Source organism: Sander lucioperca, chromosome 7 (genome assembly GCF_008315115.2).
Source record: "Sander lucioperca isolate FBNREF2018 chromosome 7, SLUC_FBN_1.2, whole genome shotgun sequence".
NCBI classification, from domain to species: Eukaryota; Metazoa; Chordata; class Actinopteri; order Perciformes; family Percidae; genus Sander; species Sander lucioperca.
In genome coordinates, this window is record NC_050179.1 from 24,978,637 (window position 1) to 25,098,316 (window position 119,680).

At 40.9% G+C, this 119,680-nt stretch overlaps 2 protein-coding genes and 2 long non-coding RNA genes across 7 annotated transcripts; 2 read left to right on the top strand and 2 right to left on the bottom strand.

Annotated features, from left to right (window-relative positions):
- Nucleotides 1–8,524: 8,524 nt before the first annotated feature.
- Nucleotides 8,525–42,649, bottom strand: siah1 (siah E3 ubiquitin protein ligase 1). Of its 3 annotated transcripts, XM_031294819.2 has the most exons (6): nt 42,478–42,633; nt 41,472–41,556; nt 17,845–17,901; nt 12,825–13,006; nt 10,992–11,288; nt 8,525–9,177 (listed from the first exon to the last, which is right to left on the bottom strand). In XM_031294819.2, the coding sequence occupies exons 3-6, from the start codon at nt 17,852–17,854 to the stop codon at nt 8,806–8,808; spliced, it is 861 nt and encodes a 286-aa protein (XP_031150679.1). In that variant the 5' UTR covers nt 17,855–17,901; nt 41,472–41,556; nt 42,478–42,633; the 3' UTR covers nt 8,525–8,805. The 3 variants fall into 3 exon arrangements, with proteins under 3 accessions (XP_031150679.1, XP_031150678.1, XP_031150677.1); XM_031294818.2 differs by lacking the exon at nt 41,472–41,556 and having other exon boundaries at nt 42,478–42,649; XM_031294817.2 differs by lacking the exons at nt 41,472–41,556; nt 42,478–42,633 and adding an exon at nt 24,829–25,132.
- A 3,911-nt stretch (nt 42,650–46,560) lies between these two features.
- On the bottom strand, nt 46,561–88,470 carry n4bp1 (nedd4 binding protein 1). 2 transcript variants are annotated; one of them, XR_004104151.2, is made up of 13 exons: nt 87,931–88,470; nt 81,207–81,434; nt 80,435–80,608; nt 78,814–79,322; nt 76,092–76,452; nt 74,357–74,680; nt 72,440–72,675; nt 65,178–65,308; nt 64,776–64,872; nt 62,478–62,585; nt 60,515–60,616; nt 58,282–59,181; nt 46,561–46,571 (listed from the first exon to the last, which is right to left on the bottom strand). XR_004104151.2 is itself a non-coding variant. In XM_031294815.2 (12 exons), the coding sequence occupies exons 1-12, from the start codon at nt 88,240–88,242 to the stop codon at nt 58,806–58,808; spliced, it is 2,958 nt and encodes a 985-aa protein (XP_031150675.1). In that variant the 5' UTR covers nt 88,243–88,470; the 3' UTR covers nt 57,841–58,805. The 2 variants fall into 2 exon arrangements, 1 of the variants encoding a protein (XP_031150675.1); XM_031294815.2 differs by lacking the exon at nt 46,561–46,571 and having other exon boundaries at nt 57,841–59,181.
- Nucleotides 88,471–94,185: 5,715 nt separating this feature from the next.
- LOC116046463 lies at nt 94,186–113,239 on the top strand. The gene is made up of 3 exons (XR_004104147.1): nt 94,186–94,196; nt 109,646–109,653; nt 113,129–113,239. It is a non-coding gene; the product is annotated as an uncharacterized LOC116046463 (long non-coding RNA).
- Nucleotides 95,012–100,861, top strand: LOC118495450. Its single transcript, XR_004897877.1, has 3 exons — nt 95,012–95,096; nt 96,554–96,559; nt 100,850–100,861. It is a non-coding gene; the product is annotated as an uncharacterized LOC118495450 (long non-coding RNA).
- Nucleotides 113,240–119,680: the final 6,441 nt, after the last annotated feature.

Below are 119,680 nucleotides of genomic sequence, written 5' to 3' on the forward strand. Positions count from 1 at the left end.
ATTATCACATTTTTATCAAACAAATAAATCTCTCTGTTTACTAATGTCCCTGCCACTCTCTTTCTTTAATCCATGAGCTACAAATGTTTGTTTGTTTTATGCACAAGTGATTTATGTAAACGTAGCTTTAAGTGTCTTGGTTACAGTGGGACAGCGGACAATAAAGTGTGTGTGTGTTCAGATAGCCCAGGGACTGGAGAATATGTACAGGAAGAAGTGATCATAATGGCAATGTACCAAACTGTAAATGATCAACGATCATTTTTTTGCTTCTCGATTAGTGGAACGTGTTGGTGGAAACTCTAATTCTAACTTAAGATGACACATTTTACCGAATATGTATTTAAAGGTAGCTCTAAGTGATGTCACGCGTTTTTTAGGCTACATTTTTTTTTCACATACAGCAAACATCTCTGAACACACTGTAAAAAAAACCATAGACTGTATACAGATCCCGTTGCTCTGGACGGAGACTCCTGAATGATATTAGAAGAACTTTTCCGGTGAGCGCGGAGCGTTACTGTGCAGCCTCCAACTGAGAGAGACGACGTAAATGTCACGTGAGCAACCTGTCTGAAAGTTGGAAGTCTTCTGGTAGCTGTGCCAAGAGAAGTCTCAATCATTCCGAATATTATATTATAAATATATTTTTGTTATTTATACGGTAATTCCTCTACTATGCGACAGTAAGTCCCGTGGTTATGACACAATCGTCAGCCTATTTTTATAAAAACGTCTGCTACGGAGCCATAACGTGAGATACAAGGTAATGGAGCCTTTTATACATTGTTGTGTTTCTTTAGAAATAAACAATGGACAAATAAAGTCTTTAAACGCTTCAGATTAGGGCTGCAACTAACGATTACTTTCATAGTTGATTAATCTGTCGATTATTTTCTCGATTAATCGATTAGTTGTTTGATCTATAAAAATGTCAAAACGGTGACGAATGTGGATCAGCGTTTCCCAAAGCCTAAGAGGACGTCCTCAAATGTCTTGTTTTGTCCAAAACTCAAAGATATTCAGTTTACTGTCACAAAGGAGAGAAGAAACTAGAAGATATTCACATTTAACAAGCTGGAATCAGAGAAATCTTATTTTCTTTAATAAAAAAATGACTCAAACGATTAATCGATTATCAAAATAGTTGGCGATTAATTTAATAGTTGACAACTAATCGATTCATTGATTCATCGTTGCACCTCTACTTCAGATGTAAAGTTATTTGCTGTCAAAGTGATGTCAAAATGAATGGCAGTCAATGGGATGCTAACAGGGGGTGAGTGCTTGTTAGCATCAAAATGGCGCCATAGGAGGTACACGTTGTGAGGAGAAGCTTACCCCCTTGAAAAAAACACGGTCTCTGTAGACAGCCCAGGCTCCACAAATGGCAACAAAAACAAACTGCGCCAACCTGCACCACGAAACATAACATACAGTGTTCCAGCCAATAACCAACAAAAAGGATTTGGGTGTGGGGGGTTGGGGGGTTAGGGCGTGGAAAGGAGGGGGAGGGGACGGGATGAGGAGGAGGGAGGGGCGAGCTAGCTAGCTAGCTCACAAGAAGTGACATCACCCAACATCGCTTAGAGCAGTTGTTCCCAACCTGGGGTCCGGGGACCCCTCAGGGGGACGGCAAAGATCACAAGGGGGTGCGCAAGTATTTATCTGGTTTGATGTTGATTTGCACGTTAAACAAATTATGATAATACACTAGAATATATAATGTATACAAAAGTCTATATAAAAACTATATATTTTTGTTCTCGCTTAAAATTGTAGGCAGGCTACTTAGTGGGCCAAACCTCCGGGACCTCTTAACCTGGGACCCTGCTGTCATCAGGTCAGCTGCTAGCTGCTATCATCCACGGCATCACTATTTTATGAATGAAACATGGTGAAGAAATGTAAAAGTGCTGATAACTGCTCTGTATCAAAAAAGAAAGTAAGGCTCTATCTCGAGAGTTACCTCAACTTCAGTTTTGGAGGGGGGGGCTCAGCTTTTCTTAGACATAAGTAGGGGGGGCGCCAAGGAAAAAAGGTTGGGAACCACTGGCTTAGAGCACCTTAAATGTGTAAATACTCACCATTAATGATGCAAAACAAAGGAGCGACTGTATAGGCTTGTAAAAAAAAAGAAAAAGAAAATAAGCAAGAAAAAACATTAAGGACCTGTTAAGTTCCTGTGGTCTCAGCTGGTTGCCTGGCGACTGGTCACAGCCAAGAAATAGTCCAGCACAGAACACAAGGTAAAACAGCGAATTGTCATTTTTACACTTTTGCTTTTGTACATATTAAACAAACGAGATATTACACGTTAATTTGTGAGCTTTAGGTGTGCTAGTGAGTGTCACCTTCAGATAGAGCCATGCAAGCTGTTTCACCAGTCCCAGTCTTTAGGCAAAGTTATCCCTTGTGTTGTCCTCGGGTCGAATTTGACCCGTTTTCTAAAGTTTTTTATATCAGAAATATGGGTTTCTTTCAACAAAATTGCCCAAAATGAACATTGATGCATGGAGAGCAGGTAAAGTATATAATTACTTTAATTGAATTTTATTCAATTTTAAAGCATTTGAAAAAAATGTTTAAATAGTTTTCACAACAGGATATCCTGACTAAACTTTGACATAAAGCAGTCTGTGATATCCACTCAACATCCTCTGATATTAACTATTTTTTTTTAACTAAAAAAATAGGTATAATGTCATAAAAATGTATAGGTTTATTGACCATCAATCAAAAAAAGCTTTAAAAAAAGTGACAAAAACATTGGGAAAAAGAGCCCAAAAAAAAAGTTCTTTTCAATTTTGACGCAAGTTAATGGTCGACGGGAAGACAACACAAGGGTTAAACTGACCGGCTGATGGTTACAGCTACATATTTAGCCTACATACATTAGGAGAGGTATGATCTTCTCATCTAACTTTTGGCAGGAAAGCAAATAATCATATTACCATGTCTTTTTGATGGAAAAAATCTATCTCTTTTTTTTTTTTTTTTAAATAGTAAATCTCCATCCCCCTTTTCTGACCTCCCATCACTCACAAATCATTTTTCTACAGTCCCTAACCTCCAGACAGTGGGACCGACATTATTGCGTGAACGTTGACAGACAGAAGGCTAGTCAAAGGCACAGGCATCAGCATCTCTGTGCAGGCGTGCACACATTTTCAGCAAAATGCTTGTTCTCCTACGCGCAAAACTATTCCTGTGTTCCACACTTCCTGTCTGATCTACCTATCTGACCTCACAGGCTGGCCTACATTCAAAGACCTACTTAATGATAAACTTGGGAGGCCGGCCGATGCATTGAGGACAGTATCACTGGCTCAAGCTACAGAGTTTTGGCTCACACCTTTAAAGTGCTCATATTATGCTTTATGACTTTTCCCTTTTCCTTTATTGTGTTATATATCTTTTTGTGCACGTTATAGGTTTCCAAAGTGAAAAAGCCCAAAGTCCACCCCAAAGGGACTTACCATCTCCAACAGAAAACACTGTTCACAAACTGCTCCAAACAGCTCTATTGTAGTCCAGCCTTTACTTCAGAGACAAACGTGGTCACTTTGTAACATGTTATAATGCTCGCCTAGCTGCTAGCATGGCACGCCCTCATACTCTGCTTCTGACTGGCTAGTAGTCCTTACCTAGCTACTGCGCATGTGCAACTCCCAGCAAAGATGGAACAGAAGTGAGAGGTCTCACTCTGTAGCTAAAACAGAGAGCTCAACACACAGGGTGAGAAGAGGAGCTGCAGCAATGTGCAGTAAAATATGGTATTTTTTGAAAATTAAACCATGTAAACCTAGTCTGGTACAACCTCTCAATACAATTATGAACCTGAAAATGAGCATAATATGAAGACTTTAAGTAACTGTAATGGCAATAAGCTCCCTGCACACTATGCTTGTTTATGCAGCAGCCTCAAATCAAGTATCACTTCAACATCAAACAGCATTAATTATGTTTGTGTTGAGGTGTTTATTTGACCTGGGTAAGAAGCTGAAACAAGCCATATGGTTCATAATAAATGGCCTTGAAGTATTATTGAATATATTGAATTAGCAGTATCAACATATTTAGCCGAAGCTTGGCTGAGACTGTGTTTTCCCCTGATGCGGTAATAAAGACTCACCGATTCACAGCTGGAGGCTCGCCAGCACAACAACATGCAGCCTGACTGCACATAGCAGAGGCACTGTGGGAAAGTAACCACCTAAAGGCATCATTTAGCTTCCTTCTGAGATCAGCACCAGTGAATTCCTGGTCTCACATATTCTACAGAAAACACCAAAATATTCATTTGATGACACATGAGGCTTTGTTCCTTGCAGCTCTTGTGCTGTTCTGTAGCCAACGCAACTTTGAGCTTTCTGTGAACCAAGGCTAGAGCCAGGTAAGAAAGAAAAGGTTGTCCAATGTCTATACACTGAAATTTGCAAGCTCTAAGGGGTGATAGAATGCAAAACCGAGTTTAACTGGACTACCAAATGCTGCCACGGGCTGCCGGCCGCAGAGCCCCGGCAGCCCCGGCATTTGGTAGTAGAGTAACCCAGAAACGCCCCTTTGCCCTGGGTATGGAGTGCCGCGGGCTGCCCCTGTCTCGTCAGACTGTGTGGAGCTCCTGAAGTCCGACACCGTCTTACCAAATTAAAAATTAGCCATCAATTTTCGTAAAATGGCCCGTATTTGAGATAGTTGATTTCTCGCATAAAAAAGTCTCAGAAGTGAATTTAGTAATGAAATAGCAGACGAACAATGTATAACTTTGCAGTGTCTGAAATATAAGTCCACTGTGTGTGTATATGCTTCACACAACCAATCAGCGCACAGCTCATCTAAATATTCATGAGCATACCATATTTGGAAGAAAAACTCTCGTTCCAAATAGGACCATTCCACAGGGTAGCATTAGGGCCCATAGAACAGCACCCGGGCCACTTTCAGCCCACCCAATGTTACATACCCTATTAGGAGACCTTAAGGAACAGTGTGAAACACCCTATATAATCATTCTATCACCCCTTTAAAGATTTTATTTCGACCTACAAGGTCTTTTGCTGGCAAAACGGGCTTTGTTTACTGCTTCTTATCCTGCCCCTGTACTGGTTGTGTGCACACTATCCACCTTCCACTAGTAAAATATTGTACTCTTGTACTCCTACCAACAGAGATTCTAGCTATTTCTTCAGGTACTTTAATTCTACATCCATTGCAGTTTTGATCATTTGAAATAAGGGCATTTCATTGCGCTTCAAACGTCCTTCCCGACATGAAAACAGCTTGACAAAACAATCTTAACTCGAGGTCCATGGCATGCAGGATGCATTATGGGGCTTTTGATCACATTACATGGTCATCAGCAGCAGTTTGTAGGAGTTCGCCCAGCTGTCATGAAAATTAACTTTAAAAACATCTACAATTCCAGGACAACTGGACAAGCACGATTTGCTGAGAACGCTCACGTGATATGATCGAAAGCCAGAAACACTAAATAGACCTTGAGGCAAGATTGTTTTTTCATTGACATTTCGTATCTTGAATGAGCAGACTTGACAACCACAGCGCTTGAGGGACTGTAAGGAAACTCTCTCATATAAATATTAAAAAAAGTGCTCTGTAGAGATTTCTTGTAAACAAAGTTCTCAACCAAATGGATTGTGTATCATGACGTCCAACAGATGTGTCCTTCCTCAAAAAAGCATTTGCAAAGCTGATTTTTTTTATTTTTTAAACATTGCCTTGTGTGCATCTAAAGGATGAGAACTTTCTTGCAGTCTTCTTCGCTCTATGGTGTTTTAAGCCCCCCCCCCCCCCAAACGTCGACTTCAAGGCACCTAACCATTGCCTGCCTTCCAGGCAGCGCTGCCTGGAAGACGACGTTGGGGGCTTATGCTGCGTTCATGCCACCTGGGAATAACAGGGACCGCCCCCGTGATTACGTTGTTTTTCCGACTGCCAGCGTTCACATGGTCGGGATGCGTGTTCTTCTTGTTGTGTTATATTGGCGTTTGGCATAACAACTTGTTGCATGACTGCCACCAATGGATGGCTGTAGCCTAGAGCATCAGGTGTGTAAAAACATGGAGACCACAATAACAAAAGATTTGCTGCCGTTTTCGTATACAAGCATAGAAACAGCACATGGACAGGTGTTTGTCTGTGTTATCTGCAGGACAACGAACGGGAAAGGACACAGATAAGGGGTTGTTTTTTTTTTATACATGGGCCTATTTATGAAGAATTTGAAACAGGTTATGTTTCTTGGCAGAGGCATTTGTCCACAATAAAGTTTGTCATTGAAATATGTTCAGTGGACCAAAGTCTCCTACATCAAATGTCAGCTGTCAACAACGCGTCACCACCTGATTCCCACAGGAAGGGACGTGAATGATGACGTTTTCACTCGGAAAAAAAATGTTTTTCCGATGTCTATGAACGCAGCATTAAAACACAGTCTTCTTCACTGCCTTTGCAAGTGCATTGGTACGTTTTGCACATTACTGCCACCAATTGTCAATTAGTGGGATATTTTGAAACCAGCAGCAGAATAAGAATGGTGCCCATTATGTGCAGGTGCAATCTCATGCGGGGTACAAACAAAACAGGGACCCACTCAAAACACATTGCTCCATAACACCACTAGTGGCCAAAAACTCCAGAGGATACATTTAGGTATACAGACAAATACATTGGCACTCATTAGTACTGGATTAAAAAGACGCAGCTTTAGCAGGGTCCGAGGCCTACAATAAAAGAAGAAAAGGCACCAGGTATGAAAAAGATAGATTTATTTAATGACAAATTAAAACAGAAAAAGTCAAGGAGTTGAGGGAGAGCAGCAACATTACTGGGACTCCACATGAAGAGAAAGGGAGAGATGATTGGCTTGACCTCCCTCCCTCCTCATAGACAAAAAAAAAAAAAAAAAAAGAAAGGACTTGTCCACACAAACAAGAGGACGGAGAGACAAATAGATGAGGGAAAACAATCAAACTTCGGGGGAAAACACAAACCTTCAGAAGAACAACACAACTTGCTTTTTAACTACAAACACTGAAGTTTAGCCACAAGTTTTACAACTGCCTTTTAATTTTTTTGTTTTTAAAAGTCATTACAAAAAATGATAATTATGATAATCTCCATTTAATAATAACAATAGCAACATTGTAACGGTAGAAACTGTCCCTCATTCCTGGTTGGGTGATCAGTCAGTCAATCAGTGGTTGAGGCCGACACTGGCAGACAGAGAAGAAAGGAAAGGAGAGCGGAGAGAGAAGGGAGAAAGTGTGCAGGCTTTTTGCCACATGTCCATCTCGCCTGCACACACACACACACACACACACACATATCAGGAGTTCTTTCCTCATACAAAAAAAAAAAAAAAAAAAGACACCTAAAATAATTAAAAAAGAGACTTTAAAAAGAAACAGACTTTTAAAAAAAAAAATAAACCACAAAAGAAAACTGACTCAACTGAAATGCAGTGTTTTTTTTCCTCGTTCTGAAAACCCACCAAAAAAAAAAAAAAGAACCCTCTAATCCTCGGTCCAAAATACTCCGACACGCACTCGACTCGCCCACTATTACACCTGCACACGCGGCCTGTAATGCAAGGAACAGGTGTGAGAACTCCACTGTTGTGCCCCCTCCCATGAAAATAAAAAAAATAAAAAATAAAAAAAAAATCCCAGGGCTGATGTAGCTGAGGGCCTTCCTAAATTCATACAGTATGAGAGCAGAGTCTGTTCGATATAACTATGAACGACGACAGTCTACTTTCAGAGCGTCCGATGCACAATCTTTAGCCTTGGGTGGACCGATGTGGGCCCGGAAGCAAACCAGATGAGCCTGTACGGATGTTCTGTAGACAGGACGCCGCCCGGGTGTCTATGGTTATGGCTGCTACTGCCATCCGTGCGTGTGGGTGACGATTCCAGTCCCAGCCATCGATCGCTACGTCAGTCACGGGTGAAGATAAAGACCCAAATCGGCGATAAGGAACTTTGTGGGCTCTGGGTTCCAGTCTGAGCTAGCCAATACACCATGACGCTCAACTGTGGTGAGTCCCAGCCACGGCCAACCGTTCAATCCAGGAGGTTTGGGGGGGGGGGGAGCTAGCTAGCTGGCTAGACCTGACCGGAAGTCCGTGTTGAAATTTAGCGCGAGTCTTGCTCAGGGTGTAGCTGTCAGTGCGTAGGGCCTGCTCCGTGGCGACCGGCCTCCAGCGGCTCTGAGTGACGGGCGGAAGGCTGTAGTGTCTGAAATGTCTGACGATGATCGAGGGAATGAGAAGAAAGACACTAAAAAAAAATAAATAAGAGGAGTGGTGGGAAATCACAAGAGTTTGACAAGAGTTTGACTGAACAACTTTGCTGTGTTTTATGACCAAGAGAGGGCGAGACAGCATCATATATATATATATATATATATATATATATATATATATATATATATATATATATATATATATATATATATATATATATATATATATATATATATATATATATATATATGTGTGTGTGTGTGTGTGTGTGTATGTATATGTAGAAGTCTATAGCCATCACTACACAGTTATGTTCTTGGGTTTATTCATTCCTCCACTCATCCATCCACTCATCCATCCATCCATCACACCCCCTGGGGCTCCACGGCTGCCTGATCAGACAGTCCAGTTCCACGTCTCAAGGGGTGAGGCGGGGGGGGGGGAGGCGTTGTGAGGTCACAACGGATTTGACCCACTTAAAAAAATGCCCCCCCCTGACCACCTGTAACTTTTTGACCCTCTTTTCTTCAAAGTTCCTAGCACATGGAGATGGTGACGTTGATGCCCAGGTTGCCGTTCTCGGCGAACAGCTGTGCGATGGACGTGTCGAACACGAGGCAGTCGCTGTTCATGATGGCCGTGGCGATGCCCTCGTGGATGGAGCGCGGCGTGGCCTCCCAGGTCAGGCGGCGCCGGTGCCCATTGAGCTCCAGCCGGTAGGCGAAGTTCTCCGCCTGCTTGCGCGTGCCGATGAGCTGCACGATGGCAAAGAACTGCTGGTGGCCGTCGTACTTCTCCTGCTTCTCCAGCACCAGCATGAAGTGGAAGCCGAAACACGACTGCATCATCACCCAGTCCACGGCGCCCGGCAGGTTGATGTCCGTGGCCAGGAACACAATGTCCTCCCCCTGGACAGAGACACACGCAGGTCAGACAGGTTCTGTGTGTGTGTGTGTGTATATGTGTATATATATATATATATATATATATATATATATATATATATATATATATATATATCATCATAACATCAATAATATGGAAAATAAAAGATACTAAAAAAAGAAAATAAAAGATACTAAAAAAAATCCACATGAATGTACTAAGGGATATCAGAGAGAGAGAGAGAGAGAGAGAGAGAGAGAGAGAGAGAGAGAGAGAGAGAGAGAGAGAGAGAGAGAGAGAGAGAGAGAGAGAGAGAGAGAGAGAGAGAGAGAAAGAAAAGGAGCATCTTGTTCAATTGTATTTGTCTGTTCAAAAATATAAAACAATAAAAAGTTGATCTACACAAAAAAAGGAGCCCAAAACAGTCGGCGACATTAAAGAACGGCTTGTGTATTGCTAAGGCCACAGGGTCAAAATTAAATGATTTATTAAAAATGGAATAACAATAAATTATAACAACTTATTTCACCAGTAAATTCCTGTTAAATGACAAAAACAACCACTGGATGGGAAAAGGTTATTTTACAACAACTTTGAATGCAGCACGAGGCTGGCAAGGCGAATTTCAAGTGAACGCAACATCTGCTTTTCGGCAGCTACAGACTGTTGGAATCCTCTCCATTGAAATACAGACAGAGACACACTTTTACACCATTTAGCTGTCAGCATTTTAACCGTGTTTACTCCAGCTGCTAGCTAACGGTAGGCTAACGTTAGCTGCTGTCAGGTGTATAGCATTAAAAAAAAAAAAAAAAAAAAAAAATTCCATCTGGCCAAGAATCCATTCAAGCCCATTTCCAATTTTTCCAAATCGAGGCACCAATCACAACCGTTGAGGCGGGCTTTACACGATGACGATAGCGCAGCGACGGCAAGCAGCTTTTTGTTTACATTCAACATGACGGCCACCGAAGCACGTGCTACGTCACCCGGATCGTTGGTCTGATTGGTTGAAGGACTATCCAATTGCGCCCAGAGGCATTTAAGTGGCGTCCTTTGGAAATGAGCTGTGAATGAACCTTCCCCAGACCCACTCTCAGTTACAACTGAGAAGGGTCTGGTGTCAACCAGGCTACTAACAGGGTACCACAAAAAATAGAACGCATGTCCCAGTATGGCAGCTAGGAGACCGGTCCAGGAGGAAATGCTAAATTCACTCAGACGTTTCCTCAAAGGATTCATTCCTTAAATCATCTAAGACGCAAAACGTGAATAAAATGGAGATTCTTCCTGTGTAGGGATGTAACGATTACCGGTGTAATGGTAAACCACAATAAAAATGTTGACGATAACAATTACCGTTTTCATTTAAAATATTATTACCACGGTGTGGAAACCGTGCGTTTAAGCCTTCCCAGCTTCATCCGAGTCTCCTGAAGTTGCCGCGCAGACGCACTGCGTAGCCTGCAACGTGCGTTTCTTGAAGTTGGAAACATGGCGGAAGGAGGAGATAACACCTTTGATGTTAAAAGTTGCACTTTTGATAAGGTTTTGCCTATATTTTTGTAATATAATAAACACTGTTGCACTTTTTGAAACTATTTCAGCTTGTGTAGGCCTATCAGTGCTTTCTGAACATATTGAACACACAATACTACAATAATACCGAAAACCGTGATCATTTTGGTCACTATAAAAGTGAGGTTACATTTTCATACTGTTACATCCCTATTCCTGTGTCCCAACAAACTCCTGTTTGCTGTGACAAATGTCACTGCCCCCCCCCCCATTACGCGTAGTTTATAAAAGAAGCCAAGGAGACGGGTCAGTGTCTGACCTGCAGTGTGGTGATGGACTTATGCTGGTGCATCAGATGAGGCATGACGGCGTCCAGGGAGCCCTGCCACTTGCAGGAGGCGCCAGGGCAGGGGCAGGAGTACGGCCGAAACTCGCACAGCTCTTCGTGCTCCGTCTTGTCGGTGTGAGGCAGCGTGACTTCGCAGCCCGATGAGGCGTACTTGCAGGGGAAGAGGACAGAGTTGGCCACCTTCTCCATGGCCAGGTTCCTGATGGAGCCCAGGGGGCCTCGGCAGGTGGGGCAGCAGGTGAGCTTGGGCCGGCAGTTGGAGCATACCTGGGAAGGGACACATGACAACAAGTTAGTGTTTATCCTCCGCGAGATCTTAGAGGACGTTCTGAAACGTCCTCATGGGCCCAAGCACCCACGGTTTGTTTTCATAGTCGCTCTCATTGTATTCTGGTTGGCCATTTATACATTTCTCAATATACTATAATACTTTTCTTTTTAGTGCCAGCAGTTTGAAGTAAAACTTACATTTGAGCCTGTAACTTGGAACATTTTCCTTGACTCTCGGTCAATCAGTGCATTCATTTGGCAGCCATCATGAGCTGTTACAACCGGCAGCCTATGCCAAAGGAAGCATCTTTAGGGATGACTATTACTGCTTCGCCCACTCATGATCAAAACTGTTCAGCAGACATTGACATATCTGTATTCAAAATCAGACTACATTTTTGGGACTCTACCCTTTGAACCCTTGCACATATTAAAAAAATAGATTTTTAGGTGAGACAGTCATAGTGGTTAAAAAAAATAGTTTCAAGTAAAATGGTTACTATTTATTAGTTGAGAGCACCGTGACAAGGCTATATTAAAATATAAATGGATGTGTTATAATAGGAGTAAATACAAATGAATATTATTTTAAAGTCAAGCAATCGGCTTAATTTGACCAATTACAACACTGATTTCTGAAGGTCCTACTGAATGAATATTGACCATGATTAGATTCATAACATTGGAATTCAGTATCTTGTCATTTACTTACTCCAACGGGACAGAATTTACCTTCAACTCAAATACTTATAACTGCTGTCATGATGATGTACGACTGAACCGCAGACCTTATTAAAATGCTAATTTGCACACTTTATATTTGTGCATAGCACAAACACACTGGTAGCTATAGCACTGAAAACAGTGTCATGCAGGTTCTCACTGAGCTTGAATGCAGTCCAATAGACAATTATTTTTGGTCTTCAAAAACCATGGTAACATGGGAAACTGTGCTATACACGACTATTAAGGGTATTGTGACTATTAAAGCAACACTAATAAAGCCTAACTTGGGAATGTTGATTACTTTACACCAAGGCGTCCAAACTTGTGGCCCACGGGCCAAGTTTGGCCCGTGCTCCCTTTGTTTTGGCCCGCCATGGCATTTGACCTGCTCATGCTTATTCTCCTCTTAATTTGAAAGTGCTGTAAAAACCTTAGTGTAAATGAGTACAAAATGTACATTTTCTGCAGGTGAACAGTACTTAATCTGAAATTTACGGCAATGTAAAGCTCAGTGCTGGTTAATTAAATTACATAGGCAAGTTTTATTCATGAAGATTTACAAGATGTATAGTATTCTCCAACAACGACATTTATTTTTGGCCCGCGGCCTTCCATCCAGATACATTTTGGCCCTTCATATGAAAGAATTTGGGCACCTCTGCTTTACACATTCAACTTTATGCAGTATGTGTACAGCACATTTACCTTAAAATGTAATGCAAGTGAGACACTCGACTCGATAGGACTGTAAAATGTACTGCGTACAACAACCGGCTCTGCTTACTTTCCAGGCTGGTCAGTACATACCAGGTGTCCAGACTGGCACTGCAGGATGGGGGGTAGGACATAGTCGAAACAGACAGGGCACTCAAACAGGCTGGCCAGGTCGCTGTTGGAGGCAGTGGTGCCTGACAGGGTGGGCACGCGCTGGGAGGGGGGGCACTTGGAGGTTCCTGTGGGCAGCGCGGTGGCAGTCTGGCGACTCATTTCTGATAAAGGGAGAGGGCCATGATAAAAGTGTTCTGACATGATAAAGAGACTGACAACATGGGGCTGGCATGTGTGATATGACATCAAATCTTATTTGTAATTCCATGCAAAAAAAACAAAACAAACATAAAATAATAATTTCTTTATACCTTGTTTTTACCTTGGTGAATAAATACTGTATTGTAGAAATGTTTACTAGCTCATTCTAGTTGTAACCATTTCTGGTGTCAATTTGGTTTTTGTTTTGTCATCAGGTGAACAAGCTTTCATCATCATCATCATCGTCATCATCATCGCCATCATCATCATCATCATCATCAGGTGAGATTGCCATTTCAATGTGGCCCTCAAACAAATCGTGTGCTGCATGAAATATAACTTTCCTCCTCCTTGTTTGTCTTCACCAGTTGCACTATTCAGTTTACATGATGACATGCAGGTACTTGCTAAGCTAATCTAACCTCGTCAGTGGCACTCGCTTCGCTTTGTAGCTCTGTGCAATAGAAGCAGAGCCACATTCCACTGTGTGTGGGCCATATACTGCATGTTTAGCCATCAACAATAACACACACATTTCTGAATAAAGTATCCAATCTCTGTGATCAAATGTGCATTGTGACAGTTTTACTACGCATGTCATGGATTCCATAAGTGTATAAATGTAAACTCAAATATCACGGCTTTACTGCCTTACAGAAGCATCCAGTGTGGTTACCCACTTGTCTCAAACTCTGTAGACTAGTCATCCTACCACACCTCCCTATTTGTCAATTCATTGGTCATTCAAACCAATTTGACTGTTCTTTTGGGAGTTTAGACACTGGTAACTGCAGACATTTGGATTTCATTTGGAGCATCTGGACTCTTAAGGGGGTATATACCATCTTTCTATGCTACTATACTGTATGAGGAATGAGCACAGAACATGTCAGTATCCTCTCTGGCTGTCTCTTTATGGTCTGAACCTACCATGTGCAACATGACTATTATTGTCCCAGCAACAAGTCAGAGCTCTGCAGACTTTCTAAGTCATTCATTCATATATATATATATATAAAATATAAAATATATATATATATATATATATATATATATATATATATATATATATATATATAAAAGAACCACCAGACACTAAAGTGAATTCAGATGTGGTGTGTGGAGCTGCTGTTTCCTATCGTGCTGAGCAGTTGCCTTGGTAACAGGTTTGTGGTTAAGTATGGGATGGCCTGTGAAGCAGAGAAAAGGAGAGGGTAGAGAGGAGGACAGTAAAAATGATGGGCACTATGTGTTCGGGGGGGAAGAAGGAGAGTTACTGGAGACAAAGGAAAGCAGGGAGGGAGGAAGAGATGATAAACAAGGGAGGGGGCGGGGATGAGACAGCAAAGTTTAGAATCATGCAGGGCAAGTACATCAGAGGTGGACAGAAAGACCTAAAAAAAAAAAACGTAATAATAGGAACATTGAAAAATAAATGAGGATGGGTTAAGAGGACACCAGAGGAGGATTGAAAAATGTGCAAATAAGCAAAGAGTGGACACAGCAGTGTGGGTGTGGAGATAAAAAAGGGAGGGAAGGACAGGAGGATAAAGGGGACATTTCACAAGTTAGGTCTTTTCTGAGCAGTACTACTCCCCTACTCCGCTACCTGGCATAGTTCATCCTTTTTATAGCCCTACCCACAGACAGATGCAGCACACTGAGACCCAGAACAGAGAGGAGAAAATGTGGAGAGAAGAGAGGATAGTATGTGTGGGAGGTGAAGACAAAAAGAAGAGAATCAGGTGGTGAGACAGCGCAGCAATGTGTACACAGACAGTACAACAGCTGGGAAATTAACACCCACCAGCAAAATCCTGCCAAAGCTTTAGTAATGCTCAATTTGCCTAACCTAGTGGCTAATTTAACAGTGTGTAGGTGTTGAATAAAATAATTCTGCTGGAGTCTGGGGACATCATAGGTGGTCTTTGCATACGTTTCAGGATCTTTGTGGTTAATGCAGCATTCAAGTCCTACTTTTTTTTTCTTTTGACCGCTTTTTGATGATGCGATGTTGACTACTTCTATGATTAGCACTTAACCATTAAAAAGAAATCTTACTTGTAATAGTTCTAGTGCTCCTACCAAGGAGGCATTTTTAAAATTGTGATTTTCTGTTGAGATCTTTGACCACTCCCAGAACGTTTTTGGTTGGTGAATACCAAATGTGATGCTTTCATCTACATCATCACTACTTGCATAAGCTTCCCTTTTACATCTAGCTTGGTAGCTGGCAGCACTGCCAGCAGGCAGACCACTTATGTAAGTGCATCTGTTAGGGTAAAGCCTCTCTGCACGCACACATGCACACACATGCCAACTGCAGTGGTAAAAACGGGACCTAATGAGAGACAGTATTAGCTAGCTGTAACTGTGTCTGCAGGCTTGTAAACACATCTGCTGTGGTGGAGATAATGCCTTAGCAGCTATTTATAGAACATCTTAGCTAGCTAGCATGCTAGCAGCAGCCCTGCAGTAGCAGTAGGACCAAATTATCAAGCTAGCATGCACGATTGAAATACCTAACAGAGTAGCTTCGTACAGGCAGTCACTAACTAGACAAATGCAGTTTGAAGACAATGCAATTCACCCTTTAAATGCTTCACATAGGGGTGATTTTATACTATCTCTTTTTATACTGTCTCTTTAAGTACAATACCGTTTAGTAACATGGGCTAACAAGGCGCAGCACCGTACATTTTACAATTAGAGCAGGTCATTTCACAGTTTTTGAACTGGTCTGAAACTTGTCTTTCGACTGCCGCTTCTTAATAACGTTACCTGTCTGATAAATGTTTTAGACACACTGCTGTTTACACTCGTCTTTCAAGTTCCAGCGATTTCTCTGAATGGGTTCCACAAGTGGATGTATACGTTTTAGCCAGGAGGTCCATTCATGTTTTCATGCAGTGCTTCCGGGAAGTCTTCCCACATTCCGCACTGGTGCATTTGTTGGCTGAATCTTATGAGACAATGCGGTTATTTGTGCTGGAATTTTCCGCATTATAAGTGCTGGATTTGCGGGGATCGATTTTTAAAAAATATGTGAAGAAATTATGTGCAATCCAGCACTGAAATTCAGGCCCCGAGTAATCCTGAATATTTCTAAATGTATGGTATTTATATAAAAATAACAACTGACCCATGGCATGCACTTAAATGTGTTATGTATGTCCATGTGTGTATATGTTAGGAAAATAATGTTAATGAATACTTGCTATATTTGAAAAAGAAAATAAATATAAATTATATATATATATATATATATATATATATATATATATATATATATATATATATATATATATATATATATATATATATAGAGTATATTTATTTATTTATATTAAGTCCTTTTGCTAAAACAGGACTAGTCATTTTTGTAAGAGTGGAGGCTTACTGCCAGCGGTGTGTGTCTGCGTGAAACACTGCAGTGCCATCTTTATGAAATGTGCGACCGCTCAAAATGACAAGTGTGAGTGGAGCTCAGAGAGAAATGTGGCAATCTGCCAAGCTGGACTGGCTGGATCCAAAATACTTGCATACTTAATTGTAACAAAAAGATACATTCCCTCTTTAAATTGGTGAAAGGAGCCTAGAAACGATAAATGGTTTACAGTTAATGCAACTTGAAAAAAACTGCTGCTCAGTCAGCAGAATTACTGTATGGCTAAACACAATTCACTGAAATAGAACACCACTGGACCTCAACCAGGAGGCCAGGAAAGGGGGGGGTAAGTGTTGTAGTCTCTCAGAGTTGAGAAACGTTTGAGCTGCCACACCCAGTCCTTGTAGGAGTGAATTCATGTATTGTTTAAAATGTATTGTAATTCAACTATGAGGGTTTCATCTGTTTAGAGGTTATATTATGATATCAACTTAAAATTTGAATTCTGACGAGATCGTCAGTCACTGATTATCACTGGTGCACAGCAATGTTTGAAAAAGCCAGCTCAGTTGCGATTGATGTGATTAACGCATTGCTTCCGATTGGCTGAGCTATGGACACACTTTTGGGATTTGGGCACGCCACAAACAGCAGAACTGGTGATAGTATAATGGCTGTAAGAACAATATAAACAAGTTCCATTCACTTTAAGGAAATGTTAAATAGTTTTGTTAGCGGTTTAAACATTACTACTAACCCTAATCCTAAATCTTGCCTGGCTAACATTACCTACAATAGCTAGTTGGCAGCACGTAAAGCTAAATCAAGTAGCAACAAGCCCAGCTAAAGAGAGCCAGTGGGGGGGATAAACATAGTATCACTTTTTCAGTTGGCACACTGGGAGCTAAGAAGTGACCATAACAATAAAATGGATAGAAAGATCATTGAACTGTTGTAACACTGAAATGGTGATTGTTGTAAGTTGTCATGGTAACAACACGCATCAGTGTGGCCGTAAACACACAGCTCGGGAGACATCCTCCGGAGCAGTGGGGAGTAAAGAGGAGGACAGTTCGACCCAGCGGCAGCGGGTCAGTGGACTGCAATATAACGATAAAAGGGAAAGGACTGAGCATAAACTATTCTGTGAGTGTTAATACAGCATCTAACAAAAAAGCAAATTGGAGAAGCTGGGAGCAGACAGAAACATGTTGCACACCTCTCTCTGTGTTGGAGAAAGCGTAAATGGTGCTACATGTTGCCCAAATGGAGCAAACTTGTGTCACAAATTTGTCAACAGAAAAGGCGGATGGAACCATTTTCATTAAATACAGTATATAATATAACCATAGATGGACAGGGAGACAGATGAAGAGGGTGGAAAAGACACCAACAGAAACAAATACCAACCTTCGTCCATAAGATTTCCAAATAAGGCTTTCGTCTTCTCTTGAAATGTTGGGACCTCTGAAAAAGAGGAAAAAGAAAACAGAAGGTAAACAACATGACTTTGGGGACAGAGCTAGAAAGTACTGTGTGAGAATCATACCAACTAGTCACACCACAACAGCACACCTGCAATAACCATGCGACAGCGAGTAAAATACTCTGGTCAGTGAATGAAGATGTTAATTTACCACTGAGTAATGGCCTGGTTCTGTCGTTTCTGACAGTGGGTATTACACATGCCCCAAGTCAGTTCACATATGAAGCAGATCTGATTTACACAATGACACAGTCTAATGTTTATGGTAACCATCTCTGCTGTGCCAACAGGCTGTAAGAGACCAGTAAAAGGCACTGCCCATCTTGTGCACTTCCATAGACTTTGCAAAGCTCATTCAAGGCATTTAAGGCACTTACTGCGCTGCTAATGCAATGTACATTAGACTAGACTTTTGAAAGCATTCCTAATGTGCCGTCTGTTGGCTCCACACTCGTTTCCCAGTCTGATAATTCATATTTCACATAGCAGATAAAGCTCCACCCGTGAGTTCAACTTTGTGGCTCCTATGCGGCTGATGCATCACTTTCCAGAAGTGATCGAACAGCTGGCTGAACGCTGTTTCCTACGCCGGTATTAATGCGATTTTAACTAACTTACTATCAGAACTAAGATGTTATAAAAAAGAATCTCTAGAATCTTGGCCCTACTACGCATTTTCAGATGTTTCTGGTGGAGCAGCAAGCCTGCCTGCTGAGCCCCGTAAATAAGCAGAGTAACGAGTGACTTTTTTTTCCGTCTCGTTCCCATGGATCTGATACCTGATGGGCTATGCTTCTTTCGGACTTCTGTAAATTGAATAATTAGCCGCTGTAATATCGGCAATTTCAAGTAACCACGATGGGACGTTATAAAAATAGAAGCGATAGCCCAACCCTAGTTGATATGCTCGCTTTTGACCACATAGCTGCCATCAGCCCAAGAAGACATCATCCAGTCCTTAGTGTATTGTATATCTGTCATTTAAATATAAACTTTACAAAGCAGTGTTAATTAGCTATGTTTTAGCAAAATATCCATCACTACTTTTGCAGCCACTGAAACCATAGCATAGCAACATAGTAACGTAGTATACCAGTCATTATTTTACGTGAAAAATATGCCTACACTGCTTCAAAAACCGTGACAGAGCCCTGAAATACCTGTAATGGGATAAGAGATCACTTCTGAAGTGGTAAACACAATCATGATACTTCTAAATTCACAATCTGGCCCTGGTTTCAATTGCACACGAGTCCACAGTATAAGATCACAGTTACAAGGTTTCGACATTTTGGACACAATTAAAAACATGTCGGTGTGTACACCATAAACAGAAAGAGATCACCAGCTTCCACTCTCCACTTGCAACACCGTTTCTTAAAACACCACAGCAGGCATACCTAGCAGACAGAACATTTATATTCTAAACAGTGTGTACCTGCATGTCTTCTTTAGTCAATATGTTGTTGGAAAAACAGAAAAGATAACAGGGCATTCCTTTAAGAAGCACTGTGACATTCCCTCAGTTATTAAGAGTCACACAAATAGACAAATCATGTGACCGAGGCAGTGATGCAAATAAGGTGGAGCCAATGTAAACAATACACAATTTATAAACTATACTTGTTTTACATAATGACAGGGCATCCTCATAGAAAGACGTAGAGAGTTTCCAATTTAGGAACATTAAAAAAAGGCATCTTTGCCATGTAGATGGATTAATCCAACTTCAGCAGATTATAGGGGTGGTACGGTTCATGAAAAAACATCCAAACCGCTCGGTTCGCATGTCTCGGTTCGGAGCGTGTCTGTGTCGCACGGTTTGTCAGTACACTGTTAACGTGCACTAACCACTTACTGCCGTAGTGCCCACTTTCGACACCTATGTTAAAACACTTACTGGAAACGACGAGGGGGATGAGCGTGACGAACGCAACACATGGCAGCTGATTGGACGAACGCGTCATGTGGTTCTTGCTTTTCCTGAATTTCAAAACAGACTCGAACGGCGTCTCGTTCTGAATACGATCTCGTATTTTATGAAAATAGTTCACCGAAACGTGTTTCTGACAACATTTTAAGCGAGAAATAGGCCATACAGTTGCTGAATCTGTCGTTTTTTTGATCGACAAAGGTCAGTTTAAAAGATTTTCGTCAGATTTTGAGAGGCGCCGAGCCGCCCGCTCCTCGGGAGCGTGGAGTGCTGCTGCTGCAGGTCACGTCACATGCAGAAATGGTAAGTGGGAGAGATGAGGAAGGCTGCCCGGAGTTGGAGGATGCGCTAGCGTCGTATAAGTCTGGTGTGTGGGAACATTTTGGATTTCATGTTACCTGTGATGACAGCGGAAATAAAACAATACATAGAACTGCCACTGTATGCATGTATTGTGCAACATGCATTCAATATGCAAATTTTAGCTATATATATCATATGCCGAAGTATATTTCTGTTAAAGATTAAAAGAAAAAATAACAAGAACCGTACAGAACCGAAAACCGTGACCCTAAAACCGTGATACGAACCGAACCGTGGATTTTGTGAACCGTACCACCCCTAGCAGATTTATGCACCACAAACGGCAAACAAATGCTTGCCAACCCATGCCAAACGTGTTGCACTGGGAAGGCAGTAAGTCCAGCTCTATTGTTTCATTGCTTATCAACACTGTCTAGGCTAAAAAAAAAAAAAAAAAGAAATGTCAATCTTCCAGTGGTTCAAGTTGCATTATAACGTAGTGTGTGTTTTTAAGGAGAAACATCTTTGCTTTATCTATGTTGAATCCAATATAAACACAATGGCTTGAAGCAGCTTTAGTACAATATTTTTACACATCGCAAAAACTGTGTACCATGTGAGCACGAAGTCAATAATATCTAGTTTGAGCTAAAAGCTATATCTGTTACAGTCAAGCAAATGCCAAGTGAGTTGAGACAATGCTAATTAAGCCCATCAGCTCCACAACTCTCTCTGTATTTCTCAGTATGGCTATGTTCAGAAAAATAGTGTAGTCCGGCGACATCTGCGCACAGAAACTCTTTACGTCACTGTTGAGAACGAACAACAGCAGCGTTCAGCTTTGCAAAGCTTGCAAGAGACGTTTTTTTAAAACTTTAAAACAGCAGTGTCCGTCGTCGAATCACAAACAAATTTAATTATCGCTCATTTATTGTTAGAGGTAAAATGTGCAATTAATCATGATTTGATTTTAGGTCATATCGTGCAGCCCTACTGTTTATCTCGTCAAAACAAATAGTGCATGTGTTTTGAGCGTCGTGAGCTGGCTCACTCATCACTCAATACTTCCCACACTGGGTGTTAGATACTTAGTAGATACTCCTAAGCCTACCTTTTCAGTGGAAGTTTAAAATCACCTTTGATAGGATTGTTGTTTCGGTGGTCAAATAAGCACCATTCAAATAAAAAGTTACTGAACTAAAATAAAAACAGCAGATTGTGGTTTCTGTATTTATTACTAAAGCATTCATCAGCAATACAGTCAAAATGGGGATTTAAGGTGTGTACAGTAAGTGGCTACAGTGCTCCTAGTAATAAAAAAAAAAAAAGTTAGACTGGAGCCCTGTACAGTGCACAGCTGTTTGGGTGTCTATATTTTGTTTTGTGCATTTGAAGAGTTTCTCCATTCTCAGAGGAGACGGATGACATAGCGCTGCATTCTTTCAGGGTTTACAGTGCATAAATTAGCCTAGCGGCTAGCGGGCTTTTCCCATTGACACATATAATGGACCAACAGATCCCGTTGCTCTGGACGGAGACCAGTGAAGGATATTAGAAGCACTTTTCCGGTGAGCGTTGAGCGTTACTGCGCAGCCTCCAACTGAGAAAGACGACGTAAATGTGACGTGAGCAACGTGTCTGAAAGTTGGAAGTCTTCTGGTAGCTGTGCCAAGAGAAAACTCAATCATTCCGAATCTTGCAGAGACGGAGAGCGTAGGTATATGTAAGGAGATAACATAGGCACAGGCTAATTATTGCTAACTAAAATGCTAGTTAACATTAGTAATTAAACTTAACAGCTAATGTGAGTCGAAACTGCCTGCCAGCTTCTCCTGTACTGTAATTTCTCTACTGTGCGACAGAAAGTCCCGTGGTTTTGACACAATCGTTAGCCTATTTTTACAAATACGCCTGCTACGGAGCCATAACATGAGATACAAGGTAATGGAGCCTTTTATACATTGTCGTGTTTCTTTAGAAATAAACAATGGACAAATGCACAGAATCTGTTGCGATTGTCAAAAGCGGAAATATCAAACGCCACTATATGAAACTAGACACACACTTTGAGGCAACTTACCCACAGTAGTCTGAGGTGAGGATGTGGAAAATCAATGAGCTCAAAGCCTATATTTGAGCGATCTACACAAGTCCTGCCTCACTCTCTCACAGTGCAACACGGGGCATGTGTGTTCGCTGAGAATGCAGCGGAATTTAGGACAACATAAAAATCTCTTTACCTATGGAGAAATGGTAAAGGAGTGCATGTATTATTATTCGTGACAATGCCAAGCTTTTGGTTTATGTGAGATTTTATAATGCAGAGAGGAAATAGTTTTGTGAGGACACCCTAGGTGTCACGGCTCTTACATCACATACCAAAAGGGAAGACATCAGGCCATAAAAGAAATGTTGACGCACAGCCTGAAAAATGTCCATGTGTCTGATCTTATGGATCTGATTTGTGATTTTTTTTTTAACCTAAGAAGTTTGTGCTCTATCTTTAAGCAAATATTACACTCAGGTCAGCCTAAAAGAGCACTTTTAGTTTTCCTTTGAGGAGATTTTATTTTTTTTGGACTGAAAGAAATATTTACAAAAGCAAATTTAGATATGGTTTATGGCACTTTGTTTTTCATTTCATCAGCCTGTTTGAGTTTATTAATGATTTTAGCATTTTACCAAAAAGCTTCAACAAAAGCAGCCTGAAAGACAGAATAGAGCAGTGTCCTAGCCTTTTGTTAATGTCCTCCCCAAAACATAAACAAAACATAAAACTAAGAACATTGTGGGCTGCATTGAATAAACTGATTCCTTTAGTATTTGTAGGTATGGAATTGTTTGGACCTCAGCAGGGGCGGAGGGTTGACTTACTGGACCTCTTGCAATTTAAGTTGAATACCCCTGTTCTACAGTATTGAAAAAAAAAAAAAAAAAAACTCATGCGAATCCCAAAATTGAAAACCTAATACCAACACAATGAACAAATACCCAAATACTGAATATTCGGGTCCAGCCATAGTAATCGGTAACACCGATGTTGTCACAAGTAAGGCTGCAACTAACGATTATTTTCAGTGACTACGTTTACACACACATAATATTTCGTTTACATGTGTTACAAGTTTTCCAGCAGTGGCGGACTTGTTGGACCATGCAAACACAGCCTCCCTCTTTCATTCCTTCAACCAGCTTCTTGAAAAGGTCGACGTAGCGATGTGTGCGCATGTCCAAAAACCTGTTGATATCCAAGTCTTTGATAATGTTTAAAAGTAGCTGTGTTTCTCCTTCTTATCGGTTCTGCAGCCCTGCATTATGTTGGCTGGTTGGTTTGTGTACAGCAACCATAGCAACGCACAGAGCTGACCATGAGCCGTAAACAGGCAAGAGGCCGTAAACTGGGCGGAAACTGCGGTAAAAACCCACATTGATATTCCGAATAGGCTGTATACATGTCCCAAGAATGCCTCTAAAAACCGGAATAACACCGGAATATCCCACGTCTTAATCAGAAAATGCTATATTCGGAAAAAGGCCTTATTCGGAATACCAAACCTGTATCAAATTCGGAATATTGTCATAGTCGGAATAATACTGGAATATTGGTGTACATGTAAACTTACTCAGTGTTGATTAATCTGTTGTTTATTAGTCAATTAGTTGTTTGGTCTATAAAATGTCAGAAAATTGTGAAAAATGTAGTCATTGTTTCCCAAAATCCAAGATGATGTCCTCAAATGCCATGTTTTGTCTACAACTCAAAGATATACAGGAGTGAAGAAACTAGAAAATATTCACATTTAAGAAGCTGGAATCAAATAATTTTTCTCCTTCTTAAAAAAATGACAAACCGATTTATCAATTATCAAAATAGTTGGCGAGTAATTCAATAGTTGACAACTAACATCTCTAGTCACAAGTCTATTAACCGGTGGGAAAATGTCCTCACCATGGCATCCCAAGCCTGCAGCAAGCGTCAAATTGCCTTAGACAAAAGTAAAACAAATATGGCACACTACAAAAAGACACATACATACAGACGCCTTCAGCACTACACACAGATGAAGAATTGATACAAAAAAGGCAAATATTTCCTGAGACAGCTAATTCTACACTGAAGCCAAGGATAGTGAGAAATACAACCAAAAAGAAAAACACAAAGGGAGAGAAAGGAAGGAAGGGTAGCGTACAACTGAGGGAAAAGATAAGCTACAGTAAAGAGGATATGGAAGAAGACAGGAGACAGATGAACGGAGCACAAGCAGAGGGGGAGAAAGAAAACAAGCTGGGCTTCAACACAAAAAAAGGCCATTCTTTGTGCTCAACTCATAGCCCACTCTTCACACACACACACACACACACACACTTCTGTACTCACAAGACACAAGCTATTCAACAGACATGCTGTCACAACACAAAGAACGTACACACTTTTGTTAGCCAAGCTCCCTGAACATAAAGTACCAATTTATCAACCTAACACAGACAGACCTACGGCCGGACTGTGCACAGGAATTTATGACATTTTACAACACCTTGGCTGCAGCTACGAGGACAGTTGCGCATAACATATTGAGCTAATGAGGAGAACAAAAAAGGGTTTAATGTGTAAATGTTTCCAGAAGTAAGTGCGCTTTCATGTGCATTATATTTTTTAAAAACTCATATTCACCTTTAGTCCTGTGCATGCTCCTTGTGGCTACACATGAGAAGAGTCGGTACAAGGAATTCCAGGGCGGAGCTTGCAGTGCTACGCTAGCTGGCTTTGGTTTCACTTGGACCAGAGACATAGGAGTAGAGCAGTCACGCAGCCCGTCAACACCATATTTCTCTGGCCTTTTCCATGGAAACCACACTGTTGCCGCTGGCCAAAAAACTCACCACAAAACCGAGGATCACATCTGTGTCCAGACAAGAACAAATAGTAGCTCAATACCCAGGGAGGGGATTGGACCGGAGGACACCAGAGTGTCTATGTCCATGGAATCCAAAAAACAGTAAATCACTTTTTTTTAAATCCAAAGTCACTGGAACACCAAGCAAAACTGGCATTCACCAGACCTGCCTATCCAGCCAAACTGAATGCCAAAAATAAAAAAAGAACACCACAGAGAAACTCACTGGTTTGCTTTCTGTTAAACCGAAAGCCTTGCACATTTAGTCAACAGTCTGTTAGCAGTTTGTCAGTGTGGTCAACCTGCCACTCCCTGGCTCCTCCCAATCAGCCACTAGGAACTAAAGGCAGCATGAGGGTTGAGCCAAGTCACTGCAGATTGTATTCAACACTGAATAATTATCCCATTTAAAAAGTTCCACCTTTGTATTTCCTGGTGCCAGATCTTTAAAAAGGACCATTTGGCACGGCACCACTACAGCTTTAAAAAAGGTATATCCTCTTCCAAAACCATTTTCTAAACTTGCAGGTTTGCAGCACAAAAGCACAATTCCCACAGCAAAAGAAGGGCTGAATTGTATAAAAAAATATATATAATCTTGTATGGTTTAAAAGAGTTGCTGGAAGAATAATCCTTTGCTGATTGGAAAACAAAGCCCTGCTCTCTCTTGCTTTCCCGGTGGAAGAGGAGAGGGTTGTAGCTCGAGAAAGGAAAAGGAGGGAAAGTCCCGAACAAAGTAACTCTCCCTCTGACTTTTTCTCCTCTGCGTTTTTTTTTTTTTTTTTTAGTTAAGCCATGTTCTTTCTGTCCCATGGAGTGTGGTAGGTGTCACTGCTTGCTGGGTGTGTTTCTGTGCAAGACGGAGAGAAGCTAAGCCGGCATCCAATGTCAGTCCAAACAGAGCATGCTCACTCACACCCTTCCCCTCTTGGCGGCTCCCTAACCAAACACATAACCCCTTCTTCACCACGACACATCATTTGTCTTTCACACAGGCTATGACTCCATTCTTACAAATTGTGTTTGCCCTGCTACACGTCATCCTTCAAGCCAGTATCACTCCATTTTCCTCTCTCTGCCCCACACTTTCTTGCACGCTTCCCCTGCCACGAGCCTGCATATTTTGCCTTCTCTTTTCCTCGATGGCCATTCTCGCTCTTGTTTTTTCTCTCTCTGCCCCCTCCCTCCGCCCGGCTCTGTGGTTGTGCAAGTCTCAGATTTCAGCCTCGTCTGGCTTGGAGGCTGCACCACCAGCTGCCCTCATTGACACCATACCTCACTGCCTTTTCTTTTCATTCTATCCTTCTATTGACTTCCCCTCTCAGTTTGCCACAGTGTAATAGGAGTATGTATCGCATTCAATAACTTCACACCACTGAATTTGAAAAATGTGTTAAAACTCTGGGAATGTGGTGTGTTACAACCGAGATCAGACATTGGCAAAATTACAGATTTGACCAAAAGCCACAATTTGCAGATCAGAACAATACAGGGTTTCCCACAGCACTTTGCAGCTAAGGCGGCCGCCTAAGCAACACACGCCTGCCGCCTTAACTACGTCGTCCAAAACAAAGTATTTTTTTTTTTTTTTTAATGTGTTACTCTCGTTTTCTCCCTTTCATTCCAAACTGTGACCAATGTCAGTCTCCCTTCTCTGCAGAACGCAACGAATAAAAAAATCAGTTTTTACAATCGTTAAATATGTGATATGCCTCCGAATCGTGTGATGCGTCCAAACAGCAGCATCTGGTGGTTGAATGTCATCGCGCCATCATCGTTTGCCAAACATTCGACAACATTCTAATCTGGGGAAAAAGAAAACATTTTGGGGGGGAAGACGTTCCACCAAAAATGTTTTCTTTTTTTTTTTTAACTGTGAGAGGATTTCTCTGCGATGAATAGGGTAAGTCCATCATCATTTCTCAATCTTAGGGCGTTTTCACACATACCTCATTTGGTCCGGACTTTCGGACTTTTCAGTTTGATCCGAACCAAAATTACAGGTGTGAAACCTCCCCCGGATCACGGTCCGGATCAAAAGACCAAATTTTGGTCCGACCAAAAGAGGTGGTCTCGGTCCGGACCAAACTGAACCATGGTCCGGTTCGTTTACAGTGTGAAAGCATTTTTTGGATGGTTCGGACTTTCGGACCAAATAGAAGAAGCTCTGGCAGGCTCTCCTTGTGTTACAAGACCGGGGAAACTCCTTTAAGGAATAGCTCGGTGCTTAGTGCTTAGGCTACATGAGAGAGTGAGAGTGACGGTGAATGCGCTCAGAGCAGACAGCTGTCGGCTATCAGAGCTGAGAATGCATCAGCATTTTATTTGTTAAGTGGTAGTAAATGTACAGTGTAGGTTTCCGTTTGTCTCTGAATAAATTCTCCAGAAAGTTCCAGTGTCTTGCTTCTCAACATCACAACAAAACAAAAAGAGCCGCGGCCGTATGGGAGAGCAGCAGTCAGCTGAAAAAACTCCGACACAGAGAGAGGATACGAGAGGACGGGGAAGCCTGTCTACAAACCAATCAATTTTAAGTATCTGGAGACGCAGCTCACGTATGTGATGACGGCAGGACGTAGTTTTGTCCCGTATAGATCTTTAGTGCGCTTGCATAACTGCAGTGTGAAACCAAAACTTACCGGATCAAATGTAGACAATGTAACAAAAACATGAACCTTGGTCCGGACTTTCATGTGTGAAAACGCCCTTAGAGTCCATCAAAATTGTAAATATTACACAAAAGTATAAAATGATCTAAACTTCATTCACTCTCCGTGTGTAGATCTTATAGAACTTATGGAACAGGCTGCAGGGCAACAGTCTGACAGCCTGCATGAAAATAAGCATAAATGGTCCACTTGTAAGAGTGCAATTACCAAAGGGCCCTTGAATTGTTCTTTTTAAAACCAAGGAGGATAGCCTGTAGCGATTCTAGATGTCAGCTCTACCAAAAGCAGTGACTGTGATCACCTTTTGACAATGTTGTTTTGCACTTCAGTGTTGTATAGTTTGTATAGGGTTTGTTAAAATTGCAAAAATGAATTCACCGTTCTTGTTTCAGTTGTTATGTTTAGCACTTTTTAGCACAAATATTTTTAAATATTTGTATAGTGTTGTATAGTTTGTATGGTGTTTGTTAAAATTGCACATTGCAACTGTTATTTTGAAAAGCTTGTCATTTATTAATTATATATGATTTAAATTTAATATTTAAAAATTAAAATTTGGAGATGGCAGCGGCGGGTGGTTGACTGTCCGAAAGAAGTACAGCCCATTAGGGGCCCTATCTTGCACCCGGCCCGATGTAAGTGTCCTGCGCCCATGGGCGTGCTGGTCTTAAAGGGAGGTGTGTTCAGGTGCATTCTTGGCGTATTGCTATCTTGAGGCAGCGGAAAGTGATGGCACCATTGACCAAAAAATAAAAAATTAAAATAAAGTCAGTAACACAGCATTTCATTGTTATTTTAACAGCGCATTAGTAAAATGCGCCCAGGCTAGTGCACAGCGTGCACACACTATGCTTGTCTCTCACACACACACACACACACACGATTAAAAATAAAAACATTACAATGTGAATATAGTATTAGGATATGATCCGCTCGTGCGCCTTCACTTCACGCACGAGCAAATTGGTTTCTTCTCCTGAAAATTTCTCCTTCTTGCTTAGCAAATCCGCCATCAAAATAGCAATGTGCCAAGGTCCAAACGCGCCTGGCTTTTAAAGGGAATGGGAGATGACACTCTGATTGGTGTACTGCATGTTACGCCCAAAACACACCTATGATTAATTAAAGACACTACACTGTGTTCCAAATTATTATGCAAATGATATTTTACACTGATTTACCTAAATAGTCGATGCAAATGACAGTATAATTTTCAAGTCACCAACCGTTTGGGTATAAGTTGAATTTCATTGAACAAACCACCACACCAATGAAAACTTATCTTTTTCAAAAATAAAACACTCAAAATGCACTGTTCCAAATTATGCACAACAGAGTTTCAAGACATTTTACTTTATGTACACACCGCCGCTGACTTGGGCTTCTAAAGATAGCGGAAGTCATTCATTTTCAATGGAAGCCGGCTTCTCTCAGCTGCAAATCTGTCGGCGTCGTGTTTTGGGCGTTTTGAGTGACCAGAGCGTCAATCAGAAAGTTGAAAGTAGGTCAACTTTATGGTAATGAGCTATGACGCGGTTCAGCGGCAAACGCCAGCAACCAATCGGAATACAGACGTCCTTCGCGCTGGCTGATTCCGGAGAAACATACGATGTAAACTTTCATTCCTACCAAAACATTAGTTCCGAGAAAAAGCTCATAATCGCCGTTTCTGGGTTCCCTATCATTTCTGATAAGACGTTTGCGTATAGGGACCAGTTAACGTTACCTGCCGGTCACATCGTCTCTAAACAGTCCGCTCACGGTGAAGTCCTGCACGGATCAACAGCTGGCGGCTGCTCGCTCTGCCTGCATGCTGCTGCGGTTCAGCGGCTAACGAGCGAGCTAACTGCTAACAGACACCGCTGCACCCAACAAACGATACAAATTCTGTCATTATATATGTAATTTATAAAAGGTTTCTAGTGTCAATGTATTGGCCGTGCAGTGGCTGCTTGAGCTTTTTCCATGATTGAACATAGAATGCTGCTACGTCAGAGCGGCCAAAGCGTCAAAAAGCTTCCCCGTACTTTGATAAGAGTCCTTGACCGGGTGGCCAGAGCTTCTTTGCAGCTCAAGTCGGCGGCGGTGTGTACGTACAGTTATAGGTCGTAAAGAAGTGAAAATGGTCATTTGCTGAATTTGCAGCATTAGGAGGTCATATGTACTGAAATCAAAAGCTATTTAAATCAAACACATCTTAACAGGGCAAGTGACATGTTAACATAGGACCCCTTCTTTGATATCACCTTCACAATTCTTGCATTCATTGAACTTGTGAGTTTGTGGAGAGTTTCTTCTTGAATTTCTTTGCAGGATAGATAGGATAGTGAGAATAGCCTCCCAGAGCTGCTGTTTTGATGCGAACTGCCTCCCACCCTCATAGATCTTTTACTTGAGGATGCTCCAAAGGTTCTTTGATGCTTTGATGTGTAGCCCAGAACGTAAGTTCAAAACTATTCTGTAGCTTGTTAAACTGTCATGGGTTTTGCTGCCTCATTATCTGTGTAAACATTAAAGCTACGTTTATTCATATTTCAATAAGTGTTCTGCTACGATGTGGATAAGTTTTGCCCGTGTTACGACATGACATTTATTTGGCGAGAGCGAGAGCAAGATAGATTATCGCCTTGATAATATTGCTGTTGCTGTTTCTTATTGCATAGCTGATAGATGTCCAGATTGTTTAATATTACTTGTGCAGCCACGTGTTGATATTCAGGTTGTGTTAGGGCAATTTGCTAGCAAGGTGCAATTGCCAGTACAAACAATTCATGGTCCACAACACTGTCATTATAGGTGCCCATTTTGAAACCACCACAAAGTTGCCCTACCTCCCTTAAAAACTGCAAAGTAGTAAATCAAAGTCCTTCACTACCCTCCTAGAAAAAAAACAACTGTGTAGCATTAAGTTGGGCTCTAATGTCAATCTCTGCTAATACATCATTATGGGGCTGCAACATGATTTTCATTGATTACATGGCCTGCAAAATTTTTGATAAAAGGAGGGTCCAGATTTTTTTTCTAAGGACAGCCTCCTAGACTTTTGTTTATTTAAGGTGTCCCCACAAAGATAGCAAGTGTGGGATGAGTAGAGCCAAAGTCAGTCTACGTTTAATAGTATATCTGGTAAGGGTGTCACGATTTCGATTTTAAATTGAAATCGATCGAAATTAAGTCACAATCTTGAATATCGGGGGAAAAAAAAAAAAATGGAATCGTCGATACTGCCACGCCCCCATGTCACGTCCGGTCGGCTTGTCAAGCGGAAAAAAAAAAAAAAAACGTGTTGAAGTGCTGCGAGTCAGCCAACCTCCTCTAAGTTAGCTACAGCCAGTCAAAACATAGCATGGCAACTGTAGATGCTGGAGACCCATCGACAGAACTTTACCTCTAACCCTCTTTCACTGAAGTCGCCGGTGTGGAAGTATTTTGGATTTCCAGTGAGTTATGTTGACAACGTTCACGTTCTGCATGCACGTTTTGTAGCCTAAACAGAGCAGCTTTTATTGGTTATATTAGAGAGAGCAACAAGTTAGCGGACTGCCCGAGTCGCCCTCTTTGCCATCGGTCTGCTCAGCTGCTGTGCTGGCTCGACGGTGTTTTAAGCCCCCAACTAAGCCTTCAAGGCAGCGCTACCGTCGTCGTCTTCAACCATAACCATTGCCTAATCCTAGTGCCTTCCAGGCAGCGGTGCCTGGAAGACGACGTTGGGGGCTTCAAACACCAAACTCCGTGTGCTGAGCGTCTGCCCTCAGGATTGTCGGTAAACTTTTTTTCCCCCCCTTTTTACTTTATTGACAAATTGTCAAGTTTCCAAATGACTGAAGATATGTTATTGTTACATTATGTTGTTAATAAAATGTTTAAAATTTGACAATGTAGTGTGGTACATTGCGAACAAAGGTCAGATATTATATTACATAAGTCTAGTCTAAAAATGGCATAGCAACCTGTGCTTTAAAAGAAAAAGTAAAAATCGAGAATTGACACTGTCACTGTTTCAGTTGCTCATCCTCATAGCAGAGAGAGAGCGCGGATGACTCACTTTGATGTTCACTTGAGTTCAGTAGAGTAGACTGCTCTGCAGAGTCGTGTAATTTCGATTAATGACATTCCAAAAACATTCTGAAGCGGCCCGCCGCCGCTATATGTATGTAGCGTAAACACCGTAACTGATAGTATCAAATCGGTCAAAATTAGCGGTGTGACGAGACACCCAGCTCACAAGAAGAGACACGAGATTGGGTTTATGAGGTCGAGACAAGATTTTAACACTATTTTAAAGAAAACTTCAATGAAGAAATAAGACTGAAATATTAGTCCTTTATTCAATCGAAAGTCACAAAATCAAAAACTTCTCTCCTGTATAACTAACGGTTTCCATTACTTATTCCGTATACGGTGGAGAGAGAGTCTCTTCACTCAGAGAACCAAGGTTACAGCATAACCGAGCATTTTCTGGCAGTAGTTGAGACCAAATGTTTTGTACTTTAAATTTGTCATTGTACAGTAGACTCAGAGAAATAAAGCTTATTTCACTATGGTTTCACTGCGATTACGTTCTAAAGCACAAATAAATTACCAACAAACACTAGGCCTGCAGCGACGCGTCTATGACGTCGACGCATCGACGTCAAAATTACGTCGACGTCGTATTTTTGCGTCGATGCTTCGCCACACACACACATGTGGGAGACCAAAACATTGCAGGAAACAGCAATCTCCTCACAGAATTCCCAACAAAGCCCTGCAAAAAGCCCCATGAAAAGAAGAAGTCCTAAAAAAACAGCTCGCCCTTAATCATCGAGGGAATGGGAATACTTAAAATATAGTCCCAAGTACTAACGTTAGCTAAATTAATTTCATGTTTGTGTAGTGTGTTGTGTAGCCTGCGCACTTAGGTGGTGCTAGCTAACTATCTTAGCTCTCCGTGCAGTTTGTTCGTGCTAGGTTAGTAGCTAACGTTAACGTTAGCTAGCTACTGGCGCCTAGGCAGCTGTGTTTAGCTAACGTTAGTTATCATCTAATGTTGGCTTGAATGGTAGCTAGCTTACAGCTGCAGAACACAGCTATCTATAGTAGCTAACGTTAGCTAACGTGAATGTTAGCTACTAACCTAGCACGAACAAACTGCACAGAGAGCTAAGATGCGTTGGTTAGCCTAGCACCACCAAAGTGCACAGCTGCATTAGCATGTAAACCTACAGAATAGCAGTTAAGAGAGTCAGTTTGATTATGCATCAGGTTTTATGTTGGGACTGTTATGTTGTGTTAAACAATCCAAGGAATGTCTGTACTGTGCACTGCACAGTGTTTTTCTTTTTTGCACTACAACTTGATTTTTTTGAACAAGAGAGTTATGTTGGTACTGTAAAAGAGTAAACAGGCTGGCCTTTCATTTTGTATAACAGTAAAATAATTATTTTATTTTGTGTAAAGCAGATTTTTTGCTGTGCAAAATTTAATAAAATATATTATTAAGAATTTTTTGGTATTTATTTGAGATACATTATGGTTTTTATTAATCGAGCAACAGAAAAATAATCGTAATATTAATCGTCCAATTAGTCATTAGATTAGTCGACTAATCGATAAAATAATCGCCCGATTAATCGTTTAATAAATAATCGTTTACCCCCAGCTCTACCAAACACGCAACAGATGATTTTGGGAAGACAGATGCTCTTTTCTTCTCCTCTGCATTTTATTCATTGCAGCAGTAAACAAGGAAGTAGGCTACTCTAGAATCGATTCAAAAGTAAAGTTAGGTTTTGCTGTCCGCTTCCCGACTCATTTAAAAAAAAAAAAATTTTAAAAAAAAAAAGAGAGAAAGAGAAGAGAAAGAGAGTGGTCTGGGCGAGACAGCGCCACAGTGAACTGCAGGCTGCAGGCGTGTGTGTATCTCGGCTGAGAGAGAGAGAGAGAGAGAGAGAGAGAGAGAGAGAGAGAGAGAGAGAGAGAGAGAGAGAGAGAGAGAGAGAGAGAGAGAGAGATCTAACGTTGGGTTTTACAGGTAGCTTTTTTCTTCCACTAATCGCTCTGCAAAAATTAGTCAAAATTCTTATTGTCGGTTAGGGTTAAAGGGTGACTTATTAACATCGCTACAAATGTCCTAAACATCCATACCATAGCTTGTCTGGAACAGGGGTTCGCAATGCCATTAATTTGGGCTGCTCCTGGATTATGGATAAACTACCAATGGGAAAGCTCCATTTAGACTTGTTCAATTTAAAGAGAAGACAGGAGGCACACTGCTGCACTCCCTCCGCTCTATTCTCTTCACTATCGTTACACTACATCTGTTCCAATTATCATTAGACAATATAAAACTTAACGCAGTCAGAAATCCAGCAGCACAGAAAATATCGGCACAAAGAGAACCCGCTGTGTCACACACACAACACACACTTAAAGGGGCAGGGCAGCAGATACAACAATGAGCCATCTGGACCAAGCAGCAGTTCATCACCAGGGACACAAACACTTCATCACCTACAGCCAGGGGTTTACAATGGGGAAGAGAGTGGGAGGGCGGGGATATAGAGAGAGACAAATTATTTACGTCTTCAACACACTTTGGCAATGTAAGTGTCTGAAAGTTGTCATGCTAATGAAGCATTACTGAATTGAAATTAAGGGAGTAAGGAGAAACAAGACAAGTGAGATGTTAAAAGCTTGCCTTGGCGGCGAGGTTGTAAAACATGCTAGAATAGAGTTGAGCACAAGCCCACATTTCCACATCAAACGACTGCTGCTGTTACTCCCATTGGCAGTCCGGCCTGTACCAATAGTGCGTTCCATTTACCTCGGAACTCGGAAGCCGAAGCTGGGAATGGCGTCACACCCGAGTTGAATGCGTTCCATTTACAAGTCAAATTTTCATTGTTTTCATTAGCTCTAGCCAGGTTAACCATTGTCAGCAATACCAGTTGATAACAACTAGGGATGTCCCGATCAGCTTTTTTTGACCACCCCCGATCCTATTTTTTAAATATTGTCCTGAGTCCTGATCCGATACTTGTAGTTGCTCAGATAATAGAGCTGCACAGCGGTATTTTTGTTTACAAAAATAACTATGTAAACAAAGTAACTAAAAGATGTCTTAAGCTTAATACATTTAACTTAGTGCAGCAAATAAGTCTTTTCTCTCAACACCAAAAACAGTTCTCTTTAGGATCCCAGCAAACACCCAACCAAAGAATAAAACAGTCTTGAGTTCCCCACTGCACAACGAAAACTAAACTTAGTGATGCCTCTTGTGCTTAATAGTCAAATCTTTGATTTTCTTCTCGCGTTTACCGATGTCGGCTCCAGGGAATAACAGCCTGTAAGCTGGTTTCCTGGTGGAATCACGGAAGAAGTGTGGAGAATTGGAGAAATCTGCTTCTATAAATAACAGATGACTAAGAAAGACTGACTTTTTACTCGCTGGCAAGCTACGAGACACTCTAACGGACACTGGTGAGTGGCCGCCCCATCTTGGTTTGAACGTGCCGGCATCCGGGCAGTCTGGCGGTGCAGGGCGTGTGTGATTAGAGGCGGTGATCACTACAAGCAGATGTACATGATTGGATTAAGGTTAATGGGGGTGAATGCTGATCCCCGATCAGTTAAAAAAAAAAAATGCCAAAACCGGCTCCAATCCGATACGGTGATCGGGACATCCCTAAAAACAACACATTACGCATTTTGTGCATACAAACAGCGTAACAACATGCCCACAGAGAAAGGTTGGACAGCACTGTGTGTACGACTGATTGAGGGAGACACAAATAGGACAGAAGTGCTTACAACGGTTTGTTACTACAGCTTTCACAACAGTTGACGCATGGAGCAGCCATGTTGGATTTTAGCTAGGGGTGCTCGGTGGTTGTCCCAGTTCCGGGCTCGGAAATCCGAGGTCAGAGGGCGCGTTTCCAACTTTGACCTTGGAAAATCAGACTTCCGAGTACAAATGGAACGCACTAAAATCCGATGCAGGTCGCTGAAGCAGAAATATTGTCTTTACTGTTACCCGTTTAAAAGTACATGCTTTGATTACATTAAGCATGAATGATTACATTAAGTCTCCATTTGCAATTATATATATATATATATATATATATATATATATATATATATATATATATATATATATATATATATATATACACATATATATATATATATATATATATATATATATAGGCCGGGACTCGATTAAAAAAATTAATCTAATTAGAGGCTTTGTAATTAATTAATCGAAATTAATCGCATTTTAATTGCATCGGTCGGGCTAACGTCCACGCTAACTCCTATGTGTTTTGCGTTGAGGTGATATTTGAGGCTCGATGTGCTGCGGTGATACGCAAATTCCTTGTTGCATAGCTTGCACACAACCATGCTCTTGTCGACGCTTCCATCCTTTCGTTTTTTAAAACGCTAGCAAGAACGCTAGTTGGTGCTCCAGTATAATCGGTCCGTCGAAACTCATTCATTGAAAAACGTTCCGCGGTGCAAAAATAAGTGTGGTTAAAATGATGTTATTTATTTTTTGCGTAATTAATTAACGCGTTAAAGTCCCGTAATTAATTAATCTTAATTAACGCGTTAAAGTCCCGGCCCTAATATATATATACTTACGCGACACACACATAGAACGTCGAAGGTGTGTTGTTGTTGCCATAGCCAGAAGACAAATTTTGTTTCAAAAGAAGCTGGAGGCAGCAAAAAAAAAAAAAACACCACTGGCTAAACTATTTAAAAATGGCGGGTTTGTTCAGGACACCCCCGTCTGTCGCTAGCAATGACGACGCGGTGATTAGTGACGATTCTCTCCGACCAATCAGTAGTCTGCAGGTTTTCACATCACCTTTTGGTATCACCTCAGCTCGCTTGGAACCTGGATGGAGGTGGTACTAAAAAAAAAGTACATGCCGGCAGGTGCCAGAGACTTTTTTTCATAATCGAAAACCAAAAAAGGCGAGTAGAGTCGAGGCAAGCAGATACCATGTAATGGAAAAACGCAATATGTATTCAAACTAAGGACATTTTGTCAGCTAGGAGTGCCGGAAAATAAATAAATTATATATATATATATATAATTTATTTATTTTATTTATTATATATATATATATATATATATATATATATATATATATATATATATATATATATATATATATATATATATATATATATATATATATATATATATATATATACACACACACACACACACACACACACACACACACATACATACATACACACACACACACATACACACACACTCTTTCCTTCAGGGACATAATTTGAGGTTGACAAAAAGGTAATACATTGCCATATATCTCAGGATATTGCAACATGTTTAAAATCGCAATAATATGGTATCGTGGGGCCTCTGGTGATTTCCACCCCTATAAGGTGGTAATGTTGTAGGCTTCCTTTGCGTCGGCAGTCACAGCTTTTCAACAGCAGGAAAAACCACTGAGTAACAGTGCAGCTCAGCAGCTTGCTAACATGGAGAAGCCACACAGAGCTGGGACATCAGGGCAGAGGCAAAACTCAACTATATACCCAAAAAGCCACACACCTTGCGTTTTAACAAGCAGACATGTGACTGACACACACACACACACACACAAAACAAACAAACACACAGGGACTCCCTTTGGCATTAGTAACAGATCTAGAATTACCTCACTGTTACAGAACCAATGAATCACTCTGTGTCTCTCTCTCGCCAGGCCGGCAGGAACAGCTGTCATTCTTGTGAGGAAGAGCTGAGCTTTATTCACTAGACACGTGCTGCTGATGTTGTGCCAGGACAGTAAAAAAAAAGGCAAAGGTCTGCTGTAAGGATGTCCCAATCAGCTTTTTTGACCTCGATCAAAATTGTTTAAATATTGAATATCTGCTGATACAGAGTCCCGATCCAATACTTTTAGTTGCTCAGATAATAGAGCCGCACACCATTTTTTTTGTTTACAAAAATAACTAAGTAAACAAAGTAACAAAAATAGGAGCAGTTAACCATAGTCCTCATGAATCCACCGGAGTTTAAAATTCCAACACAAAGAAAGCGGAAGGTAACGGATATCCGGCCGAAAAGAGTGTGATCCGGCAGAATTCCCGGCGGCAACGGAGCAATCCCGGAAGTGGAACGTCGTGGATACAGACTAACTGCATGCCAAATTAATCAGAGCACAAAAGGCCAATTTACCTCCTAAGTCACCTAATGACCGGTTGCTGATAAGAAATGTAGCACTCAAAAAAACTCGTTGAAATGGAGTCCGTCGCAGTGCTCACTCCACATAAAAACGCACCGGGGCTACATAACATCACTTCCAGCAAATTTCACAGAGAACAGTGAGGGCAGAACAGCATCCCTGATCTGTTCAATAAGTTATTTAATAGTGACTGTTTAATTATTAACATACAATTGAATTTTCCATTAAAGAAAAGTTACAAAAATTATTTGTGTATGTTGTCAATTTTTAGAAAAAAAAAAAAAAAAAAAAAAAAACAGAATCGGCAGGTCAGACCTTTACATTTGTGTTTTGGAAAGGTGAAATTTTCTTATTCTTAATGAAAATACTTGTTAGTTGCAGCCCTAGTATTAATCATTTGGTCACACAATGTGGCCTATGAGTCAATGCTTGCATATAAACTTACATATTTTATCTCTGCAAACAGTTCCAACCCTAGTACAAACAGTTACTGAGTTTGTGCCACTAGATCTGAGCTATATTACCTTTTCATCCAACAAAATAATGAAAAGCAAACCTTTATTTTCTTGCATTGAGTCTTTCCTATCCATGACATAAATCAGTCATCTTGGTATCTGTCAACATCCATCCACATATGAAAACCGCCACTGTGGCTACATTACCAAATGACTAAGCCTCTGTAAAAGCTATGAAAAACCCTTGGGTCAAGACTAGTTCATCTCGGCTGCTGCATTTGTGTAATACAGACAACCAACACTGTACAGAGCGTACTCAGCAAAAACATGAAGCCAATTGTTTTCCTCAGGATTGTATGCAGGTGTACTTTTGCTTATTTTAGCTCATCAGACCTCATCTCAAGACTGCAAGGGCATGTGCAGAGTGACTGCACTGCCTGTTAAGTTTTGTTGCACCCGTTAGGGCTGGACAATTTAGACCTGAGCCAAGGTCCAACCGGTCCAAATAACGGAACACGTGGCAATGAATCTCCAAGGCCTTTAAACAGAAAAGGTTTCAAAGGGATGTTGTAGTCAAGCTTTAGGCAGGTTTCAATTTGGGTCTAGAGAGAAGGCTTTCTACCTGGATTTATTCCCACAATCGCATCTTGTACTTGGTTGTAAATGTGTAAAGTCTGGACCCTGAATACTCTTTAGTGCCGTTTCAATGTGGCAAAAAATCACTAAATCTGTTGTGGTGTGTTAACAAGCTTCCTAAGGTACTTGGATAGACAGGACACACAGACCAGTGCATCACTGGTTTTCAATTAAATTATCCAAACAGGGGCAGATTTACAGACAAGTTAAAATGCATGTACAAATTATTACAAGCTGTGGGCAATTCCCATCTTTAACAACAAATGGGACAACCTCTCTCCTTATCGAAGCAATGCAGCTCTCAAGTCTGTCTTCAGCCTAAATGAATGAAAACTGAATCCATATTGCAACGTAATAATACTTCATTTTCAAATCCTAACCCGCAGAGCAAAAGGACTTCATGTCCATTCGAAATAGACCACTTTATATATAGTTCTGTCTCATTTCAACAAAACAGCCAATACGCCGTAGGTATTTATCAAGCTAATGTTGATAGAAGCACAATTTGTGTGCCATTAATAGTTGCAATAGAACCACCAATACAGGGATGACATTGAGGTTCTTTCTTTACAGTTTGTCAAATATTTAATGAATTGTAAACAACTCGGATTGACTCAGGGTGTTCCCGAGGAAATTGGTAAACAGAGTTTACCACCTCTGTAGAAGTCTTAATTCTTCTGACAGACTGCTTTGTCTTAAGGCCCGGGGACACAGAGCCGACGGCCAAATGTCGGCAGAAAAGGCAGTTGGGCTGATCAGTCTCCCCAAATTATTCAAAAAAGTGCCTCGGAACACACCAAAGCGACGAGACGTAATACGTCTCCATAACAGCAGGCGGAGCTAATCTGTATTGTCGCCCAAAAATAAAAAATAAAAATCGGCAGCTGATTGGATGAACGTGATACGCGGGTCTGGTTTCTCCGGAAATTCAAAGACAGACTGTCATGGCGGCTCGTTCAGAATACGATCTCATATTGTACTAAAATAGTTCACCGAAACGTGTTTCTGAAAACATTTTAAGCGAGAAATAGGCCATGCAGGTGCTGAATCTGTCTTCATTTCAGATCAACAAAGGTCAGTTTAAAAGATTTGTCAGATTTTGAGAGACTCTAGTCACGCTCATTCCGCTCCCCGTTTCCAGGTTAGCACTCTATATACCCAATCAGATGGGTCATTTGAGTCACACATTAAAAAGGGTGTCATTTTGCTGGAACGAATACAAAATATTTTTTATAAATATGTTGGCTAACGTTAGCTAATCTCTCTCTTCTCACCATGGCCTACCCGCATGTGTCACTCATGTCACGTCTTATGGACAATAACTTAGCGGTCCGAGCGGGGTCTAAGCTAACGTTACGTACCGAGTAACGTTAGTACAAGGGGGAGTGACAGGCTGCGGCTGGAAATCGTAATGAAGGACGGGAAATAGTTTTAACATGACTTTAAAAATCAACATCCACCGAGCCAAAGTGCTTACGTTAACATTAGTTAGCTCGTTCTTGTTTTCTAACTGCGTTGCGAGGTATAGTAACGTTAGCGTAGCTGGGAGCTTCATGGAGACAGCTAAAAGGTAATGTTAGCTGCCCTACAGCTGTCAGAGTTAGCTTCGACTTCATATATTACCTTCTAATCGCTGTATTCTCAGTAACGTGACAATCTGCAAGAAAAGGGTTGCTTATAAATCACTAAAAAAAAAAATATATATATATATATATAAATAATAATAATAATAATAATAATAAGGACAGCACCGTTTGGCTTGGTTATGACAAATTGTTTCGGCTGTACTTTCTAACATGATGTCATTGTGCTAACCGAGCACCGTTAGCCTTTACAACAATGCCGCTTCACTACACTTGTTAGATAATGTTTCATTACAGAGTTCTGTTGATTTGTGTTTGTCCTCATGGTGGAAAAGGAATGTAAACAAAGTTGCGTGCAGGTCCCCTCAAGGCCAGGCTAATGTTGGAAGTCCCTCTAGTGGACAGAACATGTAACACCAACCACATGCTTGTAGTGGCATTGACAATGCATAAGCCTGAGTAGTGTAGTACATATTATTTAACAGGCTGCAATTGAGCGTTAATTAAATCTTCAAATATTTAAAAAAAATATATCAAATGGAATTCAAATGGTATTATAGAGGAAGATTGACAGATTGTGTAAAGACTGAAAATTGTTGACAGAATAAAAAAAAAAAAATACTTCCCAACTGTCAATAAATCATCTCTCATCACCGCAGGGTGCAGGGCCACGGCAAGAGTTTTCAAACTGGCAAAGGTAACATTAAGCCTCAGTTTTTGGACTCTCATGTTGCAGCGTTTTTACATCTGAAGGTTTTGCATTGATGATGACAATGGGGTCACTTCCACGCACTGAAAGTTACTAAACTGATGTTGTACATTTTAGCCCTGGATAACTTACTGACAGACCTGGATAACTTACTGACCTTGTCTTTCTTATGGGTTCATTAAATGTGTTGACCTCACGTAATTCCCAGCATAGATCCATCCCCCCTCAACCTGAGCAGAGACCTTAATAGCCAGAATAACAACAAACAAAAGTGATCATTAACGAGTCTATTTTACTTAACTATAGTAACTTAAACATAAGGTCATACTGGGATACCATTAGTTTCGTTTTTGACAGCTTAGTTCATAACACATCTACAAGTGTCAACGTTAATAATAATGTGACCTGTTCAACTACTGCACTAGCAATGCACACAGAGGTTAACGTGTAATAAAGCAGATCAGAGCAATCTCATGAACAATTTAAAAGCTGACATTCACTCGTCCTCCCCTTCAAGACAGGTCATACACACAGTCACGGTGGATCTCTGACAGCAGCCGCAGTAGTTGCTTTGAGTAAACATTAGTCATCACTTCCTCTACAGCCGTCACTAAACCAGGTTATGCTAGTAACGTTGCTACACAAAACAAAGCCATGATGGGTTTCTGTTGACCTGAACTAACCTGCTTTGAAAGCACAATGGTCTGACAAGGCGGACATCGGCGTAGCCTAGCTGGCATCAACTGTTTCAGACATACAAGGCCTTGTCTTGCCGTAAAGCTGTACCCCCATAGCATACTAGCAAGCTGAGTCGGGGACTTGTTAGCTTAGCAAGTGTGTGAACAAGCTAAGAAACCAACACCATAACGTTTTTCGTGCACAGTTCAGTGGATGTTGACAACCACGTTTGCTCACCAGGCCTGCAAATCGACTGCACATCGCAGACAAGTGTGCATTTTAAAACGTCACGACAACAAACAAGCTAGCGACACGGCTAGCCAGCTTTCTGCCAAGCACAGCTAGCTAACAGCCAACATTAGCTAACACCGCGCTAATGAAGGAAGCTAACGTCTGCTACAGCAGGGCTGTTGTTTTCCTCAGTAACGTTACACACACTGCACTCGAAAATCCGATTTTTCACTTGCCACGGCACACCCGCTTACCTCGGACGAAATATCCTTCAGTTCACTGCAGATAAATGGGTGACTATATGGCGAGGTGATAGACCCAGGATCCCTTTTTGTCGTCGTTCATTCGGTGTACACACTCGCACTACTGCTGTAACAGAGACCAGACGCCAGGCGTTAAGTACCAGCCGCTCCAGAGCGCGCACAGTTGTTGAAGTTTGTCGCGGGAGCGCGCTCTGCACGAATCGCATATAGTAGGCTCCAAATATAAAATTCATCATTTCAAAATAAATATATGCATATACATACTTGCCTTACACTCAGTTTCCAACTTTGGTATTGTTTGTATCAATTTCACCCAATATGATATTCAATTAATCATAAATAAACTCACCCTCCACATCACACACGCACGCACGCACGCCCACACACACCTGCAATATCCCCCAGAGTATCAAGGTTGGCAGTTAGCAGTGCTGTTTACGTTTCATGTTACTTTCACATCATTTTGCTTTCACTTCTCCAATTCACCCAGAAACTGCACGTGTTTAAACCCAAAAGCTATACAATTATTTGAAAAGTTGATAATTGAATGTGAAGCAAAAAGTCTTCAAAAACAAGTGTGGTTACCTTGAGATGAGTATCAGTATGAGAATCTGTATTGGCATTTCACTAGCGTGCATAGAAAAGGTACTAAAAATGGGACATTTTAATCATGATGTCCCTTAATAACACATGGTATGATAATTTGGGCTGCTGTCAGTATTTTCTTTTAATTTTTTTTTACAGCAAATTAAAATAAGGTGACAGTCTGAAACTATCACGCTTCCTAACACAAAACCAGGGACTCAGCAGTTGAAATTGCAGCCATGTGATTCAGTCTTGATACTGAGCATGCATGTAACTAGGTGAGATTAAGATTAAGAGGTCATGTTGCTTCCACCATAGTAATCTGGACATAAGGGAGTCCCCCTACCAACACTGGGAGTATCAGGAGGGGCGAGAGATTGGAAGAGAGAGAGGAGAGACAGAGAGGAGTGTGGTGAGGGGGTGGGAGGGGCTACACAGGCTGGGATTACTGAGAAAGATTGGTTATGTAAGTGCATTGTCCCAGTGGGCTATAGCAGCAGTACAGGACGAAGCAGACCACATCTATCACATGTAGAGTTCATCAACATTACCTCTTTTTCTGGATGTAAACGATATGTTTCTTATTTATCCTTGGTATGTCATCTCCTTATCCAGTAGATGGTTAATATACAACTAATTTTCCTAGAGTTATAGGTTATGTAACACATTGTTTTCTGGACAAATAGCATATACCACTTTCTATGTGAATATGCATTCTCTACACAAAGAGTTTACCATCGTTAAGCCACGCTAGCGCTGGGTTTTAAGGACGGCAATGTCGATCGGTCCACCACTTTGGTCCAGACTGAAGTATCTCAACAGCTATAAGTTGGATTGCCATAACATTTTGCAAAGCCATTCATGCTCTCCTCAGGATAAAGCCTAATGCTTTTGGTAATCCCCTGACTTTCCTCTAATGCCACCATGAGGCTGACATTTGTGGTTTTTATTGAAATGTTTTGACAACTGTTGGATGTCGTTTGTTGCAAATTTTCATGGTGCACAGATGATTGTCATTGATGGTCATTGTGAATTTGGTGATCCCCTGACTTTTTTCTTAAAGTGCTCATATTATACTCATTTTCAGGTTCATAATTGTATTTAGAGGTTATATCAGAATAGGTTTACATTGTTTAATTTTCAAAAAACACCATATTTTTGTTGTATTTGTATTTGTTTTTGTTCTACATTGCTGCAGCTCCTCTTTTCACCCTGTGTGTTGAGCTCTCTGTTTTAGCTACAGAGTGAGGCATCTCACTTCTGTTCCATCTTTGCTGGGAGTCACACATGCGCAGTACCTAGGTAAGGACTACTAGCCAGTCAGAAGCAGAGTATGAGGGCGTGCCATGCTAGCAGCTAGGCGAGCATTATAACATGTTACAAAGTGACGCACGTTCGTCTCGGAAGTAAAGGCTGGACTACAATAGAGCTGTTTGGAGCACTTTGTGAACAGTGTTTTCTGTTGGAGATGGTAAGTCCCTTTGGGGTGGACTTTGGGCTTTTTCACTTTGGAAGCCTATTACATGCACAAAAAAGATAAATAACAGAATAAAGGAAAAAGCCATAATATGAGCACTTTAAGCGCCACTATGACATTTGTGGTATTTGTGATATTGGACGACTCGCAATTGCATTTGGTACTGACATATATGTCCCCCTCAGAATGAATTGTAATAACTTTGGTAAACCCATACCTTTCTATTTAGTGCTATCATCAGGCCATTTAGCTCAAAGCACCGCTTACAGAGCTGCTAGCATGGCTGTAGATTAGTTATCCACTATACTGTATGTTTATAACCATGTTTATACCATGATTATTCCTTCAAACTAAACTGTAAACTCTGGAGGGTAGAATAAATAGAAGGCTATACAAGTCAATTACTGCTTATGAATTTTTTTAAAGGAGAGAATTAAATGTCTTTGCTAACTGGATCTTCACTGGCCAGTTATTTTCAAACTCAACGTCATGTAATGAGCTTTTTGGATATCCAGTTGTGGATGTTTTGGAGAGAGTTATGAAGTGAGCCCACTTCCTTATGATGATAAGAAGAATACAGTGTGGGCAGACAAAGAAGGAATGAAAGTGCAGAAAGAGCGGCAAGGAGTATGTGGGAAAGGGGTTGGGGGAAGGAGGGGAGAGGAAGTGGGGCGATCCAAACCCAAGAGAATGTTAAGCTGTGCTGGTATGCTGTTAGAACTTGAATTTCTGGTCGGACGTAACAACATACACGTTGTTTTATTTATTTTTTCTGTATCCAAGTGAAAAGGAAAAGACACTGGAAGAGAGTTTTGAGGAATGGGAAAATGTGGAAGGGAGATGTCAAGGAAGAGGAGAGGGGAGGCTAAGGAGAGAGTTTGAGAGAAAGGGAGGAAGGAAGTGAGGAGACAGGGGTGGTGGATGAAAGGAAGAGGGGAGAAGGGCAGAGACAGGAGAGGGTGCAGTGGAACGACAAGTTAAACGAAAAGGAGAGAGTGAGGGAGGGGAAGAAGGTGACTGGGAGCCGGAAGAACTGAACTGAATCAGCAAATTCCAAACGTTAACGCTGTTTGGCAGTAGATGCTTATCCTGAAACCAACGCAAATTCTTAGCTGTGGATTTCTCACGCTCCTCACTGAGGACTTGTTTACTGCTGAGATTCTTGTGGAGAACCCTGACCGGACTCGGTCCTTTAAGCTCCAGCTCAAGTTGGCTGACTGCGACAGAGGGAGGTCAAACGTGAGAAATAGCTGAGTTTAAGGCAGGCAGCTGGTTGCATTGGGAATGTGCATGGTATTCAAAGCATTTGCTGCTGATGATGTGGCACTGTGTAAGAACACTTTCTCTGAATATGTTTGTCTGAAAATTAATGTATCATATATTATCATATATCAAATCAATTTTGCGTGAAACCGCCTGTGTGTGTGTCTTTGTATCCGTGTGTGTGATTGCTGCCGTTTACCAATGATGCTCTGTTGCTCTTTTAGTGTTTCAAGGGATTTCGATTATTTAAATAAATTTTTTTTTTGTGTGAAATAAATAAAGTATTGTTATTTTTTTTATAGATTTTTTTTGGGGCATTTTAGGCCTTTAATTCCACAGGACAGATAAAGACATGAAAGGGGAGAGAGAAGGAGAATGACATTCAGCAAAGGGCTACAGGTCGGAGTCGATCCCACGGCCGCTGCGTCGAGGAGTAAACCTCCCTATATATGTGCGCCTGCTCTACTAACTGAGCTAACCCGGCCACTAAAAGTATTGTTATTTTCATGGTCATGATTATTATGGCCTTCCCGGCATCTTAATTGTCTTATCCTGCTATGTTTGTAATCAAGTGTTTGTCTTTTGATGTCGTTTTAGCCTAAATCACTGATAATGATTGTAAGTGCATTTTATTTTATTTTATTACCCTGTGGCTAATGCGCACTTTGGTCAGCGCGAGCTGTTTTTAAATGTGCTATAGAAATAAACTTTACTTACTTACTTACTTACTTACTATTATTGGTAAATTGAAACCTATATCCTGTGATTTACAATAACATTTTAATACTTGAATACGTTTAGGGGTGCCATATATGTACTAAAATATGGAACGTGAAAAAGATTAAGTATAAAAAAAAACGCTTGTTTACACATCTAAGAGTCCAATTCTAAAAATCCACAGGGAGACAAAAGTATTTGCTCTGTTCTTCCTGAAATCTAGAGTCAAACAGTGTCACTGTCAAACTAGTTGTGCAGTAGCCATGCATGCTTTGCATGCAAAGGCCTCTCATTGCAACAAGAAGCACCCCCAATCTGTCCCAAATTAGACTGCTTGGCCCTGGCCTGCAGGGAATTTCCCCAAAGCAATCTTTTGGCTGGAGCAGACCTGCATTCGATAAGCATCAGTATTTATCCCTGCAGTCAGGGAATAATCTCTAGACATACACACATTGTCAGTGTTGGCACATTGTCACTTTGCCTGAAACACAAGCTACATGCATTTGCAAAATGAGAGCCAGGTTTGCGAGCTGCATGTTGCTTATGTAATGCTGCTCCTGGTATGTGTTTGTAAATGAGTGTTTCTTGTGTCTCTGAATAAACAGATACACTAAGGGATAGTATGATAATGGGAATCTCCAACTAAGAGGTTCATATTTTTTCTTTTTTAATTATTCTGGTCAATAAAGACAAATATGTAATAAGTTTCCCTAAGTCCATGTGTTTGCTTGGCAGGGATCAGGCTGGATGGGATCTGCCTGAAACACACACCGCACACATTTGCATGAAGGCAAAGAGACTGAAAGGTGTGCCCTCCTTATATAAGCGTTTACCTCATACGTGTGTCTGTGTGATCTCGACACCTACAGGGCCTCCCCCCCTTAAAATTCCTCCTTATCCAATATCAGGAAGCACAATATTGAGTTTCACTCTGGCAGGATTGATTACCTTTTGGCATCCGTGGTAGCCTGCTTTGCTTTGTAGCAGCAGACACTCGTGTGTCTACATGGACACAACCTTTAACTGTTGTCTTCCCGTCAACTAGGAAACTTTCTGTTTTTTTCTGGGTCAAAATTTAAAGTACAAACTTTTTTTTCAACGTTTTGATCGTCTTTTTCGACACTTTTGTCACTTTTTTTTAAAACAATTTTGTCACTATTTCCAAAGTTTTTGTAGATTTTTTTTTTTTTTTTACGTTTTTGAATCTTTCTCTGACATTTTTGTCACTTTTTTCAACGTTCTTTTATCGTTTTTTCCCCCCCAAATGCTATAGAATTGGAGAAAAAAAACCCAAATTCAATGAAAATAGTGAACTGAAAAACTGAAAAAGTTTTCAAAAGTTTTAAAGTGCCCATATTATGAAAAAAAAAATCACTTTTTTCTGGGATTTGGGGTGTTATATGTCTCTGGTGCTCCACACGCATACAAACTTTAAAAAAAAAAAAACATCCATGCTGTTTTGAGTGAGATACGGTTTCTGAATGTGACCTGCCTTCAGTCTCCGGGTGAGCTGTTCAAAATCTGCAGGGCTTTTTACGTCACTAGCCAAAACGAGGTGGCTAACCGTAGCATGCTAGCGCTAGCATGCTAGCTCGTTCTGACTTGCAAAACACTGCTGCAATACAAACTAGTTCACCATAATCTACAATAGAACTACTTACATGTCCCTATTCTGCAGGTATTCCATGCAAAGTTGGAAGTGTGCCCTCAAAGTCTCCCGGCTAATCCTGCCTTGTACTACTGAAGTTGTAGAAACAAACAGCTAGCTAGATGATGTGATCTTACCTAGCTACTGCGCATGTGAGACTGCCAACAAAGATGTTACAGCAGTGAGAAGTCTCACTCTGTAGCTAAAACAGAGACCTGCACACAGGGTGAAAAGAGGAGCTGCAGCAATGTGCAGTACAACAAAAATATGGTGTTTTTTGAAAATTAAACTATGTAAACCTATTCTGGTACAACCTCAAAATACAGTTATGAACTTGAAAATGAGCATAATATGGTCACTTTAAAAGTTTAAAAGTGGGAAACGGTTCAAAAAGAGAATCCTCAGTCTACTAAAAAAATATATATAGGCCTACTACCATTTGACCCTACCGGCTGAATATTTTACTTTCTTTTTTGTTTTCACAATATATAGAGAAAAGGAAAGCTGTATTTTTTGCAATGTGGCTGTAGGACACGAGGTGGAATGCAGGGGAATGCTAGTTTGTCAAAGACCCTTCACAACCAAACAGATGTTTTCAGTTACTCCGGCTCATTAGCCCTCGCCTCTGCACAGGTTTAGGTTGGGTGGAGCTCAGAGTTTCCCGATGAACTAAATGTGCGTAAAAAAAGAAAGAAAAGAAAAGCAAAAGGAAAGGTTGTCCTGCCCTAACAGGTGAAACAAACCAAACAGGAGAGTCGGGGACGTGTTATCCAGGCCCAGTTTATACATGGCACACCCACTGTTTGTGGTGCTTTTAAGCACACACAAACTTATAGGACAAGGAAGCATTTGAAATGCACAAGCTTCAGTGTGGTGTGCAGAGGGCCACAGGTTTGGAATGAGGTTGAATACACTACAAAAATGTCTTTGTCTGTGTCTGTTTAACCCTCCTGTTGTCCTCGGGTCAAATTTCATCCATTTTCAAAACATTTGGGTTTCTTTCAACCTAATTGTCAAAGAAAATAACGTGGATGGTTCCGTTCTTCACAAGTAAAATAAATCAGTTCAGTGCTTTCATTGAATTTGGGTGTTTTATTCAATTTGATAGCATTTGGAAAAAAAAAAAAAAAAAGACAAAAGAACGTTGAAAAAAGTGCCAAAAATGTCAGAAAAAGCTTTAAAAATTAAAAAAAAGTTAAAAAGTAAAAACAAAATTGTGACAAAAGTGACAAGTGTTCGAAAAACAAAAACAAAAAAAGAAGTTTTAATTTAAAAGTGTCCTGCCACACAAATGAAATATGTTAGGTCCATATGTGTTTCTGTTATGTCGTGAATGTGAAAATGAACTGCTACCTCCTCTGTCAGCTCTAGCCACTGAAAGAGAAATCAGGCCAATTACAAAAGCTGGTCAGTCTGACGTGGTGTTGCCTGAGCTCATTACTATTCATGAGCTCGCCCAGTTGCGCTGGGTAAAGGGTGCTGATAGCCAGGCTCTCATTGGCTAGCTGTTAGCCAATCAGAGTCAAGCAGCTTAGCGCGTTAAATATTAATGAGAACTGGCACAAATCGAGCTGAGTCTTCCTGCAGGCTTTCTATACCACGCTAGAATGGCTTGAAACAAGGTAACCAAGCCATTTTATTCCACAAATTCTTTTTACAGAGTCCATGGTAGAATTTCAGACATTAACCACAAAGTAATGAAATACGTGTGGCAGGGCACCTTTAAAATGTTTACCCAGAAAAACTAAAAGTTGAATGGTCGACGGGAAGACAACACAAGGGTTAAAAAGAGAAAACAGTTACTACCAAAATATGTTAAAGCTTGAATAGCCTGTTCTAAACACCTGGGGACTTTTAAATAGTCACTCTCAATTAATTTATTTTTTCTTTTTTTCTACTGAAATACTTACCTGCTTTATTGCTTGCTTCTTGCATCTTATATTTGACCAGTCCTTAGATGGGTGGACTAAATGTTTTGGAACCACTTAGGTAGAGTTAGGGTAGTTATGGTTTCTCTTTTCTTTTTCTTTTTGTGTAGGTTGTAAATGTTATTGTACAATACATGTTTACTTTTGTAATCCAAACAATATGATTATATATATAGAATGTCTATCATTTGCTAGTGTCTTGGCCCCTTTACAAATGCTTTGAACAGCTTACCAGGGTGTCCCATTTCACACATCTGCATCATGTCTTATGATTGTACTTGTCTTTTAACTTTTGTGAATACATTGTGAATTGTGAATAAAGGGACACCTCCTTTTTAAATATACAGTAGAAGAAGGAGGACAATGAAAGCCACGAATGAGTGGATCGAATGAACAAACGCCTCCCTCTGCTGTCAGATTTGAGCATTTCATTCTCTGGCGATAATCATGTGACAGTAGCCTCTTTCCGATCAAGTAGTTACAGGAACGTAGTTATAAGAACAGTCCACTTCTAAACAGTTCTACTAACTATTCTCCCCCAAAACCGGTTTTTCCATTTGCATTTGCACTGGCCAAGTGGCCATAGGAACTGGTAGGAGAGGTAAGGGAGTGACGCAAGCATGGCAACGGTCTTTATAGGATCCTCATAATGGAGTTTGAACGGCGGTGTTTAAAGACTAGGCTGGAGTACTTAACAGAGAAACACAGAAGATGAAGGCTCTAGCGTAATATGATCCTAATTAATATGATGGAAGGAAGACAGAAGAGCAGAGCGCAACAGGCGAACAAAACGACGGGTACGTTTAACTAGCATTAACAATTAGCTGGTTGAATGCGTTATGTTTGTCTTATGAGTTAGCATACGTAGGCGAATTGCAACAGACAGTGAAGAATATATACTGTTTGTGTTTCAGACGTTGCCTGGTCACTAAGGGTTCCTATGCGGGAAAAGGGAAAAGACCCTGCCCTGAAGTAGGAGCTGAAAGAGTTACTGGAACTGTGGTCAGAGGAATTTACCGTAATTTTAGAAAAATTCTAGAAACTGCAAAAATGGTGACACATTTAAATGGTTTTAAAACAGTATCGTGACTAAACTATGACATAAACCAGTCTGTGATTCACTCAACATCCTTTGATCTTCACTATTAGTCAAAATAATTAATAATTTCTGCTTTTCTAACTCAAAAATTAGGTATAATGTCATATAAATTTGGTTTATTGATCATGAATTTAAAAATAAAACGTTGAACCATTGACTGACTGACCGACCGACCAACAGACAGACAGACAGATACATAGATAGATAGATAGATAGATAGATACATATATATATATATATATATATATATATATATATATATATATATATATATATATATATATATAGATAGATAGATAGATAGATAGATAGATACATATATATATATAGATAGATAGATAGATAGATAGATAGATAGATAGATAGATAGATAGACATATAGACAGACAGATAGATAGATAGATAGATAGATAGATAGATAGATAGATAGATAGATTTTTCTGTTACAAGCAGCAAGTTACTTGGACATACACACATACTCACTCACACACATACAGAAACAATACAAGAAATATACTAAAAATAATAAATGAGATTAAAAAATAAATAAAATAAAATAAGATAGCAAAGATAAAAAATGATATATATATATATATAATAAAATATGTATAATATGAAATATAAAGTAACCAGTGTGCAAGTAGCAAATTCATTCACAGGCAAAAATTTTATTTTTTGATTTAGGAGGGTAGTGGTGTGTAAAAAGTACTGCTCCCACCAATCACATATAGGTAGAGCATATTCAAATCCATTGCATTAACCAGGTTTTAGTCTTGTTTGATGTAGCTGACTGTTGAAACCCATCCGTTCAAAATCATTTATAATCAAGTATCAAGGTGGTAAAACAATCAAAAAACTAAGGGCGTTTTCACACATACCTCATTTGGTCCGGACTTTCAGACTTTTCAGTTTGATCCGAACCAAAATTACAGGTGTGAAACCTCCCCCGGACCACGGTCCGGATCAAAAGACCAAATTTTGGTCCGACCAAAAGAGGTGGTCTCGGTCCGGACCAAACTGAACCATGGTCCGGTTCGTTTACAGTGTGAAAGCATTTTTTGGATGGTTCGGACTTTCGGACCAAATAGAAGAAGCTCTGGCAGGCTCTCCTTGTGTTACAAGACCGGGGAAACTCCTTTAAGGAATAGCTCGGTGCTTAGTGCTTAGGCTACATGAGAGAGTGAGAGTGACGGTGAATGCGCTCAGAGCAGACAGCTGTCGGCTATCAGAGCTGAGAATGCATCAGCATTTTATTTGTTAAGTGGTAGTAAATGTACAGTGTAGGTTTCCGTTTGTCTCTGAATAAATTCTCCAGAAAGTTCCAGTGTCTTGCTTCTCAACATCACAACAAAACAAAAAGAGCCGCGGCCGTATGGGAGAGCAGCAGTCAGCTGAAAAAACTCCGACACAGAGAGAGGATACGAGAGGACGGGGAAGCCCGTCTACAAACCAATCAATTATAAGTATCTGGAGACGCAGCTCACGTATGTGATGACGGCAGGACGTAGTTTTGTCACGTATAGATCTTTAGTGCGCTTGCATAACTGCAGTGTGAAACCAAAACTTACCGGATCAAATGTAGACAATGTAACAAAAACATGAACCTTGGTCCGGACCTTGGTTCGGACTTTCATGTGTGAAAACGCCCTAAGTATATTTTATTTGAAGTCTATAGGACCCCAATCAGGACATTAGTATGGACTTGGGGGGAAAATTTGTTAAAATGCCATGTTTAAATTTGTGAAAACCACCATTTTGGTCTAAACTGCTCCTTGCCTAAAAGGGATTATCCTACACAAATATATTCCTCGTGAAAAACTGACCACAAAAGAGAACACAGAACCTTAAACGCACCATGGCAACTTATTCAGAGGGCTTTGGCTTTGTAAAGAAACATTCTCTATTCTTAGCACACTACAACTGAAGCAGATTGTAAACAGTGAGCTTTAATAGAATTTCACACTGTATTAACACTGGTCACAAAAGATGTGCCATGTAAAAAATCTAATTGATTTGTCAAGCAATCCTTGTCAAGCATTGTTTTTCAATTAGATTTTTTTAACCCTCCTGTTGTCCTCGGGTCAAATTTGACCCATTTTCAAAAAGTTTCTGTATCAGAAATTTGGGTTTCTTTCAACCAAATTGTCAAAAATAAATAACGTGGATGGCTCCGTACAACTCTCTTCACAAGTAAATGTAATGATCAGTTCACTACTTTCATTGAATTTGGGTGTATTAAGTCAATTTTATAGCATTTGAAAACTTTTTTTTAATAAAAGAACGTCAGATAAAGTGCCGAAAAAAACCATCAGAAAAAGTGACAAAATTGTCAAAAAAGACGACCAAAACACTGAAAAAAAATTACATTTTTACACAGTGTGTTTTTTGAAAATTAAACCATGTAAACCAGCCCTGGTATAACCTCAAAATACAATTATGAAACTGAAAATGAGCATAATATGGCCACTTTAAAACCTTTACAGTATTTAGATAGCACCTCGACCTGCTTTATTATCTAAAAAGACATGGAAATCTGACTTTTTACAGTATGGTACTTTTATTGCTTTGTGTAAAGCTCTTTAAATTCCCCTGTTGCTAAAATATGCTATATAAATACACTCGCCTTGCCTTGCCTTTGTGGCCCTCACCTGATTGGCTAATGCCCCTGCATGGTCCTCTTGCCCCCTCTTCCACATGGTTAAATAAAATTATTATTTATTTATGTATTGACTTATACTTTTGGCTTTTATGATAACCTTTTACTATATTTTGGGGCTCTACACCTATGCTGAATACAGTATGTATTGTATTGTAATTTACTCTGAAATTAAATAGATCAAGTTAGAGTTTGAAATATCCATCCATGTGTTGATTTCTTCTTTTGCAGTGGAGAATAGTGAAAAAAGATGTAGTCGTGTTATTTTTTTTGAAATGCCTGCTGGGATATGATGGCATCCTGATTCATTATCTCTACAATCTACAATCCACTTCTGTGCACTATTCTGCCTCGCCCAATGTGAGGTCACAGATGATATATATACAGTATATACTGTAAGACATCTGGTAAAGCCAGAAGTTGTAAAGTGAACGAGCGAAAACATTACTGCAGCGGCCATATCTTAATGCACGCTGACCCCTAGTGGATAATCTGCAGAAGTACCGCTGTGCTGTCAAAGCACATAATCAATAATTCAGGTTGATTTCAATCTGATGCGGAAGCAGAACCTACGTAAAATAATGTTTTATTATTATTCTTTTAAAGACTTTTTTTGGGGGGCTTTTCCCTTTATTATGAAGTGACAGTGGATAGACATGAAAGGGGGAGAGATGAGGCATGACACGCAGCAAATGGCAGCAGGTCGGATTCGAACCCGCGCCGCTGCAGGACTCAGCCTACATGGGGCGAACGCACTTACTGGGTGACCTAGAGGTTTCCCCTGTTAAGGCTTTATTAATGCTTTGGAAAAGTAAAAGGGCTTCCATACAATGCAATTAATGTTGTATGGGGACTCTTTTTTTTTAATAGCAATAAGGCCCAAAGTGTATCTTGAATCTTAACTTATAACTCATTTTACCGGGAGCCCAAATATCTACACTGCAACTAAACACAAAGCATAACCACACGTGGATGTTGCACTGTGCAAACACAAACACATGCACAGTGACATTAGGGTGGGATGTTCAATAGGTAACATCCATTTCTACACTTCTCTTCTTCATTCTGATGCGCTTGCATCAGAATGCCTGTAGCTCTCTGTTGGCCTGACTGGGGTGTAGACTGCTATCTGCCTCTGTTACACACAGGCTCACAAGCTGCTGTAGTAAACAGAGAGTCTGAACCATTCTTAGTATTCTAGGACTCTGTGAACATGTACAAGGGGATGCATATTGCCATTTACATATGTTCTGTCAATATAGGTTACATCAGTTGTAGGGGTGGCAGTAGCTCAGTCTGAAGGGAGTTGGATGCCGGTTCATCTCCTCTTGAGCAAGTCACCGAACCAGGGCTGCAACAAACGATTATTTTCATAGTCGATTAATCTGTTGATTTTTTTTCTCGATTAATCGATTAGTTGTTTGGTCTCTAAAATGTCAGAAAATGGTGAAACATGTGGATCAGTGTTTCCCCAAAAGCCCAAGATGACGTCCTCAAATGTCTTGTTTTGTCCACAACTCAAAAAATACTCAGTTTACTGTCACAGAGGAGAGAAGAAACTAGAAAAATATTCACATTTAAGAAGCTGGAATCAAAGAATTTTTACTTTTGTCTTAAAAAAATTACTCAAACCGACTAATCGATTTTCAAAATAGTAGGCGATTAATTTAAGAGTTGACAACTAATCGATTAATCTTTGCAGCTCTACACCGAACCCCCAACTGCTCGGTGCGCCAGTCCATCGACAGCTGCAGCGCCCTCACACTGACATCTCTCTATTAGAGCATGTACAGGTACTGAGCATATGTGTGTGTGTGTATTTCAGGCCTGTGTGTAGTGTGTAATAACAGAATGAAAACATTGTAAAACATTGTAATTTCCCTTGCGGGATTAATGAAGTATAAATTATTCAGTCCCTCCAGAAAAACGCGATTATGCGATCGCATAATTCAATGCATAATCAGCCAGAGTCCGCTTATATTTATGCGGGGCCCGCATTTTTTCAAATACACCACACTTTCGCCGCATAAATTGCCGTTTTCCACACAAAATATGCGGGGCTTGCATGATTTCATAATCCCCTGCATTTTCATTGCAAAAAAGTCACATATATCTTAGCAGAAAGTTGAAAGATGTTGCGTTAACTTCACACAAGAGCAGCCATTTTCCCCTGTTGCCATGGGAACGTTATGAAGTGACGTAATTACGCGACGTGAACATCATCGAAAAGCTGCAAACCCCGTGATGAAGCCATGACGAAACCGCAGTTTTTGCAAGTTCCCGCAATTTTGGCAAGTTCCTGTAATTTCATTGCCTAAAATTGCATAAATATCCCGCATATTCCATTGCATTTTTTAAGAAAACGTGCCGCATAATCAAGGCTGTTTGCCCACAACAATCACAAAAAAACTCTGCATTTTTCTGGAAGGACTGAGTAATATTATCAGAAGGACTAATGTTATGGGTTAGGGTAAGAGACAGGACTCCACACGCTGCTCTCCTGTAACTCTAGCAGCAAAATAAAAGTTAAAAGTGAAGTAAAGCAAAATGTGAATAAACACTAAGCAAAGTCACGCAAAACAAAGTTGTATGGGGACTGCCGCATTTATTTTGTTTTTCCACATACATTAAACCATATGTGCACCGTAGCCCAAAATGCTTGTATTTACAAAAAAAAAAAAAAAAAAAAATCGATACACACGAAAGAATTATAATACAACAAAAGTGGAAATCCTTCAGTAATCCTTACAACAGAGCAAGTACGAACAAAATGATTTTGACCCCTTGTAAAAGGTTTTTGTGCAGAGATTCTTTTTGTTTCTTACAAGGAGATAAAGTGTTTGTATATTACAAAACTCAGATGCATGTCAAATATGCAAGCTGCGGCCCCACATTCTCTGGGTGTAGGAGGGTAAAAAAACAAAACAAGCTTTCTGACGATTCATCAATGAAACCTTGTTTTACACACTACACAATTATTACCTTCAGTGCATTAATAAATTCAGCTATTAAACACTAATTACAAATGTAACTTAGGTATATCATGTCATCTTTGCAAAATGTTTCTTCCGGTGAGCAAACGCATGGATTGTGATTTGAAATTTAAGTCGGGGTCACTTAACTCTATCAACAAAGGATGAATCCAAACTCTTGTAGTGTAGTGGACTGACGTGCATATCGCCGAAAGATCCGAGGCGGGTATTTCACAGAGCATCTTAGAACAAAATGCTGATGTAGAACTAGTGACTGCAGCCTCCTGAAAACGCAGTTAACAGCGCATCTAACTGGAACAACCGATGCCGGGAACCGATTCAACCAAATGTTCAAATCCTCGTCTAGATATACAGTATCAGAGCAGCAAATTCAGTTTCAGCACCCGAGTTCTCCTGCAGCTTTGCAGTGATCGTTTCAAACACGGCAAGGCTTGAGAAGCAACAGAGCTACCAGAGAAGGTGTCTCCAATGACAGAGAAGTGGTGGTACTCAAATACACTCAAACTTCCTTCTGATTATTGAGCCAATTTCTGTCAAACAAAAGGCATTTTAAAGTAAATCATTATTAATGCGAACAAAGATTTGACTGAAAAAGAATGATCCTTTAAAAAAAAAAAGAAAACCCAAAAAACCAAACACTTTTTATACGTTAGTTGCTATTGTTTTGACATTTTTGGAAGAATTAGTAAAAGTAGTTGAAAAAAAGCATTATTTGGATTCAGCCAGGCAATCATTTCTGGAGTAAAGGCAAGGATATACCGGTAAGATTTTAAAGGGATCGAGATGGGCAGCACTGCTTTAATAAGAGCAATGGATTGAGATTAATTCAGCCTAATTCAGCCTGTGTGTGTGTGTGTGTGTGTGTGTGTGTGTGTGTGTGTGTGTGTGTGTGTGTATATATATATATATATATATATATATATATATGTGTGTGTGTATATATATATATATATATATATATATATATATATATATATATATATATATATATATGTGTGTGTTAGGTATAATACATATCTGACGTGTCTGAAATAATTTGAAAACTACACAGTTATAACTGCCCATCTATATAGCTTCTAAATCTTGACCTTACACATGCCTAAAGGTGTTTCTTCTTTAATGTGGTTAGCTGCAAAACTGAAAGTAAAGTTGTGTCTACTATGCCAATACGGCTTTTGGGGATTTGTACCCAACATTAACGGTCACTAACAGTGATTTTATGATGCTAAAGCTAGTGATCTCATCATGCTTCCTCAAAGTACACTGACAAGAAAATGGGGGGGGGGGAAACCCAGTGGTACTCCTGTCGACGACTCCAGACTGCTGAAACTACTCACTGACATTGAGTTCAAGAGCCTGGTACTGCCTATCAGTGAATTCCCTGTTACAGAACAAGTGTATAACTAATATGTTGAAAACATAAAAACACACAAATGATATCCATAAAAAGCTCAGAGCTTGTATGTTCAGAGTGTTAGAGTCTGATGGTAAACGCTGGAGCCAGACCGCCACCAGTGGGACCAGTTCACTGTTGTTGCTCCGAAACATTTTCTCCCACATTCAAGGAACATCTGGATTGTTGTCAGGGACCTGCAACAACGTATGACCATCTGAACAATATAGACTTTGCTGCTTGACAAATATGGCAATTTGTAAACATTTTGGTTCTGTAGACACCAGAGTTGTTCACCTTAATCGATTTCAGAGCAAAAGAGGAGGAGGGGGGGGGGAGATCATTAAAAAAATATTTTTTGCCAATAGCAGCTCGTTTGATGATCAGTCTTTGTGTATAAATTATATTCAAATCAAAATCAAACTTCCCATGCCCTCCAGGCTGGAAGAAATGGTAAAATAAATTATTTTGATGCGTGACATGTATATTCTTGCATATGTACTGTGTGTGTGTGTGTGTGTGTGTGTGTGTCTGCTGATTCTCCGGGCTGAGCCAGTCATCTATCCCAGCAGCAGGCCAGACAGGGCGTTCAGGTCTCTCATGTACGGGTTGTCGCTGAGGATGCGGTCGATCCGTTGCTTCTGGTCGGGGAAGATGTCGTACAGCTTCCTCTTGAGCTCGGACGTTTCCCCCGGCGACCGCTGGGGAGGGGGCGAGGGCGAGGGGGAAGGGGAACGGCGGGGCGGGTGCCACTCGGGTGGACCCGAGTGGGGCCAGTGCGCAGTGGAGTGGGGCATCAGGGAGGTAGGGGGCCGGGGCGTGGGGGCGGGGGTCCGGGGAGCCGAATGGAGGGCCTGGACGTAAACCGGCTGCTGCGGCTGGAAGGACGGCCGGAAGTCTGGGGGTCTCAGAGGGAGGGTAGTGGCTGGAGCCATCCTGAGAGGAAGAAATAGAGTGGAGACAAGTGTGAAAAGGTCAGCCATGTACTGCCATGTATTCATACTTTTAAAGACGTAGCTCTTTTTAAATCTAAACTCAAAACTTATTTATTTAGGATGGCTTTTAATACATACTATACCATGGTCTGGGTGAATACTCAATTTTGATTGGCTGCAGGGTGTCCATAAAAAAGTGTTATCAGACATATCTATGTATCTATATAGGACTGTTTACCGTTTTCAATGAATGCCCTACATTAAAAGAAAAAGGAAATGTGAATCTGTTATTTCCAACAGTGTGGTGCTTCAGTGCCTCGTCCTCTTAACACCACAGGATGGCGCTAACACACAAGCTGCAAGAAGTAAGTTGCACTAACTGTCTTACGCACGTACCTGGTTACGCCTGAGGGTGTGACTAATACCTGGAACAATCATTCCAGTCCCATAAGGTTCTTATTTATTGTTTTTTCTGTAACCCTTTTTAATGGACACCCTGCAGCCAATCAGAATCCTGGGTTGACCCGGACCATGGTACAAGTGGTTTTATTCTTGGTCCTTGATGTAAAGCACTTTGGATACCTGCTGGTTGCTGTAAACCACTACAATTTACAGCAACCAGCTGTTACAAAAACACAAACTAAATTAGTGCTGTGTATTGGCAAGAATCTGGCGATATGATACGTATCACGATACATGGGTCACGATTCAATATATTGCAATATATTTCGATACTGTGCGTAAGGCGATATATTGGGATTTTTTAAGTATAATTTTAGAAAAACTAATATTTAAAAAAAGACATGATGTTCATAAAAGTCAAAGAAGTTTACTTTAGGTAAACAATTCAGCACACAGAAAATCAAACTACCAGTTTGGGATTGTGGTTCACAGGTTCTTAGTGAGCTAATGTTTATATGTTAAAGTAGGCCAAAGTTCAGCCATAGCTACATTGTTAGCTTCTAGCACTGCTAGGCACTGTTAGGCAAGGACACTAGTGGTGCGTCTCAGCATAGCCATCTAGCGGTAGGGGGTTTAAACACAACATAAACGTGAACCTTACATGAATATTTCTGAACGTTTTAAATAATAATAATAATAATAATAATAATAATAATAATAATAATAATAAAAAAACGATATTTCCTTTTGAAAATCGATACAGTATTGCAAAATAAAATATTGCGAAACTCAAGTGTTTCGATTTTTTCTTACACCCCTAATATAAATAAATGCTGACTGATTGATTGATTGATTGAGCACAAGCGGCAACAATAGCTCAACATTTATTAAGTCACCGTACGTATTCCCACACATCTGCAGGCAAAACATACCTGTTGTCTTTACACAGGAAGAGGTCCAGATGAGGTCCGTTTTTCCCAAGAGGGTCATCAGGGATCATGAAGTGGTCCTCCACAAATGTAAACTGAAGCAACCTATTAGTGAAAAGGAAAGAAATATGACTATTTTATAATACAATACAAATGTTGGCTTTAGATAGTAAGGGCACAGGATGAGGGACTTTGTATTTTCTTAATCTGAACTCCTCTCCGTCTATGACCAGATTAGTGTAAGATCTGAGCTGTTTTTAAAGTGGAAAATTACAGGGCCATGAATTTGCAATCTTGCTATTGCGAGAAATATGTTTTTAAATCCTCATAACAGTATTAAAGGTCCCATGGCATGAAAATGTCACTTTATGAGTTTTTTTTTTCTTTTTCTTTGAACATTAATATGAGTTCCTCCAGCCTGCCTATGGTCCCCCAGTGGCTAGAAATGGTGATAGGTGTAAACCGAGCCCTGGGTATCGTGCTCTGCCTTTGAGAAAATGAAAGCTCAGATGGGCCAATCAGGAATCTTCCCTTTATGACATCATAAGGGGAAAGGTTACCTCCCCTTTCTCTGCTTTGCCCGCCCAGAGAATTTGGCCCACCCATGAGAAAGAGAGAGACATCATGGCTTGAAAACAAGTGAAGCATGGCAGTTGGTCAAGGCCACACCCCCACCCTCCACCTTCCCCCCCCCCCCTCTCTCCTCCTCAATAGCATTTAAAGCTACAGACATAGAAATGGCACATCCTAAGGAAAGTTCATTGTGGGACTGGCTCTAGTGGCTGTAATTCTGCACCAAGGCTGAATTTTGGGAATTAGACTTCAGATACAGTATTAGGGGACCACTAAGGTCTATATAAAAGAGACTTCAGATACAGTATTAGGGGACCACTAAGGTCTATATAAAAGAGACTTCAGATACAGTATTAGGGGACCACTAAGGTCTATATAAAAGCATCCAAAAAGCAGCATATCATAGGACCTTTAAGGCAAAATTGTATTAAAACAGAAGAATTGCAATATACAAAAGTATATTAACATCTACAGTATTTGTTTAGCACTTAACCGTCTTGTCAGTGCTTACTCCCAGGCTGTATATAGCACCAAACACGCTCTGTCAATTCAAATGTTAGCAAACCATTTCACAGCTTCAACCTTAAAAGGGACAGTTTGGATATTTTCATGTGGGGTTGTATGAGGTACTTAACCATAGTCATTGTACAGTATAGAGCTGTACTCTACCTGGCCTGGCTCCATTTAGGACATAAAAGGCCCTCAAAAACATTCAATAACCAAATATCAACTGATACAGGAATGATTTACCTACCAAATTAAAACCACTGCGCTAAGAATACTGCATGCAAGTGTTGAACCTACACTGTCCAGTTTTAGTGTAGTTTTTTTTTTTTAACACTGGATTAAAACTTTATGTAAAGCATTTATCTCATTGATGAGTTCCTACACATTGTGATTACCGGTGAATTCTATTAACAACTGCATTCTCCTGGTCTCCTGTAGTTCCTCGAATCAACTCCGAGGGAGTTGCTCTAATTGTCCTAGCAATATTACCATTCTCAGAATAGAAAAAAACTAAATGAACCTGCCAAAAATTATAGTTGTAATTTGTGATCTTGAAAAGGCAAGATATTTATGTAGGTTTTTTTTGTATTTTATTTGAACTTAAACAAAAATCAATCTTCTATTAGCATTAGGTGTGTACATCAAGTCAAACATTACTAACCCCCCCTGTGAATGTTACTTTGCCCTTGAGGTTCTGTTTGTTCTTCTTTTACTTAAAGAATGTTGTTAAATCGAATTAAACTGGCAGTAAATGGACACTACACCCTTAACATTTGTCATCCAGCTGGCAGTCTGCCTCCATGGGACTTTCCACTATCATGTTGGGTAATGGAACATATACTAAGTGAATGACTGACTGAGCTGTGTATAGGTAACACACAATCACCTCTCTTGAATGATCTTGCGCCAGGTGTCCGAGGTATTGACAAAGTCCCTCAGGTTGTCATTGGTTACGATGATCCCGTCTGTTTTTTCTGCTAGGTGGAGCAGGAACCTAACAGAGAGAGAATATAGATTAGACACTGTGGATTTTCCCTGCGTTTAAAAGGTCAGATTAAGCTGGTTCCCAGCTGGGCCGCTGCAGCTCACAGAGGGGAATCCACCGGCAGAGGAACACCTTGAATGCTGAGTTTATTTTAAAGTCAATTCATTTTCACTAACCACAAACACAAATAAACACCTAATCCATCTGTGAGAACGGATATAGTTGCTGGTCAATCTTAAGTTGCTGAGAGATGTGGCTTTCTAAACTCACTTCATCTGGCCTAAACACCAAAACAGAGCAGTTCTTGCAGTATTTTAAATCATTATAGAACACTTTTTTTCTAGACATCTGTTGAAGCTGTCCTCTAGTGAGGCTACATTTACATTGCTACGTTTTGGTTTAAAAAGCCAATATTCTTTTGCTACGTTTACACCTCGCATTCACACTGCTCTGGCGTTTCAGAGCCCCAAAAAAACGGAGACATTTGAAAACACTTCCGACCCCGTTTTGATTTGGAATCGCCGTGGTTGTGTTGCAGTCTCAACGGCCGCAAACAGAGACCTTTGGCTACACGGACGCCAACGTCTCGCTGTCTGATTGGGTCTCGTTCTCTGAGACTAAGCTACTAACGTTACCATGGCAACTACCAGCAACAGGCGGAGTGTACATGCTGCCTCCTATTTGCCCGGCACGCACTTGCCCAGTATATGAGAATGTTGATGAAACGTGCGGTCTGGCCGTGTTAGTGTAAACAGAGATTAGTTCTTCTACGGGAGCTAAAAACACTTTAGGAGTTTGCTTATGGCTCTAGTGTTAATTTCATCATACGAGACAAGACTAAATATGTTCGTCAACAAACTTTTTTTCCATGACGAGACGATGACAAGACTGCACCAATGCCCAAAAACGCTGACTACGACTAAATTAACATGCATTACTGTTGATGAAAAAAAGACGAGACTAAAATGTGTTGCATAAAATAAAAACTAAGATAAAATATCTCTTCATGTTCGTCTACAACCGTCTTTTTCATCATGAGATAGAATATACAGCTATTACGCCTTCAAAATATTTCGAATGAGTTCGTGCTGTTGTTGCCAGCCTCTGGCAACACGAAACAACGTGGAGCAAGAACACAACACCCATAGACTGTAACGAACACCAGAGATTTCTGCCAGAGCGCCGACGACATGTAGAAGGAAGAGGCTCGATATTTGGTCGCATTTTACATACCATGATATTGTATTTTAGGCCTACAGTACAGTAGGCATATTCTTTTCAGTTTTTCTGGGTATACTTATTTTATTTCTGCTCTGAACAGGAAACTGAGACACAAGGCAACCAAAAAACGTTTTGAAAACCTTTGTAACTTGTCAGTCGGAGTCTGTTGGGCCCCAGCTTTTGAATTGTGTTGGTTCAAAATAAAATACTCTTCAGAACAAGTTCATCATTTGTGAATGTGTCTCTTAAATCAGAGAACCAGACGCGTTCAACAAAGTTGCATTCAACAAAAATCATTCAACAAGTGTATTTTGTCAGGTAATTACGACATTTAACCAATATTTGAGATGTGTGAAACACTATTTGACTGAAATGGTTATCAGGAATAATCTCAGAAATGATTTGTTATTTAAAAAAAAAGACTAAAATGTCTTGACTAAAACGTGACTAAGATATATTGAGTTTTCTTTTGACTAAAACTAGATTAAAATGACGAGACTTTTAGTCGACTAAAACTTGACTAACAAAAAAAGATATGTGAATGACTAAATATGACTAAAACTAACAAGGACATTTGGCCTAAGACTAAGACTAAATTAAAAACAGGTGACAAAATTAACACTATATGGCTCAAAACTCAGCTTAAAAACCAAAACGTAGCAATGTAAATGTAGCCTTAGTGAGCTTACTCATCTCTATTATGAAAATGCAGTATGACTGTAGTTGGAAATGGGTGCGGTAAGTGTTTAAAATGTTAGATATTTGCGTAGGAGGAGAAAAGTTGGTAATGGAACTGAAATGCGCAGAGATAACTGAGTTCCCCCACTGCTCTACGACTCAATCTCTCGTGTCTAAACAACTCTGTCTGCGTGGTTTTCAGTCGAGAAATAAAGCATTCAAGATTGGTGGACTCTCTCCTCAAAGATGTCTAGTAAAGTTTAAGACTGTGTGTGTGTGTGTGTGTGTGTGTGTGTGTACCTGTCGTCGTGTGAGGATATCCTCTGGCCACACACCTCTCTGGAGGGAGTGAAGGAGAGCAGTCTCAGGTCTTCTAGCTGGTTTAAAAAATGTTGCTCTGCAATAAAAAAATAACAATTGTATTAATATTACATGATAATAAAATAGAAAAGCAAAAAAAAAAAAACCCGCGCACACCTATTGTTCAGGTCCTGCATGCTCAAACATGCACGCATATTATACGGGTTATAAAAAAAGGTCTGTAACCTTTTTAAAACCCTTAAAGCTGAAAGTCAGCACTTCAACCTGCTAATCACTCTTTCATTAGAAATACAATGTGACAGCAAAGAACCCAAATAATGAGAAACATATCACTGTTCTATTACTTGACTGCCCTGTACACACGTGGACACACACGAGTACCTGTTGTGAGTCGGTCTCTCTTCTGACGCCACTGGGGGACAAATACGGTGATCTCCCTGTGGCCCCGCCTCCAAAAGGTCTCCACAGCCAGCGCTATTCCTCGACAGGAGAAGAACCGATGAAGACCATGACTGGAGAGATGGGGAGGAAAAGAAGAGGGACACAGTGAGATCAAGGAGCATGTGGAGAAATCAGTGATACGCTTCAGTTTGCAATGTCTGAACTACTGAGGTCCACGACTGATGAGCAGCGTCTCCAGTGATACGACTTGGCATGGTAAAAGCTTTATCAGTAAGGAGAAACGAGGCTGTATATTAAAGCCGGGGTAGGCTCTAGGGGTGCAACGGTACATAGACCTGGATCAATATATATCGCTTCAATGATCAGCGATCCAATATCATTGATGCAAAGTGAAAATATTGATACACATCTGTGGTTTCAATGGTGTCTCTGGCAACAGAAGTAATGGCAAACCTGGCAGTTATTTTGGTAGTACTCAATACAAAACAGCACGCACACACACACACACACACACACACACACAATCAGCTGACCCAGATTGTTGGTGGTGACGTATACCACGTCGTCAGACAGCTGTAATACAACAAATGGGTCGCTAGGACAGAAAACCACAAAACAACACAAACGACAACAAACATGAGAAACTCCCTGAGAGCAGCCCGTCTCACCGAGCAGGAAGCTGGCTGCTGCTGCTACAAGCCACACTCAAAACACTAGAATGACTTGTTTTTAGAGTATTTATTCTTTATTTGATGGTCTCACGTATGTGTGTGTTAAAGGAAATTCTGCCTCATTACTACGCTTCAAAACCATTGATCATCACCTAATAAATCAATAGAGCAGACATTCAACCTTTTTTTTTTTTTATGCTGGGGGAATCCGTTTGTAAACAAGATTATTTTCAGGAAAAAACTCTGTGTCAAATTTGAAATTACAGTTGCAGTACATGAAGAGTTTGGTAATCATTTAGCAGCAGAAACACATGGCTGTGGCAACACCCTGTGTTCTTCAACAGTTTCATTTTGACGCAACCCGAGACTGAATGAGTGAGACTGACGAGACTCATGATGCCTTAAGAATGGAGCTTCTGCTCGCTCTTCGTTTTTCCTTGTCACGTGTATGTCTGTCTGTACTGGTAACTTCCCTGTGCACTGGGTTACGATCTTGATAATCAATCTGGCCTCACCATGAGCTGTGGTGAAGCACAGACGCACAGGAGCAGTCTGTGTGGCTGCTTGTTACACACAGTGGTGTGACACAAAATATTTAGCAGGTCTCCAGCAAAGTGACGTAGGTCTGGCAACAAAAAAAAAACAACGGTACCCCTGGCACAACCCCCCCCCCCCCCGATCTATTTCCCTAAACTGTCATAGCACATGTAACTGAGCACACACACACACAATCACGTTGTCTGTATGTCTGTGTTTGTAATGCCATGTCAAGGTAGAGAGCACACACACACAAACGTTTGTTTCACTATCTTTGTGGGGACCCGTCATTGACATAATGCATTCCCTAGCCCCTTACCCTAACCTTAACCATCACAACTAAATGCCTAACCTTAACCCTTACCCTCACCCTAACCATAACCTAATTCTAACCCTAATCCTAAAACCAAGTCTTAACCCTCAAACAGCCCTTTAACCTGGTGGGGTCCAGCATTTTGGGCCCCACAAGGCTGTGCAGACCTCACAAGTATACTGTATTCCCCGGTTTTTGGACCCCACGAATATAGTAAAACAAAAACACACAGACACACAGACACACAGACACACAGACACACAGACACACACACACACACACACACACACACACACACACACACACACACACACACACACACACAATTATTTTCAGCTTGCAGTCACAGCTGCAATGCAAACTCAGGGGAAGTTCCACCGATTGCTGAAAGAGAAGGTGATGAAGGACTCGACAGCAGGAAGACATAATGCATGCAGTACAATCACGGTGGAAACCCAGGTGTAACCTGACAAGTGAAAACATCTTGGAACTCATATGGATACGTTTACATAAGCTAATAACCTCTTTCAAACCTGCACCAGGGACATCATCATCAAATAAGCAAACAAAAAACTACAAATCACTGGATAAAAAGATCCAGGAAAATGTTTAGAACATCTTGTTGTCTGGAGTACTGTGGTTTTAACAGGCTATCAGACTTAGAACTGTGTGTCTCACTTTGCATTACCTCATAAAAACAATAATGAATACATCTTTTCGTTCATCCTGTATGACAGATGTCGAGTCAGAGGTGACCTGTGCTTACTTCTGGAAAGGAGGGAGGAAGGGCGAAAGGATTAGGAGGAGGGAGGGAGAGTCGGAGTCACACAAAGCGTGAAAGGAAGTGGTTGCAAAAATTAGTTCATCCGGGATGAAGACTGTGACGACACATCATTAGAAAGTGAGGAAGAGAAAAAAAAAGAAAGAAGCTGCACTCTATCCTGCCTTTGTTGCACAATAACTGGATAAAACAGAAACTACAGACACAGATTTTTACGAGAAAAGGCCTTTCTTCCCCAAAACACCCCCGTAGTGCTCCCCCACTAATAAATCGTGTTGTTACAACTGCTTTCGCTCGGCCGGGTTCACACTCACACTCTCACACACACACACACACACACACACACACACACACACACACACACACACACACACACACTCTCACTCTCACACACACACACACACACACACACACACACACACACACACACACACACACACACAAAAGTGATGAGTAACAACACTGTATATGCGTGGGCTACGTTTTGGTGCACCTACACAATAAGAGTTGTAAGCTGCGACCTACGCACTGATAACAGGTAGTTGATTTAGATTGAGAGTATGACTGAGAGTGTGTGTGTCTGTATGTGTGTGTGTGTGTGTGTGTGTGTGTGTGTCATTGACTGATAATGATGGCGATGTTGATGGGAAGGGTGATGGCTTCATGTGTAAAAGGAAAAAAAGCATGGTGCATATACCACACGTGTGGTATTAGAATTATCATCACAGGAGCTACAACTTTTTACCCTTATACCAGTAAGAGATGCTGCATCAGAGTAGGAAGGTATAGTAATGTGCTCCGATATTTACTGATGCACTTTTAGCACCTTTTACCAGGTACTTTGTCCTTATAATGTTCAGAGGAACTGAGGGGTGATTCACATAAAAAACATCTCTTAAAAAAATATAATCATCCCAGACACAATGAGGCCACTGGTAATAGTTCTAGCCTTGTGATTAATCCTCCTGTTGTCCTCGGGTCAAGTCTGACCCCTTTTCAAAGTTCTCTCTATCAGAAATGTGGGTTTCTTTCAACAAAAATTGCCCAAAAACAACATGGATGGTTCAACGCAGCGCTTTTCGCGAATAAAATGTTTAAAAAAAAAACGTCAAAGAATGTTGACGAAAATGACATAGAAGTTACAAAAGCGCCAAAAACGTTGAAAAAAGCAACTAAAGGCATTCAAAGCCTAGAAAACAGCGGAATACAGCTTTGAAAAAAGCATCAAACAAGGCACTAACAAGGTCATAAAAAGCGACAAAAACATTAAAAAAAAAAACGTCAAAAATGTTGAAAAAAGCATCGAAAAATGTGTCGAAAAAAGTGTTGATTTTCATTTTTTTCCCCACTCTACACCTGTCTTGTGGCCTGTCAATGCAAAATTTCTATTAAAAATTGCTATGGTTACAGGTCCCGCTCTAGGGGGTCGTCATGCCTTGTAAATTGATACCAAACCTGGGCGCCTGGGTAGCTCACCTGGCAGAGCGTGCGCCCACATATATAGAGGTTTACTCCTCGACGCAGCGGCCACAGGTTCGACTCCGACCTGTGGCCCTTTGCTGCATGTCATTCCCCATCTATGTCTCCTGTCATGACTTCAGCTGTCTAAAAATATTTTTTTTAACCAGATAAAGGGGACGCCATCAAGTCTGACCAGATAGAGGAGACGACATCTAAACTGACAAGATAGACAACTGACGACATCAAATTCTGTTAGGATTGTATTTCACACATAAATAAGCTACTGTTTGAGGCTTACATTAGTCACTTATGCTGCGAGTGCTGTAAACTGACCCTACTTGCAAGTGAACAAACTTTGATATAACTTCAGTGGTTCTGTCTATCCTTTGATAATGAAATTATTCTAACAACCTCGTTGCAACTGACCTTTCAAGGCGCAACCAATTCCAGAAGCGATCGTGACGTATACCTGCGCTGCGCCTCTCTGCTCTGTGCCCTATCTTGCGGTTTTTATTCTAAAAGTACCAGAAGCGAAACCAATATCCTCTGAGCTGAACTGATATTATGTGCACAAACAAAAAAAATCCCCTGAACAAAACCCACAATGCTGTCAGACTGACACACGGCCAAGAAGTGTGATAGGTGCCCCAAGCACATAGATGAGAGAGATTTTAACAGATCAAACTCCAGGACGACAGAGCACTTTGCTCTCTCTCTGAGCTGTCGAGTCTCTCAAATCACAGAGACATTATTTGCATGTTAGCTTGGTTCTTAGTTGTTGAATCTGAAGGATTGCTTTGGTTGAAGCCTTATTTCTGCATATTGGAATCCACAGCAAAGGTTCTGATTTTTGTGCCACAGGAAAGTTTATCATTGGTGTGCAACTTCCATGACACACCATTTAATTAAATCATTTCTTAACAATGTTTTGTGTGAATAGTCTGATGTAAAAAGACCAGATTTTTGAGGACTAACCCTGCTTTATGTTAGTGCATTGTTTCTGGGCAAAGATAGCTTATATTGGGGCGACGTCTAGCTCACCCGGTAGAGTGCGCACCCCATGTAGGCTCTTGCCAGCGGCCGCGGATTCGAATCCGACCCAAGGCCCTTTGCTGTTACATCACCCCTCTCTCTCCCCTTTCCTGTCGTCAAGCTGTGCTGTCAATAAAGGCCATGAAAGCAGCAGTTTTCCTTGGATTAGGGTGGCACCGAAATCATGGTTGCAGCTGTCGCCGTGGTCCTGCTCCGCGCCCTGCTACGCCCTGCTATGCCCTGCTATGCTGCTATGCCCTGCTACATCCTGCTACAGGGCTCCAGACTAACTTTTTGCCTTGGTCGCACTGGTGCGCCTAACTTTTTTTATTTAGGTGCACCAGCACAAAATTTAGGTGCACCCAAATTTTTCCTTGCATCGCCATTAACGCCACAATTTCAAGGTCACCCTTTTATATACATTTATATATATATACAACCCATTTACGGCCCTGCTGCCGTAGCCACCAGGTAATTGGAGCTGGAGCCAGGAGCGGCACAGAGAACATGGGACAGGTGGATATATATATATATATATATAAAATATATATATATATATATATATATATATATATATATATATATATATATATATATATATATATATATATATATATATATATATATATAATATATATATATATATATATATAATATATATATATATATATATATATTATGTCAATTATTTTAAACAAGAATAAGGAGTTGGTACATTTTTTTTTTTAATTTGAAGCACAATTATACTGTACTCAAAGTCTTATAGCAGGTCCCCCCTTGCTGTCAAATGCCCCTCAGATGGCCAACACCTGGCCTTCTTCTCCTTTGGCCTTGGCTAAACCAGCTTGCCACACTCCCTAGCATCAAAATTCTCCAAACTGGGCCCCTCCACACTATCAGATCTTCCACTAGTCCAGGACTAAAAATCATATCTCTGTATTTTTCGGCTGAATGGCGATACACAATATATATCTCTATCTCTAATATATGTATTTTTACAAAGTGGGCTAAATGTTCAGTTTTAAGTCAAAGCCACTTTTCACAAGCTCTTTTATTAAAACAGATGTGATTAAAATAAAATGCAAAGACAGGGTTTCCTGCCCAATTTGAAAATACACAGCTGCAACACATGTAAATTATCTGAAATAAATAGCCTGGGATATATTTAAAAAAAGAATATCTCTGAGAAAGCTCCTTCACTGGTTTTCAACAACAATAACAGACCCGGATAGCCCAGTAGCTCATATAGGGAGAGAGGGGGAGTACGATGGACTGAAGCGTATGCTACTCACAGAGTGACCACTGACTCATTATGAATGGGTCCAGCACGGGTCAAATGCGCTTTGGCGGGTCAGTGGCGTTATATACGCCTTGTGTATGAAATGTCTGTATTGTCCCTGGCTGCGCTGCATTTTTATGAACTATGATAATGTGGCCATGGGTCACATCTCTCGCCCAGGTCCAGCAGGCTCCGTCTCACACGCTATTACTCAACGAACTGAAGTTAGTTCCATTCAATAACTTCTTCTGTGTTTTTCGCCGTGGCGGCCGCAATAACAGAGAGTTACCAGCGGAAACACTGGTACCAATACAGGTTTCCCTCTCATACTTAACAATATATAGCTGTGTTAATAACAATTACAACTGTAGACAAATGTCAGCAGTTTGGACCGGCAGCGCTGTGTCTGTCTGCATGTAGCAGGTGAGCCGTGTGTTAGTGAATGGGGGCGGGGCTGCGCGGAGGAGAGATCCAAACACAGGCACGGCTTTACAGAAGAAATGGGTCACGTAACGCAACATTAAACCATATCGATATAAACAACATCGCTTCGTTAGTGGAGAGGAAGTGGATGCGAGGACGTTAGGCGCACCGGTGCGACCTAGGAAAAATCTTAGTCGCACCCTTACAAATTTTGGTCGCACTCTAGAGCCCTGTGCTATGCCCTGCAGCGCCCTGCTACGTCCTGCTATGCCCTGCTACACCCTGTAACGCCCTGCAGTGCCCTGCTACGCCATGAACTACTACAACTACTATTTCTAGTCATAGTTTATTATCTTTATTGTGACTACTATTGCCACTCTTCATCACACCCCCAACCGGCACCGTCAGACACCGCCTACCAAGAGCCTGGGTCTGTCCGAGGTTTCTCCCTTAAAGGAAGTTTTCCTCACCACCCGAGGTTTTTGCCTAAAAGGGAGTTTTTCCTTGCCACTGTCACACTAAATGCTTGCTCTTGGGGGAATTACTGGAATTGTTGGGTCTTTGTAAATTATACAGTGTGGTCTAGACCTACTCTATCTGTAAAGTGTCTTGAGATAACTCTTGTTATGATTTGATACTATAAATAAAATTGAATTGAAAGCCCAAAACAAAAAAAGACAGCTTATATTTGCTTATCTGTGTGTGTGTGTGTGTGTGTGTGTGTGTGTGTGTGTGTGGACTCACGCCATCGCCACGTTGCTGCCATCTATGATGATGTGTCTGAGCTCCTGACGTCCCGGCTCGTTTGGCAGCTTCAGAGTGTAGGGAGTCCTCAGCGACTGATGGAAACGAGCAAAGCCAGTCACGGGGGGGACTGGGGGGTCGTTTGCAGGGGGAGCCCTGGCTCCGAACCCATGAAACCCTGTGTGGCCGATGGTCTGATAGGGAGAGGCCGAGGGCCGGGCGATGGGCTGAGCTGACTGAGGAGGAAAATAAAAAAAATGGACTTGTTAAAATAACAGAAAGACAAGGAAGTGATTCATGACATAAATCAGGACAACACCCATCTCTCCAAGTCTACGCCATGAGTCCGCACGTTTAAGACCTTTATCCCCATCTCTGTGATGCAACATGTGTTGGGAAGAGCTTTGTGATATGGTAAATAAAAAAAATAAGAAAATCATAAAATACACATGGATAAACAAGTAGATTTTTTTAGTGCCCCACATGTGTGTATAGTTTAAGTATCAAGGTTGAGCAACCAAATAAAAACATATGGAACAGAATAAAAAAAAAAAAAATCCATATTTATGTCAGGTCAGGTTTATTTATGAGAAGTCAAGGGAAATCTATTGATTAATACTGGGATTCCTTTGAGGCATTTTTGTGCCGTCCACTAGCTCAGCTCCTTTTTTTTAAAGACACAATTAAATATACAGTAAATTTTGTTTCATTATTCATCTGTTTCCTCCAGAAGTAAAACTATTTTTCTAGTTGACAACCAGAAATGATTCAGCAGTAGGAATGAAAGCTAAAACTGACTAACTGTGAAGTCATTTTCTGACTAATGCTTTGTTAAATTCCCTGACTTTTCCTGGATTCAAAAAAAAAAAAAAAAAATTCCAGTCCAGCAGGCGCCTTGGAAACTACCCCCTTAATTAAAGGAGAAAAATGAAAAACAATCGGTGTTGCCTACACCGCGTTATCCTCCTGCTACAGTTTGCACCCAACAGGGCAAATTTTAAATTTAGCCTCTTAACATGTTCGAAATGTCATTACAAGTGCCTACCCATGTGAAGTGATTCCTTCTGAGTGAACACAGTGAATCTGACTGCAGTAGATGTGACAGAAATGCATAAAAGTCGTGCTAATTCAGCTCTGTTTAGTTCCAGTGTTGAGACGGCAAGACTTAGGGACCGTCTACAAACTACAACACCGAAAAGAGATACAAAAATATTTTCAAAAATAGGCATATGCTTATTTTTTAAAAGTAAGTAAGTTATAATTGAGGTAAGTTTGGAGACACTACCTTATTTAATCATTAAATTAATAAATATTTTTGTTGTATCTCTTTTCAGTGTTGTAGTTTGTAGACTTGTAATGACATTTCGAACATGTTAAGAGGCAAAATGTAAAACTTGTCCTGTTTCAGCCTCCTGGGTGCAAACTGTAGCAGGAGGCTAACACGGTGTAGGCAACACCGATTGTTCTTGTTTTTCTCGCTACTGACAGCACTCCAAATTTACAATTTACAAGCTATGTGTTGAAATCGACCGGAATTCTCCTTTAACACTCCTCCATCATGCAAAAAAACAATATATTATAGATCCCCTCCAGACATATTTTAAGAAATATAAACTGTCGCTCTGCTTTGAATAATACTGCATTTGATGCGTTAAAAAAATCTACTCCCCTCTCATTTAAAAATCCAAAATCAATGAATATGCAAATATGTTTTTCATTTTTAAGTTTTTTCACAAGATATCTCCTACTTCTTTCTTCAGCACATTCATGTGAAAACAGTCTTCTAGTGTCAAGCTCTGCACATGTCATCATTCTGCACAGTTAATGTCAAACATCCAAGAGAAGTAACAAAAGACAAACTCCATTTATGAGTGTGTGTGTGTGGGGGGGGGGGGGGGATTTTAAGGTAATACCTACACTGGGGGTCGAAGCTAAGGATGTGGTGGTGGCGGTCAGCCATTGAGGCGTGCTGCGCAGCGCTGTCACAGCCTCGACCTTCACTGCTCCTCCCAGAGTCTGAGTCCCGCCCCGCGACAAGTAGTCCCGCTGTCCCCCTCCCCGCGCCAGGTAGTCCGTTCTGGATCCTGACTGGATGTCCAGGTGTGGCACTGTCATCATCCGGGACGTCCTACTGTCCGCTGTTTTCGTCATGGGGATGACATCGTCGTCATCGTCAATGGTAATAACCTCGTAGCTTCCTGCTCCCCCATGAGCACTGGAGCTCCTCTTGATAGTGATGGCCTAAAATGAGATTTGATAGGATTTCTTTATTTATTGGCCCAATGTTAAATGGCATTTAAATATCTCTCGTTAAGCAAGTGGCGAAAACAAATGAGTCAACGCCATCAATTGAAAATTATATTTTTGTCATCTATATGGCATGCGTTTCTTAGCAGATAATCATCGATATGACAACTTGATGATGATGACAACATTAAATCTACCCGTGCTGTCAAGCCATCAGTGTGAAGTGAGATACTTTCAAAGGCAGCTTGATGAGCTGAAATGAGCAAATAAATGAGGTGACAGTATGTGGTGTGATAACAAAAACAACACTGAGTCATAAGGTATGAAGCAAGTTATTGGAACGGATTTGAGATGAAAAGATAAGAATTCAGGACATTAGATAAAATGGGGGAGAAGGCGGTTTTAAAGAAAACTTAAATGTGTCACGGGAGTTAAGATATGAGATGTAACTGCGATGTGGGGCGATAGATTAAATGTGGATTGACAGTGGTGAGATGAAGTAAAAAGATAGTAGAGTACCTCATGTTATATTAGCTGCAATGTATCACGCAAAGAAGCAACTTAGTCTACATCTGTATTGCTCTGCGATTACAAACCTTCAAACTTAAAACGTAACTCTCGTCAAAATGCACCCCGAGTCAAACTTTCGTTTAAAAGCATATTTTGGACAGAAGCGCCACTTTTAAGATGTACCGTATTTTCGTTTTTCGGTCAAGTGGCCTTTTGAATGGGAGTGCTAGGGGCACTTTCATGCTAGCCTCAAAATAGCTATTTTTAAAACACTAAGAAGGCTCGACACAACATTAAACTTTGCTCCAAGTATCACCAGGGGCTCTACACCTTAACGAAAGCATTGACAACATTGTTTGTGTACCCAGAGTTTACTAAAAAATAATGTTTTGAACAACTCACCGTAGCTCTTGTTGTTTCCGGCCGCTACTACCTCGACAGTCAAAACGAGTTGATATCAGAACAAGTAGCCACAGATTTAGTATCACATCCCTTGTGCACTGGTGTAGTTCATGTGTAGAGCCCCTGGTGATACTTTGAGCAAAGTTCCATGTTGTGTCGAGCCTTCTTAGTGTTTTAAAAATAGCTATTTTGAGGCTAGCATAAAAGTGCCCCTCGCACTCCCATTCAAAAGGCCATTTGACCAATAAACGAGAATACAGTAAATCTTAAAAGCGGCGCTTCCGTCCTAAATATGCTTTTAAACGAAAGTTTGACTCGGGTACATTCACAAAAAGACCCTAGGTTGCATTTTGGCGAGAGTTACGCTTTAAGCCAGGAAGATAAAAAAGGCGATTTGGTCTTTACCTCATCTCAAGGTCCAAGGGCTTAGAATATATTTGGGTGTTTTATCAAATGATAAAATAATGTTGAACTGAGAAGGGGTGTACGGTACCTGCTGCGTGCTGGTCTCGCTGCCGCTGCACTGCCTCCGGTGCCCCAGGCCGTTGCTACTGCCTCCATGCTGATTGGGCTTAATGTTCTCTTTGGACCTGGCCGGGTCCACCAGCGCTCGGCTCAGCTCGCGCTCCTTCTCTCTGAATCGAGAGACCGTAGACGAGGAGGAGGAGGACGACGACGAGGGAGTGTCTGGGGAGCGCACAGAGTTCAATTGTCTCTCTTTTCCCAATCCTGTTGACCCCTCTTCACAACGCTTGGTTTCCTCAACGATTTTCTCCAGAACGAGGAAGGTATCTTCTGTCTGTCCCGTCTCCTTGACGACACGCTCCACCACTTCCTGCTGGTAACCCATGGTTCTAAAGAAAATTGGTTTCAACAATGTTTAATTTGGCAGTAAGAGAGGTGTGGCAGAGTTAAAAGGATAGATTCCCTTTTTTTTTTCTTTTTTTTTTTTTAAAGCTGTCTTAAAAATGGCCACACTATGGGCCCTATTTTACCGATCTAAGTGCACGGCGTGAAGCGCACGGTGTGGGTGTGTTTAAGACGTGTCCAAATCTACTTTTGCTAGTAATTTCATGGCTGAAAAAAGGGTCCGTGCGCCGGGTGCATGGTTCAAAAGGGTTGTACTTAGTGTCTTCATTAATTCATAGGTGTGTTTTGGGCATAACATGCAATAAAACAATCAGTGTCATCTCCCATTCCCTTTAAAAGCCAGGCGCGTTTGGACCTTGGCGCATTGCTATTATGATGGTGGATTTGCACCGTAACATTTTTATTTGTAATTTTTTGCATATTTGTGTGCTGCTGCGCTTCCCTGTGTGTGTGTAGCAAGCATAGTGTGTGCGTGCTGTGTGTGTACCTAGGCGCATTTTACTAATTTGCTGTTAAAATAAGCGCTATTGACTGTAGACCAGGTTTGTGTTGGTCAATGGTGCCATCACTTCCCACTGCCTCAAGATAGCAATACGCTAAGAATGCACCTGAACACACCTCCCTGTAAGACCAGCACGCCCATGGGCGCAAAGGTGGGCGCAGGTGCATTTGCTATTTAAACGACGTGGGCGCTGGACGGGAAATTGACAACTGCGTCGGTCTTAAACTAGCAAAGACACTTGCGTCGGGCTTTGTGCTGCGCTGCGCCAGGTGCAAGTTAGGGCCCTATATGTACAAGCGTTATTGGTGGATGTTAATGTTCCACTTGTACATACTGGTTTTGAAGAAATATCTTCCTAACGCAATTCTAATGTATGGGTGTTTTTACATCTATAGTTCATTTGCTCTGGTCTGAATCAGTTGACGTGTTCGTAAACTTGGTTTCTCGATTTCCCCCTGGTTCAGTTTCGATGCTACAGTTTGATGCTCTGCTGCATTGCAGACTGCAAAGCACACCCGACTACAGGAGACGTTTAGCACAGACTTGCGGAATATACATAAAAGTAGTTGGGGCGGTTCGAGGTCGGATCACTTTCTCACCACAAACGAAATGCTCCAGAGTTCGATTAAAAGCGTACCAACACCACCTTATCAAGGAGGTCTCAGGACACTTGTTTGGTCCACTTTTGGTGCGTATCAGAGTGCGACTGCCACATTCACACCTGTCCAAATGAACCGCATCAAGGGGGAAAACAATCTCTAGTGCGATTCAACCCAACTAAATGAGGCAGGTGTGAAAGCCCCCCTTTCACAGTTTCATAGTCCTCATTTTGTGCAAAATCATACTCTAATTTTCAACCAATGCCAACATGAGGTTTAAAAAGCCTGAGTTAGACCAACCAGGTGAATATTTTCCAAAGTTATAGTCTTGTTAGTATTTCACTATCCCACCACTGCTGCTCAGCAAACACAAGGAAACGTCACACTACAAAAAATACTCAGTCTCTTGAAGACTCATATTAGCTTCAGCTGAACATTAGAATGTGTTTTTGCACAGAAAGAGGACTGTGGATTTTGACCCCCGTTTAGTCTTTCTATGTATATATGTGGTTTAAAGTGCTCATATAATGCTCATTTTCAGGTTCATAATTGTATTTAGAGGTTGTACCAGAATAGGTTTATGTGGTTTAATTTTCAGAAAACACCATATATTTGTTGTACTGCACATTGCGGCAGCTCCTCTTTTCACCCTGTGTGTTGAGCTCTCTGCTTTAGCTACAGATTGAGGCATCATACTTCTGTACCATCTTTTTTGGGAGTCGCACATGCACAGTAAGTACTGCTAGCTAGTCAGTTGCAGAGTATGATGCCATGCTAGCAGCTAGGCGAGCATTATAACGTGTGTTACAAAGAGACGCACGTTCGTCACGGAAGTAAAGGCTGGACTACAATAGAGCTGTTTGGAGCAGTTTGTGAACAGTGTTTTCTCTGGAGGATGGTAAGTCCCTTTGCGGTGGACTTTGGGCTTTTTCACTTTGTAAACCTATAACGTGCACAAAAAAGATATACAACACAATAAAGGAAAGGGGAAAAGCCAAAAAGCGTAATATGAGCACTTTAAGCATTGTTTTAATACTGACTTATCCTACACAAGAAAAAAAGATGAACAATAAGTTATCTAAAACCATGTACAGCCTGATACAAAGAAGGAAATATGAAATTTAAATACCAAGTCAAACTCCCCATGTCTACAACTACATATTTGGTTAGCAAGTAATTCCCCTAACAGCCCTTATGTAGTGATTCATTCCTTTGAAAACATTTTAAACTATTATGACCTTTACCTGAAGAAATTGACCAAGCAGCGGAGGTTGGTTTCGGGGCTTACCGCCTCCCCGTCATCTGAGAGTTCACTGGAGTCAAACATGATCGCACCGACTACTGTGTTTGCTTTTCCGGAGGAGGAGGAGAGGGACGATGAGGCAGAGGGGGTTTTGGATCGACAGCTGCTACTGCCCCCCCGGCCTTCTCTGTCCCTCTGTCGCTCCCTCTCTCTCGCTCTCTCCGGCGACTCGTCCCTCCGCTCCAGAGAGTACTGTCTCTTTGTGTCGCGAGTCTCGCTCTCGGACGAGCGCCGCTTGTGTGAGGGCCGCGTGCCGTTGAGCAGGACGGCCTCGGGACCGAAGCCTATTGCTCCGCCTGCTTTACCACCGCCGCCAATCGATGCGGTCCCTTTCTCCTCGAAGCTGGTGCCCAGGATGCGGTTGGAGAGTTCTGTCACAGGGGTGCTGCTCTGTGAGCGGTCCTGGTCCACCTCTGCCATGCCGAGATGCAGCGTCTGGTTGAGCTGAACCTGGCAGAGGAAACACAACATCACATCAGCGTGGTTAAGAAAGTACAGTAAGGGCTCCTGCACACTGCCTGCGTGGCGTGAGCGTGTCAGCTGCGTGGCGTGTCCGTTTTTATTTCGGCTCCCATGTTAACAGGTTAGAGCTTGCACACTGGCTGCGTGACCCGCACGTCTCAGGCACGCCGAAAACACTTGCATGCTAGAAATAGGACCGACGCCCATTGTTCACGCAACATGCAAGTGTGTTGGAAGCGTTTCTAGGCAAAATGGAATACGAAAAGATGTTTATATGTCATTTTGACAGACAGACAGAATAAACATTTGGGCAGGCCTGTAAAAAACGGCATAGGCCTACCTATTTTGTTTGTCTTTCAAAGTCTACATTTTCTATGATCATACTGCTATCCCATATCCCACAAACATGTCTTCTTATAAGTGTCGGTCCAGAATGCTATTCCAACATCTGCTGTAGATTTCTGCTGATCTTGATGCTTGAAGATTTTCACGGGTAATGTCCCCTGCTGTGAAGCAGCAATATCCCAGTTAGTTACAGTATGTCATGACTGCTCATGAGCTACTCAGTGAGCTTGACGACTTTGACAATATCATCGTTGGTGTTATCTCTGAACTTTCATGAAGTCAGTCTTGAAGATCTGCTGTAGGAGAGCGTCAGCTGCCAGTTTATTCTGACCACTTCCTTCTGGAAAATCAGCAAGTGCCTCCAAAATCCGATCCAGCAGCATCAGCTTCTTACGGTCTGATCCAGATGTAATTTCCAACCTTTCCACCTCCAGACATTGTCTGTTGGGATGCATTTGTTGCTGTCTGTTGTGAGAGTTGCAGTGTACATAAACTGTTAAATCTTAAAAATGACCTGCACCCCCACCCTATTTCCTGACATAACACATGTGGCCACATTTTTATGTGCAGCAATGGTCCAGACAGGAATAGAACACTTCACCTTTTAAAACCTAAAATTTCAAAGATAGATAGATACATTTTACTGTCTTTCTAATTTTGCAGCGGTTATCCAAAAGGCACTCTAGGGAATTCAAGGTTCAGCTTCACAAAGTGGTTATGCTGTAGTAATGAATTATATTAAAAAGGACACTGACCAGGTAGGATGTGTTTGTGGTAGTGGGGCTATGAGCCAGGCCCAGTAACTCTTCCTTCAGGGCACTGGGCAGCAAAAGAAGCTCCATAGTGTATTTATCATCCCTTTCCTCCACAAAGGACTTGAACGCTCGTTTCACTGCCGGCTCTCTGTCGCTCGGTAGACTTCGCTTTTCCTGGATACATCAACACACACACACACACACACACACACACACACACACACACACACACACACACACACACACACACACACACACACACACACACACACACACACACACACACACACACAGATTTTCAATGGGATTAAGACGATTGCTGTAAAGCCTTCTCCAACTACAAGATTTACTTACAAAATACATATTACAGATGTAGAGAAAAGTGAAGGTGACGGAACAGTCCTCCACTAAAGCTCTCAGGTTCATCCATCTATTAGACTAACCTTATGTAAAGTATAATAATGTGTGTGATCACATATCATATATTACATATCGTCTTCCTCCTCCCTTACTCTCTTTTTTTATCCTTCTTTCTCAACCCTCACACTGTTGTGTGATGGACAATCATTTTAATATAAAACTGGACATGTGTTGCTGCTTTTTCTCTATTGCACTTTGCACTTTAAGTATATTTATTTATTATGGTATATAGCATTGTGTGTATTTATTATATATTTTTTTTTCTACTTGTCAGAACTACTCCTCGTGCTTTTCAATTGTCCCCAGGGGCTAAATAAAAGGTATTTGAACTGAATTGAATGAGTAACCCTACCTGGAATAGTGCTACAAATTGCTGAACTCTGCTCTGGGCCATCACCACGGGTTCGGCCCGGCCCAACAACCGCAGGCGGCCCGGCTCAGGCACCACAACTTCAGCACTTGTGTCCCGTATGAGCCTGTCCAGGAAGAGGCCCCGGGCACCAGCAAAGATACAGTGCATGTCCACTGGGTACCTCTCTTCTTTCTGCAGCTCTGGGTCACAGAGTCCTCGGACATATTCCTGCACGACAAGGCGAAAAAAAAACAAAAAACTGTTATGGTACTATAATTATTATGGACGGTGCTTTTGCAGCTTGACAAAAAGAGAAAAAAAAAGCAAACAAAAAGCACACATTCTCTAATAAAAACGATCTGATAAAAACTACAGAAGCCAAACAGGGATCTCTGGTACAAAAAATGATTAGTGACATGCTGCTTAAAGTGTATCTGTGACTTCTGCTTATTTCAGAATGAAGCACGATAAGCAAAATTAAATATATACATTTTATTTAAGCGGGCTAGTGCCAAAATTGCTTGTATGTGGTCCCTTTTACCACTGTGGCAAAAAACACTGATCTATTTCCCACTAACTGTCCTAGTACATGTAACTGATTATAAACTTGTTGTCTGTATGTCACACACAGACACACAGACACACACACACACACACACACTTTGCTGTAGAGCAGTAGAGCGGACACGTGCTGAAACTAAACACTTCGTCACTGATTCAGGGAATCTCCTGGCTATGGGAAATGTTCGGATGAATCAGCTGCAGGTGGGTGCAGTAACTTCCTCATAGATACTGTGTCACATTTCTTTAGCGTTAATGTGTAAAACAATTACTGAGAATGTAAAATGACTCAACAGTGACGCAGTGGGACAGAAAGAAAGAAAGGACGACAGACTTGAAAGAGAACCAGATCAAAAATATTTGGGCGTGGCTTTGAAAATCAAACAACCAATACAATTCGTTGGTAGGTATGGCCCTCTGCAATAACCAAATGGACTGAGGTAGTGTAGCTGATGGTACTAGAACTAGAAATGCAATTCAAATAGAAATCTGGTCTTTTAAGCATACAGTATGATTATGTATGCAATGGTTAATGACCTTTAAACCTACATTGTGTCATTTTTTTGAGTCGATTCTTAGCAAAATCCCCTTTGTTCTTTCACAAATATGTACTCATTCATGTGTAATTACTTCCACCAACTAATCAAAGTAGTCTCGTAAGCGTAGAATCTGCCATTCAGAATCATTCAGAATACATATGAGCGAGTTGCTCGAATGACGGCAGCCATGTAGCGCCTCCATCTTTAAAATACATTAGCCAAAGAGGGACATACCTCCGCATTTCGCCCTCTTACACCTATTGGCACCGTGACGAATGCCAGGGGGAGATTACTCGCCAGGGAAGCGAAAAAGAGAATTAAAACGACATCGCGACAGGCAAAGCAACAAGACCAAAGTTAATATTGGAGTGGCTAGAACAGCTGCGTGTAAACGATGGAGAGAGCTAATTTCGGGTTCGGCCACCGTAGGAGGAAGGGCTAGAAAGTAATATTCAGTTGGTTGTCATATACAATTTCACCACTAGATGGGAGAAATTCTTACACAACGTAGCTTTAAGCATACCAAACAATTTTCTCCATTTGTTGCAAATTATATTAAACAGAAGCACACAGACAGGCAGTCACATCTGCCCATTACACATGAAGTGCTAGAGCAATGAAAGAAAAGAAAAAAATCTGTATTCTGGGTTGATATTTGTCTTTTGGCAGTTAGGGACTGTCATAATGCACACAACACCAATCAAACAGGGGGTAGGTAGCTCTAGCAATTACATTCTGGTCAGAAACTTTATGGCTATAGAGGGGAACGGAGTGGCTGTATTTTAGCTTTATTTGGAGTTATGCAAGACCAGCATTGCTATCTCCACAGCGCTGGAGTATGGTTTGGTTACACCGCCTATCTATTCTGGGATAGGGGAAAAAACGATGTGGCTTGTTTGTATTTCTTTAAACCAATCACAAATGCCCTGGGCAGCGCTTAGCCCCGATGGCAGAGATAGCGAGAGGGGAGGGAGACGCGTCGGATGCATAGACTGTTAATATTAATGGACAACGCATCGGGTTCGGCGAAGTGCTGCAAATGCGGAAGTGCCTTAAACCTGCATTCTATCTGAATTGCAGCAGGGGGCGACACGTGCGGTTGCAAAAGGAGGTCGGTTTCTGTGGAAGTCTATGAGAAAGTAACCCACTTCTCACTTGATTTATCACCTCAGTAAACATTTTCATAATGAGTTTATGGTCTCAATCGCTAGTTTTAAGTCTTCTGCAACACAGAATGATGTTCATTTTTTTGAATTATGGTCTTGTTGATTTTAAAATCGGCAATAAAGCAGGGGGTGTTTTAGGGCGTGGCTATGATGTGATTGCCAGTGAAAGTGTGTAACGTAACGTAATGTAGAGTGTAAGCTAGGGATGTCCAGATCCGATCATGTGATCGGAAATCGGGCCCGATCACGTGGTTTCAGACTCGATCGGAATCGGACGTTACCTCCCGATCAGGACTCGGATATATATGTATATATATTCTCATTATTTTTTAACACATCTATAGTTATGCGGTGGCACAGAGTTAGACCCTTTTGACTCCACACAGAAACAGCAACGCGTGCGGCATGACATCACTTTGTTGCAGAGACGCTATTGGTTAAATGCCGGCAAAGTAGAACACGGAAGCAGCTTGAAGCGGAAAGCGCGAGTATGTCTGCGGTCTGGAGGTATTATAAAGTTGATGACAACAACATTGCCATAGCAAACTGTGAGATATGTAACAGAAGTGCTCTGTTTGTTAACAGAGTTGTTGAATGTAAGGTGAATTAAATAAAAAATAAGGAACATCCTGGATCTGTTTTTTCGCTCTTCTTTATTCTTTTTTTTATATTTTATAGAAGTATCGGATCGGGACTCGGTATCGGTAGATACTCAAAATCAAATGACTCGGACTCGAGGTCAAAAAAACCTGATCGGGACATCCCTAGTGTAAGCAGCTCCTCCCTCACTCCTCCCTCTCGTCTAAAATCGTCACAACCGCAACCAGGACGGCTGCGCCCGTAATGGCAAACTCGACGACGGATAGCAGATCTCCACAAACCAATGGGTGACGTCACACATGCGCTGCCCATTAATATACAGTCTATGGTCGGATGTCAGGCTTTATCCCTGCAATGCGCATCCGTTGAGCCAGACTGGAGTCATGTTTTAAAAGTGACGTGACTGACTGGACAGAAACTAATCTGAAAACATACCTTTCCTTTCAGTAATGTCATAGGGCCTCTGAGTCAGAGACCTAAAAGCTACTTGCGTCAGTCTCTGTCCATTTAGTCAAAGCCAAAATACACTACAAAGCAAAATATGACATTCAGATATAAGAAGCAAATACTTGGCCGCCAGACATGGAATTTTTTTTTTCAATTAAACTAAATACAGTCAGTCAAAAACAGTCAGAAGCAGCTTCAAAACTGTGGCGGATTGTCGAAAGAGAAAATAACAAATCAGGAATATTTATTTTTATCATGTGCTGCATTTTTCCTCATGGTTAAAGTTAAATGCAAACTTGTGAAACTACATTACGAGAAAGGTTGTTATGGGAATAACGGCAGTGATTTCCCAACCTAGAGGAAGCGCCAACATAGTATGGTTGTGCAGGGAGCCACTTATGACTCCTTCGTCATCCTTATCATGAGCTGAACAGATTGACAGTAAAACTACTGTTTCCACATCACATTTTCGGGTTGACTGGCAGAGCTTGGAACAGCTGGTTATAGGGGGAGCAACTTACAAACTAAAGAGAGACTCATGACACAAGATGCAGAAGTGTGACAGATGCTCTTGTATGGGAAATCACACCGGAATAAATACATTCTACAGATGCTAACAGCTATTTTGCATGTGTAAGGGTAGTGTATAATGTCTAAATGCATCACAGAACCAGGTGCCTTTTAAATTGAGCGCTTGTGTTTTGAGTGTACTTTTGTGTCAGATGATGTGATTTAGTCACACTGAGCATTATTTTATTAGGAGTGCTGCCACACTGTCCTATAAGTTAAATGTCAAATTTGATGGTTCTGAACCAAAGTAGACAAGGAAGCCCCGAAGAGCCTTTGAAGCGACTTGAGATGGTTCTCGGGAAAATTAACGAATGCAATGCAATCTATTTCATGATGATTTGATTATTCCTTTGAAAAAAAGAAAAAAAGAAATTAAGTGTACAATGCACAAATGAAGACATAAAGCAATATTGCATATAGCATACATGACAGATACAGTATCTCACAAAAGTGAGTACACCCCTCACATTTTAGTAAATATTTCATTATATCTTTTAATGGGACAACACTGAAGAAATTACACTTTGCTACAGTGTAAAGTATTAAGTGTACAGCTTGTATAACAGTGTAAATGTGCTGTCCCCTCAAAATAACTCAACACACAGACATTAATGTCTAAACCGCTGGCAACAAAAGTGAGTACACCCCTATGTTAAATTTCCATAGAGGCAGGCAGAGTTTTATTTTTAAAGGCCAGTTATTTTATGGATCCAGGATACTATGCATCCTGATAAAGTTCCCCTGGCCTTTGGAATGAAAATAGCCCCACATCATCACATACCCTTCACCATACCTAGACATTGGCATGGTTTTATGTCGGTTAGCCTAATAGCTGGTTTGATTTGCATTGAGAGATGATCTTATGGAAAGTACCCCATGCCAATCTCTAGGTATGGTGAAGGGTATGTGATGATGTGGGGCTATTTTAATTCCAAAGGCCAGGGGAACTTTATCAGGATGCATAATATCTTGGATCCATGAAATAACTGGCCTTTAAAAATAAAAATATGCCTGCCTCTATGGAAATTTAACATAGGGGTGTACTCACTTTTGTTGCCAGCGGTTTAGACATTAATGGCTGTGTGTTGAGTTATTTTGAGGGGACAGCACATTTACACTGTTATACAAGCTGTACACTTAATACTTTACATTGTAGCAAAGTATAATTTCTTCAGTGTTGTGCCATTAAAAGATATAATGGAATATTTACTAAAGTGTGAGGAGAGTACTCACTTTTGTGAGATACTCTAACTATTGTAATCACCAGTTCATATGTATCTTTATATTTATTTTTTTTAAGATAATTTTCGGCCTTTATTTGGACAGGACAGCTGAAGGCATGAAAGGGGAGGAAAGAGAGGGGGGAATGACATGCAGCAAAGGGCCGCAGGTCGGAGTCGAACCCGGCCCCACTGCGTCGAGGAGGAAACCTCTATATATGGGCGCCTGCTCTACCAACTGAGCTATCCAGGCGCCCGTTCATATGTACCTTAATGTCAAATACAATTCTACTATAGACCAATTCAGCAACCACAAACTTCCCATATGGACATCCCAATGTACCAACATTTTTTTTTTTGAAGGGTTGTGTAACTAATACTCGCACAATACATTGTCCTTGATAACTACAGTACATCATAACAATAAGAGACATTTTACCATAATAGAGTAGAAAGGTCATACAATATGTTGTAATATCTGTGCACATAACCTTAACCGCTGATATTTATCATATCTATGATAGAGAGAAACCTAACCCAAAACAAATTAAAAACACAGCAATATATTGTGATTTGTTCATACAATATGTTGTAATATATCTGTGCACATAACCCTAACCGCTGATATTTATATCTATGATAGAGAGAAACCTAACCCTAACCCAAAACAAATTAAAAACACAGCAATATATTGTGATTTGTTCATACATTATGTTTGCCTCTCAGACTAAATGTAATGAGATACCACTCTTATTTTGATTGTACTGTATTGCGATTTAGCCTCCAATTTGTAACTACACTTTGAAGTGCGTTTTGTTTCAAATAATTGTATAAACTATAAAACAGTTACAAACTGCACGGAGTCTGAGCTTTTTTAGCACAAACAACCGCAACATGTCAGTATGCCTATATTTAAATGTACAGTACAACCACATATGGATGTTCGATCTGGGAATTGCAATGATCTGTCTATGTCTATTGGTGATATCTATGTGTGTGTGTTCAAGATCATCTGGTGACTTCTTTGTTAACTCTTGGCCAGTGACAACTCTCAGGCTGACAACACAATGACAGAATCAAATGTCTTGACATTTTTGACTATACCACAATGTCAACAGTGTGGTGATATATTGGGAACGTTATGACTGCTGTTGTTTTCATAGAACATCTGATCTAAATTATGGTGGGTGATATTATGCCTATGAAAATACCGTTTGTACTGCGGATGTGGTGGCTAAGAAGGAAGAGATATTCATTGTTTAACTATATATCTAGGCCACAACAACTTCGACAAAGTTAACTTTGCGTCACAGACTTTATAGACCAGGAAAACACAAACAAAACTGAAAATGTAGGCCATATCTAACTCAATGCGACAACTTCTCCTAGCTGCGTTATAAAAGTAAGGTAATATAGTATGCTGCTGATAGGTGTGATACAGTACAACAGCAGAGACAGGTGCCTGATACACCTGTTCATCAGCCACAAACAGGCAGACAAGGAGCGGTATTGCCAACGGGGTGGTTAGTTGGTCTAATCTTTTTTATTAAAAAACAACCCTGTCACTGTTGACTGTTGGCGTATCGATAGCAAATGCAAGTGAAAGAGTATAGGACCTGACCTTTGCCTTTGACACGTCGTCTCTGTTTCCCCTGAGCTGCAGCCATATCTGCCGTGATGTTTTGCTACCGTGCGGCTGTCCCGTGTGGTCCAACAGACCGATAATGGTGAACGTTACTTTAAAAACCTGCTCCACTCGAGGCTTGGCACATTTCAGCTCATCTTCTTTATCCTCTAGCACTGTAAACTCGTCCACGGTAGGGGTCTCTGGCTGCTGCTTCCCGGCTGACGCAGGGAGCCTATTGGTCGGCTGCTCCGGGCACGCTAGCTCGGTGACTCGTCTCATTCCGAGGAGGGGCCGCGTTGTTGACATTCCGCTTCTCAGTCCTACCGTCGCTCCAGACGACAACGTCTCAATATTCAAACCTTTCGGTGCTGTTAGGATCCTTTGGCGTTTTCATGGTCTCTTTTGGTGTTTACTCCAGGGCAACGAGGCGGCGTTTACAGTGTCAAACGACATGAACACAGAGGTAGAGCTAGCTTAATAACTCGGAAGCCCCGAGTGACGTATCCGGAAAGTCCCAGTGATCGTCATCATAACACGACAGTTAAGCGTGCTTATGGCATGGATGTATTTAAGAGGGGCTTATTTTGTTTTGGAAGGCAATGACATGGACAAAGATGTTGTCTGTTTTGTTCAATTAATCTTGTTAATGGGAAAATTCCACATTCACAAGAAGAAATGGGCGGACTCCAAACCAAACTTTGAACACTTTTATCAAGAACTGCACCAATAGAGACATTACGAATAAGAAGGCAATTAAGGCTGGATTTTTTTTTTACCTTTTTTATTTATTTTCTACATGTAATTTTTCTGTATATGCACCTCTGGTATTGACTTTTTGTATATGTACATACTGGCGTTGTACCTGTTCTTTACTAATAAAAAAAAAAAAAAAAAAAACTAGAACTGCAAAAAATAAATAAAAATAAGAGGCTTATCTGCGGCGGTGGAAGAATTTCTCAGCAGTGGCGGTGTGCACCTAAAAGTTGTTTGCAATCCGCCATTAAAGAGTAGAAGAAGTAGGCCTAGTACTCGAGCAGGTGGACCTCATTGTAAAGGAGAGAAGAGAAGTAGATATCCATAGCATTGTTTTTATTATTTATTTACTGCTGCTGCACTGATTGTCACAATAGACAGTAAACCAAATGGACCAACAGATCCTGTTGCTCTGGATGGAGACCAGTGAATGATATTAGAAGCACTTTTCCGGTGAGCGCTGAGCGTTACTGCGCAGCTTCCAACTGAGAGAGACAACGTAAATGTGACGTGAGCAACACGACGGCCGACCGTCGGCAGAAAAGGCAGTCGGACTGATCAGTTGGCACCCGTCTCTCAAAAAAGTGCCTCGGAACACAGCGAAGCGATGCCGACCTGAGCGTACGTTCTGCGCGTGCGCGAGACGTAATACGTCTCTGTATTGTCGCCCAAAATTTTTTAACTGGAAATGACGGAACATCTCTTTAGACCATTGACTTTACAGAGCACGCTGTCGTCAGTCATTGTTTTTATCAGAGAGTGTTGATAGTAGTCAAGAAGGATCGTTGTTCGAAGAAAATACGATGGCTAGTAATAAGAAGAAACTGGTGTTGTCGGCTCTCGGGCTTCTGCTTGTGGAAGAAGATTCGCTAGTCAAGGGCTAGCACACCAATCAGATTGGTCATTGGACTCCAAGGCTCTCCTGCTGATCACTGCTATGCTGGAGCTGAAGATGTGGCCTGTGATGTCTGCACTGGGCGAAAACTGAAAGCAATTCCTGTCTGGTCTGTCTGGCTTCCTATTGTGAGAAACTGACTCAACATGATGACGTTTTATATAAACTTTTTATTGTTTTTGAATTGGAGGGATATTAGTTACAATGTGTCTGATTTAGGGCGTTTTCACACATACCTCATTTGGTCCGGACTTTCAGACTTTTCAGTTTGATCCGAACCAAAATTAGAGGTGTGAAACCTCCCCCGGACCACGGTCCGGATCAAAAGACCAAATTTTGGTCCGACCAAAAGAGGTGGTCTCGGTCCGGACCATGGTCCGGTTCGTTTACAGTGTGAAAGCATTTTTTGGATGGTTCGGACTTTCGGACCAAATAGAAGAAGCTCTGGCAGGCTCTCCTTGTGTTACAAGACCGGGGAAGCTCCTTTAAGGAATAGCTTGGTGCTTAGTGTGTAGGCTACATGAGAGAGTGAGAGTGACGGTGAATGCGCTCAGAGCAGACAGCTGTCGGCTATCAGAGCAGAGAATACATCAGCAGTTTATTTGTTAAGTGGTAGTAAATGTACAGTGTAGGTTTCCGTTTGTCTCTGAATAAATTCTCCAGAAAGTTCCAGTGTCTCGCTTCTCAACATCACAACAAAACAAAAAGAGCCGCGGCAGTAGGGGAGAGCAGCAGTCAGCTGAAAAAACTCCGACACAGAGAGAGGATACGAGAGGACGGGGAAGCCCGTCTACAAACCAATCAATTATAAGTATCTGGAGACGCAGCTCACGTATGTGATGACGGCAGGACGTAGTTTTGTCACGTATAGATCTTTAGTGCGCTTGCATAACTGCAGTGTGAAACCAAAACTTACCGGATCAAATGTAGACAATGTAACAAAAACATGAACCTTGGTCCGGACCTTGGTTCGGACTTTCATGTGTGAAAACGCCCTTAAAAGACTTTTTCTGTACAGAACTAGTGTTGACGAACTGACCAAAGAGCCGGTTAATTAACCCGAGTCGTGTCACTGAACCGGTGTATGCTCCGTAGCTGGTCTTCTTCTGCTACTGTGTGTGTAGTAATCTAGCCCATTAGCACCTCCACTGGAGTGGTGGTGGAATCAATCAGGAAAAGGGCTACCTCGAGCAGCACGATTGGACCGAAAGAGTTGTTGAAGAGTTGTAGAAGAACGGTTGCGGTGAGAGCTACTCGGTATGACTGTTCTCGGTGACTGTTGACTCAATTACTGAATGCTGTACTACTAACGTTGAGAGCCAATCCCATGAGCCATTGTAATGTATCAGTGCATCAAAAAAAGGCAGTGATATAATTGTGCTCTTTAATGTAGCCTATGTTTGTGTTTACAAAATCACCACTTTGCAGTATTTTGTGCATGATAGCGATGGGAAAGAATTATAACCTATACAGTACAAGTAGGCTACATGTAACGCTAGGCAATCTTGGTAGTTACGTTTGATATTAAGAAGGTAGGCTGTCACGAGGAGACCGCGCACCAGGCTACTGAACAAGACCGAATGTAACCGTTCAACCGCTCGAGTCTAATGTAATCAAGCGGTGTCTTGGTTCTCGGCAAGTTTGAGTTATTAACCAAGCCTTGTTTCTAGTGCATCTTAGATGATTGTGTTCATGGCAATTCACACGTTATCGATGGGGAAGTACATCACATAAAAGTACACGTCATGTTATCTTGTTAGTTATGTTAAGTTAAATGTTAGAGAAGTGAATGTTGCAGGCTACATAGGTAGACTGTCACGAGGAGACCGCGCACCAGGCTACTGAACGAGACCATAACCGAGGGTACTGCATGAGTCTAATGTAATCAAACGGGTGTCTAGGTTCTCGGCAAGTTTGAGTTATCAACCGATCCCAGAAACATTTATTTCTCATGCATCTTAGATGATTGTGTACATAGAAATTCATAGGCTACATTTCCGATGGATATCACATATATATACACGTCATGTTATCTTGTTAGTTATGTTAAGTTAAATGTTAGAGAAGTGAATGTTGCAGGCTACATAGGTAGGCTGTCACGAGGAGACCGCGCACCAGGCTACGGAACGAGACCGTAACCGTGGCTAATGCATGAGTCTATGTAATCAAACGGGTGTCTAGGTTCTCGGCAAGTTTGAGTTATCGACCGATCCCAGAAGCCTTCATGTCTTGTGCATCTTAGAATTGTGTTCATGGAAATTCGTAGGCTACCTTAACAAGAGGAAAGTATTATATCACATACAAATACACGTAATGTTATCTTGGTAGTTATGCTAAGTTAAATGTTAGAAGTGAATGTTGCTACATGGTAGGTAGATTGTCACGAGGAGACCGCGCACCAGGCTACGGAATGTAACCGTGGCCAGTGCGTGAGTCTAGTGTCGGTCAGTATGAGTATATGTCAGCCTATTTCAGAGACATGGAGAGCAGGACATTTGCAGCTTGAGGCTATATATGCACCCCGCTGCGGGCACGCGAACCGGTGACCGAATCTATTAACTCGTTAGGCCAACCAACGACCGCCAGGTTGAACCGACTAAGAGGCGTAAAAGAGGCGGCTGTCCCATCACTATACAGAACACATGTGTGGCTGATGGTGACGTTTAGAAGTCAGAAAGTCTAAATCCATTCAGATTACGGATCATCTACAGTCTGTTGTTTATTAACATCAGCAACAGATCGCATGTAGAGCATTTTAAACTCAATTAAAGGACAACTCGGTCACTTTGAAAACTGGGGAGCCGTCTCCAAACCCTCTAATTCTAAGGAGAGTTTACCTCCTAAAAGTTGAAGTAAGCAGTTTTTAAATGAGAAATGAGCTCTATTGTAAACAAGTGTTGCTGCGTTCCTTATCGCATACTCTTTCTTTTTACTTTTAGTACAAACTGCAGCTGCTCTTACACAGTAGCCTTTGTACTGCTGCCTGCAGTACAGTCTGCATACATGTGGGACATACAACTTTGTGATAACATTGCACCTTGAACTTTGAGCTTCTTGCTCAGATATGCTGCAAAGAGGATTGTGGGTTAGAAAAGCACGCTGGCTTGCATACTGCAAAATGCGACCGGATGCATTAGGACATATTTTTGGCAAACTGCATTTTACATACTATGTTTCAGGACAAACAACATATTTTCCTGTTATACTAATGGTAGTATGGGCATTGCAACACACCCAAAATCTCTCTCAAAGCGCTCCTCTTCAAAGAATGAAGCAAAGCTGGATAACCCCCTCCCTCCTCTCCCTGCTGTCAAACACAGCAAGCTCCATTCTGTCCACACATTTCCTTGTTCCCTCCCCTTCAGACCAACAGTTTGCAGATGGGTGTAACCAACATGGTGGTGAAGTGACACTGACAGGCACAAACATATGCTGTGTTTAGATCAGAGCTCAAAGATTTAAGAATCCTTTTATTGTCAATCGGCAAAACACAGAAATGTAAAGCATGAACGAAATTACTTTTATTATTATAACTGTATTCAAAACAGCGTCTTTTTGCTGAAATTTTTGCACCCCTGAAATGAATAATTTATTATTTTCTTTTGTATTTTCATGTGTAATATGTACAGTATGTTGATGTTGTCTAATGTCAAGTCTCCATTTGATCATGTGATGAGACAATAAAAATGGCAAACCCTAACCGTAAATGCTGAAATTTATCATAATGATAGAACAAAAAAATATATATTGTAATTTATCAGTACATTATGTTTGCTTCTCTGACTGCCGACAACTGAACTCTCTACTAATTCATTTCGGTCACTTGTAGCTTTTGTCTGTTTGTGGTCTTGACATTTAAACGGTGGTCAAACACTATGCACTTTGTAATAAAGTGTTTTCAGTTCAGTTGGCATTAAAATGAAAAGTTTTCTCAGTAGGTTTGGTGCAAAATCTGTCAAAACTGACTGAGCACATCTGCAAGCCAAATGCCTGCCCACGCACACACACACACACACACACACACACACACACACACACACACACACACACACACACACACACGCACGCATGCACGCACACACACACACACTAATGACATCTAAGGCAGTAGCAAAGGAACATTCATTTTGTTAGTGCAGTGTATTTGTTTCACGTAAAACTCTGGACACATACTGAAATCTTAAAGGTCCCATGGCATGAAAAATTCACTTTATGAGGTTTTTCAACATTAATATGAGTTCCCCCAGCCTGCCTATGGTGCCCAAGTGGCTAGAAATGGTGATAGGTGTAAACCGAGCCCTGGGTATTCTGCTCCACCTTTGAGAAAATGAAAGCTCAAATGGGCCGATCTGGAATCTTCCCTTTATGACATCATAAGGGGAAAGGTTACCTCCCCTTTCTCTGCTTTGCCCGGCCAGAGAATTTGGCCCACCCATGAGAAAAAGAGAGAGACATCATGGCTTGAAAAGAAGCGAAGCATGGCAGTTGGTCAAGGCCACACCCCCACCCTCCACCTTGCCCCCTCTCTCTCCTCTTCAATAGCATTTAAAGCTACAGACACAGAAATGGCACATCCTAAGGAAAGCTCATTGTGGGACTGGCTCTAGTGGCTGTAATTCTGCACCAAGGCTGAATTTTGGGAATTAGACTTCAGATACAGTATTAGGGGACCACTAAGGCCTATATAAAAGAGACTTCAGATACAGTATTAGGGGACCACTAAGGTCTATATAAAAGAGACTTCAGATACAGTATTAGGGGACCACTAAGGCCTATATAAAAGAGACTTCAGATACAGTATTAGGGGACCACTAAGGCCTATATAAAAGAGACTTCAGATACAGTATTAGGGGACCACTAAGGTCTATATAAAAGAGACTTCAGATACAGTATTAGGGGACCACTAAGGCCTATATAAAAGAGACTTCAGATACAGTATTAGGGGACCACTAAGGCCTATATAAAAGAGACTTCAGATACAGTATTAGGGGACCACTAAGGCCTATATAAAAGAGACTTCAGATACAGTATTAGGGGACCACTAAGGTCTATATAAAAGAGACTTCAGATACAGTATTAGGGGACCACTAAGGTCTATATAAAAGAGACTTCAGATACAGTATTAGGGGACCACTAAGGCCTATATAAAAGAGACTTCAGATACAGTATTAGGGGACCACTAAGGCCTATATAAAAGAGACTTCAGATACAGTATTAGGGGACCACTAAGGCCTATATAAAAGAGACTTCAGATACAGTATTAGAGGACCACTAAGGCCTATATAAAAGAGACTTCAGATACAGTATTAGGGGACCACTAAGGCCTATGTAAAAGAGACTTCAGATACAGTATTAGGGGACCACTAAGGTCTATATAAAAGAGACTTCAGATACAGTTAGGGGACCACTAAGGTCTATATAAAAGAGACTTCAGATACAGTATTAGGGGACCACTAAGGCCTATATAAAAGCATCCAAAAAGCAGCATGTTATAGGACCTTTAAGGTACAATGTTTATACGTGCTGTGCTGTGTTTCTCAAGTCAATTTTAATGATCATAAACATGAATCAAAAATGTAAAAATCTTGTTTTGGAAAAGTTTGTGCAGTACTTGACATACCGAATCAAAAGCCAAAGTCAAGATGTCAATTACAAGACATGCTATTTTACCATTGTCAGTGTGTAAAAGTGAGATGACATTGATATCCATGTGTTTATTGATGGTTTAATGTATTCTGTTTGTATTTTATGCCTGTATGAGTTATGTACTTTATGACTTTATTTATTCTTCTGTACAGCACTTTGGTCAACTTTGGTTGTTTTAAAGGGCTCTATAAATAAAGTTTGATTGATTGATTGATTCATGTAAATGATGATGGAGACACCCCAAGAAAACTGACATGAAATCAGTATAATTATTCACACTTCTTGTAACACGTTTCACAGCTTACAAAGCAAACAAGCAGCAACCACATTTTTAACATTTAGAAGATGGAAACAGAAACAGATGCCAAGTGATGACATTTTATATGGAATAATTTTTTTTAACTGTACAGCTGCCAGAAATGGTAATTAATTCTGTACCAATTTAAAGATGCTACTATAGCAATTTTGCAGCTCTAAAACCTAAGACACCATTTTTCATATAAACGTCCTGTCTTCTCTCATCTCCCCTTCTGGGATCATTCTCTGTTTGTTTTGACAAGCAAGAATGATAAATGTGGCCCTTGTTATCAGACAGTATGTACTCTGAAGAAGTAAGCAAAAGTGAAGTTGAAATTAAGCAGTTTGGATGATGGAACTGGAAGAAGATGTTATGATAGTAGAAGTCTCTAGGTAACGGACATCTGGCCGATATGAAAGACATCTGGCGGAATTTCCGGTGTCACCTGAACAATCCCAGAAGTGGAACGTAGTGGATATAGACTAAGATAGTTGTAACGAGCGGCCGAGTTAGCTCAGTTGGTAGAGCAGGCGCACATATGTAGAGGTTTACTCCTCGACGCAGTATGTCATTTGCTGCATGTCATTTCCCCCTCTCTCTCCCCTTTCATGTCTTCATCTGTCCTGTGGAAATAAAGGCCTAAAAATGCCCCAAAAAATAATCTTAAAAAAAAAAGATAGTAGTAACGTAACGCAAACCATGTACTCATCCATCAAAAATAAACACCTCACTCAGCCTCTCTTCAACCTACCATGCGTCAAGTCTTCTACTGAATTGAGGATGGGTGTCTTATTGCTTATGAATTTTATAAATTGAAAATGTGATATTTCTCATTTTTTAAAGCTGTTTCTTAGCCTAACTTTAAAAGAAAGGGTTAGTAGGGTGAGGGAAACTATGCATTTGCCACACTAGTAAGTGCCATCCCATATGTTTTATTCAGTCAGGTTATCACGAAAGGCTAAATTTAAAAAGAAATCCTTTTTTTTGTAAAACCACATTCTCCACTAAATACAGTCAGAGCCCAGAAGCTCGTCATCACTCTGCTGAGACTGCACCTACACTTACAGTAGGCCAACTCCCACCTGTTTCCACCCTTACCATCACTCATTTGACCCTGTTGACTTGAAATGTTTTTCATTTAAAAATGTAACTGCATTATGTATGCACTTTTAAAAAGATCATCACACTCATGAAATAATGGCAAGGTACAAGAAGTTCAAAGACCATTGAAAAACACTGAGAATGGAAGGCTCTGCGCATGCACTTCCAATGCAAGTATTTTATAATAAAGTCAAACTTTTAGTCATTAGACCTTCATAAGGGCCAATATTCAAAAATACAGTTATTAAAAATAGTCAACTTGCTGCTGTGATATATCCGTTCCGCTCCTGTTGCCATGCCATTATTTGTTGCCACTTCCTAAGTTCGAAACATTTCTTAAACATTTATTTATAAAGGACAACACACATTAAAGGGTAACTACCGTTTTTTTTAACCTGGACCCTATTTTTCTATGTTTTTGTGTCTAAGTGACTGATGGGAACAACAATCTTTGACTCCAGTATTAAGCAAGATCGCTGCAGTTGGCAGCGGTGAAACAAGCTACAATGTAAGTTAATAGGGCAATTGTCCAGCTTGCATTTACCTTCACAAAAGTGCTTGTTTTGCCGCTGACAGGCTCAGATTAATATTCTAAGTGTCTGACGAACATTATGGAAAGGATTCCTACAGAGATACCCTAAACCTTTCTGTTTAACCAGAAACAGCTCTGAAGTTGCTCGCGCTAAAGCCACCAGACTCCATTTAAAAAAGCAATCCTTTTAGCGTGTATAGAGCCAACATATTTTCACATGTAAATCGGTAAACTCTGTGTTTATTTCAACCAAAACTAGAGTTGTGATGGTTGAAAAAGTGGAAAGACGACCCAAAACGGCTTTTCATAGTTTTATTTAGTTTCTGTCGCCTTTGAATGAAGTGCATTTTATGATAACTAAAATTACTGTTTATTTACATGGAGTCTGGTGGGTTTAGCAAACGCAATTTCGCGGATGTTTTTATGTTTAAAAAAGGATCTTACTCTTGAACAGAAATGTCGACCTCCTTAGAAATCCTTTCCATAATGTTGTCAGACACTTAGAATATTAATCTGAGCCTGTCGGTGGCAAAAACGAGCACTATTGTGAAGGTAAATACAAGCTGCACAATTGCCCTTTTAACTTACATTGTAGCTTATTTCGCTGCTGCCAACTGCAGCGATCTTGCTTAATACTGGATCAATGTCAAAGATGGTTGTTTCCATCATTCACTTAGACACATACACATAGGAAAATAGGGTCCAGGTTAAAAAAAAACCCGGTAGTTTCCCTTTGATCAACATCTCTGTAAATGTGTCAGTGTTAGCCAGCCGGCTAATTTTCAACTGTAGTCCTTTGGCCAGATGTTTTGAGACCAGATCAGAGGGACTGTACAGACATATTGGGGGGTTGGGCAGAGTGGGTTCAAAAAAGTAGGAGGATTATGTATTACGTCTGAATGGAGGATAGTTGGATTTCTGTGGGTGAGCAGGGGAAGGTCTTTTTATTATTTTTTATTTCATTTGTCTCTTGCTAAATTTGTTGTAAAAGAGATCAAAAAATAGAATAGAATAAAAAATAGATCTATATCAATATATATCAACATCGACACGATAGCTGTCTGTGCCCACGGCTCATTCATTCTGTGACAGTGGTAGTCGAATAACCTTTCATTTACTAGTTCAAAAATAGAGAATGGCAGGAATAAACAGGACATGCTGTTTTCTCTCACATGTTATGTTTGCCATACATTTAAATCAAAATAATACATTTGGCAATTTCACGTCCTATTATTGACCCTTTGGGTCTATCATTCCATTAAGCAGATAATGCTTAAATTGCTTTCTTAGATTCCTTATGCTTTGGTTCTTTCTCCCATTTGTCTGTCCCCCACCCAATAATTTGCCTACAGTCCCTAACCCATTAGTTCATTTTTTTTTTCACGTGAATAATAACAATAATAAACCACCATGCTACATATACTACAATATTGTCGCTGTCGGGCAATTTGAAAATATTTTATTGAGCTTTTTATCTCAGACGAAATACAAATTGACTTGTCACTGTTTAAATATTTGTAAAACCCACAGACAGACATAAAGTTAGACCAATAGCATTCATGAAAAATAATTAAATTGACGAAATATGGAGATACAAGGTTTTTGCCCGACAGTGATGATATACTGCTGATGTTTCCAGTTATCTGATGACAGAGTGTAATTACTGTCAGTGATATTCAGCACTGGTATGTTACAGCCTTTAATTTAGCTGACAGATTGAAGAACATTTTCCATCTTTGTGTGTTACACTTTCTACAGGAAGCTGTGACATGCGTAACTGCTGCTAAGGGCCTGGAGGCAACAGCAGCAAGGTGACAGTGAATTGTGGCTAAAGCTTGTAATCTTGTGGTGAGTTGAATATATCCTTAAACAACCACTTCTACAGCATGGTTTCATGCTTTTTTAACAAACATGTCCTAATAGATAAAGATCAACGGCTTCCTTTTTAAGGTCAAACACACGATGCGTCGTGAATCAGTTAAAAATCTGTTAAATGTGTAAAGATCGGTTGAGATGAGACATGTATTGCAATGCAAATTTAGAGCGTAATCTACTTTTGATTTCACTCGTTTGACTTCAGACAGCACCACATGTTCTTAGTTTATTTGTATCGTTTTTGTGCACGTTATAGGTTTATAAAGTGAAAAAGCCCAAAGTCCACCCCAAAGGGACTTACCATCGCCAACAGAAAACACTGTTCACAAACTGCTCCAAACAGCTCTATTGTAGTCCAGCCTTTACTTCCGTGACGAACAACAAAAATATGATGTTTTTTGAAAATTAAACCATATAAACCTATTCTGATATGTTAGATTAATTACATTATCAAAGGCTAGATAGAACCACTGAAGTTACATCAAAGTTCATTTTTATTTGCCAACACAACAAGGAGCCAGTTACAGTACTCACTGCATAAGTACAGAAGTGACTAACGAAACACTCTCTTACAACAGCTTTTGTAATACAACGTGGAATGTAATACAAAGTCTATGGTCATAACAAAGTCAATGTCGCCATTTTATCTTCAGGCTGGGAATCTCCCCTGCCTGCTCTGCCCTCAGAAACATCCTGTGCCTTTCACAAGGACTGACGATGGCTCCATGGTATCTTGTTTAGAGTAATCAGTATAATATGGTATTCTTATGCAAACAGTTTAATAAATAACAAGAGGAAAAGTATGTAAATCATAATTTTCCTAACATGATATAACCTGTAAATACAAATATGCACCTGAAAATGAGCATAGTATGAGCACTTTAATACTTTTTCAGCTCACTACTTATCAAAGAAAAGTCTCTTCATGGGAATCAGGCCAATAAAAAAGAAATTGCCTTTTAATAAATAAAAGATACATTTAGATGAAGAACCATATCAAATTCATGTTTTTCACATGAGTGATGCTTTTAGAGCTCACGATACCAAGAATGCCAGAAGAAATCTGGGTACATTTAAAGTAGAGGGCAGTTGACAGCCTCACACTGAATAAATTGTGATTAATGCACATCTACTAACACATTAGACGTTAAAAGGATCTAAATATAATGACATGGTCAACAGATTCTTCCTCATACATACATAGGATTCTAGTTTGAAAGACACAGGCCAATGACCCATTGTTGCTACAATCCCTATTTTCCAACCTTTCATCATCATCAGCCACTAGATGGTACTGTAAGCTTCAGAATGGTATACTTAGCGCTCTTCTGTCCGTGCTCCCTGATGACAAAGAGTAATATCGACTTAAAGATGTTTCAAATCAATATTTTTCATTATTTGAGGTCCAGACCCACACAACAAAGGCATATTGTCTTTATTAAAGTTCATTGTGCTGGATTATGTGAAGAGAGGGGGAGAAAGACGGAGACAGAGGTGACAGCAATATTCACTGTTCACTGTAGCGTACTGCTTAGTTTAACTGTCATTTTAGCAGTGTTGATGTGTTGTGTTGTGCTGTCATTCTACAGAGCTTTTTGGCAGGATTTATGCCAGTGGCTTTGTGTAAAATACATTATACTTATCAGCCACTTTTTCTGAACAGGTAGACAAAAGAATGGCAGGAAAGTCAGTGTATTAACTCATCATTTAAAATTCAAGCCCATTGGAAAACACATGACACATTTGACAATTAAATAAATGTCAAATTTAGGTCAAGTTGTTGTCAGTGCAAATATTAAAAGTCTAAATATAGAAAAAAGACTGCCAGTGAAAAATCACCCATTCCCTCTCTATTTCACCAGGGGGCTCCATACTGCAGTTACAGATGTACAGTATTTTTGTGTGCGTGTGTGTGTGTGTGTGTGTGTGTGTGTGTGTGTGTGTGAACAGCTGTGACTGCCACCTGTGAGGTGAAAGAGAGGCTGACCTGCGACACATGCTCCTCTTTGGTTCCACTTGACTGTGTGTGTGTGTGTGTGTGTGTGTGTGATAGATGTGGAGCGTGAGAGAGAGAGAGTCAGGGACAGACAGGCTACAGTATATTGGCACTTAGTTAAATTGGCCTCACTACACAAAATGAAAACCCAGCAGAATCGACGCAAGTTGAATTTTGCAGTGATAGTTTGAACATCCAAAGGAAGATTCAAGCGAACGCCTGTAAGGCAGAAGTAAGTCTTAGATCTTTATTAATAATTACTTAAATTCTGGCTGCACTTGAAAATGAATCAAAAAGCAAATAAAACCTAATAGTAGAACATTAAAGAGAGCCCAGAGGAAGCTGACATTATTAATTTGTATATGAATCAACCTGTAAGCAAAACACTTAGCCCCTCGCATCTTCCAGCAGTTTGTTTTTCAGCAGCCACTTTTCCAGTATTCTTTTGCTGATATTTTTTGAGTTTTACAGGCATATTACATAGCTAATTTATGATCAATGCAGTAACAGATTATCTTCTGTCTGTACTTGTTTTAAGTTCTGTACGCAGCATGCTTTCTTCCTTGTCCTTGTTGCTGCTCAGATTCTGTGAGAGCTCCCTGAAAGAGCAGAGGATTTCCTTCCAAAACTATGTAGCCACAAAGTCAGTAACACATTAAATGCATAATTAAATATCAATTTCATGCCAATACATATAGTAATTATCAAACATTCGCAATTTCACTCTTTCGAGATGCAAGCTGGTCTGGCAAATATAGGCTTGGTGCATAAAGATGCAATAAAAGAGCTGCGAGCGAGACACGTTGGCATACAAGCTAGAAAAGAAGCGGATTGGCTCCTGCAGTGGAATGCTATTCAGGAAGTAGTGTGCCTAAAATTTAGCGTGGCGAAAAATGTGATGAGTGCGGAGGTTGGGCTGTTCAATCAATCAATCAATCAATCAATCAATCAATCAATCAATCAATCATTCAATTAATCAATAAATCAATCAACAATCAATCAATACATTTTTATTTGTCACATTTCCCGTAACATGTTCTCCCATTAGCTCCTTCAACTTGTGCATGATTCATCATAAAGCAAAATGTGGTCAGATCGGCACACAGAAAAAGAGTCACCAGGATCCAGCTAAGTCTTGGTGAAAGTACACCACAGCTCCTGACATCCTGCTGGAAACTGACGCAGGTACGTAGGCCACCTAGCTTACCGCCCGACGCCTGCACACCGACCAGCAGGATGCCCAGGAGATAAGTCACATTCGGTGGTGGATGGGTCAAACAAACACAGGACTTTCACCCAGGAGAGCGGGGTTGGCGTCCCGCTTGTCACGCTTGCTATAGTCGCTTTTTTCTTTCCTCCCGCGTGTCATGGAACCGTAAGCCCACCCACGACCTTTTCCTTAACATAACTTCGTCAAAAGGGACTGCAATAGTCCCGACCAAGCGTGTTTACTTATAGCGCTAAAGGGACGGCAATAATCCCGACCAAGTGCGTTTACTTAAAGCGCTAAAGAAGACTTTTAGCGTCAATAAGAACGACAAAGGCACCTGACCAAGCGTTCATATTTTACAAGATGAATGTGAGAACGTGTTGCCTGATCAGAGACTCATAGTCATGAGATGACTGCAGAGATCTGGTCTTGCTAGCTGGAGCTCATCGTGTCCACCTTTGTGTTGTTTACCTTTGAAAACTTGAGACAGCTGGCTAGCTAGCCCAGGCTAGCAGAGTCGGCAGGAGGTTAGCAGGAGGCTAGGAGAGTAGGCAGGACTAATATTTGTAAAATAGATAAATAAAATAAAACATACAAACATTTTCCGGAGCTGACAGAGAGGCAACTGGAAAGGTCAGCGCTAGAGGACTGCATTGGGATTAGAATTCCGCAAATGTCGCGGGAGCGGGCAGTTTTGACAGGGGCTGCGGCTGGAGCAGACGGTCCAAAAATAGACAGCGGGTCCTGGGATTTTGGAGCGCTGCTCCTGATCAGTGCTGTAACCGACTTAGGCTCGCCTAGCTAGGTTTCGTAAGAAAATCAGCAACGCACACGTAGCATCCAGTTGAACACCAGCCAAACGCTTTATTAACACTCCTCTACCCCCTCTCTCTCATTTCTTTCCCGGGTCACTGCACCCCCGCCAATGAGCAAAACAAACCACAGCCAACAACACGCTCTAAAACAAGTGAAATAAATAAATGAATACAATGTCACTTTGCCCTTTTTGCACTAGAAAAGGCCTACGTAATTATTGCACTTGAATGAATGAATAAATGTAATAATGCACTAGAACGTAATTTTGCTACTTATTACCGACAGGTATGCATATATATTAATCCTACACACTAAAATAACTAGTTTCCCTGCGGGAGGGGAAAAGACACAAAATCAATGGTCAATCTATTGACAATCGATGTAATGTCTGCAGTGTGGGTGGGACCCAACACACACACTGAGGTAACGGGCGGGAACAGAACTCACACACTGCGGGAACGGGCGGTAATGGTCAGAAATCCGCTGGGAGTGGGCAGGAGCAGGATTAAGAAAACAGCCCTGCGTAGGGCTCTAGTCCGCGCCTTCTAGAACAATGTTCACAATGCTGCATAGGCATGTAGCACAACTGACTTTCATGCAGAAGACGGGAGCACGTAACGTTTGCGTAGTTATTAACCCTAACGACAATCTTTTCCTAACTTTAGTGTTTTAGTTGCCTAACTCGAACTGCCCCATAACCGTATGTTTATTTGCCATTCACACCATCTTTCCCTTATGATACCATACGGTAGTTGCCACATACAGATATTACAGAAAACAACAATAATTACTGTCATTGAACATAATCTGGTGTTTGCAGAATTGTATAATATTAAGATTCTTGTCTGGTAATCGAGTTGTTCAGCCATGTCTGCTAAACATTGGAGGTCAGGTCAAATCTGCAAATGGGAAAAAAAGACCAAACGTCCCACCATCAGCCGTTAGAGGTTGAAACTGTACCAAAGTGATTTGAATGGACTTAGTAACAGAATGAGTAACTAGCCACAGTTCAGTGGTTGGGGCTAAAATCGGTCAAATGCCCAATTAATCTATCACCTACAACAGGGGTGTCAAACAGACAGCCCGTGGGCCAGAACCGGCCCGCCAAAGGGTCCAATCAGGCCCACTGGATGACTTTGCAAAGTGTGTAAATTGCAGAGAAGTAATTAATTCCAATTCCAAATGTACGACTTTAATCTCAGAGAATAACCAATTTCTTTTTCCGTAAATTTACGACTTTAATCTTAGAAATCCTGAGGTTTTCTCGAAATATTTCCCCACTCTCCGGGTCTGTAACATTATTTTTTTTTCCTACAATGGCCTTAGAACGCTGTTGTAGCAGAAGCAACTTGCGTTTGCCAACATCAACAAGAAACTCTGTGGCAGATAAAGTTTCTGATCTTCCTGGAGTGGTTAACTGGTCTGGCCCACTTGAGATCAAATTTGGGATATGTGGCCCGTGAACTAAAATGAGTTTGACACCTCTGATCTACAACATCTGAATAAAGTAGAATTTTTCTGTGTTTCAGAGAAAGGCGGGAAACAGATCAACATTACTATTTTATAAAAGGATTATGAAGGAATGACAGATTATACAGTGGACCTTCACTTACGGCATGTGAAATACACATGCACTCTTAATTGATTCATTCAATACCTAACTTTTTCAATTATAGTAAGGACAGGGAGAATCAGAAATGTCATAACAAAGAAAAATAATACTGTATGGGAGACAGAGGGACAGAATGGAACAAGCAGAAGATGCATATGTGAAGAGAAAGAACAGCGAAAGAGAGGGAAAAGCAGAATGTGTTATGCAGGACTGCTGCCTGTGGTGTCTGGGCCTCATGGTGGGAGAATCGAAGGTAACACCACACATGCTCACACACAAATACTCAACCACACCGGCCCACTTAACAAATTTATTTATGTACAGCTCAGCTAAAGCCTCCCACCCCCTCCAAACACAGGAACACATTGACTTATTCCTTCTCCCCCTTTCTCTTGCAGGTCATGGGAGATCGCAAAGAGATAAATATTGCTGGCAATAAAAGGCCTGCATCATGAATAATAAAACAGCTGTAATCTGGACCAATGATTTATACATCTACAGGCTCTGATGGCGGCACACACACACGGACACACACACACACACACACACACACACACACACACACACACACACACACACACACACACACACACACACAGCAACGTGTCACACATGGAGCACTGTTAAATTGAGATGAATGGTGATGCGGAATGTGGGACTGGTGTTGAACACATACCCAAACAGTCACTTACCCATTTACACACACACACACACACACACACACACACACACACACACGCACACACACACACGCACACGCACACACGCACACGCACACACACACACACACACACACACACACACACACACACACACACACACGCACACACACACACACACACACACACACACACACACACACACACACACCCTCTCCCCCACATCCTATAAAAGAAAACAAGAAAGAAGAAAGAAGAAAGAAAGAAAATATGGACACATGGAAAAACACACACAGCAGTGAGTAAGAAGACAGAAAGAAGACAGAGGAACATTTACAGACCTTTGTTTGAGTCAAAAACAGTATGCCGCTATTATGGAGACCAAAGAAAGAATAAATAATGCCTACCAGTGCAAATTCTCTCCTGCAGGTCTGTATACCGCTGATGAGGCAGGATGAGGGGTCACCAAAGCTGTCCAAGGAATGAGTTACCTGTCATGTGACGTCATGTTTACAGCTAAGAATGCAGGATGCATGGACTGTAAACTGACGTGAGGTGCAACAACGGATCTTTTTTTCTGGAATGATTGAGAAAAACTTACTTTCGATGGAAGCTACAATCCCTCGCTGAATTTCTTGACTAAATCCAAACAGGAAGACGTACTGTAATTATAGAGGCACAATGAGTTACACTGGGACTTATAGATCTATAGCTCAATATCAGGAAGATGTCTCTAATATTTTGTTCATTCAGTAAGGTGTTGCTACTGTATCTGAACTGTAATCAAAATTTTGTCTAGCACAGGGGTTTAAAATTTAAGTGAAATATAATGTGAGCTATTAGCACAGATTAGCCACCTTTTAACTACCGCGCAAAATGCGGTTGAGCTTGTGCGTGCCAAGGCCAGTTGCATATCCATTGTCACTTCGGTCTTTGATCACGCCTCGGGGGTCTATGTTGGGACCAGTTTTCAGCTACTTATGGCCCACTGATTGGCCATGGGCCAAGCAGGGCTAATCGTAATCTTGCATTGCGAGACCTATCTCCACAGTGCTGTGGAGCAAGGCCTGACTCCTCCACACATACATTCTGGGATAGGAGAAACAAATGCTCTGGGTTGTTTTGGATTTCTAACAATCACAATCGTCTTGGGCAGCACTAAGCTCTGGATGCAGCAACGGTGGCTCTGCAAAATAGTCCTGGGAAGGAACTTGTTTTGGTGGAACATTTGTACCCTGCAAAAAAAAAAAAAAAGCCACATACAATATTAATTGAAGTTAACTGTTCACACAACACACTGCATTGTTGAAGGAGAAATCCGGCGCAAAATGAACCTAGGGGTTAATAACACTTTGTACCGAGTCGACCGTTCTCTGGGATATGTTTTCATGCTAATCGAATGTGACCAGTTTTAGCGCAAACCGCAAATTAGCTTATAACGCTAGTTGTCAGGACACTGGTAAAGTAAAAAGAAATCGCTATTTCTATATCACTAACAAGGCTCAAAATAGCACCACACTTCCACGGTAGCATAATGAGGGTCCCTACATGTAAACCGAAGGTCACGATCGTTTTCCCAAGATGGCGCCTGCCTGTATATGTGAACAGTACAGTCTTTATAAACTATCTTTTTCATAAACTGTCTGTACACTTACAAAGTTCTCAATGCCTCGGTTTACATGTAGGGACCCTCATTATGCTACCGTGGAAGTGTGGCGCTATTTTGAGCCTTGTTAGTGGTATAGAAATAGCGATTTCTTTTTACTTTACCAGTGCCCCGACGACTAGCATTATAAGCTAATTAGCGGTTTACGCTAAAACTGGTCACATTAGCATGAAAACATATCCAAGGGAACGGTCGACTCAGTACAAATGTCTTATTAAACCCTAGGTTAATTTTGCGCCGGATTTCTCCTTTAAGGCAGACGAGCATTATCTAGGAAACATCACGTTTATTCACATGGTCATGGAGCCGAACACATCTTAGCGTTAGCCTACTCGTGGTATAGATTACTGGATGGTGCTATCTGTAATTCCAGTATGGCTATTTCTAATTACAGTAGTCTAACAAGTCTGTTTATGTTATCTGCGGTGTGGAATAGGTGATGTTCACACCAAGGCATGTTATAGAGGGGTTTTAGGGCAAAACCATTAACACTGGCTGGCTGGAAGATACTTAACTGACTTGGTCACTTGGGGGCAGCTGAAACAAGCTACTGAAATTGTATCAACTTTTAAATTCATATAGCAAACTTGTCAGCAAACAATTGCTTATTTAAATACTGAAATTGTATCAACTTTTAAATTCATATAGCAAATTTGTCAGCAAACAATTGCTTATTTAGGCATCCTGCAGATATGGAGAAATATTAGCATTCCTTTGGAGTCATGTTTCTGGCCAACTGATGAATGTAAATCAAATCTTTGCTTTCCTTTTAGCTGTGTGTGTCTATCCACAGTCTCCTGTGGGAAATATCTGGCTCTTAAGCTGCTAAATGCTCCATATGTTCATCAGCTATAGTCTTTCAATATGTCTGTCGTACCATAGCATACAGTTGGTTTTTAGAGCTTTTACATTGAAAACAAAAAAAGTAAAGTTTCAAGCTGGATAACCAAAATAATGAGCTGAGAAATGTATAAATACCCCTTAGAGCTGAGGGGAACTGCAGTCAGGTGATAATTCTCTTTGGGTTTAGTAGCTTAGTAGTAAGTAAGTAGTTATTTGATTTCATGTTAATGTAAAATATTGATTATAGCAGCTTTAAAGGTCCCATGACATGCTGCTTTTTGGATGCTTTTATATAGGCCTTAGTGGTCCCCTAATACTGTATCTGTAGTCTATTTCCCGAAATTCAGCCTTGGTGCAGAATTACAGCCACTAGAGCCAGTCCCACAATGAGCTTTCCTTAGGATGTGCCATTTCTGTGTCTGTAGCTTTAAATGCTATTGAGGAGGAGAGAGGGGGGGCAAGGTGGAGGGTGGGGGTGTGGCCTTGACCAACTGCCATGCTTCGCTTGTTTGCAAGCCATAATGTCTCTCTCTTTCTCATGGGCGGGCCAAATTCTCTGGGTGGGCAAAGCAGAGAAAGGGGAGGTAACCTTCCCCTTATGATGTCATAAAGGGAAGATTCCAGATCGGCCCATCTGAGTTTTCATTTTCTCAAAGGCAGAGCAGGATACCCAGGGCTTGGTTTACACCTATCACCATTTCTAGCCACTGGGGGACCATAGGCAGACTGGGTGAACTCATATTAATGTTAAAAAACCTCATAAAGTGAAATTTTCATGCCATGGGACCTTTAAAGAAAAATTGGATTTGATTTAATTCTATAAATGACTGGTGGATTTCAGGGCTGTACCCAAGATAAAGATTTAAATGCTGTCACAAAGTCTTCTCCACACTACCAGGTATAAAACCCAGTTTGGACAATAATGAATCTTTGATTTACTGGCCTAAAAGTAGTCAAAACTAAACATATCAGCTCTAAAAAATATATACTGGAATCACCCAATACATATATCCACCAATGTAGAACTTAAACTCTTCCTTGCTTTGTAAAACCCCCAAAATTGCAGGACCAAATACCATAGACATGACTTCAATGTGCTCAAAAGCCAGATTTACATCTACCTGCATATGTGCATTTTTTTCACAGATTTGTGTAAAGAGATCAAAACTACGTAATCTAATTATAATTCATTTTTGACGGTGCAACAGCTATATTTTCTGTGCCTGTTCACTTTATATTTAATAATTCAAAGATTGATCTAATCAATAATAGCAATCCCAAAATATGTATACTATTACAAGTGACATTGAGCATATAGTGAATACTTTTATTTTTGATACTTTAAGTATATTTTAAGAACATTTTGCTGGCGTACTGTACTATTACCTGAGTGTTTTCCTTTTTAATGCTAGACTTTTACTTGTGATAAAGTATATCTACATTGTGGTATTATTACTTTTACCTAATTAAATTATTTAAGTAAGCCTACATCCTCTACCACTAATACATATACATACATACATGTAGTGTAATTCATGGAATCATAAGGAGAAAAATACACGTTTGCATAATCTAAATAAGCATAGGGCTGTCATAACTTGAATGATAGCTTTTTAGTTGATATGAAGCATCCATGTTTGTTAGATGTCAGACATTTAGCACCAATTCAGTGTAGCTTTCAGAGGCATAGGAAATTCCCCTAATCACCACTTGAATGTTGAGGTTATTGTTATTTACAAGCATCTGTTATTGAGGTGTCTTCAGTATGACTGAAAGTAAGTAGAGGCCTGTTTGACACTTTTCACAGAGACTCAGGTGTTCCTGATTCCCCTCCACCATTAAATATATGTATACTGTATAATCTATGTTGCATTATACTGCTTTATGTGTTTACTTGTACGGAGTGAAATCTATCACTGGATGCACCGCTCTGCCAGCACTCACCGCTGGGTAGTCTTTGATATCCTCATAGATCTAATATTTTTCTCACTATTGTTCTGTGTGTAGAGGTGGGGTGAAAAACACACACACACAAACACACACACACACACACACACACACACACACACACACACACACACACACACACACACACACTTTTAAATAAATAAAAACAATAAAACCCAAGACAAATCACCACAACATTCAACAAGCCTCAGTTAATAAGACATGGCCGGTAGTAAAATGTAGATTGTCAGAGTTAAATACAAAGTACTCACAGGGACAACGGATAACTACATCAACTCATGTTTCAATTAGCGGTGAATAATGAGTTCCAGGATCTTTCGACCTCCTGTTGGTGAATACTAGAATGTTGATGATATCTTACACCGGAGGCCTGATTTGGATGGAAGAATTATGCTTTTTGGAGAGAAAAACAACGTAGCCTCAATTGAAATGTCAAAGGATCTATAATTAACAATGAATGAAATTGTATTTTTGACATAATATATGTTACTCCAGAACTCAGAAAGGACAGGAGAGGTTTTGACATATGGCTCTTTCCCATTTGTAATGTATTATTCAGTAATATAGCAATGGTTTATACCAAACTGTATTGCAAATATAAGGAGATATAAGGATATATTTGCTTTTTGTTGAGAAATAAAGCTTGTTTAATCAGGCATCTGTAACAGATAAATGACTAACAGTATAATAATCATATACAATATTTCTAATTTACATTGATTGGGAATATGAAGTATGTATTTATTTATTAATTACATGTATATATTATATTATTTACATATATTCATGAATTATATTTAAATAGAAAAAAAATAATTTATGATTTAAATTACTGATTTATAGATGCATTTATTTATTTTTTATGACAACTGAGCAAATTCCCTCTGCTGATGAAGGCCATTAGATGCGGCTTAAAGCCCTGCATAAATCTAGTAAGTGGATCCTGAGTTTTGACAATTTAAACTGAAGTGAGTCTTGAAACTCAACATATCATCTCATGTTTTGGATTTTGTTTTAAACTGGCTCGTGAATATTTCTACATGTGTATAAACAGATAATAATTGAAATGGTACCTTACAAACTAAACTATAATGATATGTAATATATAATTCATCATGTTATTCAGTATTATTAATTATTCATTAATTGTTAATACATTAATAAACACTTAAAGAATAGCCATCAAGGACCAGTGTGTAGGATTTAGTGGCTATCTAGCGGTAAGGATGAAGATTGCAACTAACAGGATACCCCTGCCCTCAGCCCTCTCTTTGCTAGCGTGTTGTAGAAGCTTGTAGAAGCTAGAACATCTCGTAGAAGCTACGCACTAATGAAAACATAATCATGCATAATATATTCCACATTTACCAATAGATTCCCCTAAATCCTACACACTGCTCCTTTAAGTCTGTGTGTTATAAACCATGAATTAAGTGTTCAGCAGGAAACCGATGGACTGCCTACTCCGGGTAGGGAATGAGTCCTTACCCCAATGTAAAGGAGTCCAAGTACCTTGGGGTCTTGTTCGTGAGTGAGGGGACAATGTAGCGGGAGATTGTGCCGGAGGATCGGCGCAGCGGCGGGAGGTATTACATTCACTTTATCGCACCATTGTGACGAAAAAAGAGCTGAGCCAGAAGGTAAAGCTCTCGATGTACCGGTCAATTTTCGTTCCTACCCTCACCTATGGCCATGAAGGCTGGGTCACGACCGAAAGAACGAGATCCAGGGTAGAGCTGAAGATCTTTGCCCGAACCCGACGGGACCCGACGGGATCCGACAGGTTCGGTCGGGTTTGGTCTTAATTTTCAATCATTTGGGCCGGGCTTGGGCTTGCGCTCTGGGTTGTGCGGTAAATGAGCGGTCAGGTGATGCATTTCGATTAGCGCGAAAATGGAGGTGAAATGGACGCTGGCCTCTGGAGGACTTATTTTATTTCTTTGTTCCAACTTCCAAGTGACCTATAGCCTACGTTAGTCATGAATAAATGATGTTAAAAAATGTATAAATGACTCATTCTTGACAAAAGCCAAAAGAGCTGTGTACCTGTACACATTTGAATAATGTCGGGCTGTAAACGGGTTCGGGCTTTTAAAATAGCTGTCAATCAAAATGTACTTGTCGGGCTCGGGCCGAATTCTGTCGGGCTCGGGCCGAATTCTGCCGGGCTCGGGCCTTGTCGGGCCTAACTTTTAAGGCCCGATTACAGCTCTAATCCAGGGTACAAGCGGCCAAAATGGGTTTCCTCAGGAGGGTGGCTGGCGTCTCTCTTAGAGATAGATTGATAAGCTCAGTCATCTGTGAGGAGCTCGGAGTAGAGCCGCTGCTCCTTTGCGTCGAAAGGAGCCAGTTGAGGTGGTTTGGGCATCTGGTAAGGATGCCCCCTGCGGGCGCCTCCATACAGAGGTGTTCCAGACAGGTGCAGCTGGCCAGAGGCCTCGGGGAAGACCCAGGACTAGGTGGAGAGATTATATATCCACCCTGGCATGGGCCTATTTACCTTTCAAATATCTTTCTGTCGTAGGAACAAACACTGTTTCGTGTTGCCGAAACAAATGAAGTTCTTCATTTTCAATGAAACCAACAGAAATTCCATTAAGCCAGGACAGCTGCTCTACTTCTAGTTGTGCTAACCTTGCCAATTCGTGAGCAGTTTAAAAACATGGTATTAAAGATAGAAGCCATTTTGACTTCATGTATTGCTACATTTATATTAAGACGGTTGAATGTATCCAGCAGGCTTTCAGGATGCGATTCCTTTGATGTTATACATTTTAGTGTTTGGCTACAAAAATAGACCACAACAACGTAAATTTGCTTTTACTTCTATTTAGTATAAATCACACACATTGTATTTTGCATTAGGCTCAGTAAGATCATTTTTTAAAGCTGTGTAGGAAATGACAGCTCCTTTTCATTCTCACCCACTCGCGGCCTTTAGTCTGCTTGGTTTCCTTCTCCTCCTCCTCCTCTTATCCTTTTCTCCTCACATGCTGAAAAAAAGACAAGAGGGAACGGACGACAAAAGAGGCATTAGAGCAAAAGACAGGAGAAAAACATACAGAATTGTAACGATGTGACAGCATACAGAGATTAATAATGTGAAGCTGTGGGATGGGAGGGAAAATGAAGACTGATACAAAGATATCAGACACCCGAGAGAAACGGGTTCACACACATCCACCACCATCAGAATGTTTACACACATGTAGCTCATTAAAACCACCTCACCTGTATGTTAATTGTATCAAATATTGACTTAACAAAACTGAGACAAATTTGCATCGTGCCTCTTATATATATAATCTATAGTTCGGTTCAGTTCAGTCACTTTATTATCCCAAATGGGGAAACTTGATCTGCAGTCAGGAGTGCAAGATTAAAAAAAACACATACAAACAACCTACGAATAAACAAAAAGACAACAGCACAAAGACATGAAGTGCATAAAATGTTTCCTGTACGTACAATATATAACACAATTTTACACAACACCACAGGAGCAATCTCTAAAGATTCTACATTACATGTGCAAATTAAGTTACTGCACATCTAGTCTAGTCTGTATCCACGACGGAAATTCCGCCGGATGTCTTTCATTTCGGCCGGATGTCCGTTACGTTCCGCTTTGTTTGTGTTGGCATTTTAAACTCTGGTGGATTTATGAGGACTATGGTTAACTGCTCCTCAGAGCACGTTTTTCTCCCATCCCGGAATGCTGTGTGGACTAGCCAGACCTTCCTCCGCAGCTCTGTGGACGAGGTCCTGGCAAAGTGAGACTACTGCACATGGAACAAAGGGTTTTTTACTCCTATTGCTCTTGAACCGGGGAACTCTGAATCTACGACCTGAGGGGAGAGTGAAGGGGGTGGTTTGTACAGTGTAATACAAACCGGGCCTTGCGGAGTACTTGCTGGTCAAAGATATACCACCTCCTCTTCTCCTGTCTTGCATTTCTCTCCCCTATCTTTTCTAATCTTACTCGGTCTAACCTTCTTGTTTTTCATCCCCTCGCTTTTCACTACTCATCTCTAGCCCAGCATTGTCTTCTTTCTCGTCCGTCTCTCTCTCCCTCCTCCTCCTCCTCCTCCTCCTCCTCCTCTTCCTTCCCTCCCACTGGGCGATCCGTTGCAGACATGCTCGTTCGGTGCTACAACCCATTTACGGCCCTGCTGCCGTGGCCACCAGGTAATTGGAGCTGGAGCCAGGAGCGGCACAGAGAACATGGGACAGGTGGATATATATATATATATATATATATATATATATATATATGTGTATGTGTGTGTGTGTGTGTGTGTGTGTGTGTGTGTGAAAGAGAGAGAGTGTGTGTTTGTCTGTTGATGCCTGCATGGCCAAAGGAGGAGAGAGAAAACAGAGGAAAGGTAGAAGAGCAACAAAGGTAGTGACACACACTAACCACGTGCGTGCTTGAGCACGTCAAGGCCGCCACGGCGCAACATCGTGCTTTTCACACCAACTGCAGCGTTCAGGAGAAGGAAGTTAAATTGAAAGAGTCAGAAAGCATCACACAGTAGTCAGCTGCTATAGACACGAGTCTGTGGGGAGAAAAATCACAGCAACAAGAAAGTGCCTGTAAACACACACACACTGAGGTAGGTGGGCTATTTTTGTGGTCAAAAGAGCAAGTTTTCTTTGCGATTACTGTTTGGCAAAGCACACGCGTTGGACACCCCTCTATTCTCAACTAATAATGTGTTACAATAATCTTATCTTAATTATTGTTTCAAACATATTTCCCTTTAACTTATGGAAACTGTTTTCAATATTAGATGTTTAAGACATTATGAAATAAATGACATTAATAAATATGGACAAAACATCATGTAGCCATGAAATTGTGAAATAATAAAAAAAATGATATTCATTAAATTCATCCTGCGTCTCTGTTGCGGTGTTGATTGCAGGTAATGAAAGAAAAAAAAAAATATTCCAGCTGTTTTTATTTCAAAATTTGCCATTCTCAGCTTCCATAGTTATCACTACCACACTAACAAAAAAAGTTTTACATCTAATTGCATAATGTCCTATACTTGTTATGTACAATTAGGTCAAAATGTTATATTTTGAAGGTTATTCTCCTTTTATGTTACAAATAAATAGCTTTGCTTAGAAGGATCATGCTGTCCACCATTGTATCCAAGTCACCTTAGAACTATACATTAATATACATCTGCCTCAATAAAACATTCTGTTAAGTAGGAATCACTTGACACATAGCCTATATAATGTGAACGTTTGTGCTCAAGTATATGTGATTATTTTTTATAAACATTAATGCCGACAGACTTGAGATGAGAGGAGTGGGAGTACTGTCATAACATATGTTAATGGCATGACATTTTAACACAACTATTTTTAAATATATGCTGTGTTGAAACATAAAGTGTGCAAAGACACAGTAGCACTGTCACTGTGGCAGGTTTGGTAAGTGATGGAAAGACTGAAAAACAAAGTGTCAGAGCTTAACATCGGGTGACTTAAAGACTATAGCCAAAAAGTCATTCAGGAATCACTCACATAAACTTGAGTTAGTTGTTTTATAGGTAAAATACCAAAGTGTCACTAGGCTTAGACATTAAAACAGAGCTGCAGCCTTTACTTTCACTCTCTGCTCTGTTTTTAATGCCGACCATAATTAACCAGCTCATAAGATACTCAAAAAGAAACTGACTCAAACATTTTGCAATGTATTATGGATATGGCAGTCCAAAGCTTGTCACTGCATTTACACTAAAGGCTGATTCATGCTTCTGCGTCGAATCGACGGCATACCCCCGCAGACCCCTCTGCATCGCTGCGAACCCCCCTCCGAGCCCTCTGCCGTAGCTTGACGTGCACCTCCAAAAAACGTGGAGCTTTGCGTCGAGGCGAAGCAGACCGCAAGGACTGTGATTGGTCAACTCGTCCTGTGTGTTGATAGTCGGTGTTTCAAGCGGCCTGCTGTGGGGAGTAGCAACATGCTAGTTCGCTGACATAAGCTTTGCAAATAAACTCAGACATATTTTGGTTACAATGACGGGGTTATCCGTTTGTAAAGTGTCTATATGTCAGTAACGTTTTGAAATTAGCACTTCGCCAGCAAGTGGGCAGTTTGTGGGCAGTTGTGCTAAAGTTTTCTTGCTAACATAACATAATCTGGCTGGCAGACACCTCGGAAATAACCTCAGACTTATCACCCCCTAGCGTTATGACGGTGAAATGCACCGCGATGCAAAGCAACCCCCGACGCAGAACTCCGAAAGGGTTACGACGCCGTAGGAGCGACGCCGTAGCTACGGCGTGGAGTTGACGCAGAAGCATAAAACAGCCTATACACATATGCACATGTATACATATACTGTAACAATGCAGCCTGTCTCCTAACAATTACATTCCCATACGGCTAAACTATATTCTCAATTATGTTTTGAAGGAATCATATTTTGTTTGTGTGGATACAGTAGATGGGTCCAACAAACACAGGACTTTCACCAAGAAGGCCGCTTTTCGTGTCCCATGACTTATTTTAACTAACATCACATACCGTATGTCACGTTCGTAACATACTCAACTGACCTATGTATGTACTATGTATTGCTTTTATGTAATGCAATGCTTTTAGTTGTTGTAATTTGTGCCCGTATCTTTTTAATATGTTTCCTCCGGTATCTTTAACATTTTTAACTACTGTTTGGTGAGTGGTGTTTGTTGAAACTGACTGTGGACTGGGAAGCTCATTGTCCATTAAGTGTCTGAACTGAACTGTAACTTAACTGATGTAGAAAACGTACTAATTTTGACCCAAACCATGATCGTTTCCTTAACCTAACTAAGAAGTTTTGTTTCAATTCACAACATTAACCACGTTTCACATCGTACACATTAGAGCTGTAATCGGGCCTTAAAGGTTAGGCCCGTCAAGGCCCGAGCCCAACAAGTACATTTTGATTGACAGATTTTTAAAAGCCCAAACCCGTTTACAGCCTGACATTATTCAAATTTGCGCAGGTACACAGCTCTTTTGCCTTTTGTCAAGAATGAGTCATTTATAAAAAAATGTAACATCATTTATTCACGACTAACATAGGTTATAGGCCACTTGGAAGTTGGAACAAAGAAATAAAATAAGTCCTTCAGAGGCCAGCCTCCATTTCACCTCCTCAGCATCCGAAACGCATCACCTGACCGCTCAACCCGGAGCGCAAGCCTGACCGTGGATTTCCACAGAATGCGGAACGTCTGCGGACCGGCTCCGCTGCGGAACGGCTGCGTGCTCCGCCGTCCGTCAATACCCACCAGGTCCGGATTTGTTGCGTAGCGGCTGCGGCCAGCCGACCACGAGATCTCGCGAATTCACGTATGTTCGTGCGATATAACAGGATGTAGTTTCTATAAACAGAACCACAAAACCAACAACAGTTTGTTTCCATCCAGAGGAGTAGAGGGGAAACAACTCTGTGCTGTGTTTTCAAGGTGTAGTGCAGGGAAATATGACCTGCCGTGAGCACGGTGTATTTTATATTGAAAAGTATCCGGATGTTTTATTTTGTTTCTGTGCTCGACTTCCTGTCCCGCACAATCTGAATTGTGCTGAATTGCTGCGGAGCTCTCCGGCGTCCGTCAAAAATAGAAGCTCTGCGTATCTGCTCCGGAGGGCTGCGGACTGACGGAACTGGGACGGAGTAGGGACGCAGACGTTCTGCAGTCAGTGGAAATACACACATTGACTTTAATGGAAACCTAATGACTCCGTCGACGTTCCGGAGACGTTCCGCATCCAGTGGAAATTGCCGGCGAGTCTGGCCCAAGCCTGTGTAAAATGATAGAAATTAAGACCGAACCCATCGGTTCGGGCAAAGATCTTCAGCTCTAGTGCACATGCCACTGGTATGAGAATGTGTTGAAACAAATGTATCTAATCTGGGAGAAAATATGTTTCCCTCGAAAACAAAGTTGACAATGCACTTAAGTTGCATGGGAACATAATTTTTAGAAAACAGGGTTGAAAAACGTACTCTCCTTTTAAATTGGTTTAAAATCAGAATTGAATCAGGATCCAATGGTGTTGTGGTGCATTTACACCTGGATTGTACCCAATCTACACTGGCCTGTAAAGCCAGTTGTGAAATTTCTTCCAAAAATGACAGGACCTCTAGTACATGGCGTACTTCCCTTTCAGATCCAGATTTATGTGAGAAGTTGAAATTCCACAGAGGAGAAAGAAAATCCTTTTAACCACTCACAATAACACAACATAAGGACTAGCAAACATGAATACAGTGATAACTCATCCAGACACTTCAGACAGCACGTCCCCCCTCTCTTCTCCTTCCATTTTCCTCATCCACACCTCTTCTCTGTCTCCACCTCTCCCTCCCTCCCTCCCTCACTATTTTGCTCTCCTCTTCCCTCATCTCCTCTCTAATGCGTCCATCTTTCTCTCCCTATTCAGCGCAGTAGGGGAGAGCTGCATGAAGCTCATTAAGTAAAGACCTACTGAGCTCTGTGGTGTGTGTGTGTGTGTGTGTGTGTGTGTGTTGTGGCTGTCTGGTTTCTCCTTACGCATTAAGAATTTATGACATATAACTCCTTATATATGCGCCTGCTACAGGACATACAAACAGATACCAGGTGAAATCCATTAAAAATAACTGATTGATTTTGCTGGCATTTCAAAAAAGTCCATTTTTGATTAATGATGAAAATGATTATTAGACAAATATGTATTTAAGTTTCTTTGGTGAAAGACTCCTGTGAAGATTTCATTTAGTCACAACTATCTGTTTCCCACTGCAGTGATATATAAAACCCCAATGCTCAGGCTGCGTTCAGATACACCGCAGCACTGTGTCAAAAACGGCATCTGAGCCTTGCTCTACCTTTGCAACACAATGTCATATTTTCTGGCAATGCCTGCAAGTGAAAAATTCAGGTTGATTTCCTTTTAATTCTACTGTTTACAAGAGGTGTTCAGTCCATGAACAAATACATCTTTAATGCTGGGATCAGACTACACAATAACAGTCAGATAATGGCTGTATCCAAAACGAAAATGAGCAGTAAGCGTGATGTGTCGTTTTGTCCTGTGTTATAGATATAGATATAGATATAGATGTTATAGATAGAAACCTACATACGCACAAAAAAAATGGTCTGGAAAACCCTAGATTACATTCAGTGACAACTCTTTTTTACATCCAACGCAAAATTTTTGCTTGCTACAATATCTTGCATGACAGCTATGGTTAAGGTTAGGGAGAGATTTTGGTTATGGCAAAGCATTCATGTCTTTGTTGCATTATACACATACACATATTTGAACTGTTGGGTAGATTAACTTACACTAATGCATCATATTCTGTAAGATCATCATATGTCTGTGCGTCGCTGTCCTGTGAGCACAACCTATGTCTAAAAAGTCAACAAAAACAGCCCTGTTTTACATTTTGTGACAATGCATTTCCCAGCTGATCAAACAGGGCTTTAGCTTAAGAGAAACAAAACCACGGCAGGTTCTGCGTCACGTGGAAATGTACTGATTTTAACCCCAAATCACAATCTTTTTCTAAACTTAACCGAGTAGTTTTTGTGCTCAAACCGGACCAAACTGTGACCATTTCACAACATTAACTGCATGTTTAAAACCACGACCGTTACGTTCTCTGGTTTAGAAAAAACGGCGTTGTGGGATGCATTTCCTGCCCCCGCTAGGGGCGATAATTTATGAAACGCTCCTATGGGTTGTCATGAACCATCTCAAAGTTATGACGAAAACAAGGGAGACCACACGTAATTAAGGATTCAATTAAAGGTGCTGTAGGTAGGATTGTGAAGATCCAAGACTTAGCCAAACAATTTGAACATCGACAAC

Coding starts and splice junctions, on each gene's coding strand:
- n4bp1 (XM_031294815.2), bottom strand. CDS start 88,242: ATGTCAACAACGCGGCCCCTCCTCGGAATGAGACGAGTCACCGAGCTA. Junction 80,609..81,206: donor AATTTGTAGCACTATTCCAG/GTAGGGTTACTC, acceptor TGATGTATCCAG/GAAAAGCGAAGTCTACCGAG. Junction 65,309..72,439: donor GGCAGCAACGTGGCGATGGC/GTGAGTCCACAC, acceptor CCATCTCTCCAG/TCATGGTCTTCATCGGTTCT.
- siah1 (XM_031294817.2), bottom strand. CDS start 24,946: ATGTCTCTGGTCCAAGTGAAACCAAAGCCAGCTAGCGTAGCACTGCAA. Junction 13,007..17,844: donor TGGAAATCTTATGGACGAAG/GTTGGTATTTGT, acceptor TCCCTTTATCAG/AAATGAGTCGCCAGACTGCC. Junction 9,178..10,991: donor AGTCCATCACCACACTGCAG/GTCAGACACTGA, acceptor GTCTCTGTCCAG/GGGGAGGACATTGTGTTCCT.